The sequence below is a fragment of the Vidua macroura genome, chromosome 2, assembly GCF_024509145.1.
Source record: "Vidua macroura isolate BioBank_ID:100142 chromosome 2, ASM2450914v1, whole genome shotgun sequence".
Lineage (NCBI taxonomy): Eukaryota > Metazoa > Chordata > Aves > Passeriformes > Viduidae > Vidua > Vidua macroura.
Window position 1 is genome coordinate 83,144,734 of NC_071572.1, and position 140,156 is coordinate 83,284,889.

At 40.7% G+C, this 140,156-nt stretch overlaps 7 protein-coding genes and 9 non-coding genes across 21 annotated transcripts; 4 read left to right on the forward strand and 12 right to left on the reverse strand.

The window, feature by feature from the left end:
• Positions 1-3,182: 3,182 nt before the first annotated feature.
• On the forward strand, positions 3,183-46,630 carry CEP295 (centrosomal protein 295). The gene is given in 30 exon segments (XM_053969793.1): positions 3,183-3,190; positions 4,668-4,801; positions 5,527-5,727; positions 7,512-7,636; positions 8,415-8,508; positions 13,244-13,357; positions 14,250-14,390; positions 15,483-15,666; positions 17,454-17,645; positions 18,525-18,749; positions 20,008-20,138; positions 21,666-21,878; positions 22,952-23,043; positions 23,173-24,232; positions 25,183-25,354; positions 25,492-25,644; positions 27,016-27,033; positions 27,036-27,251; positions 33,011-33,117; positions 34,611-34,725; positions 36,312-36,545; positions 37,794-37,954; positions 38,178-38,337; positions 40,525-41,159; positions 41,820-41,993; positions 43,155-43,272; positions 44,032-44,238; positions 44,718-44,823; positions 45,326-45,425; positions 46,259-46,630. Coding segments are annotated over 29 exon segments (5,604 nt in total). The 5' UTR covers positions 3,183-3,190; positions 4,668-4,693; the 3' UTR covers positions 46,307-46,630.
• LOC128804431 (small nucleolar RNA U2-19) lies at positions 34,283-34,366 on the forward strand. The gene has a single exon (XR_008436069.1). It is a non-coding gene; the product is annotated as a small nucleolar RNA U2-19 (small nucleolar RNA).
• A 1,049-nt stretch (positions 46,631-47,679) lies between the features above and the next one.
• TAF1D (TATA-box binding protein associated factor, RNA polymerase I subunit D) lies at positions 47,680-60,319 on the reverse strand. Of its 2 annotated transcripts, none has more exons than XM_053969795.1 (14): positions 59,907-60,319; positions 57,845-58,111; positions 57,291-57,741; positions 56,853-57,028; positions 56,237-56,294; positions 55,639-55,927; positions 54,064-54,115; positions 52,733-52,859; positions 52,344-52,390; positions 51,479-51,515; positions 51,101-51,168; positions 49,369-49,435; positions 48,462-48,526; positions 47,680-47,795 (listed from the first exon to the last, which is right to left on the reverse strand). In XM_053969795.1, exons 2-6 carry the CDS (start codon positions 58,096-58,098, stop codon positions 55,772-55,774), a joined length of 1,095 nt encoding a protein of 364 aa, XP_053825770.1. In that variant the 5' UTR covers positions 58,099-58,111; positions 59,907-60,319; the 3' UTR covers positions 47,680-47,795; positions 48,462-48,526; positions 49,369-49,435; positions 51,101-51,168; positions 51,479-51,515; positions 52,344-52,390; positions 52,733-52,859; positions 54,064-54,115; positions 55,639-55,771. The 2 variants fall into 2 exon arrangements, with proteins under 2 accessions (XP_053825770.1, XP_053825769.1); XM_053969794.1 differs by having other exon boundaries at positions 55,752-55,927; positions 59,907-60,318.
• Positions 48,277-48,406, reverse strand: LOC128804425 (small nucleolar RNA SNORA25). Its single transcript, XR_008436063.1, has one exon. It is a non-coding gene; the product is annotated as a small nucleolar RNA SNORA25 (small nucleolar RNA).
• On the reverse strand, positions 49,583-49,721 carry LOC128804424 (small nucleolar RNA SNORA8). Its single transcript, XR_008436062.1, has one exon. It is a non-coding gene; the product is annotated as a small nucleolar RNA SNORA8 (small nucleolar RNA).
• On the reverse strand, positions 50,428-50,559 carry LOC128804429 (small nucleolar RNA SNORA18). Its single transcript, XR_008436067.1, has one exon. It is a non-coding gene; the product is annotated as a small nucleolar RNA SNORA18 (small nucleolar RNA).
• Positions 51,238-51,310, reverse strand: LOC128804422 (small nucleolar RNA Z40). The gene has a single exon (XR_008436060.1). It is a non-coding gene; the product is annotated as a small nucleolar RNA Z40 (small nucleolar RNA).
• On the reverse strand, positions 51,989-52,119 carry LOC128804427 (small nucleolar RNA SNORA1). Its single transcript, XR_008436065.1, has one exon. It is a non-coding gene; the product is annotated as a small nucleolar RNA SNORA1 (small nucleolar RNA).
• Positions 52,511-52,649, reverse strand: LOC128804423 (small nucleolar RNA SNORA8). Its single transcript, XR_008436061.1, has one exon. It is a non-coding gene; the product is annotated as a small nucleolar RNA SNORA8 (small nucleolar RNA).
• LOC128804432 (small nucleolar RNA SNORA40) lies at positions 52,965-53,091 on the reverse strand. Its single transcript, XR_008436070.1, has one exon. It is a non-coding gene; the product is annotated as a small nucleolar RNA SNORA40 (small nucleolar RNA).
• On the reverse strand, positions 54,273-54,344 carry LOC128804435 (small nucleolar RNA SNORD5). The gene has a single exon (XR_008436073.1). It is a non-coding gene; the product is annotated as a small nucleolar RNA SNORD5 (small nucleolar RNA).
• A 163-nt stretch (positions 60,320-60,482) lies between the features above and the next one.
• C2H11orf54 (chromosome 2 C11orf54 homolog) lies at positions 60,483-71,961 on the forward strand. Of its 2 annotated transcripts, none has more exons than XM_053969719.1 (9): positions 60,483-60,549; positions 63,104-63,227; positions 65,306-65,404; positions 66,333-66,406; positions 66,970-67,071; positions 68,001-68,177; positions 68,977-69,126; positions 69,584-69,700; positions 71,686-71,961. In XM_053969719.1, exons 2-9 carry the CDS (start codon positions 63,170-63,172, stop codon positions 71,857-71,859), a joined length of 951 nt encoding a protein of 316 aa, XP_053825694.1. In that variant the 5' UTR covers positions 60,483-60,549; positions 63,104-63,169; the 3' UTR covers positions 71,860-71,961. The 2 variants fall into 2 exon arrangements, with proteins under 2 accessions (XP_053825694.1, XP_053825693.1); XM_053969718.1 differs by lacking the exon at positions 60,483-60,549 and adding an exon at positions 60,577-60,629.
• A 413-nt stretch (positions 71,962-72,374) lies between these two features.
• On the forward strand, positions 72,375-84,944 carry MED17 (mediator complex subunit 17). The gene is made up of 12 exons (XM_053969717.1): positions 72,375-72,680; positions 72,972-73,138; positions 73,539-73,758; positions 75,064-75,200; positions 75,299-75,383; positions 76,498-76,650; positions 77,439-77,569; positions 78,625-78,809; positions 79,324-79,461; positions 80,410-80,527; positions 81,709-81,868; positions 83,804-84,944. Exons 1-12 carry the CDS (start codon positions 72,449-72,451, stop codon positions 84,007-84,009), a joined length of 1,932 nt encoding a protein of 643 aa, XP_053825692.1. The 5' UTR covers positions 72,375-72,448; the 3' UTR covers positions 84,010-84,944.
• Positions 84,945-85,010: 66 nt separating this feature from the next.
• Positions 85,011-93,738, reverse strand: VSTM5 (V-set and transmembrane domain containing 5). Of its 3 annotated transcripts, XM_053969722.1 has the most exons (5): positions 93,654-93,738; positions 90,365-90,694; positions 90,124-90,264; positions 87,162-87,279; positions 85,011-85,586 (listed from the first exon to the last, which is right to left on the reverse strand). In XM_053969722.1, exons 1-4 carry the CDS (start codon positions 93,736-93,738, stop codon positions 87,170-87,172), a joined length of 666 nt encoding a protein of 221 aa, XP_053825697.1. In that variant the 3' UTR covers positions 85,011-85,586; positions 87,162-87,169. The 3 variants fall into 3 exon arrangements, with proteins under 3 accessions (XP_053825697.1, XP_053825698.1, XP_053825696.1); XM_053969723.1 differs by lacking the exons at positions 85,011-85,586; positions 87,162-87,279 and adding an exon at positions 87,387-88,593; XM_053969721.1 differs by lacking the exons at positions 85,011-85,586; positions 87,162-87,279; positions 93,654-93,738 and adding exons at positions 87,387-88,593; positions 93,158-93,442.
• A 10,935-nt stretch (positions 93,739-104,673) lies between these two features.
• On the reverse strand, positions 104,674-112,139 carry LOC128803794 (high affinity choline transporter 1-like). The gene is made up of 8 exons (XM_053971059.1): positions 111,962-112,139; positions 110,841-110,954; positions 109,096-109,251; positions 108,490-108,638; positions 107,849-107,992; positions 106,694-106,847; positions 105,627-105,844; positions 104,674-105,195 (listed from the first exon to the last, which is right to left on the reverse strand). The coding sequence occupies exons 1-8, from the start codon at positions 112,137-112,139 to the stop codon at positions 104,674-104,676; spliced, it is 1,635 nt and encodes a 544-aa protein (XP_053827034.1).
• A 4,257-nt stretch (positions 112,140-116,396) lies between these two features.
• LOC128803448 (transmembrane 4 L6 family member 1-like) lies at positions 116,397-134,666 on the reverse strand. 2 transcript variants are annotated; one of them, XM_053970438.1, is made up of 6 exons: positions 134,573-134,666; positions 129,637-129,816; positions 126,046-126,111; positions 120,548-120,693; positions 119,573-119,759; positions 116,397-119,081 (listed from the first exon to the last, which is right to left on the reverse strand). In XM_053970438.1, exons 2-6 carry the CDS (start codon positions 129,805-129,807, stop codon positions 119,061-119,063), a joined length of 591 nt encoding a protein of 196 aa, XP_053826413.1. In that variant the 5' UTR covers positions 129,808-129,816; positions 134,573-134,666; the 3' UTR covers positions 116,397-119,060. The 2 variants fall into 2 exon arrangements, with proteins under 2 accessions (XP_053826413.1, XP_053826415.1); XM_053970440.1 differs by lacking the exon at positions 134,573-134,666 and adding an exon at positions 130,164-130,243.
• Between the last annotated feature and the right edge of the window lie 5,490 nt (positions 134,667-140,156).

A 140,156-nucleotide genomic window follows, 5' to 3' on the forward strand; every position in this document is an offset into this window, starting at 1 on the left:
AGAATACTTATTTTGTGCAGGGTGCCAAGTCCTTTGCAAGGGTGAGCTGTCAAGTGTTTGTACTGTTCCATTACTAGCTTGTAGAAACCTATAAAACCTTTAAAATTCCTGCTAAAGATGCAGAAAAGCCTGCAAAGTCATCTTTCCCTTGTGCAACTGAGAGACATGAGTGGACGGGAAAGAATTTCTGATGAAGAAAGGAGCAAGTGTTCCTGTGGTAGTAAAAGATATAAGTTGCTGATGCTGGTCTGCTCAACCTGCCCATGAGACAGGGAATATTTTCTCTCAGGCCACACAAGGTCACCTCCAGCCTCATGGACCTCACATTCAGACCAAACGGCCCCACAGAGCACACCAAGGCAAGGTGCCTGTGCCAAAATCTCTTGCAATGGTTCATCTACTGATGGAATAAGCCTCCTCTGTGATAGGGAAGTACAAACAGTCTGCTCTCAAAAGACATTTTCTGAAACAGCACAAGGTCTGTACTGTGATTTGAGCTCCTGACTGTGCACTACAGGCCAACTCATCAGTGGCTTTCACAGTCATACAAGCCCTCTTCAACCTCAAATGCATTAAATTAATCTGATTTCTTTCAAATCTGTGTTTTCACATAAATTCACTCTGAGACACTTTATACATATGAAAAGCATTCTGTTTCTGAAAAGAAATTCAAATTTTCCAGCAGCTATCTTGGGACTTTGTAGATAATTCCTGCAAGTGTAATTTCTTTTCCTTAAGAGGAATGTGACCAATAATTGAAGCTCAGTACCTCCAGTTTTATATATCCCTGACTAAATGCACCAGTACTGCTGCATCACTATTCGCCTTTTATAAAAGGAACACCATCTACTTCACAGGGGGAAGGAATTAATGCAGGTCTGTAATACTGTCATTCAAGTGTGTGTAGTAAAAAGTAGAAAACATTACAGTATTAAAATTCCTGGTTTTCAGTATATGTATGTAAATTAAGCAGTAGCAGAAATAATTCTGACAATGACAGAAAGCACCCTTGAAACAAAATTCTTACCTAGCACATGTCAGTTTCATAATATCCCTTTTATTTAACAGTATAATTGAGGAGCGTATATTTGACCTCTTTCACATTTTATAAATAGAGGATTAAAATCCATAATCTCAATTACTCTCTTAATAGACTATCTTGACTTTTTTTTCACCTGCTGACCTGCAGGATAAAGCTATTTGGAAGTGATGTTTTTGAGGAGAGCACTGCCATAATGAAAATGCTGAAGGACAAAAAAAAATCCAATAAGAAGACTAGAAAACACATTTGGAAGTGCACTTCTCAAGTTTAATTTATTCAATATGCATACTGTGAAGCAACTGCATGTCTAATGTACAATCAGGTATTAACGTGGTACCAGCTATTCCAGTCAGTAGTTTGCAGCACTTGTCAGAAGCACTTGCAGCACAAGTTGCAGGCACTTGTCAGAAAGCAAAAGTCTGTGAACAAGAAGGTAGTTTAGCAGTGAAATGCAGAAGGCAGGGAAGAAAGCACATTAAACTGTTATGTTACCTCTTCTCCTTATGCTGACGTCTTTTCTCTTGCAATTCTGTATTTTTTTTAGTCTATTTTCTGTACAGCCATGCATCTGCATGCACCAAACCATAAGCTTTACAGAGTAATCTCAGCCCTCCTGGTTTCAGTCCTGCAGGGCACAATGTGGTGGGTTACTATGACAGCTAGTTCCTAGCATAATTTTTTTTTTTCTTTTTCTATTAGAAACTGCCAAAAAAGTAGCTATATTTTGCACTCAAGTTTCATCTCAAGACAATTGATTATCTGCTTTGTTCCTGGTCTGTTTTAAGTCACAAACATTTCTTTAGTTTCTGTAGCAGCAGCTCAGACCCTTGGAATGTGCTCCATGCAAAGAAACAGACTAACACAGCCTCTCTTGCCTCATTTGTATGTGTGTCAGAAATCCTTCAATACAAATAACATTTACATTCCTCATAAATCAAGGATATCTGATGTCTCCACTTTCAAATCCCAGCTACTGCAAATCTTACACATATTATAAATGGTTCCTTTTAGAAAGAAACGTGAAGCATGAGGAAGAATCATAGAATAGTTTGGATTGGATGGGACCTTAAAAATCATCTGGTTCCAACCCCTCTGCAATGGGCAGGGACACCTTCCATTAGACCAGGCTCCTCAAAACCCCACCCAACCTGGTCTTGGGGGATACAACTTCCAGGGATGGGGCAGCCACAGCTTCTCTGGGCAACCTGTGCCAGTGCCTCACCATCCTCACAGTAAAGAACTTCCTCCTAATGTTTAATCTGAACCTATTCTCTTTAAATAGGATTTTCTTTTAATGAGTTTAAACCCATTACCCCCCTTGTCCTGTCACTACATGCTGCCAGCAAAGAAGCAAGTATACCATCAAATTTACAAGGGGTTGACGTTAGTTAAAAACTAGGTTTATAAAGGAAAGGTTTAGCTGCAAGGTTGAAGCAGCAACACAGATGTGTCTACTGCGGAAGCCATGTGCAAGCCTAGAAGATGAGGCAGAGCAGCACTACATGTACAGGGGCACTGCCATAGCCTGAATGGGCTTGGAACTAAATGATCCTCGAAGTCCCCCTCCAAGCTAAACCATTTTATAATTCTATGATACTCCCTCTACCGACACAGTGCAACCAAAAAGAGCTCTGAACAGGGAAGCTGCGTAAGAGCAACACTAGTGACGCAGAACGAGCAGGATTCACTTTTATTCCGCTCTCTCAGCATTTCAAGCCTGGCTAGTGAGTGCCCCTCCCACGCGAGCACTTGGAAACTCCAAATGCGGGCTCCTGGGGCGGTGCTGTGAGGAAGCCGTGGTGACGAACCCCTCCCCTGCATATATTTCCCCACGTGCGCGCTGAGTTCGCCACGTTAAAGTGAGTAAGGCACTGCCCACACTTAGATCGGCCACGGGGAAGAGGCTGACCGGCACAGAAGAACCGCCAGGCACGCCCTGGGGGACAAACGCCTTCTTCCCCCACAGCGCCGCTTTTATATTGGGCGCGCGCGCCCTCCGCCGCCGTCCCAAGTTCCAATTGGCTACAAGGGAACGGGGGCAGGGCTTGGGCAGCCGGGCGGACGGCGGCGCATGCGCCATTGGCGGCTCGTTGGGGGCGCGGGGTCACGTGGCGGGGCCGGCGGCCGTTGGCGTCTCGGCGGCGGCGGGTGCGGGAGGAGTCGCTCGGCTCGGCTCGGCTCGGCTCTGCTCGGCTCTGCTCTGCTCTGCTCTCCCCTCCCCTCCCCTCCCCTCCCCTCCCCTCCCCTTCCCTCCCCGCTGTTTTACTTTCTTTTCCCTCCGCACCACCCCTCCTCAGCTCGGGCGGGTCCAGGTGCGGCCCCGGCGGGGGCTCCCGGTGACTGGCGGGAGCGGCCCGAGCGGACCCTGGGCCCTCTCCGCCCCGCACCGCTGGCCTTGTGCTGCGGCTGAGTCCGGGCAAGCGCGGCGTTCGCATTCTCTGCCTCTACTGTTATCCTTTGGATCCAGGCTTTGCATTGGTCATCCTGTACATTTTTCCTCTCTTTAGGAGGAGTGTGTGCGTGTGAGAGAGAATGTAGTAATTTGCTACTTACTTTTGTGCCGTGATAAACTTCTGTAGCTCATCGGGTGACTAAGGGAGGGCTGGCAGGATCCAGGATGTTACTGACCCTTATTATGCTGTAAAGAGCTTGGGATTCATTGCTTTAATAACCGAAAGTGATCTTCGGCTTTACATCTCGCCTGATTTCTTTACAGTGTTGCTGTTTTATCTGTGATACTGTGTCTCTAAATGTACCAAGATCAGTATATATGATGCTGGAAGTAATCATTTCCAGGTGTGATATGTTGGTTAAACTCTCACTAGATTTTTTTAGAATCAAACAGTGGTTTTTGAAAGTCTTTGTTTGCTTGTTTTGTGCGAATATTTTCAGGGTTATAAATATTTAAATATTCAGTAAAAATCCTACTTGGTTTGGGAGGAGGGGAATTTTAGACTTTCACAGTAAAATTTTGAAGGAAACATAATTTGAAATTTGTCTTCTTAGGAAAACTTGAATAAAAAATCGTTAGTGAGCACTTTCAGCTTTCCAATGAAATGCTTGGTACGCAGGCTGTTGCTAGAGTTTCAGAGCCTGTACAGCAGAAAACCTTGGAGTGTAGCCAAAAACATCAACAAAATTGCTGTTGTATCTTACCTCTTCTCTACAACAGTTACGAGAGTATTTCAGTACAAATTATCTGACCAACCTGCTTTACTGTGGGGTGTGCTTTTCAGTAGTTTGTGTTTTTAAATCTTCCCAGGAGCGGAATAATGTTCACTCTTCACTTTGCAAATGTTGGTGGCTGGTCGGCAGAGTAGACTGTGAATGTCATACTGTTGCAGTGTTTGGTACATAGCTCAAAGAAGTTCAAAAGCATTATCTTTTGTGACTGTGACGAAGACAGAGCCAACGCTGTTGATTACAGTTAAGAGTCATTAAGGTTGGAAAAGGCTTCTGAGATGTCAGCTCCAGCCTCCAGTTGGGACAGATGTGAACAGTTGTAGCTCTCACATGCAGATACCATGATAGAGTTGACAACGTTATGGCAGTGTCCTGTTTTTATAGCTGTTCTGCCAGTGTCATTTATGCACGATTTCTCTTTTTCTTTACGTTGTTGTCATAGAAGTTGATTATTCAGCATATCCAAAGATGAAGAGGAAACTTGCAACAGCTGGGACATTGAGGCTTAGTCCTAATGAAGAAGCCATGTTTCTGAAAGAAGAATACGAAAGAAGAAGAAAACTAAGGTTACAGCAGGTATGCCTGTTGTATTTTTCCATGTGTTGTATTTCATTTGATGATGTAACAAATAATTGAAGAAAAGTAACTGAAAAGATTATTTCCTGTAAGCTAAATTTCAAGGTAATAGTATTGTAGAATGGTGGAATTTTTTATGTTGGAAAAGACTCTTGAGATCATCACGTCCAGCTATTAATCTGGCACTGCCAAGTCCACGACTGAATCATGTTCCTAAGTGCCACATCTACACGTCTTTTGAACTTTTAAAGAGGTGGTGTCTCAACTGCTTCCCTGGGCAGCTTGTTCCAGTGCTTGACAACCCTTTCTGTCAAAAAAAAAATAAAAGCCTAAAATACAGAGTGGAAAATAATAAACTATGTTTACTAAGTTTTCGGTATAGCTGTTGATTTTTTTTAAATCTTGAATTGTAATAAAAGCCTTTTATAGATTATTGTGTTATATTTTTGGAGGGAAGGATATTCCAAGCAGTGTTTGTAGTTTGTCACTTGTATGTAATTTTTTGGACTTTAACCAAAGTGTTTAATTGAGATTAAATTTATTATTTTATATATTAATTTTGGAAAAAGGTAGGAGCAACTTGAAAGTATTTTCTGGCTAGACTGTGAAAGGAATAGTAGATGAGATGGAAAGATGGAAGTAGGGTAAACAGTGTTGTGGAAAGTCTTGCTACAAAAAGTATGCTTATCTTGAATTGCTTATAAACATAAATGCTATTTCTACAGGTCAGGGAGCAGCAGAAGTATATCTCCTACCAGATAAGGCAGAAGGTAAAGCAGAGGAGAGAAGAACAACTGCATCAGTTAGAGGAGGCACTGAGAGCTGAATGGCAGAAGGCACAGGATGAGAAGATGAAAGTCCTGGAAGAACTGTATCTATCAAGCTTAAGAGCGATTGGGGAGGGTCACCGACAGGCCAAGAAAAATGTAAGTGAGCTTAATATTATTGTGTCATGGTTTCACCCCAGCCAGCAGCCAAGCACCCGGCAGCTGCTTGCTCACTCCCTTACCAGTGGGATTAGGGAGAGAATCAGAAGGCTAAAAGCCAGAAAACTCAGGTTGAGATATAGACAGTTCAGTAGGGAAAGCGCAAGCTACACACAGAGCAGGGCAAAATGAAGAATTCGTTCTCATCTTCCCATGGGCAGGCAGGTGTTCAGCCATCTCCAGGACAGCAGGGACCCATCATGTGTAATGGTTACTTGGGGAAGACAAACACCATCACTCCAAACATCTTCCTCTTCCTCCTTTGTCCTCACACTTTATGTACTGAGCATGGTGTCAGATGGTCTGGAGTATCTCTTTGGTCAGCTGGGATCACCTGTTCTGGCTGTGCCCCTTCCCAGTCTCCCATGTACCCCCCACTCTCTCACCAGTGTGGCAGCACAAAGAGCAGAAAAGGACTTGGCCCTGTGTGAGCCCTGCTCAGCAATAACAAAAACGTTTCTGTATATGAACACAACCCTGTGTTCAGCACAAATCCAAAACGCAGCCTCATGCCAGCCACTGTGAAGAAAATAATTTCTATCCCAGCCAATACCAGCATATATTGTCAGAGACAATGCTGGTGTTTTAGAAATACCAAAATTGCTGTTTGTTTGGTTTTTCCTTTGACATTGCAGATTTTGAAGTCCTGATACCTAAATGGACAACTTTTTAAGAATGGAAACTTCTTAGAAGTGGTTGTGTATTTTTTTGCAGGTATCTTCCCGCATGATAGTCTTTGGGCCTATCTGTGAAGGCTTTTGCTGGGCAGACTTTAAAGTTACTTTGTATTAGCTTGTATGATCATGTACGTTTGTACTTGACTAAATTGTACATAAAGACTCAGTATCTCAACTATGCCAGTAATACAGTAAATTTCTCCACCATGGATCTTTTCTATGGTCAAGAAAATACACTTAACATTTTTTTTCCCTTCAGTGCTCCAGTGACATGGAAAACCTTGATAAGGGCTTCAGAGACCTTTGTCTTGACTGCAAATGGGTGTCACATTTTAATTATGCACCTATAAACTGATTTAACTTTAAAATCCTGTAACTTGTGTAGGCTCTGCTTGAGAGATCATTAAGATTTCTGGGTAGAATTTTTCTATAGGTTTGACTCTGAATCAGGTTTACAGAAATCAGCCATAGATTTCTTACATGGATTTTGCAAAGTAGCTTACTTCTTGAATTAGTCAGAATATTTAAACCCAAGTAAATTAGCATTATGCTTTTCCATGTATCAATGTCTTTAAATCAACTTCTTTATAAAGTCCCTTCCAATGCTAGGATGGCTGAGTTAGCACAAAACTGTGGAATCCGTGTTACAGGAACAGAAAACTAATAATAAATGTTTCTGTTGATGACTGAAGGGTAGTAACATGCTTCTTCTACACAGTTTAGTTTGCATTTGCTACAGGGTGCTTAAATAACTATGTTTAATTATCCTTTTCATCAAACTGATATAGAAGAAGCTAGGATTTCTACATCAATATTTGGTTACATTGGCCGAGGGATGTCGCAAGTTTGCTGCTGTTGTTGACGGAGAAGAAGAAAATAAAGATCACAGAGAAGGAAAAGTTATTAAAGTATTTTTACCTTAATAGAGTAGAAGGTAGTTTTGAGCTTGTGCTTCTTATCAGCAGTATGTAATTTGAAATATCATACTGATAGTATGAGATGTGAGTAGAATTCTGTATTAAGTGATTACAATATTTTAATTTTAAGGAACCTGACTTAGAAGCTCTGGCAAAGCAAGCAGAGGAAAGGAAACAACGAGCAGAGACAAGACATAGAAAAGCTCTGATAGAGCAGAAGCACCAAAAGGAAAAATTACTTCGTGAGCAAGCCAGGTATGCAATAGTTATTTCATTTTATTAAGAATGAACTTTACAGTGTCACAAGGTGAAAGGCAAAAATATTGATGCTTCTTGCTTGGAATTTTTCAATCTTGAAATTTTATGGATTATAGAATTAATGCTCATGGACAAAGCTTGTGCCTTTTGATAAAAACTGTAGCTTTAAAACCAAGACAAGAATGTCAGGTATTCAAGCTGGCCTTACAGACTCTCCAGGAGTTCAGTGATGTATGAAATGAAATGTTGTCAGGGCAGTTCCTCATGGAGAGTTAACCACCTGGAAAAAGGACCTAATGTATTTGTCATGGTCTTTCTTCTTAGGTTGTTTTTTATTAAGCAGATTGGAACAAACTTGAGCTGGCATGGAAAATGCCATGTGTCCTCTTGGGCGTAGTTGTGCTTGGGTTGAGCTAAGACCTGTAAATTAAATAGTTAACTATATCTACACTCAAGCAGTTAAAGTAGGTTGAAGTGTGCAATGCTTTCTGGAAACTTAGGTCAAAAGCAGAACTTTTGCCTTGGCTTTGGGATGCTTGTATATATTAATGTTTTTGCATAACTTGAAGAAGGTAATTTTTAATGCTGCCTTCCAGCCCAAGTTCTGTTATCTTTTTAATATGCTTCCCCATCCCTATGGCCTGACCATTCAGTCCAGGTACTTAGGAATCTGATTTTAGTTTTACCTTTTATTTCGCACTGTTCTGTCACTGTTGCTTGAATAATTTTCCATCTCTCTTCTCTTTTGTGGCTTGTTTTGTCTTTCTCCCCCAAGACGAGCAGATGCACGTAAACGTGCTCTGGAAGTGGAAAGACAAAGAGCAGCCAAAGTTGCAAGCCTGCCACCTCCTCCACCACGTCCTTTTGAGGTATGTATCCATTATACAACAGTGATCACAATTTCAGGGGTACCATATATATTTATTGGTCTGACTCCTTGCAACAGGACATCCAGAGTTGGTATTTGCATATATAAAGAGAGTGGTTCAGCAAAAGCCAAGAGAATGGATTCATTAGATGTTAGTGGATTTCTTGCTACTAAGCTTGGGTACATTACTGATCTCTTGTTGTATGTGAATTTTATTTCTTGTAATCAAACTCTTTATTTTTGTAGTTAATGTGTCTTTTTAAACTTTCATCATATCTCATTTTCATTTAGTAGCCTCAGTGATATGAGCCTTTACAATGATCTCTCAGCAAGTACATCACATGCCTCCTCAGCCTGCTGTCATACTGATGTAGTTTGCAGCATTTTGTTTAGTTCTGAAATAAAGGCAATTCTGTGGTTTTAGCTGTGGGGCGGTTTTGTTGGGTTTTTTTCCTCCCTTCAATTTTGTTTATTTGTAGGGAGTCCTAAATAAAGGGGAAGCTCTTTAATTTTGATTGGAAAACATCACCCAAGTCTACTGGGGAGGCTGCAGCCTTTTGAGGTGTGGCTTTGTACCCCATTCATGCTGCTTTGATTTCATAGAGCTGGTGCATACATGTAGGATTTGCTGTAGGATTGCAGATCTGTACTGCAGAAAGAATATTACATGCATTTTTACTTTGGAGTTAACTAATAGAACTTCATGAATGCAGAGTTTAAGTTGCCTCATGTGGTGGTGTGCCATTTTACACCTTTGGGTTCAGGGATATCCAAACTACTGACAATAAAAGAAAGGGTTGAGGTATACTAGCCCCTCTCAGAGCCAGTGAAGCTTTCAAAACTTTTTCCAGCTACATCCCAGCACATTATGTACAGGTTAGAGTGCAGGATGATAGGAGTTTGGTGTTGTATCTGGAAAAACTGAGTAAGGTTTGACCCTCCCAGTTTTAAGAATGATTAGAAGGAGTACCTTTCATTAGAACAAGTTTCTCTCTAGATCTTTTCGTTGGCTGCCCAAGGGTTTTCATGTTGTGTAAGCTGGATATGAGTGAAGATGAAAACAAGTGTTGTAAGGGAGTGGTAGAGTTTGGGGTTATTTCTGGTGAAATATAAGCTGTATTGAAATTTAGTACATCTGGAATAAGGTCCTGTCTGGTACAGTTCAGGTAAATTCACACACCCTTTCACGCTGCTGCTGCCCTCTATGTTGTGCCACAGGGTGTGTTCCCAGTGTGTCTGGGGTAGAGCAGGTGAAGTCAGTATCAGTCCAAACTTCGACTATTTCCTGGGTTTCAGGTGCTTCTGTTGCTCAGTTTGGCATTGTTGAGAAAAGCATGAGATGCTGTGGCTTTGCTTTTAGTAACTTTCGCAGTTTAGAATGGGTCTTACGTCACATTTGATTTAACCCTTCCCCATAGATAGTCACTGCAGTTGATCTCCATAACAACTAAAATGACACAATATGTCATACTTTTATTTAATACTTTTATCTAGCAACATCAGTAATGCATACTCCTTTCCATTTTATAAAATCAGAATTTTCTCCTCATTCTTTAGTATTTTGTCACCAGGGGAAGCAAGACGGCTTTATTTCCAGGTTTCTTCAGGTTCTGGTGAAACCAGAATTGCATATACAGTTTTGTTGGATGATATGTCTGGGTCAGTGCTCTGTTTAAGTATTGTTCCTTTCCAGTCATTTTAGCGGAGTTTGCAAATATCTGGATTTTCTACAGTATGTGGGGTTTGTTTCTGTTACAATGTTCATGTTGTGATAATGGCAGATTGAATCAATAATTTTGCAGACATGTTGAGTTTTTGTTGAGGAAAAGAGATTGCTCTGTTTCCGTATAGCACAGCATGTCAATTTGTTCCATTTAAAGACTAGCTGACTTTAAGCCTTTTTTCTAGTTTTCATGTCTGTATAGATTTTAATCCTTTTGTTGTAGACCTATGGCTGGGAGGGCACAGGGCTAAGAATAAAGTTATTTTCTTCAAAGAGTTACTGGGTGCCGTGTACTTCATGACCATGTACTTAATGGGGGAAAATGTTAAGTAATTGAAAGATTGAGAGATTTTTATTCCTGTTTCTGCTTCAAAAGAGAGAAAACAAAAGATATTGACTGTCAGTTGGGTGAAGGTAAATCTAAGGCTTTGTCTTGCAAATGTGTTACTCAAAAGGCACTGAATCTAAATTGTTTAACTTTAAATCTTGTGAATTACAGCAAATTACATGGTCATCTGAGTAAGTCTTCTTGGTTTTTTTTGAATGTTTGCATAAGGAGCTTATTAAATGCAACTATAATCATAATCTGATGCTCTGTTGCAATAACAATTGACTGTAATTTCATAAAAAGGAGCTAGGGCATTGTTGTTCATGGCATGATTACTTAGAATATAAGAAACAGTCTCTAAAGATACTCCTATTATTGTGATTTTATCCAGTTAGAAAAGAAGTATTTTTACTCTAATGTCATAACCCATTTTGGTTCTCAGAATTATGGATTTTAGAAGTTGAGGCTGTATTTAGTTAGACGAAATGAAAAGTTGCTTAATTGAAGTTAAACTGTAAACACCATCTTATTGGAAAATGTTGCAGAGTTCTTGGAAACCTACTTTTTCTTACATGATCTATTAGATTTCTATGGAATGGAAACAAAACCTGAAAAGTATTACTATACTCTGCTTGAGTATTCATAGCATTTGTAGAGTTGGGGTCATGAGGGTTTTGTTGGGTTTTTTGTCCCATTTCATGATACTTTGCTGCTCCAGTTTTGCCAGATTTTAGTATAGAATTATTTGCTTTTTGAAGGAAGGAAAAAAAAAGAGGGAGGAGTTATAAAACCATGATGGAAGAATGGTATTTTTTTCAGCCTAAATTGCTTTTGACACTGATTGAAAAATTGCAGCCTCCAACATAATTCTCACATCTTCGCAGCTTTTGAATAAAATTCTGGAGGTTTGATTGATTACATGTAATTAATAATTCTTTGTTATTGGTTTCTTAATTTTAAATATTTTAAATAATTCAGAAGAGGTGTCTAATTGTACATTCTGAAAGTAACCCAGTATAGGTAATCTGGCTAATGAGGTTTAGGCCTGGGACTTGTCTGTTCTCATAGCTATAATTAATATATGCAAGTGTTGATCTGTTACTATGATTTTTATTGATTAAGAAATTTAGCAGTTTATTTTTTTTACCTACTACGATAACATGCAAAAATATTGTTTAAGGACCATAAAATCAGTTACTGATGTTCTGTTGGTAAGACTAAAAGTAATTTTACTGGTTTTGGGTCCCTTAGGACAAGAAAGACATTGAGGGGCTGAAGCGTGTCCAGAGAAGGGCAACAGAACTGGGAAGGGTCTGGAGCACAAAGCTGAAGAGGAGTGGCTGAGGCAGCTGGGGGTGTTTAGCCTGGAGAAAAGGAGGCTCAGGGGGAACCTTGTCACTCTCTACAACTGCCTGAAAGGAGATTGTAACTAGGCAAGGGTGGGTCTCTTCACCCAGGTAACAAGTGATAGGACAAGAGGAAATAGCCTCAAATTGCACCAGGGGAAGTTTAGACTGGATATTAGGAAAAAATTCTTCGCTGTCTTGTCAAGTGATGGAACAGGTGGCTTGGGGAAGTGGTGGAGTCGCCATTCCTGGAGATACCTAAAAGATGTGAGTTGTGGCACTCAGGAACATGATTTGGTGGTGGACTTGGCAGTGCTGAGTTCATGGCTGGACTTGATGAAGATTTTTTCCAATATAAATTATTGTATGATTCTTTGATTTTCATTTAAAGACTTTACTTTCTACAGTCTTCATGAAATAGTGATAGTCATTACTGAAATTTTGTATGCCTCTTCTTATGCAGAGATAATTTTAAGATATTCCTGAGATTTGATGCTGCTCTTTGTGTGTGTGCATTTCTTTATGGTCATGTTAGTTTTAGAGCACTCAAGCTATGAATCTTTCCAGTTTAATTAATGTGGATAAGAACACATTTTTAGGAGGAGGTTGAGGGAAGAGGAAACTGAGAGAAAATTAATGGAGGAGATGTTAAGTACAAAGACATGTCCTACAGGATATTGAGTAACCTAACCTGGCTACTTTGCTTCTGAGAACATGCGGCTATGCCAAAGAAGAGGGAGGGTCTGATGCCTTATTGTTCAAATTTCCAGAAAAGAGTTGAAATGTGTTAGTGTACCCAAAACTTCTGAAAAACCACAGCAACTTAGCATTCTATGAATAGACACTTTTCAGTGAAGTTACAGAAAACGCTCTTTTCTCTGGTCAACTAATGAATTGGACATAATGGCTCTGAGTTTCCTAAAGCAACTCTGTACTTAACAAGTGTTGCTTTGCTGTTGGGTGTAATTATTTTGTCGGTCTGTGGTTGCCCTGCTCTGAGATGAATGTGACAGCTGTTGTAAGTGGGATTTGTATTAATGCATTAAACTCAAGTGCTTTTAAATTAGTGCTTTTGAAACATGACACTGATGAGCATCAATTTCTGTGCAGGGGTTTGCCTAAGACTGTTAGATGCTCTCTGTTATAAAAACCCTCTAGATCTGCCGTGTGCTGATGTGGTTTATTAACTATTACATGTATATAAGGTTTTAAACACTATTTTTCAGGACAGAATTTGGTGTCTTTTAATAATAATTTAGCTATACAGATCATTTCTGTTTAGTTGCTTTGGTGGAGCTACTGTTCTGTGATACAGCTGTGGTTGTACTTTTCTTCCTAGAGTTTTGAAGTGAAAAAGATCCTTGCCATGAAGCCCTGTGGTGCTGACAACTTTTCTGTTACTCGTTACCATATTGCTGAAGCTTTGGTGGACAGAGAAGTGGATGGAGGGCAGGTGATTAAGTCCAAGTGTTTGTGCTACAGTGTTACATACATGTTTCTTTACATTGCATACATTGTCTGGATATCAGCTGGTGGATTTTCTACAGCCTGTTTAAAGATGACTTGTATAAAGAAGCTTACACTACTTACTGAAGAGAATCTCAGATGGGCAGGCTTCTAAAGCCTGTTACGTGCTCAATCACTTAGGGGATCACACCTAGCAGTCCCTTGTGAACAGGCTGTTATTGGAAGGTGAGATCACAAGACTGGTATAATGTTCAAACACCAAAACTGGAAGACTTGTGGCTTATGCTGAATTGATAGGTGCAGTTGCCCTGGTTTTCTGTCTTCCCCTCTTTTTAGCAATGTACTCCCAGACATGTCTTGTATTTGCCTTGCTTATTTGGAATGACTTTTTTTTATTCCTAAGTATATTTTTATGTTAGTAAGATTTTTCTTCTTTGAAAGTTGCAGATTGTTTCTGGTTTCCCAAATGAGATTGAAGATATTTCAGGGACATTTTCCCCCTTGATTAAAACAAAAGCATGAGGACAGAAGTATTCAATCTGTAATGTTGACCATATCATTCATTTTACTATGTATTGTAGGAAAAGTAACCACTCTGTGATAACAAATAAATTATATAAACGAGTGTCCCTCGTACACTCGTACAGCTTGAAACTGGAACACTTTGTCACCTAAATTCACAAAATATGTAGTAATGAATTTTTTCCAAAGGTAAAAAGTGATTTTGGTCCTGCTTGCAACATAAACATTCAAGGATGTTCATATGGCATTGTACGTCATTTAAGTGCTATTGCTGCAGAATTATTAATTTATCTATTGTTACATATGCTTTAAACTATCAAAGAACTTTGTGGACTAAACTATTGATTGTCTGCCAGCCAGATGCTCATTTAGCTGCTGAAGAAGAAGGGAGACGTTTGGAGGAACTACACAGGGAGACAGAGAGGGAAAGAAGAAAGCAGCTTGAAAAGGCACATATTAGAGGAAGTCACGCCTTGAAGAAGATCCAATTGGCCAAGGTAGGCAAAGCAGTTATGCCTGTTTTTAATGTCAGAATGGCCACTGTTCAGTAAGTTGTAGGTAGGTGATTAATAAAGGAATTACATTTACAGGAGGGAAATTGTTGGACTAAATAAAGTTTGCAGAATGTCTTTGAAAAAAAAATGTCAAAATCTGTTTGCTTGTTTTAGCATCTAGAAGAAGTGAGAATGAAAGAACATCCTCTTAATTTTTGTTATCTGAATGTTTGACCAACTATTAACCAATAGATAATAGTCAAGCAAAACTTCAATGGGTAATGAGTTCTGCTTTTCCACATTAGCTGTAGTTGCAGTTGGTACTTCAGTGGAAAAAACATTGCTAAGAAGGTAAGAAGTTTTTTTATTTTTTGAAAACTTTTCTAAGTTTTTACTCAAAGACTGATATTCTGTTAGTGTGCAAGTGTGGAAATGTTGAAATAGTTTCCTTTAAGAAATAAAAATTGAACTACTAAGAAAAGTCTTTGTACTGAGATCTACACTCAAAAAAATTTTGTGGTCTGATAGCTTCACATGTATTTTTGTTGTCTAGAAAAAGAAAAGCTTGTGTTTTATCAGCTGGAATATGATTGGCCCTGAATGAGTAACCAAACTAAAATGGGGATTTCTGGAAATATTACTGATGCTCCTGAAATTAACAGAAAATATCCCAACAAACTTCTTTTTTTTTTTTAAATAGCTCTCACATATACTCGATGTGCCAAAAAGTATTTAGTTTGCATCTTGAAAAGTAGCAACTGCTGAATTAAATACTAGCAAAAGTCACTTGGCAAAAGAAATACTCGTTTACCTTATAAAACAGGAAGTCTAATTATCTTGAGGAAAGTTGGCCTGCAGGTGTAGAGTCTGATCCTTTATTTAACATCAGATCTTCTAGGTAGTATTGATGACTCCTGTGTCTAAAGGGCTGATATGGCTTTCTCCCGAGGAAGCACTTTCTCCCTAGAATAAGATTAACTTTGAACATTAGCCAAACATCATGGTAACCAAATGGAAGCATTTTGTATGAGTCTTGATACGTGGCTGTCTGAATGTGGGCACTGAAGGTTTGTTATCCCTTCTTTATTCTTGAAGGACAGGGAAAGACTTCTGGAAGAACTGGAGCAAATGCATGCTGAGGATCGGATGCGCAGGAGACGGGTTGTCGCACAGATGCCACCTCAGCTTTCAGTGCCACCATACAAACGCATGGAAATAAAAGAAGAATGGCAGAGAGAACTGGAGTCTGCGTTTGAAGAAATGTGCAGTGAAGACAGGAGTAAGTTTTTTGTTGGAGGTTGCTGAATCTGGCACCCAGTAAAGGAGAGGCTGCTGCAGCTTCCTCCTCCCTGTGCAGCCGGTAGGGAGGCTGTGTGTGTATTCATAGTTGGCATGCACACAGCCTTCCAGGGCACATCCATACAGCTGGCCATGCAGGCCAGCAGGAAAAACAGCACTCGCATAAGTACAAGCAGCACAAATGGCCGCCTTCTGTTTACTGCTCTGGCTGATTATCATGAAGGCCTTTTGTGGGATATATGTCTGTAATATGGTATGGATCCCTTCAGTAGCTGATCTTAGACACTCAGTCTATCCAGGAGTTGTCCCCTGTATCCTAGGTCTCTCTGCCACACTGCAGATCCTCCTCAGGTTTTAGACACCCAGTCTAGTGTTCAGTGATTCATGCTGGGTCCTGGAGCCTTAGAATTACCTCTCATACTCATGTATTTACTCAAATGCACACATGCTCAAATATATGCTATGGATCACTTGGTGGATAGCTTTAGACACTTGCTCTTACCTGGCAGCTGGCCCTTGATCTTTAGTCTTCCCAATTGCTGGCTGCTGGGCCTGTGAACCCCCAAGATCTGCTGCTCTACTCCAGTTGTTACTGCACAGACACAGCTGGGCATGTGAGCATATGCACAGACATGCACATGCTATGGATTCCTGTGGGAACTGAACTTATATACTCAGTCTACCCAGTAGCTGACCCTGAATCCTCTTGTAGTCTTGGAGATGCACACACATGTGTAAGCAGGTTTCTTAGGATCCCTTCCTCTCCTCTGTAGCTGGCTTGAATGCTTGGATCTCTTGATCCCTTTCCTAGACAGCTTGTGGGTTCCCCTGGCCTCTACAATACCCAGCCCAGTCTTAGAGCTGCCTGATGTGTAACTCCTAAGCCTCTTACCATTCTTGTTAGCTAGTCTAGCTTGTGATTTGCTAGCCACTGCATGCTGTTACTCATACCCACCTAAATGCACTCATTATGGCCTCTGCAGTTAGCAATGCTCTAGACACAGGTGAACCTGTGACTTCTGGTCCCTGTTCCAGTTACTGGCCCTTTATATCTGTGTACACACATGCATAGAAAACACAGTGTGCCTCATGCAGAAAAGCAGCTACAAGTGGAATTTAGTGAGCAAACAGAACAGACTGTCAGGTACAGTGCATGGCCAGACCAGTGGACTGACTGTCTCATTTTATCTCATTATTTTTACACTTTTATCTCATAGTTGTTCTGCCCCTGACTAATTTGATCCTTTCTTTTCCCTGCCTTGGGTTCTTCCCCTAAGTATATGTAACAAGGATATAATTTCAAGGTGATCTACCCCTGTGTCCCACATCCCTTGTAGGCAGTAACCCCCTCAGTCAGCAAGGTGACCATAGGGGCATTCCTGCTGTGCAGTCTGCTGGGATTTCACACCTGGGCTGTGCGATCACTCTCCTGTGGCAGCCTTGTGAACAGCCAGGTTGGGGTGTGTCTTTTCCCTGATTAAGTTATTGGGATCATGTGTAATTTTTCTTGTGAGCTGCTTTTGGTGTAAAGCTAAGCCTTTCATCACATCAACTTCTATTTTGAAAAACATAGCATATTCTAGTGGAAACTGCTGTGGATGTTCTGTATGAATAGATGGCTATTGATCTAAACAGCTTTGAATCTTGTATTTTGGTGGGAAAAAAAACTGGATTAACTCTGGGGATTTGTGTGTGAGTGTCATCTTGCAATGTTGTTGGATTTGTATTCCAAATGGTCATTTTATTTCATTGTGTTCTTTTAATTAGACATGAAAGGAGACCTGATTCTGCAGTTTGAGCCACAACCTTTGCCAGCCCCTTCTGACAGAGCTCAAGATAATGATCTTGATATCTCTTTGGAGCATGAATCTGCTTGTGACACTAAACCAGAGCTTCCTTGTAATACTCAACAAGAATCAGGACATATGATAGAAGAGGAGGTCCCTAATGAACCAGAAAGTAAAGTTTCTAAACTGCATATTTAAATTAAACCTTTTCATTTTATATTAGAAAAGATTAGTATATCAAATAAATTTTAGTAATAAGTAAAATGCCTTAAGTAGTAAAACTTCTTAATGTGCATAAAGTAATTCAGTATAATTTGGTTTATGTTTAGCATAGAGGCTAATACCCTAATGATTATGAATTTAAAAATGAAAATATGACTTCTTTTTCTGATGTGCTTCAGTTTATTAATATGCTGAGAATAATTTTTAATTGTAAGAACTACACTGTTAGTAGCCATAATTATTACAGTATACTTAGTACAAATTATGGACTGATGCTGATGTGTGAACTTAAGATTTTGAGGTATTTCAAAGCTGAAGCTTTATAGTCTGCTTATTGTATGTCTTTTATGTTCAGGTTTGTGGTTGAGCTGCTGCATATTGTGAGTAGGCTGGAATGGATGCATGAGTGTGTCCTGTTTGCTTGTGTCATGTCCAGGGTCATATGATGTGAGCCAGAAATGTCTCTGTGAGCTTTGCTGCTTGGCCAAGCACTTCTGCATCCCTTGGGTGGCACAGTCTGGTGTTTGGTCTGTGGTGCATTGTGCTACCAGTGCTGATAGAAAGCAGAGGGCAGGTGTGGGGATAGTACTGCATATTTCTGCTACAGTTTGACTATAAAACACTGCATCCAGCTTAGTCCTTCTTTTATAGCTTGCAGAGACAAGTTACTGCTTTTCTTTTGCAGGTAAGAGAAAATTTTGCTAAGATTTTAAAAATACAGCTAAGCTATTTGTCCAACTCTGTAAGCAGTAAAAATAAAAGAGAGGGTTTTTTTATGATATGAAGATATTCATTACCCAAAACTGTTAACAGTATCTATTCTTTCTAGGGCATGAAGAAGGAAAAACTTGCCAACCTCGGTCAAAACTTGCCTTAAAGAAATTGTTGAACAAAATTAGAAGCCAAAAAGAGGAGTGGACATCAAAAAGTGAGAAAGAGAGTCAAAGTGAATTTGAAACTATTGAATCAGGCACAATTATTAGTGAAAAGAGACCATTATGTGATTTAGAACTTAACAAGGAGCAGCAGAAAAATACAGTGTCTGAAGCCAAAGGTACACAGTACGTGCTTGCATCAAAGTTTGTTGTATAGGAGCAAAAGACTTGTACTGCAGGAACTGTGACAGTGACTGTGACAAAACTGTTTAATGAACTTCCAGTCTTAAATGTTTTGTCACGTTGAATGAAAGTACAGTTTCCTATCTGTGCCCACAACACATTGTGGATTTGTTGAAACCACAGATAAGAGAGGTTTTTGCTATTATTTCCCACTTGTCCATTAAGATCTTGAAGAGAACAGATGTCCAAAATACCTTTCTGTCTTTCAAATCTCACTCAAATTGTTGTCATGCTTGGTATTGCTGTACTTAATAGATGTTTGCCTCCAGGGATAGAATTCTCAGTGCAGGAGTCAGCATTGAATTTCTGTACCTGTGAAAAGCCACTTTCTTTGGAGATTCACAGCTATAAATGCCCAATACAAGCATAAGCTAATAAGTGGAGTTTTTTTTCTGCTTTTAGGCACCATTCCAAAAAACCTTTTCATAAAATTGGAATTTATAGCAATCAGACACTGCAATTTGTTTGATAGCCAAATCATCTTGGGCTCCTTCCCATGTCTGTCCTTGGTGCCCTTCTGGTTAGGCTAATGCTGAATTGGTGATCTGGTATGTTGAGTGGGTTTTCTGAATTTTTCAAGTGATCAAGTTGTGGCATGTGATTTTGGGTTTTTTGCTTTTGGGTAATTTGTTTTCATAGGGTGCTTGCTTTTTTAAACAAGATAAAGTGATTTAGTTCCATCATGTACATGGCTATGCCAACATAATGCCTGGGGATTGGAGAGTGCAGCATGAGTGAAACCATGCCTTGGGGAAAATGTGCTGCTATTTGAAGCTAACAGTACAGGATTGAGACTTGCTTTTTGTGCAGTAGCCAAATGTGAGATAATTTTCTCAATACTGCCAGTTTTAGACCCTCTTTGTTCCAAGAGGTTAATGTGTGGCTTTTGATTCTTCAGGATGATCTTGCTCTCGGCCTCCCAAGTAATATTAGAAGTAATTTTCAGTCCCGCTGAAGCTGGGACATTACTGTGTATTCAAGAAAGACACTCAATAAAGGGCTATTAAAGACATAAATTATATAAAAACCTGATTTTCCAGCTTATGGAGACAGGTGGAGTAGTAGGATATAGATCTTTCCAAGAGCAGCTTATGCATTTTGTTGAGAGATACTGGGAAACTGTAAAGCAAGGTGTAAAGAAGATCCAAGACTCGCTCTGACTGCAATTACAGCTAAATAACATGTATGTTTTAGACTCTGTGAAAATGTTGGAAAATACAGTTGCAGATGAAAAGTCAGTTCCAATCCATCCTCAAGAACAAGCAGCTAAAATGAGAATGGAAGAGGCAGCTAAAATGAGAATGGAAGAGGAGAGACAGAAGTGGGTAAGTGTGTTTGTATTTATCCTTACCTCAGTTGTGCTGGAAAAAAAAACCAGATTTACAAAAGATTTTAAAGTATTTCAGGTTATACAGCAGCTATAAGCACGCTCAACATTTGAACTTTTACTGTAACATTTTCTATACTTCTCAAAAATCAAAGCTGTAGCTGGAATATAGAATAGAGTGGAAACCCTCAGTTTCTTCAAATGTAACAAGTGCTGTAGGCAAGGATAAGTCAGGGTTAAATGAGAATCCCAGTTGTACATTAATACCTTTGTTTTATAAAGGGAGGGTATAATCAGCAATACACAAGTCTAAAAACTTTATTTACCCTGTGTAATAATGTAGGAAAGTCTGTGAGATTGTGTTTAGAGTGACAGTAAAAGCATACAAACCTTGAGTAATTTTTTTTTCCATTATCTAGGAAGGTTATCTAGGAAGCAAATGCAGAAAGTTTTTTGTGTCTCTGGGAATGCTATATTTACTACATTTATAAAATAATACCTTTATGCATTATTTCATTATATCTATTGTGTATTGTGTTTTGTTGTATTTTAATTTTTGTTGTATCCCTAGAGACCTACCAGCTGTTATGTGGTGGCTTACCGATTAAAAAAAAAAAAAAACTTGAATTTTGGGTCTACATGCAGCCTTCAGTTGTACAGTTTAAGTTCAGAAATCAAGGAAACAAAAATTTGATGAAATAGTAATATTTAAAAAAAAAGAAAAAAAAAAAAAAAAAACAACAAGCAGAAGATCCTTTATGAAAGTATGGCTACTTTCTTTAACCTTCATTTCCTCTCACTTTGCATCTGGCCAGGTGTATGTAGTTCTGTGTCCACATTAGCTGTTCTCAGGTCCAGCATTTTCTCAGGTTGCTTTTCCTGACATGCCCATTCAGACTGTTATTAAAGGCTGTTGTGCACTTCATCTTTGCCAGTACTTTGAAATTTTTCTTGGTTTCCATTCTAAAAGTACATATGCTGTCACTAAGTGTGGATCTAAGTGAACCGTAGCTGATAGGTATATGGAAAGAGAATAAAAACAAACAGACTACTTCAGAGGCTTATGGACTGCTCTCAAAGTGGTTATACATTAGCTATTTCAGAAGCTTTTGTAAAGCTTAAATTAATGTTTAGATGTGCTGAACTCTGATGAAAAACTGAGTAAAATGCAAAATAGATTTTTCAAGTAAGTTTAGGAAAATTATTTCTTTTGCAGTCTTTGGGAAATGATAACATGTCTTGAATGGATTCTGATTTTATCAATTTTATTAATTTTAGAACACATAATAATGCAATAGTAAATGGACTCAGAGATTGTTAGAAACATTTAGCCAGTAAAACAAAGTTATTCCTGTAGACTTTGGAACTACTTTTAAAGGCCTGTTGCAATTTGGAAATACCTGTCACAAGCAATAGAATTTCTTCTGTAATTTGGAACAAAAGTTTGTATGTGGTGGTGTGTGTGAGCAGTCTGGTTTCTTTGTCATTCAGTTCTAGAGATTCTCCCTCATTTTTCTTCTGATAGAATGAGGAAATAGAGAAACAGAAACAGGAGCAGCTGGCCTTGATTAAAAAAATTGAGGAAGAGAAAGCTCTTTTGGAGGCTGATTATCTGAAGATCCAAATGCAAACCTGTTTGGAGCAGGCTAAGAAAAAAAAGGAAGAGGAAGAGCAAAGTCAGCTGGTGCAAAGCCACAGTCTCCATTCCACAGATCAGCAGAACCAAAAGGAACATGAGGTGAATAATTACAGAAAATTGTGTGTAGGTTTTTATTTACTATTATAATAAAAATAAAGAATACAATTTACCAATTTTGAACTATATCAATTAAGACAATTTTTATTTCTTAGGCTGTGAATTAGAAATTTGTACGTTTGAAAGCTTCTTTTTCTAGTGTGCAAGCTTCTACTTCACATGGTATCACTAGACCTGAAGGAGCGGCGTGAGTGTGTCAGAGGAGGTTTAGGTTAGATACTGTGGAAAAAGGTTTTTAACCAAGAGGATGGTTGGGCACTGGAACAGCTCCCACAGAAGTGGTCACAGCACCAAGCCTCTCTTGAGTTCAAGAGAGTTTGGACAATGGTCTCAGGTACATGCTGTGACTCTTGGGGATGGTGCTGTGCAGGGCCAGGAACTGGGCTTTGATAGCCTTGTGGGTCCCTTTCAACTCAGATATTCTGTGACTTTGTGATTGTGACTTCTGCTGTTGTACTATCTCTCTATAGTTCAAGGGGTAGCCTTGATCATAATATCTGTTAGTAAAATCTGGTTATAGTCAGATAATGATTGTGCAGGTAGACATAACCTTTTTCAAGAAGGTAAACAGAAATCATAGTGGGAGAAAAAAGACAAAAATCTGCCTCTGTCTTTGTTTAAATCTCAAACAAATGCTTAAAGAAGAGGAATTTATGGAGAATGTTGATGGAAAGTAATCTTTTTTTATATATAAAATCTTGCTTCATTTGCACAACTGCTACTCTTTTGAGAATGTGATTGCCTTGGAAATGCAGCTACATTGGCTCATTGCTCCCTGAGTTTGCAGGGTATATTTACCTCTTTAGGCTGAGCTGCTGTAAGCACCATTGACTTTGATGGTGTGTGTAGAGAGAGGCTGTAGCTGTGGGCCATCTGTTCCAAAATCTCCTTTAGCTTCATTGCCTCAGGCTGAAATCTCACAGACTTCAAATATGGTGGTATCCAGCATCTCCTGTAAACTTAGGTGCAAGAACATACAGCTTAAGGTTGCTGCCATAATAGTTTTCTGGGAATTAGTTGTATATGTGCAATTAAAATTGTTTTATTTTGATTAGTCTGGAAATGTATCAGAAACCAGGAGTCCAGGAGAAGACAGTCACAGACAGACGATACGTAATTTTCAACAGCGCCTTCTGCAGCAAAAAAGGTAGGTATCTATGGAATACAAACTGTCTTTATGGAATGCCTGTTCAAAGTCATTGAATTGCCTTGATTATTGAAATTGATGTTTCTTTTTGCACTGCTTTGAAAAGATCCATGTTTTCACTCTGTTCAGGTTGCACAAACAAACTATTGAAGAAGCTAGAAAGAATCTACAGCAGTATCAGAATACACTGAGGCAAAGGTACTTGTCTAGTTCTGAAATACCTCTGAGCACAAGGGAAACAAAACCCATTAATTTAGAGCCTGTCTCAGAGCTGCCCCTACAGATACAAGGAGCACAGCCAACACAGTACCAGGCATCAGAACAAGTTCATGCCCAAGAATTTTCACAGTCGTTACCTGTGTTTTCAGGAAAATTGGGTATGTTGGAAAAACTATCTTCACAGAAGCAGCAAGAGCAAGTGCATAATCTTTGTCCTGGAAGATCAGTGCAGTTTTCAGAAGCATCAGAATTGAAGCATGGAGGGTTTCACTTGCCCTGTGACTGTCCTTCACAGGAACAAGTGGGAGTATTCAAAACTGCCAATAATCACATCAGTGAACCATTCCAGTTCCATCCAGGGTCAGTCAGGAAGGAAGTGACTGCAGTAAGAATACAACCAGAAGCACACCAACAACACTTTAGATTTGTGTTGCCTGCAGAAAGTTCCTCTGAGTCTTCAGAAACAGTACACTCTAAAGAGTTACCTCAGAAGATATCTAACTATCAAAACAAGACAGAAGCTGGAGAAGAGCATGCATTTAAGACATCCATCATGCCAGCAGCAAAGAGATCAGCCTTGGCTGGTCCTTTAGCCTATCAGCAGGGATCTGTAGAGAGCAGCAAAACAAGCCCTGATCAACCTCTCAATCTTTCTGAACCCACGATTCTAGCTCATGAAGAATCTAAAGCCCAGAGCATTGAGGAATTCTCGGTATCAAAAGCAGGAGATGTGTCTTTGTTAAATTATTCTGGTATACTGAGCTTAAGGGACAGAGTGTTGGCCTCATCAGAAAGCATCCAAGCTCAGCAAAAGTATTTGAAAGAATTGCAAGAACAGCTAGATGCACAAAGAGAAGTTCTTCTTTCTAAACAGAGAATACAAGAAAAACTACTTTTACAGAAGCAAGATAAATTGAAGGAACAGATGCAGAGACAGCAAGAGGCTTTGAAAGAACTTCTAAACAAGCAGGTAAGCTTTAGAAACACCTTGCATGGGTAAATCATCAGTAGGTGATCAAACCTACAAATCAATGCTACAGCGTACCCCATGAAGTGTTGGTAGTTTTAGGTGATTTACCATAATGAAAATTTTAATTAGGACTTGTGATTTGTAATCAGTATTTTCCTCTGTAAAGCTCCAAGAGCACAGTTTTATTAAATCTAACAAAAATACTGTGAAGGTCTGTGCTTGGTCTCTGAACATAATGCCTATTGAAATTGTTGTCTGAAACACCTGTAGGTAGAGTTGTTTTCATATCTGTAAATGCACCTCCAGGTGTAAAACAGCCCATGTATTAACAATACGTAAGTAATACCTGAAAGGATATCATAAGCATCTTGAATAGATCATTTTTAAAGCTTGTCTTTTTGTGTGTACCCACTATGAAATTGGTTTGGCAGCTGCAGTCTTGAGTTGTAATTTCCTTGTTTCTCAGTAACAGAAGAAAAATCCAAGTTTATTTTTGAGCTTATAAAGAGCCTCCTTTTGCCTCTCTTTGTGTTTTGGTTTTTTTTTTTTTAAACAGAAGCCATCTTAGAAGAATAACTGTTCCCTATAGTTCCTGTATTTTGATTTTGTAGTTTCCAAGCAGCTAAAATTCTTGAATTCAGGAGCTGAAAAACTGAAAGCAGACTTTTCAGCAATTGCTCTTGTTAAAAATTATGAGTACTCTGATCTAATCTCACAAAGGCCTTGAAAATGCAACTGTGTTTTAGCACATTAGGTTTGTAGAGCACAGTAAAATACCTCCATGTCCAAATGTTTTTGTGAACTACGAGATCTTTCTGGTATCCTGCATAATTGAACTACTTTCTCAACATGCTCAATATTGTTTTGCATGGAATACACACAAGAGAAAATGCTCTTTTGATAAATGAGTATAAATATAATCTTATATAAAACTGCTTCCCCCTTCTAAGGTGAGACATACGTGCCCAAATGAAGAAATGACAGAGGCACAAAAGCCTTTCAGGATTAAGAGAACTGACTTCTTCCAAGTGTCAGAAAACTACCAAATAGAGAATTGTGGCAGGAGTAAATTTCACAGAAGTGAAACAATTTCACCGTGCATTGGTCCAGTTGAGCAAACGGGTAAGGCTATTATGTTATTTTTCATTATAATTTTTATTGCTTTACAGCTGAGGTAGAGTTCTCTTCCATCTCTCCAATTTGAAGTGTTTGTGTGTTTGTACATATATTACTGCAACATACTAAACTTTGTTTTACAGAACAATCTGAGAAAGTTCTCTGTAGAGAACAGAAACAGAGGTCGTCCAAACCACCAGTGACAAAAGTCAAGTTAGGGCTTGGTTTGGAGCAACATGAACTTAGTGTTATACCAGAAGTAGACACACCGAAGAGTTGTAGCCTCTCTTTGGCAGGTAATGTATAAAATATATAATAAGTGCTGTTATGAATAGTAGATTGGAGGAATATAATATTTTCTGAAGAATCCTTGAGATTATTAGGAAATAATACCTGATACTGTTGCGTTTCTTAAAGTATAATTTTATACTAGCAAAGTTGTAGTTCAGAAAAGTTTATTCTGTGAGTGCCTAGAAAAACGTAAACAAAATTTCACTAGGAAAAGAAAATTCAGTTACTCCATGACCTGAATTCCCTGTTGATTTTTCTTTTGGGCAGGGTCTGTGTTAACAGGCAGTTGTACAATAACTCTAAAAAGAAGTTTGTAGATTTTGTTTAAAGGTTTACCTTTTGATCATAGCAAGAAAGTGACTGTAAAATCTTTCAAGTAAAGTGTTAGTATCAAGCTTCTACAGAAACTTTTAGACCATCTCTTTAGGTTGTTTTTTCTAGTTAAAAAATACTCGTTGCAAAAAAAAATTGGAGAGCAATAAAAATTTTATAAATATATTACAGTTACAGTCTGCAGGCAATCCTTTGCAATTCTCTGTAAGGAACATTATTTAACAGGTACAACAAACTCATGTTTTCTAAAGGTAAACATTTAATTTTTTTTCAATGTCTCTTCACATCTAAAATGTAATGCATATTTTACAAAGCTTTTTATGTTGTGTTCTTAAAAAGGCTCAGCAGAACAATGTGAGTAATTATAGGCCTGTCAGGCTGGCATTCCTTGCAAAATAATGAAACAGCTGATATGGCGCATCCTTCAAGTAAAGAAAAGTAGTTAATGCTAGTAGTTTATGCAGAGCAATTCTTGTTGGACCAATTTGATATCTTGATTAGCTAGCAAGTTCTGTTGGAGAAGGTTTTGATGGAAATATATATTTATGTTCTCAAAAGCACTCGGCTTAGTAACTTACACTTAGCTGTATAATACTGTTGTGATCCACAGGTGATTTATTCTTATATTATCAAACCATGGTAGGTAGTAAAAACTTGAGATTTTTATTGGACTGGGTGGCCAGAAAGGGCTGTTTTGTGGGCTGGGTTGCAGAGAAAGAAGTCTTTAAACCAGAGCAGAGAAGTTGTATTACCCTGGGATCCGGAGAAGTTACTGCAAGTTTTCTTGGATTTGCTGTGTGAAAATATTTGTTTGAGGTTTTTTTGAAGAAATACTCTGGTGGAATTAGGAATTAGTTTTTGAGAAGTCTATGATCTGCATAATCTTTCAGCCTGTATAATGCATAGACTGATGTGATCTGGCTAAATTCATTAAAATGGAGACCATACAAATTCAGCAGTTTATTTCTGTAGAATAGAATGTGCATCTTAATGTTCTTCATGAAGTGCAAAACACTTCCTTTTTATACCTAAACTGATTACAGATGTTTTAAATTCGGATAAACAGATGATGGTACTGGAGAAACTTCTCAGATTTCAGCCTCTGGGGAGTTTGCATGTGTGAAACATTACAGTCATGCTCTTCATGAAGGCACCTTTCCCTTGGGCATAACAAACTATGACAGAAAAGCCTCCAATGGAAGTCCAAGGCAAACTAATCCATCAGGAAGGTTATTACAAGAATTGCTGATGCTGGCTGCTGAAACGTCATGTGATTCAGGTGAGAAAATCCTCTCCCTTCAAGAATACCTTTCAGCATTGCTGACTTTGCTGCTGTTTATTTGTAGAATATGACCTGACTGTCAAAGAATATGCAGTGCTATTTAATGCCATTGAATTTTGAGTGTAAAAAAGGTTGTTTCAATAAGCACTTGTTTCAGAAGGAATGAGTTTTTATCTTTTGGGTTTTGGGGACCCATTACCATTCTGGTAACAAGTCCACATTGCCAGACACTTCATTGCTGGCCAACAGTTTCTTGTCCAGGGCATGTGCTTTTCATCTGTAACCTTTAGAATTGTAAAGGTTTGCAGGTATTTCAGGTGGGAACCTATTTTGGGTAGACCAGTGGCGTTCCTGATTCAATACCAGTGATTCTTGTATTGATACAAAGGAAATCAATGCTTAAAAAGACCTCTGGAGTGTTAATGTGTTGATGTAGACATCCACTGAAAGATTAATGTGTATAAGAAATTACTTAAAAATACGGTTGAGACAAAAAATAGAAGGCTGAGGTCATTGTCAGCTCAAAAAAACTTGGAAAGAATCATGTCTTAGTTGTGACAGACACGAAAATTGAGAGTTGTAGAATATTTCAAATTTAAAGACCTATAAGGTTCATTGAGTCCGACTCCCTGCTTCTCCCAGGATTACCTGAAACTAAACCACTGCCCAGTTGCTCCTTGAACTCTGATGGGTTTAGTGCTATGATCACTTCCCTGGGGAATGTGTCCCAATGACTGACCACCCTCTCAGTGAAAAACCTTTTCCTAATGTCAAATCTGAGCTTACCCTAATGGAACTTCATTCCATTTCCTTGTGACCTATTGTCTTGCTTATTGTCAGGTAGTTATTTTGTATCTGCAATTTCTATTTAATTAGGAAGTTGTGGCTGTCAGCTCACAGTGCAGACTAACTATCAGCTTGTGAGACTAACACAGTGCTAAAACTGAGACAGACACCTGGAATTTTCAAGTAGCTGTGACAGCTCTCCCGTCCGGGAAAAGTCTGTGCATAGCCAGTTTTCAAAAGAGGTCCATTCTGCTTTCACCTTTCTAGTAGCCATCATAGGCTTTTAACATGCTCCATGACATGAGTATGTCAAAAGGAGCAACACTGTAATAGTGTAAGGACTGCTTTAGCTCTATTCGTGTCTGCCTGTGAAGAGCTTTTATTGAACAAGAACACCTTTGAGGATAGGCCATGTTCATAGGTGGCAGAGTTATTCTGATTCCATAAAATAAAACAAGATGTTTTGGTTATCAAGAAAAATGTTTTTGTTAGAAAGTTTTGTGAATGTGCAAAATAATTTTGTTATAGGGACATTGAAACCTACTAAGCATGTTATGGGCAACTTGACTGGCTTTATAAAAGAACAAAGATGACTAGTTTGTAAAACATTCACTTAAGCAACTTGAAGCTTATTACAGCGTTGCATGGTCCAGTACAGTTTTCAGTATTCATCTAAAATATTATCGGAGTTGCAGAGGAGTTCTCAGAAACTTGACAGCTTTCATATGCCCGTTGGTACAAGCAAAACAACTAATGTAGTGTTGCAGCCTGAACTGCTACAAGTCCAGGGTAAAGAAGCAGAAAAGGCCTTTGCATGGTATCCACAGATGTTTAATTCAGCCGCGCCGTGAGATGTTGAGAGTTCCCCCAGCACACACATCTCCCAGCTCTCGCTACCCTGTCCGGAGGAGCGTGATGGGGTGTGAATGAACCTGGTCTGTGGGCAGTGCAAAGATGAGGGCCAATCAGGGAACAGGGAGGGAGTGGCCCAGGGACACAGGAACAGATTCAAGGACAGGGAAAGGAGCAAACGGGGTCCAACAGCCCCTTGAGGGAAGCCTCTTGTGTGTCCCTAAACCACGGAAATGCCCCCCAGGGTCTCCACAATGTAGTGCACATCTCCTGGTTTTGCTCGAAATTTCATCACTGGCCCTAAGCTTTAATTTTTCATTTAGTTTGCATTGAGACATCATTTCCAATTCAATTGGATTTACCTGGAATTGGAGTTGTTTTGAATAAGTACATATAAGCTCATTTTCATTCAGCTGTTTCTTTATTTCTCAGAATGCCCCTTTTGAAGTATATCTATCTTTGAACTTCAATTATCATGAAAACATTTTGTCTTTTAACAATATTTGAAGAAAAGACTTGTATTTTTCTGAATAAGTTGTAGAACTGTTGCTAGAGCAGCTGTTACCAAATGAATATAAAATATCTTGGTGTAGTGCCTTTTTACATTATAGACTATTGTATATGAACAATGCAATAGTTTATGTAAGAGGATTAGGAAACTTTATGTGAACATCTATATTAAAATAAAAAAACCCCAAAGCTTTCTGTGATTATGTGTTTAAGAGGATTGCCCTCTTGAGCAGATCAGCAACCAAGAGTGCCAGCAATAGTCTTGAAAATATGTGGGCTGTGAAGCTCTCTGGTACTTTCAGTAACTCGTGTGGTATTTCAGCAAGAAAATCTACAGTCCCTTGCACTTTGAATATAGGGTTTCTGAAGTGAAAATGTAAGGTTCATTTTAGGTTGTTGCTTATGATTTTTTATTTAATTTGGTTTTAATTTTTTTTTTTTGCTACTTGATTCTTACCAGAACATGCTTGCATTTTTTTTCATGTTTTCAAGATGTAATTGTATCTCTACAGGTAAGAGTAAGTGAGTGTTTTGTGTGATCCTTGACCTTGTTCTTTGAAGTAATGTGGTGGTTTGAACCTTTGACCAAATAATGTAAGTTTTTACAACGTAGGAGTTGTACTGCTTTCATGACTACAGAACCACGAGATGTGTACAAATCCCTAGTCATTGCTCACATGCTTTTTCAAATCAGACATAAAAGATGAAAAAAGAAAGTTGGTAAGTCTGCTTTTTACATGCAGATGCTTTATCAACGAACGTGAGTTTCCTTTGATAAGAAGGTTGCTGTGGGTAACAGGCAGTTTTTTTGAAAGTCTGTAATTAGCTGCCTATATAATTTGCCTCTCAAATTTAAAGGCAGTCATGTCTGTAAAATGGGTCTTAAGGACTGCTTGTGGTTAGGGGAGATGAATTCCTGTGCTCAGTACTGAGTGGCTGCAAGTGCTACACAAACTGATCAGCTGGTTGCAGCCAGAGGACAGGTGATTGCTGAAGTGATGTTGCATTGAGTGCCACCAGTGAGTCTAAAATCTGAGTTATTCTTTTACATGCCACTGATGCATTGATGAGTTGGGAACTTTGGATACTTGATGTTCTTTCCAATCCTATTTGGTTAGAATGGGCTGATAGAATTTAAGGTGTTAGTAGGGAATTACAGAGTAACCATGTAGGTGAGATGGGCAGTTTGGTACGTAAGCCTAATTTCCCTAGGAAGTAAGGCTGCAGCTAGTGTCTAGGTTGGATACATACACCTCTTCCACAGTTCTCCTTGAAGACACATCAACAGGCTTGTCTCTGTATATCTGCAGTGATTCCCTTGAGCAGTGTTCCAGATGTGATTATCTTCATGTGTTGCTGCTCTGTACAAAGGTGTTATTCCAAGCATGACTTTATTTTGTGATCCAGGCGAACCTAAGATTTCAATTTATCTTTAGTAGTCACAAATAGTTGTCCATAATTTGGCATTTCAACAGACTGTCTTTTCCATTACCAGTTTAGCTTTTGTTTGTTTCTTTGTTTGTCTACATGGCTGCTTTTGAACTAATCCCAGTTTTTATATTGCCTTCACTGAGTGGTTGGATTTTCGGTCATTTGTCTTTCAAATTGCACCCTAAAATAATTGTTGCTATTTTACTGCCATTCCCCTTGTGGGGAGAAAGAAGCATTTGGGGTATTACAGATTCAGTTTTTAAACATAAATTCTTTGTGACATTGTGATGGCTAGAAAGTTAAAACATGAAAGTCTCATGTTGATTTCAGGATGCTGTGAGGAGCAAGAATCTTGCACTATTATTTTAGAGGAGGGAGAGAGAACTGAAAAACCCTCCTTTATGAATCACGAAATACCGGATTTTTACAGATATTAGTATAATAAAGTCATGTGATATGAGCATGGATTTTTAATTAAATAATTTGGTTTATAGCATGAAATTGATACAGTTCATCCCTGGTATTAATATCACAAGAACAGTGCAGGTTATTACAGTTCAGGAATGAAATATTTGTAACATAGCTGTCCACAGAATTTATATACAAGAGATTATTAAATGCTTGAATCTCATCTCTAGTGTATCCTGAATTACTGCCTGTCATGATGATATTCTAGTGAAATTAAAATAACTTCTTTCAGAAAAGTATCTCTAATGTTAATGGAAAGGTATCAAGAAATGGAGAATTATGTGGTAGCTTGTTCCAGCATTTACATTTTATCAAATTCTAAAATAAATAGTCTGTTTTTAGTTTTTGAACGTCTGACAGCCATTTCTAGACACTACTTCTTGTTATTACTTTAAGTTTAGCATTTTGTACTATGCATTTTTTTCTCCTATGGAGATATTTAAATAGCAATTGATTAGATGATCACAGTTTTCATGCTTCAAGGAATTTTCTTGAAGGCCTTGCTCATTTCCAGGATCCTCTGTCTCTTGTATCCTGCTCCAAGGAAGAGGAGCGGACATGAGCTGAGTACTTGATTTCTAAATAAATGTGGTTTAGATGTATTTCCTTTCATGTTTTGTACTTTCTCCTAGATGTATACTGGGTAATAGTGGCTAAAAGAAATCTTGGATTTTTTTTTCCTCTCCCTAGAATGAGTTTCAAAACCTTTAATATTTGTTGAGAACACAATCTTTATTATTATTACACGATTTATTATTGTCATATCATATCAATCCATCACTATTGTTGCTTTGCAGAGGAAAGCAACATCTCCCTTTTTTTTAATAGCATGAATTAGAACAACCAGAGTTTGCCATCTGGTAAGAAGCTGAGTTTCAGCATATACAAAGTACAAACTAGTGTTAGGATTCAGAAAAAATCAGATCTGCCTAAGTAGAGGGTCTTACAAAAGCTGGGTATTCGAAATGTCTGTCATTAGCAGCCTTTTTAGAATTGGGAGAAAACATGCCTACTTCACTTGTGTTTCATTTCAGTTTCATACTTAGCACTTCTTTCTTGAAAACTATACTGGAAATAAGAATATGTATTTGTTTGTGACAGTTAAGTTATAATCATAGGATTGTTAAACTTTGAAGGTGCTTATCAGCACTGAATGCAGAAATTGCATTTTTTGGGTGCTGCTGTGGTGGTTTTTTTGCACAGATACTGATCTTACTTACTTTGATGTGTAAGAGCATTATGGCAAAAGTGACTCAGTTCCATGGTATTAGTCATGCTGTAGTTAAGCAATTCAGTGCTTCTGGTTTCTCTGATTCACTTATAATGTCTGCTTTTCTTTGTAATCACTGTAATGGTAGATTGTAAAGGATACCCCCCACTCCAGTGAAATTATTGTGGTAACACTGGCAAAGCCATGTTTAATTCTGCTAAGCCAAAACATTAATTTCGAGTTCTTCCTGCCTGCTCTGTGGTAGTTAGAAATTGTAGGAAGATGTGTCAAGGACCACAGGTCGCTGGTGAAATTGGTGGTATGGTGCAGCAAAAACTGTTGTGTAGGTGAGAGGAAAGTGGTTAAGGACCGGCAGAATCAGTGCCCGAAGAGTGAGGCCAGCAGCAGTGGAGTGTTACTGCCCTCTGCTGTGCATTGCTCACTATGAATTCGAAAACGGCTTTTTGTTCCTTATTGCTTCTGTTACTTTTGTGTTCAGCCCAGTCCCAGGATTCTCAAGTGTCTCAAGATTCACCAGCTGTTGCTGCTGAAGGTGGAGAGAGACTTAGAACAAGTTCTGGACCATCATTCAGGCTTGATAATAAGGTTAGTCATATCAAAATAATCATATAACTCACTCTTTATTTTGTGATGTAATCTGTCTTTCTCATACTGGGTGGCTAAGAGTGGGTGCACTATTCTAGATGCAGCAGTAAAACAAGCACCAGGTAAAGAGGTAACCACTGTGGTGCATCTGCTGGCTCTGTTCCTGTTCATACAGCATGGGATGTTGCTCCTTGGTCAGGGCACACTATGGGCTTACACTCAGCTTGCTGAGACTCCTTTTTCACAGTGCTGCTCCCCAGGCAGGCCCAGCTGGGACTGGTGCTTTGGTTTCTTCCTTCCCAGGTGCTGGACTTTGTCCTTGCTGAGTTTCATACCATTCCTGTAGAGGCAACGTCAGAGGTCCTTCAGTGCATGGGATGCTCTTCCTGTCTTAATGTATCTGCAAATTTGATAGAAGTGTGGTGTCACCTCCTCTGAGTCATTGCCAAAGACAGGGCCCTGTGTACTTTTTCCCCACCTCCACAGAGTGTGTAACTCTTCAGTCACTGACTTCTGAGCCTGATGATCCAGCCATGTTTTTACCCTTCTTACTGTCCATCCATCCAGGTTGCAACATCCAAATTGGGATCATAGAATATTGTGAGAGTGTTAAAAGCCTTGCCAAAACCAGCACCAGTCTCCCTCCTTTCTCTTCCTCAAAGATTCCATCATTTTGGTAGCAGATAAAACCAGTATTTAAAGCATGCTGTGTATGAGATGGATATATAAAAGTACCTTGGGATGTAAATGTTCTACATGTGTATGTTAAATACACATATACACATACATACATACATACATACATACATATATATATAGTGAGAGAGAGTACATAATGAGAAATGTAGCAGAAGGGTTTCCTAGATTTTTAATTTTATTAGGGCACATTTTAAGTCAGAGTTTGAGAAGAACTGTTCACATCTAATTCTTCAAAATTTTTAAGTACAAGAACCCTCATTATCTGCTTTGTGACTTTGTAGAGCTTACCTTAAAATTAAACACGATAATGCTTTAGAAGATTTTGTATATTTTAGTTTAATTTCATAGAATTAGATTTTAAGTCTACTGTGTGCAAAAAGATCAATATTGGAAGTACTTGTAAAGTTCATGAGTTTGTAATGTTTTGCATATATGTCCCTCTGAGATCCACAATTCAACTGAAGTGGGTCTGTGATGAGAAATAGCCAAATCTGACCACCAGAAGATAAAACAATCTTCCAGGTGTCATGATTTGTATGCAGTTCTGAGAGGCTTTATATGAGAGTGTGTGTGTGTATGAGAGAGAGAGAGGGGAGGGGGCTGTTGGGGGGTGATGTGCCTGGGACATGGGGTGTGAATGTGTTGTACTGAGCAAGGATGAATCTATATTTGCCTGACTGTGCAAAACATGAAGGCTCCTACACTTGAACTGAGCTCAGAATAAAATGTGTGGGTTTAAAGTTTTACTTCTGAACATGTGAATACATGGTAATATGTGTGTTACTTTATCCTAGGAAGTGCCAGGTTCAGAGGCTTTCATGCAACAAATACCCTGTGATGTAACTTCAACAGTTTCCACTGGCACCTTTTCAACCAGTGAAATGTTGAATGCAAGCCCCGTTGACACTGGTGAGTGTTCAGGTTTTGTTGTTCTTGTAAAAGGAAAATTGTGGTTTCATTTCATGGCAGTCTAACTCACTGAATGTAAGTTCTTCTGAAATAATCTTATCAAACTTCACTGAAGGTTGGTTAATACATCTTACAGAGTTGAGGTATAACCAGAATGTTTTCTTAGGTGCTCATGATTTTTTACTTCTGTAATAATTTAATATTATTATACATCTGCTTTGGCAAAGGTTATATTTAGTTTTATTATGCAACTCTAACACTAGCAGCTTTCAAGTGGCAATTTTTGTTTTAAAAATTATCTTCAAACAATACATTGATAAAAGTTTCCTAATCAATATACATCATGGATTATTGCAGAGCTATGATTGTCTTGCTGTTAAGAGACTTGTTCCAGTATCTGCTTGTCACCACAGTAATTCTTAATGACTTACTTGTGAAAATGTCATTTGAATGCCATATTGACTTTTAATAGTTTTCTGGGAAATATGTGTTCTTACTATTTTTCGTCTGTAGTCTGCCTCTTGATGTTAGTTTTTCATAAAATCAAAACCAGTTCCTTTATAATAAAATTTTAAGTGCTCCTGACATTATTACTTGTGAACATGGAAGCGAGCTTGAAATTGATTAGATAGTGACCCTTGGATTTGCTTACATTGAGGCTTAATATTGGGTCATTCTGACACACATCTGATTTCTTAAGAAACGTATGTATGGGTGTTATTCCATGTTTGTAAATCAATTTTTGAAGATTTTAGTTTTTACAGCCTGAGATTTCAACGGCTCATTTTAACACTAATGTTTCAAACGGATGTTATTTTGAGTAGTAAACTTCATAACTTGTGACACATCTGTGTTTTATTGATGTAAGAAAGCTAAAGCCATTTCTAAGATAATTTTCTTGTAATTTTTCTTCTCTATTCTTTTTTAGTTAGTTTTTTAGTGAAAGAAAAATACCAGAATTTTTCTTGAAGAAAAATACCAGAAGTTATATGACTAAACTAATTTTTCAAGTCTAGCTGTGTCTTCACCATACACTCAGTGCTTAGTAATGACCTTTTCTGGTAGCTTTGTGCAGTTCTTCTGTAAGCTTATGGATAAAGACAGGTTGGTGTATTGTTTAGGAACATGATTTTGGTTGTCTTGGTCCCTCCGGTTTCTATTGTTGGTATAAAGCGATTTCTGTTTGAGCACGAATAAAACCACTGTGGGGTGTCATGAAGATCTTCAAGATCACATGAAAGGATTGACACATTTATATGCAGTAGGAGGTAAAGATGTGCTAGTTAGCATAAAATAGCGGTATTAATTCTTTTCTGATTTTATTTCAGTATTTCTTAAGTCTACATTCTGTAAAAGTGCTAAGCTGTAAAAGTGCTATGTACTGTCTGCTCCCTAATTAGATATTAGCAACTTGTGTTTGTGAAAATATGTGGTAGGGTTTGTAGGAGTGTTGACAGGAGACAATTAAAGGAACAAAATCCCAGAACTCTTTATGAATATTTCAGGATACTAAGCACTGTCTTTTCAAATTATATAATGTAAGTGGTTTGTATGCAAAACTGTGAACATCTAACTTACTATTTCAGGATTGTCTTCTGATAGTAGAGAAGCTGGAATTCTGAGAGAAACAGGAAGCCACCCTTGGAACTCCTCGCTTCCTTTAACCTTGCAGCAGAGGCAAGAGAATTTGTCTGGAGCATCTGAAAGTCAGTTCTCCAAAGGAGAGATGTATTTTTATAAAGAAAACCAGATACAGCAGATCCTGGGGAGACCTACTGGGAACTTGAACACTTACACAGAGGACAATACACATTTCCAAGGTATTAATTGTTTTATAGCATTTTTGTGCTATTCTCTGATCATACAGAATGAGGAGCTTGCTCAGTGTTAGGCATTGGGTCTGTATTATTTATATTCAATTTACGTTTTAAAGTCAATAAGGATTCTACATGCAAGAATTCAATACTTTGATGTTCTTGGAGCTTGGTGTTAGATATATGTTCACAAAGCATTATCTAGTGCAGAAAAAAAAAAGACTGACCAGGTCTCTATCATTTCTGTGCAGCTTCCTGCCACTGTGGCTGGGCTGCTTGCTACCTGTGCCATTTTTGTCAATTTCTCCTTCCTGCTCAGAGCAAATCCAACTTAGACCAGGTTGCTTAAGGGCTTGTCCAGGCAAGTTCTGAATATCTCCAAGGACAAGGATTCTATGCCACCAAGCAACATTTTAATAACTTTCTTCTTTTATTTTTTTTTCTCTTGCATGTTCAAGGAGACTGCATTTTCTTTAAACTGACAGAGGACAGATTCAGATTAAATATTAGGAAGAAATCAATCATAGTGTGGGGGTGTTGAGGTACTGGTACAGGTTGCCCAGAAAAGTTGTGGATGCCCCATCCCTGGAAGTGTTCAAGGCCAGGTTGGATGGGGCTGTGAGTAACTGGTCAAGTAGAAGGTGTTCCATTGCAAGGGGCTTGGAACTAGATGATCTTTAAAGTCCCTTCCAACCCAGACCATTCTAGGATTCTCTGTACTGTCTCTTAAGAGGTAGTAGACAGCAGACATTTTTGTACCACTTCCCTCACACCCCCAGTTCTTCTTTTAAGATTGAACAAACTCACTTATTTAGCTGCTCTTTGAACATCACATGCTACATCCATCCTCTAATCATCCTTGTGGCTCTTCATTGGCCTTGTTCTGTTGTTAGTTTTGTACTTAGAAACCAACACTACTTCTGAGGCAGTCTCACATGAGCTGAACAGAGAACTTATGGACTTCACCTTTTCACTTAAAGAATAATAAAATTGAATCAGAGTAGCACTTTCTTACTGCTTTTTATACCTGCATTGTGTCAGAGTTAAAGAATTGGATGCTGTAAAGATTTCGTTTTTACAGCTGGTATTTGTATACCTGCAGAATACTATAGACTTTATTTACTGTATATAGAAACAACTTGTGCTATGTCCATTGTTTGGGGGGAGTTGGGTTTTTTTTTTATTTGTTTTTATTTTGGTTTTGGGGGTGTGGATGATGTTTGTTTGTTTTTAAAATAACCTCTTCTCTTATAGCTCTAGCAACTGAACTCTGTTTTCCTGAAATGGAGAGACCTTTTCCAAACTTCCATCACCAGCTCTTTCAGCCTTTGGAACCAAGTGTTGACTTTGATACATCATCATCATCATCCTGTTCTCAATACAGAATTTCCCAACACAGTCGAGAATTTAGCAAGGTACCGCAGGAAAAACTCTGGTGGAGGAAATGCTTTGGCTGAAGATTTTCGTAAGATTTAAATCTATAATCCTTATACTATTTAGAAAAAAACACGGTATTTTTTATATAAGTAGATTGCTGGTTGTAGCAGAAACATGACCCAAAAATCAAAAACTACCTTTTTATGTTTCATATTTCTGAGAAAATTAATCTTAAATCAAAATTTTTTTTTATGCCACTAGACTTCGGAATTTTCAACAGAAAGTCCAGATGTGTGTGCATTTCTAGAAGAGGAAAACTCCAGTCTGAATAGACAAAGAAGCAGTCTGCCTTCTAGTCTTGAAACAAATGGGCCAAACATTTCATCAGAAGAAAGACTGGTTAGAGAAAATGTTACTCCAGGTATGTTCGGTGTAGTTTTCAAAATCGGCTTTGTGCCAGTGTATAAATACCAGCCCTTAGTATGGGTTTGAAATGGGGACAGATCTCACTTCTCTCAGCCGTGCTTTGAAATGTCTTAACTCCACTGCACTCTCACACACAGTCTCCTCCACCACCTTAATGGTAGAACTAAATTTTTTAAAGTTAATTTCTTCAGCAGTTATGACTGTAATACAAAAGCAGACCAGCATATTCAAGTCACTGTAATGAATATTATGTTACTTACTCCATCTGCGATGATTTGGTTGGCAAAGAAATATCAACTCTGGCTGAAACTGCCCTTTTTTCAAATATTTGTTAATGTATATCCATTACTTTGTAAGTTTGAGTAAGGTAAGGAGATTCCAAAAATTGCTTAAAATTTTGTTCATGTGTTAGTCTCTCTGAACTGAGTAATTTGTCTTTTACATACATTGTGCTCTTCAAGAAACAATTCAATTTTCCTTTCCCACTGGTAAGTCACAGCAGTATACTGCACACTGCGTTACTTGGTTTGATTGCAGAACTACCTTACCTCTCTACATAATGAAGTGGAGGATAAGACAGCAACCTTTTGAGCTATGGTGTTATAATTAATAACTGGAAGTTTATGATTAAGTCAACTGCAGCTTATAGCAGGCAAAATATTTTGTAATGTTTTGCCGTTAAATTTAAATTAACTTGATATTTCATGTAATTCTAAATTCTAAAAATTTCGAATGCGACTAGTAGCAATTTAAATATTTCTGGAGCAAGAATTGGGTGTTTCAGTGTTTCAAGATGCTCCAGCAAAAAGCTGAACAGGAACAGGAAATGTGGCACAATAATTCAATAATAGATGTAGTTATGATGCAAATGTTATTGGTCAGTTATATTTGTGACTTGCAAAGAATGCAAGAAACTTGCAAAGAATGCAAAAAAAATGCTAGAAGAGGTTGACTTCAAGATGTGATTGTGGTCACAGCAAATAGGATTTAGGAAGCTCCATTCTAACTTCAAACCATTCTATTTCTAAATTGGTTATAGACACAGTCTTTGTGGTTTAACTGCAAAATCTTCCAACCTCTTAAGTGTTTTTATAATCCCAAACCAATTATTATTGTGCTTTAAAAGGAGGGGGAAAATAACATAAGCAGCAGGCTAAGCAAGTAAAAACTATTTTGGATTGTTCAAGGAAGGCTGACATGCAAATGCATCATCCAGAGAATTTTCTGTTGATGGCTGATGTTGCAGTGTAATTCTTCCCTCCCCATTAACAGCTATTTATCAGCAGACAATATTATTTATACATGTAAAATCTGAATTTAGAAACATTTAATTTTTCTAAATTTTAAGAATTTAGAAATTTTTAAAATTTTTTTAGAATTTTTAAAAAATTTAGAAAAAATTTTCTGCATATCAAAAAATGCAAAAAAAAAATCTAAAGGAAACCATTAAAGGTTTCTGTGGCACTTTGCATGTGTACAAAAAGTCTGGTGATAGCACAATGCTGGAGTCTGTGTAATCGACTTTATCAATCTTAGGACAAAAGTGATTTAAACAACACTGTTGTCTGTTTGGCAGATGCTGTTCTGCTGAAATGCCTCCCCAGTAATTAATGTTGATTGCCAGTCTTAACTCTTTACCCAGCCTCTTCTGGGGAAGAATGGTATCTTGATTTCTATGCTCAGACAGAGGAAGATAATTTAGGGTGCAATACTGTACCTTGTAGGAACAGTAGTCTCTGTTCCAGTTGGAATGTTGCTTTCTACTTTCAAGATTTTCTGCCCAAGTAATGGTGTTTTGGATAATTTTCTTTCTGGTTTAGAGACTTTGTTGCAGGCCCAAAAGAAACTCGGAGGACTTCCATTTACAGAGTATAAGCTGTAAAATGTTCTGGCTTCCAGTGTAGTTATGTCAGCACCATCATGATGTCCATTGCTAAACATATTCTAAGAAGCAGCAGAAAATGTTGTTTCTTGAAGTTTTGTGCAAAGTGATGGAATAATTTTCTGTAATGTTAATGGTATTATGTTTGAGGAAAGTTAAGCAGTTTTTTAAACGAAATGTTTCTTCCTATTTACTAGACTTCTTGTTATACATTACTGAAAAGTCTTCTTATAGAGAGACTTAAAGTGGAAATTCTGTTTTGTTAGCAAGAAGTTTGACTTCTGACAATTTTTGAAACAGGATCTGAAGAATCTTTTCACCCACTGCAATTAGAATCTACTCTGAGTGATGACTGTCAGAATGCTGATCAGCCAGGGGATATGAACATTGTGTCACAGAGACCTTTTGAACAAACCCCTGGAATTAAAAACAGAGGCAATGAGAGCTGTATTTCACCTGCAAGTGGATATGAAGATCTGTCAAGAAGTATGGAATGTATTAATCTCCAGTGTTCAGTGGAAGATCTGCGGAATGAAAGTCTGATTCTTCTGGAAGAGCAAAAATCATTTTATCAGCTAGATCCCATACCAGTTACAATGGATGAAACTTTCCCTCAGCAGTTAGTAAAAGAGACTGTGTCTGCTGAAAAATTACCTTTGGAGGCATTTGATAAGAACAAGCTTCCTGAAAAATCAGTTCATGTAGATGAAGTAACTAAAGCAATGGAGCTGCATTCTCAGTGCAATATGGATATAAAGGAGCCAGATCAAAGCTTTCCAGAAGGACAGGAATCTCTGAGGGTTCTCAGGGAAATGAACTTGGAAGACTCAGACATCCATTTGCACACTGTTGTACAGCAGAACAGTTCTTTATTCCAAAGACATGGAAAACATTCTCATCCTCTGCCCAGAAGCTCATGTCATATTCCAGTCTGGGTGAGTAGAACAGATTTCCAAAAGTAGGGGTTTTGTTGTTGCACAAAGTTATTTTAGACCTTTAATATCTGAAAGCTTGGCAAATGTTGATTTTACAATTCTAGTTCCTGTTTCCTGGAGTTTTGCCATACTCCTTCTTCCAGATCCTAGCACTGAGATAATTACCAGTAGCTTAAATGAGCCGAGTTCCCACAATGATTGGAGGAGCTGTAGCATCCCTACTGCATCTCCTTCTCTAAGCACCAAGTGATAGAGTTCATGCAGCTGGGTTACATGGCATAGGTGCCTCACTGAACAGCCCCTGGCTCCATTTAGAAACCTGAAGGAAGTAAATAAGTTAACCAAAGCATAAGCAAACTTAAAGAAATAGTTGATGTAGGTTTAAAAAAAAAAAAAAAGTTTGCCTTAGAGCTAAGTAATTTAAACTTGTGGAGAGGGGGAGTTTTTTAGTTGTTTGGTTGCTTTGGGTTATTTGTTTCAGTTTTTTGAATTCTGACATACAAATATTCTTTCTGTATTTCATTTACTGCCTGGGGCAAGTTTTCTTTTTTCTGTATGTTAAATGAGCTTCCTTTTTCTGACAACAGTTGTTGCTATTGCTGAAAATACTGGGTTTTTACTTTTTTTCCTTACTGATGTCTTTTTTAATTTATTTTCTAGGAGACTGAGTCAGGGCATGGTATTATGGAAGAACCTGAGCTCACCCTGATAAGCTCCAATGACATCAGTATTGTAGAATTAGACATTGAACATCCTAACCAAGAGAAAACTAAGGAGGATGCAATGGATAACTCAGCATGTGTGGATCAGTCTGAATGTAATGTTTATACTGAGGTGAGCATTATGTAGTGTGCTTCTGGCTTGAACTTAGTATTAATTACAATAAGGAGAGGCCCCACTGTAGCAGTTCATCCACTGTTGAAAAACAAGAGGTTGTTGGGTTCTCCAAGCTTTGTAATTGCTTTGGATCATCGTGGTTTGATGTTGTGTTTTCCAGACAGATTGAATAGATCCTAAATTCCTTAGAATCACTTGTCATATTGATCTAGATAGAGTTTGGGAAGACTTGCTGCAAAAAACAAAACCATCTTGCTGGTGTTTGCAAGATTGGATTGCATCTTATTAGTTGAAAACTGAATGAAAGGAGAGTGTGGGATAAAATGAAAACTACAAACTAGACAGGAAAAAAAAGGAGAAACCCCTCACCTTGTAAGGATGGAGCCATACCAGAGTGCCACAGCAGAGGTTTATGGGGAAAATGAATCAGCTCTTCATAACTGCCACACTTAATTAACCTGTGGTGTTCTTTTTGATGCTTGCTTATATAAAGCAAAGGCTTTTGTAAACTGCAGAGGGGCTGGGCTGTAATGAGACAGTAGTTTGGGTGCTGAAGCACTGATGTAGAACCAAGTAATCTGTGTCTGTTAGATGAACAGATTAGATTAAATCATGCACTAATTTCAAGAGCCATCTAGAGAATTCCTGAAAGTGTCTAAGGATGGATTTTTTTCATGTAGTTGATACATGGGTGTGGTGGAGGTTGGCAGCTGGAGGCTGTACTGCTGCAGTGGATATCACCTGCCTCTGGGAAAAGGGGGGGAAGACAGAGCAGGAAGAGAGTGACGGGGAGAACTGGAGAGAGCGGGAGGAAAGGAAAAGAAATTGGATTTGCAGACCTGTATTAAGAACACACAATTGAAATCTGGTGGGCAAAAGTCTTTAATGGATGATTTTGGGGTTTTTTGTGGGTGTTTTTTTTTTTTTTTTTTTTTGTTGTTGTTGTTTGTTTTTTTAAGTTTTAAAATGTTTTTAGGAAACAGCTTTTTCACACCTATTACCAAAATCCATTTCTGATTTTTCTTTGCGTTAGGTATAAAGGCAAAAGCATGTCTTTTATTTGTATTGGGTCTGTGCTAGTGGTACAGTAGTACTGCTTCACTCAAATTTGTCATGTGTTAAGCATTTCCAATCCAATCACTGATCCTTTTGAAACAGGAAAGAGAATTTTTACCACTAGCTCCAGATGCAGATTATTCAGCATTCAAAAGGCCTGACAGTTCTCCCAAAGCCCAGAGTCCCAATGAGAGTCACTGTCCGTCACACCAGACTGCAGGTAATTGTGGTACTTCAGTACACTGAAGTTGAAAGTATTTTTTTAGTATTAAAATTATCAACAAAATACACCTCTCATTTGGAAAACCTGGAGCTGCTTTTACTTAGGTAAGTGCATTCTCCTGTTCAGGCTTGGTCTGTAGTGCCTTTGACCGAGGTTTAGTGTGTGTCACATTGACTTGTCTCTTCCTGTGCCAGGTTCTCTCACATGAAACTTCAGAATCTCTACCACTATACTTGTTTGGTTTTGTAATGACTTAATTTTGAAAAAAATATGTGCCATTTTCTGATTTGTTGTCATAATTTATGTACCTTTGTTTATTTCTCATTTTCTGTTAGTCCCCCAAGTCCTGTAGCCAAAGAATTGTCCTTTTTCCTATTCTGATGGTAGTCTGGAACAGTAGTAAAATACTGACTTTTTTTTTGTTTAAGATGAACTGCAGTAATATGAAGGTCGGGAATTCACAGAACTTAATTGTGTTGGGGACTTGTCATGTCTTCCATATGTTTTGATGCATCCAGATGCTTTTGATGCAGTATTTCTCACAGCATTAGTCTGGGCAGACCTGCTGACCTTTACTGGATTCCTTAGGTCTGAACTGATGCTGGTTCTGCAAGATTTCTCATCATTCAATGCCATTCTCCTCATGCTATTTATGAACATGCTCAAGCTCTGCATTTTAGAAGTAACTTGAAATGCATGACTTATTGCTCATTGTTAAAAGTGAAAGATGTGGAGACTTTTCCTTTTCTTTCACAGTGATGCTGCTGGAATTTGCAGCTACGCCTGGAAGTTTACAAAAATCTTTTTTAAAAAGAAAGCAGAATTTCATGCAGGAATCTCTGAAAAGAGTAGAAGCAATAAAAAATAAGGAGAGAGAAAATGAAAAGCTGGAAGCAAGAAAGCTTCAAGGAGGAAAGTCTGAGAATCTAAGAAGCAGACAGAAGAAGTCTGGTCTTCTCTCTGGTAGGTTTATCTGGGGCAAGACACAGCATTAGATATCCCTTCAATTGCTGTTTCTATCAAAGAATAGATTTTATATTTGCTACATTTTTGCTGTTGCAAACTGGGATATTCTTTAATATGTTTTCTCAGGGAATCAGGGAGCTTTGTTTTCCCCCACTGTGTGGCTGCCTGTTCAGTGTTGTAAAGGCCCTTATGGGGGCTCTTCATCTTTCACAATCAGCCCACCTATATCATCATAAGGTGCCTCTGCAAACAACAGCTGCTTATCACTGGTGCAAACTGGTGCATTTCTAGTGCCTGGTCCTGGCGACTTTGAGGTTGGCTGTGGAGAGCCATGGATGGCCTAAAGCAAAGGCAGCAGCCTCAAAAGTGAGACTGGAGGGATTTATTTAAAAATCTTTGGAAATCTCTCATGCTTTTGAGTTAGCTGAACTAGAGATTTAAATTTAGGATATGTTTGGCTTCTTTTTTTCCCTTAGGAAGAAATGGTGCACTTGCTAATCAGTTGAAAGAAGTAGAAGTGAAAGTATCTTCTCCAGAGGATAGGAAGTCTGGAGAAATTGAAATGCACCAGCGTACATCCAGGTATTGCATGAACACAAATGGGAGAAGTTTAATTTAAAAAAACAAAGTAGTTAATACGTGTTTTGTGAAAGCTGCTGCTCAGTCTCTGCTTTTCCAGCTAGACCCAGTGCTGCTTAATATTGAAGAGGTGGGAGAGGAGCCAGGTGTGTTTGATGTAGGTACCTGCTGGGAAATGCCATTGCAGAGGTGGCAGTGAGGAAAGGTCACTCTGCTGAGGCAGCTGTGCCACTTAATGCCTCACATGGGATGAAATTTGATGTCAAGTTCACAGCTGCATTTGGGCACTTAGGAGCAGAAACAGGCAACAAGTGCAGTTCTGAACAGGTTGGTTTGATGCAGCTGAAAAAGAATTTGAAATTATTCTGGATTACTGGACAGTGCAGTCAAATTGTCCCAGTTGCTGGCAACTGACCCAGGGCAAAATCTTAAGCTTGTTAACCTACTCCATCTTTGCCACTTCCTTCCTGCCCAGACACTGACTTTCTTTTTTCTGTTTTCACAGACTTTATAATCAGCTTGCAGAAGTAAAAATCAGAAATGAAGAAAAAACAAGGCAAGAAACTTATGCTAAAAACAGAGAAAAAGCTAAAGAGTTTCAAAAGGTGATGATAGTTTGCTACAGTGTCCTCTTGCTCTTTGGTCTCTTGATTTCACTGAGCTTCCAGTCAGAATAAGTGAGATGTGGTATGAATGGAGCTGAAATGGAGACCCTCAAACCAGTCTGGATGTTAAGTGATGCCATTGGTACAGTCTATATAAGAATTTTCTTGTCAACAACTGAGCTCAACGTTTCTCTAAAAAGCATGTCTGCCTCAGGCTAAATTTTTTTATGACCTGAGCTTGAGCAAAAAGGCTCCAACTGCTGGAAAGTCTGTAGCAAAAGAATAGCAGCCTTTTTCTTGGTCCAGACTTGACCAAATTTCCATTTTAAGGCAGCATTCTGGGTTTGGTATTTTTTGGACTGCTTTGGCTACTCTAGGTAGGGTAGGATTCTGGGCATACCCAAACTTGAAAGGTGCAAGATCTTGTCAGCATTTTGATGGCAGTTGTGGAACAGGGTTGAACAAGAGGCCTTGGGCTTGTCAATTCCCTTTCCCCTGGTGCACCCCAGACAACTGAGAGGAAGATAATCCTAACAGGCTGTGACTACTGTGGGGGAATCCAGGGCCAATACCTGTCTTTAGCCCTGAGCAGCTCACCTGCTTTGTAGTGGAATGAGTGGCTGCTCTTGTTACATTGCTTTACAGATCCCATCATTAACAGAAAAGAGGAATAAGCACACCTTCCCCCCTGCCCTTGATCTGTGGCCTCTTTGGAACAGGAGGCACTGCCCATTCCTGATGTTTTGGTTACAGGCACAGTACCCAGGCATGCTGGCTTTAGGGCAGTCACTTCAGCTTCAGTACTGTGGTCTCATGGTTTGTTTTATTTGCAGAAAATGCTGGAGAAACTGCGAGCCAAGAAGACTTGGAAAGCACCATGACAGGCAAAGACTTGGAGCAACAAAGACACAGGGTGGTGTTGGTACAATCCAGGCCAGAGTGGTGCAGCCTCAATGGTGAATTGTGAAGCCATTTAGGAATACTCAGCTTTAAACTGTAGCAAAACAGCGAGTACCCCAAACCCCTATGGTCCCTGTTCAGAGCTCACCACAGCAGATGGACTGTGCTGCTTTCTTTAATGTTTGTCTCCGACTGAGCTACTGGCCTGAAAGGCCTGTATTTTATGTTAATATTTTAAAGATATATAAAGTTTTGTAATATACATGTATAAAACATTTTCAAATAAAGTTTTAAGGTTATTTGAATCCTCAGGTGACAGGACTTTTCTTCTGTAAAGCTGGAATTTTTTTGCACTATGTGATTTAAGATTAGAAGTATGCTTTCCTGCAGTCACAAGGTACCTCTTAAAGCACTTGAATGAGAGAATTAAATATCTTACACTCTTACTTCTTCCAAAGATGTTTTCTATTCCAGTTTTCTGAGCTAAGCACGTCATCAGGACAAATCCAAAGCTCAACTTTTGCTGTAAAACTTAAGTTATTAACAGGTGCAGCACCAAGGGCTTTTCATGAATGCTCATTCTGGTTAAAATGCACCACAGCAAATAGTGGAGTAGTTGGGGAAGAGACCTTTAAAGGTCCTCTGCAATGCTTAAAGCTCTATAAAGATCTCCCTGGAGCCTTCTCTGCTCCAAGATGAACCCCAGCTCTAAGACTTTTCACAGGTGCTCCAGCCCTGTACTCATTTTTGCAGCCTCCTCTAAATCTGCTCCAAGGGAACTCTTAAGCAGATTTTTGATGAATTAACTCTACACTTCTTTTCATCCATTTCTTTCAGTCTGGTGCAGCTGCATGTACTGTAGCAGTGAACCATAAGCCAGAACAAGTTGATAAACTCCATGGAGTCAGGTGGAGGCTGTTTGTAATTCTGGGATTATCAGTAGAGCCTGGTCAGTCTCAACTTCACCATGCCAATTCTGCAAGGACTGCTGAGGCTCATGCACATCAATTCTTGTTTCTCTCTGAGTATCAAGGGAAGAGACCAAGCCTGCATTCTGATACCAGCAACTCACAGGGGATTGATCAGCTGCCATAATTTCTTTAACCTGTTATTGGCTTTTCAGTGCAGCCCAGAGCTGTGATATTCTGTACAGAATAAACACCAGTCCAGGACTTTGGTACAGTTCAGTTCAGAGACAGGGAAGTGAGGGAAAAGACCTGATAAAGCCACTTCCAGTCACCTCTATACTCTCAGTTTAGCTGAGCCTTCTCTAACTGAACAAGCACCTTCACCACAGCTCCGAGGGAGGCCAAGAGGCAAGTCACAACATGCACTACTACAGTGTACAAAGCAGTAACAAGTTGAAATGAGTGTTTAATTCCAAAAACTGCAATAAAAACTAGAGAAGATTCTTTGTTTGAAACAGCTGTGCAGTTCTTTGCAGCAGGCTTGAAGCAACATCACTGGGATCTAAGGGAAGAAAAATATTCATTAGCATTTTCAATCCAAATAAAAGCAACTTTTCTAATATCCAATCTAAACCTATCCTGGCACAACTTGAGGCAATCTCTTCTCATTCTACTGCTTGTTAATTGGCAAACCAACCTCCACCTCACTAGAAGCTCCTTTGAGGTGGTTGTACAAAGCAGAAGGCTCTCCCTGTGCGCCTTCTTTTCTCCAGGCTAAACACTCCCAGCTCCTTTAGCTGCTCCTCATGAAATTTGTTCCAGACCTTTCCCCAGGTCCATTGCCCTTTTTTTGACACACAAACAGCAACTGGACTGCAAGAGTGCTCAAACCGTAACTGAAGCAACCCTGTTCCCTAATGCCCAATGCTGCGAGTTATTGCTTCAGAATGGAACTGAGTAGCCTCTCCTCTACAACAGTATCCAAAAGCCCCAAGGGCAGCAGGGTAAGGCCCTTTTTCTGCCCAGGAGGCCTAACAACACAAGTTATCTCCTCACAAATAGACCATAGCACACACAGAGTGTCCACAGCATCCTGCAGAGGATTTCAATATGCGGTCACCGCGTTAAGAGCTGCTGGTTTTTCAGCCACGCAAACCCTCTTTGAAGTGACCTTCAATTTCTTTATAGTATCAGCCTTTTTGGTAAATGCCTTTACTTCCACACTCACTTGGTAGCTCCCGTGGTGTTTCTCATCCCTCTGACATGCAGCAGCAACTTGGTAGCTAGCAGACCCTAGGAGTGTAAGAGTGGGGTTCGGTTAGTACAGAGGAAAAGTGCACCTTGGGTGTAAATTGCATGAAACAGCCTATGTTTTTTGTTTCTGTTCCAAAGAACCAACCTCTCAGCAGGAGCTCTGGAATCCAATCTACAAGTCTCCCAACGGGAACTTTTGTTCCCCTGTAGCTTAAGTGTTGAAGGTGCCCAAGGATACATCCCTACAAGCCACATCCCTACACCTCAGGAGGAACTTGCTCTTAACAAGCAGTAGGAGCTTGACCTATGTTAAAGCTTTATGCCCAGCAGACTTGGTGCCACACGTCATGTGGCAACACAGGAGTCCGGTGGATTTGCTTTATGGTCATGTCCACAGCTCACCAGAAACAGTAACATCCCAGCAGCCTTGGTAATGACCAGATACTCCTCTCACTGCTCTTATGGGACTTCACTCAATAACCCAGCTGCCCATCTTTTCCATTGAAGTATCAATCAATCCTGCCATTACATAGCCCAAGTTGTGAACAAGCCTGAAGTGCGGCACAAGTTCCAAGTACTGAGGAATTCCTCACAACCAACAGCAGAGTAATTCAGACACCAGTACTACAAATGGCTGCACAAGTGTGACAGCAATTTGAAGTATGTATGCACACACAAGAATGACTCATAGGTGAGCGATCTGCTCAGATACTGCCAAGATCTGCAGTAATCGTTACCCAGTAATCTCTGGTACTACACAACCATTTCTACACTTAGTTCTACACTTAGTACTACTTAGTTTAGTAGTTCTCATATTTACAGTCATACAAAGCTAATACACAAACTGTGAAATAATATGGAACTAGTAACTGAGTGCTTACCTGCCAAACAAGTTGCTTCCATCTTTTTAACTCAGGGCAGTTCACTTTGTTCTGTATCCTCAAGCACCTGTTAGAAAGAATTGAATGCACTTGCTGAGTTCCAGAGGCCAGTAGCCAGTTTTCACATAGATAATAATGACAAATGGAAACATCTATTTTCATTTGTTGTATGAAAATAGAAATTAAGTACACTGAAATCCCTTAAGAGGTTAAAGACTGTTTCAGCAAAAATACCAAGTTTAACAGACACAGCATATTGAAAACCAAGGATACCAAATGCTGCACAAGTGTAGCACTGTTTTTTGAACATCCCACCAGGAGAAGTCTCCTGGGTGCACAGACCTTCCATCACAACAGCTCATTTTACATTTGAGCTTCTTGCATGCACCAGTGGATGTCAGGGAGTAAGAGGTACTCGTCACAAAACTGCCATGCAGCTGAGATCGAGAACAGACTAACATGAACAGCAGCTTCAGTATTCTCCTATGTGAAGATTTATACTTTTTACAGAGTACTTTGCTTCTTTTACTTTGAACTCTTTGTTCTACAAAACAGAATTTCAATAGTATAGCAGTGAACTGGCTGAGCTGCTCAGAAATTAACTCTTTAAACCTCATACTTGAAGGAATTAACCAAATATTGCTGCTCAGTATGAAACTGTGGGGCATCCCTCAATACAAAACAAAAATGCAGTAAGTTTAAGAAGTTACTTCATAACAGACATTACAGTGCTGTCTCTTCTTACCTATATCCACTGAAACAAGAAACAATAATCACTCCTGCATGATTGAAAGGGGGAATAGACTGTTTCATACCATCCAGAAAAAAAGCAGCAAAACAACTGTGCTACAAGTCAACACAAAAACCTGGGGAAGAGACTAAGTTAAGCCCACGTCATTCAGAATGTCAGCTGCAACTCAAGTCCCAGAACACACGGACTTTTTACTCCAACCAAGCTTTTCCACTTGAATCTCTTTTTGTTTTGTATTCCAAAAGCATGTTTCAGTACACCTAAAGGAGAACACTGGGCATCCTGCATTCCTCCAATTCTACTCTAAGATTTGTCTTGCAGTTTTATCCCACAGAGCTAACAGGTAGTTAAGTGGGTAAAGCCAAACCACAAGTTTATTCTGTGAGGCGTTTCCAACGACATGAACCTACAGAAAAGATCCCATCGGGATAGACCTCAACACTTCTGGTACTATAAATTAACACAAAAGATAAATAAAAGTAAAGCAGACTGTAAAGGTATCTGGTACAGATCTCAGTGTCATTTTACGTTGTTTAAGACATTTTGGGGAAGGAAGAGGGTAAATGATACACTAGCACCTCCTTCATATTACCAAGTTTTTAATTACAAGTTAAGTTACCTGAGAAGCAAACATCAGCAGGAATTATCTACAGAACTCTGCCGAATCCTCCTTGTAGATTTCCTATTACATGTAACTTATGGTCAATGCAGAACTATCAGTTTAAGCAGCTAACCTGTTCACCTCGTTTTTGACTGTGGAATTTATATGAACATTCCTTGGACAAACTTAAATTACAATAAATTCTTCCCTTAAACAGTATGAACAATCCATTTAGATATAGTAGTGTAATGTTGAAAACAGTCCCTGAAACCTTCACAAATTTGTAAGCTTTGTCTGAGAGACTTCTGGTCTACTGACAACCCCTCTACAGAGCTCCTCTGTCTTTAAGGTACAGGCAGAACTTCAGATGTCACACTAACCCTTGAAGCAGCTTCAGACTTCTGTGAAAATGGCAGCCTGCACTTCTTCCTTCACTTTCTCTAAGTACCTGCCACCAGAAAAGAACAAGTTACAAACCAGCATACAAATCAGCAGAACCTACAACAGGACTAAGCAGATTTGTTCAGAAAGGCTCTTCTCACTCACTCTCTTCAGAGCAGTTGAACATTTTGCCAATCATCACAACAATTTTCTCACAGCATTTTTAAGTTTGGGGAAAATAACACCTCATGTTTTCTGAAACAACACTGCATATTTTTCAGTAAGAGAGGAGCAGCAGTATAACCAGCTCACTAAGTTAAAGACAGGTGGCTGACCTGAAACAGGCAAGGGTAAAAAAACCAGTCACACAAACTTACCAAGATGCTAGTTGAGACTGGACTTCAGGTGCACTTCCTAAAATAAAATAAATTGTTGTACTGTAGTAATACTTTCAAGCTTCATCAGTATTTTAGCAGTTCATCAAGACTTGGGTGCTTTTATCTTAGTATGAAGCCAGGAAGACAGTAGTCCAGTTACACTGGCTGAATGCTGATGACATAATGAAGTATTTTATCTGCAATCAAACCACAGCCCAGTTTATCACACAACTACCAACAAGGTCTATCTGCAGTTGAAGAAACTGGAGCACTATGGCACAGAAGGTAAAACTAAGGGCATTACCTCACAAAGACACCTTAAAAATATGCTTTTAATAAACCATGTACAGGAATTCATACTCAGCACTGCAAGTATTTTTCCTCTATCTGCCTATTCTACTTCTTTTAGTACACAGGATGCCGAGTTGAGGCACACCAACTCACATTTATTCTTAGATTTCATAGTAGCTGCATTTTTAAATATATTTGTAGAATTGTGCCACTAAGTGAACTTGTTACAGGTCTCATTGTCACCACTGCAATAAGTGTACAGTGAGGAAAGCAGAACCTGTTGCTCTTCTAGCCACGTTTTCCAATTCAGACACACTGCAGGTTGTGTCTAGTTGCTGAAGAACGAGGCATAAAAACTCCACAATGTCTTTAGAATAGCCTGGTTTATAAACCTAGCCAGGTAACTTGGAAAGAAACCTTCTCTAGTGGTCATCTGGAACTTGGATTTTTGTTTCAAAATAGAATACTCTTTTTTTTATTGTCAAAAGGCAGCCAAGAAGTTAAGACTTGAGCTTTCATTTTCATACAACTACCTCCACCTAGGAAAAAACCCAACTGTTTCCTCAATACTTACACCTGAGTAGAGGCTTTCCAATCTGTTCCACACATCACAGGAATGCCCTTTTAAGAAAAAAATATTTTGGAACAATGTCAATAGTTTAACTGTACTTTTATCCTGTATCAGCTTAACAGTTTTTTGATGTTCTATTTGAAAAGCTTCCCACTAATAACACTCAATATACTTGTTTCAACAGAAATACCAAGTTTAACCAGCACATCTGCATGAAAACCAACGATGCCAGCTGTTGAAATACTGTAGCACTGCTTTTTGAACACCCCATCAGGAAGACACTGCTGGGTGTAGATACCATACAGTGCACAAATTAGTCTGATTATTTGCTGTGGGAATAGCACTAAACTGAAGAAACTTATGCTGAAGCTGAGAAGAAACACAAAGCTCACCTCTTTTGCTACCATGTTGCACAGATGTCCACTAAGTAAAGGATTTGTGAATCAGGTCAGCAAACAGCCATAAGAATTCAAGAGATTCCCCAAGTAGTTACAGCTGCTGCAGTGTGAGTGTGCTCATCTGCAAAGAAAGATACAACCAAACTACGTTTCTGAAAAATCAGAACACCGAACTCTAGATTGATCAGTATCTGAATGGATGAATGCTATTTGAATCCATGCAAATATTGTCCCTTCATATAAGTAACACAACTAATACATTAATCAGCTGTGGGTTGCAAAAGAAGGGTTTTTTCTAAGCACTAGGTTCCAGGTTTTTGTCTACAGCAGAAGACAAAACCTGATCAAGTGCTGGAACAGACTGAACACATTCATTTTTTTACTATTTTTGAAACAGCATTTGAACCTACTTCCCAACTGACTATATACTTACTGTTAGCAGTAGAAGCTGACAGTTATCAGCCTTTCCAGTCCTAGAGACACGTAGCTTGAACCAAGGTAATTGTGGTAAGGAGCTCAGAATCGCACACACTCCTCAGAACAAGCTACACTGTGCCAACCTGATGTGCTTCCTAGTGCAGTTCTCTAGCTACAGCAACGCCAAGTAAGACGTCTGTTCCTGTCCTCTCACTCAAGAACCTTCTTGTAAGGTTTCACTACTTGCCCACCCTCAGCTCAGTGTTTCCCACATCAAAGGGGTTTTCCTATGCTGTATGATTACATGGTGCTTTCTTCCATGCTATTTCCTACAGTGTCCCAAGCCATGCAAACTTGGCAACATCCTACAGCAGTAAGAAGCTTTCACAGCCATGTACATGCAATACTACCAGCTGCTCTCTGCTATCCCTCCTGTTCTTGCTGTATGAATTAAGATGTAATTTCACCACAGGGAAGCCAGCAGAAGCTGCAGTTGGTGATACACCCTGGTACAGAAAGTGTGGGTGAGCCACCATGAAAACACTGAAGAGAAAGTAGTTCCTCAACATCTTCAGCAGAGAAAATTCCAGACACTGTTGTTCAAATCAGATAAAGTTGAAGTATTTGACAGCAGGTAAAACTTTTGGTTTTTTGCACTTTGAAGTATTCAAGAACTCATGTTTTTGTTCAAAGAGAGGCTACAGGCTCTAATTTTGGTCAGATTGATGAAAGGTTATGTAGCACTGAACTCATACCTGGGAAGCTTCACACTCACAAGCTGCTCAGCTGTGGAGCACTGTAATCTATTTGTTTTAACTATGGAGCACTGCTTTTTCAAAACCTTTTGTGAAATAATGCAAAAAAGGTTACCTGAAGGAAGCAAAACTGAAACCCAAATAACACCTTACCTTATGCAGCAAGAAAGCCAAGAGGTATTCCATCTTCCAAAAGCAACATAAACTAGAAGGAAAAGAAAAGCAAAGTGATTAAAACTGTCATATACAGCCAAATAACTGAAGATTACTGAAGTCAAAGCTAGATTTTAACAATTAATTTAACAGCTGTAAGCTGTTAAATCAAGCTGTAAGCTTGATTTTTATGTATATATTTATCCACTTCTAATCAGAATTGAAATTTAGTTAATTTCTGAGTCACCCAGCAGCTGAACAGCCAAATTCATCACATGAACTGCAGAATGAACAGAACTCCACATATCCCTCACTATGACCTACCAAGAACCCCACTCCTTGATCCAGGAGTGGGATCAAGGAGTCTTTCAAGCCATTAAGCATTTCTCAGGAAGACACCTAAAAGAGTTACATTTAGCTATTAATTCTGGACCAGTTTTAGTTGTGATCTTTAAATGCTGAAGAGTAATTTTTGCAGTCCTAGAGCTATCAAGCTGCATTTGGGGAACTTCCTTTGCAAAGGTTTGGGACCTTAATTCAAGCATCTAAATAACACAGCTTGACTTGCTCTCAATATTGAGCACCTACTGCAAATCTTAGACTGTCAGTTTCATTTGAAGGAAATTTAAACAGCAGACAAAGCCTTTTTCTGGCCACATACTTGCTCAGCACAGAGTACTTTTACCTGCTGAACAGCTGTCAGTCAGCTGCTGACAGCAATTTGGTTAAGACTACCTGAGTGAGGCTGTGAGCTGACTGGTTTTTAAATCTTCCTGATTCACAAGTGAGTATTTTAAACATTTATTACTTCAGCTACCAGAACTGCTGCAGGAGGACTCGGTGATATTCAGACCACTTTCTAAACACTAGCCATGTTTCCCATTGACTGAAACACCTTTGAGAAAGGTATTTGCAGCTGGGGCAGTGCCTGGTAAGAACTGTTAATAAGGAGCTTTTAGCTTCTGCTAAAAGCAGAAGCTAATAAGTTCGCATCAGAAGCCATTCTGGACAGAGGAGGGAAAGAGGGGAAAAAGTAATTTTTATCCCAAGATTCACTGTATTGCTACACTTATTTTTGCAACAACTTACAACTTCAGATTTTTGTATTAGATTGAGGAGCAGAGAATTAGTTTTCTGAGAGGTTATTCCACATGGAATAGAATCATCATACAAAATTAGATTTTATTATCATTCAAATGCATTAACCACATTTTTCAGCAGACTTTTGTCAAAATTGACCAACCACTTCTGCATTTTTATGGCTGGCACTTGATTTGCATTAAGCTTTAATTCTTTCTTCAACCCTTTAACTTTTTAAGTATTTCACACCTGCACCTCTAAGACAGAAAAACAATCTCTCAAGGACAACTCACAAAGAAATCAGCTATGAAAGAAAGGCATCTAAACTGCCCTTTTAACTTGAGCATACAGATGTATGCATGCTTTTCTATATACACATACTTTTCTATCCTGTGCTCTTGATAGAGAGCAGCATAGAAGACACTTAAAAGCTTAGCATGAGGACAAGTTATTCTATTTTTGTAACTGTCTCAGACACAAGCTCAATATACTCACAGTAAGGCAAATGTGCCTAGGCAGCTGGGTGGAAAGCTCAACACTGACTCCAGAGCAATGTTTTAAACCAAACAGGCCTGTGAAAGAGGTATCTGAAGAACAACCACTGCTACCTCATTGGTCCATCTGCCATTCACCAAGGGGAGCCTTGCAGAGGCACTGAGTTCTCTTCAGCATCATCTTCTTCATCCACTATTTCAATCACTTCAGATGGTTTTGCATGTTTTCTTCCTGGCTTTGACTTTTTTTTTCTGGGAATTGTACTGCTTAGAATGAAAGAGCTGTTGTCCTACGAAAATGAAAGACAGAACAAGTAGTAGGAACAAGTCCAGTTTTGAGATACTTATGTAAGATTTTAGAAGTGAATGTGCAGATTTTAAGCACTCTACAGAGAACTGCAGAATTTCTATACATTTCAGCATTATACTGAAGAGAAGAGTGTAGACTATCAACCTTCTGCACTAACAGATCAGAATTCAGAGGTCACAATTAACTCTGGATTTAAGCTCAAGAACTAAATACTGAAGACATCTACCAATTCTTTAGCTTCAGAACAGAAAGGCTACAGTGTTTCTGAAGATAAGGAGTGCTTACTTACCACTACTCTGGCATCAAATTGTTCCTCAGTATCAGAATTCAAGCTGTCCTCATCATCACTGAAATAAAAATATTAGATCAAACTGACTACTTTTATAGTACCTTAAAATGTGTTAACTACAAGCCCTTAAGTGAACGGTAGCTGGAAGACAGCATTGTACCTTTCACTGACTTTTAGGCTTTCTAAAAGTTATGAGTATATTTACACCAGCAAGTATTCTTGCTGATTTACTGATCTTTTTATTGCACTAAGCTAATTGCTTGACCCTGAAGACCAAAGGTAACTTCACTTTTAATAATGTAAGAAGTTATTAAAAATTATCCTTTAGTCTTAGAACACTGTACTTTATTTGGGATAACATTAGGAGTGCACTTCAGGAAATACTTTGTTTCAATTTCTACCAACAATTATCAATCTTCAGATCAAATTAAAAATACTTCCTTCTGTGAGAACTTCTAAGTCACCATCTACAAATATATAATATCCCAAGTGGTAGAGTGCTTTGTTCCCACAATAAACAATGCTTTCACAGGTTAAAAGGACAGAACAACTGAATTTGATACACACACATTTATATTTTAGTAAAGAACAAAAGGGCAAGTAAAGATGAACTTACTCTGTCTCCTGAATAGGGGAAATGGGGCCTTCATCATCTAAGTATTTGTGTTTCCGTAACACCATACACTCTTTTTCTAAGTCATCACTGGCCTGAAGGGCTTTTAAAGATTTTTTAAGATGTTCTTCATATTTAAGCACTTCAATATACTTGAAATATCCCTTTGCAGCTGCTTGCTGTAGGAAAAAAAACTCAGGTAAGACCTTAAAAATACCACTATAAAGCATTTACATTATGAACTGTAACGTTCTATCAACACCCACATATATTCTTGCAGTGTTTGCTTTAAAAGGTATTAATTTTACATCATCAAATGTCCTGTTTAACAGAAGTAAAACCTGTTTCATTGTTTGATTCTAGTAGAAACACAACACAGCCCATTTCATTTCACAATTTTTAGACTAAGAAAATATTTATTCCACAAAACAGAGGACTTACCTCATAGCCAAGAACCATCTTTAAGGGAATATGTTTCTCCCCATAATGTTTTTCAACAAAAGGAAATTTAAAACCTCTGTCTAGAAGCCTCCTCTTTTGTTCCTGAGGTGAGGCTGTCAGTGGGGGCCTCCCTGTGGGCATCTGTGTGCTCTCATACTTTTTTTTCTTCTTGCTCTTCCCTGTCTGAATTTTGTATTTTCGGTGTGCAGCTGCTTTGAACTTCCTTCCCCTGAAGTGATAGGCAAAAATGGCCTTCAAATTGAGTTTTGACTTCTGCTGCTTTGAAGCTTCTAATGATTTCCCTGGACTTTGGGGAGACAGTGAAGAATCTGAGGAGCTTTCATTGTCAGGTACTTCTGTAACAGATTCAGCTTGTTGCCTTGAAGATTGAGATCTCTTTTTCTGCTTTGAAGGTGCAATGGAGGACTCAGGACAAGCAGCAGAGACATCACTGAAGAAGAAAAAAGTATTTACTTTCAAAAGAAGGTACAGTTTTATGACACATTACACAGGTTCGCCACAGGAAGAATTCTGAACTAGAGATAAAAACTCACATTTCTGAATCACTGCTGATCAGTAAAACCTCAGCTGAAGCTGCTGATGATTTACACATGCTGTTAGGATCATCTGAAGACTCCCCAGGTGCAGCCACCTTCTGCCTTGACCGCTGTGTTCCTGTATTCCTTTGCCATGAATACACCTCAGATGGCTCCTGCTGCTGATGGCTGATCAGCTCTTGCACATCAGAATAATCAGAGTAATCTTGCACATCAGAGCCAGATGCCTGGGGTTCATCTGTATCAGTCATGTTTCACTTTGCCCTAAAAGGCAATGAGAATTCAAGAAGCTAAAAAAAAAAAATTACATTAATCAGGTAACAAACTTTCCTCTACTCCACTCATGGTCACAGAGTAAACTTAAGAACAATCTTGAGCAAACTTGAGCAGGTATTTTCCTATGAACCATGACCAGTTATATTCTGCATACTAACATTTAAGTCACAGCCACTTACCTAAAGAATAATTGCACAGCATAACTGAGGTCAGAAAAAATTTTAGCGGCCTTTTAGTTCAGCTCTTGACCAAAGGAAGGTAAAACATCAGTGGTCCAGCAGATTGTCCAGAGACTTACTGAGATCAATTCTGAATGTTCTAACCCTCTCCCTACTAGGGGTAAGTTTTCCTCCAAACAAGCACACGTACAAATAGCCAATGGATTCTTATACTTGTAAGGATATTGCAGTTTTAAGTCATACATAAATATTTACTTCACTGTGGTTTAAAAACTTTAATCCAAGACAGTGTCATCATGAGAAGCAATGCCATCTTCCTTCTGTTCTTTTGTGAGCTGTAAGATACCTAAAATGTCCTGCTCTCAAAAATCCATCACCTATTTGTTCACTGGTTATCAATCATCAGAGACCAGCTCCAGAACTAAAATTTTAATTTTCAGCTGAATATGCGAGACAACACAGTCCAGCTCTTCAGTGGCCCAAGACTATACAAAAGGAACTGTAACATACAGCAAAGGAACCTGGTTTTCCTCTATATGAGCCTAGTTATTTACTAGCCCTGTAGTTCTGTATCTTTTTAATTTTACTGTGCTTTTTAGAGTTTTACGAACTCATCATCATACCCATTAATATTTCAAATAATTAGACAGTTCAGCATCTGAAGACACCAGAGCAGAACTCATCCAATGTCCTCACATAACCAGCAGCAAATGATCCTGAGGGCACATCAACCAAAGGATTAGGTCCAGTCAGCATGAATTTAGGAAAGACAGGTCCCAACTGACACACCTGATCTCCTTCTATGACCAGTGTATGAGGCAAACACTGTGGTTGTTGTCTGCCTGCACTTTAGTAAAGCTTTGGACACCATTTCTCACAGCATTCTCCTGCAGGAATTAGCTGCTCATGGCTTGGATGGGTGCACTGTTCATTGCATGAAAAACTGGATGGATGGCTGGCTCACCCCTGAGAGTGGTGCTGAAGGGAGTTACATCCAGCTGGTAGCTGGTCTTAAGTGATATTCCCCAGGGATCAGTGCTGGGGCCAGACCAGTTTAATGTCCACTGATGACCTCAAGAAGGTGATTAAGTGCACCCTCCTTCAGTTTGTATATGACACCAAGCTGGGTGGGATCTGCTGGAGGGCAGGAAGGCTCTGCAGAGGCGTCTGCACAGGCTGGACTGAGACTGAAGCCAACTGAGTGAGGTTCAACAAGGCAAAGTGCCAGCTCCTCCACCTGGATTAGCAGAAAAGACCCTGGGGGTGCTAGTCAACAGGAGCTCAATATGATCCAGGGTGTGCCCAGGTGGCCAAGAAGGCCAGTGGCATCCCGGCCTAGATCAGCAATGGTGTGGCCAGCAGGACCAGAGAAGGGATTGTCCCTCTATATTCAGCACTGGTGAGGCCACACCTCCAATCCTGTGTTCCATTTTGGGCCCTTCACAACAAGACACTCATATGCTAGGTTCACGATGCCTTTGCAGGCACGCTGCTTACACTGGTTCACCCACGGCCTGACAAACACAATGCCCAGAAACAAAACCAACCAACGCCAGAACCAGGACAATGCCACTCTGACCGCACAGGCCCTGCCTAGTACTCACAAGTCGCAGCTCAGCATCCTTCGAGGTCTCTACCGCAGCTCTGGCCTGGAGCGCTGGCACAGCACGCAGATCCCTTAGGGAAGAAAAACAACCATCTAAACTTGCTGAAGAACCTGACAAAGGCGCCAAGCACGCCGCTCGCCCCCTCGCCAGGCTCAGCTGCCAGCAGGGCGCTGGGGCCGGCGCCACGGGAAGGCTTTTCAAACGCGGGCACGCACCAAGTCACCACGGGCCGGGGACACCCCGCCGGCACAGCTCCCGCGGGGCCCCTCACCGACCGCCGCCACACGCCCCGGCCCTCGGGGCACGACTCCACAGCGCCCGGACTGTGCCTCCATCCCCGGCTTCCCCGGTGCCGGGGCCCCGCAGCGCGGATGGCGGCGGATCCGCGCGCCCGCGCCACCCTACCTGCGCCGGCCGCTGCCCCGCCGCAAAGGACCAAAAATGGCCGCCCCGCGCCTTAAATAGCGCTGGGAAGCTCGCGAGAGGCGCGCGGGTTCACGGGAAGGAGGGGGAGGAGGATGGCGCCATGCTGGGATTGGCAGCACGGCGGCCGCGCCCGGGGGCGGAGCCGAGCCGAGCCGAGCCGAGCCGAGCCGAGCCGAGCCGAGCCTTGCTGTGCCAGTCCCGGGCGGCAGGGCAGGTACGTGCGGTCGGGCGATAGCGGCGGTCGGTGCGTGGCAGAGCTCGGGCAGGTCCCGGCTTCCCTCGGCTTCCCGCCCGGTGAGAGGCTCCCGTTCCTGCTGTGCTGCTTGTTTTTCCCCGCGCTGCCCAGGCTCCTCCGAGCTGGCTGCTCCAGCCCGTACAGCCCCTTCCCCTCGCAGCTATGCCAGGCGTGCCGCCGGCTTTAGCGCTCCCTCGCTCCAGTGCTCTTCGCTGCCTTTGCCTGCCGGGATGCTCCCAGCGCCTACGGACCCCAGCCTCGCCTAGCATGCCTGTTAATACCTGCCGTGACCCGTCCCTTCCCCAAATCCCAGGCGCTCAAACAGCTGCTTCTTCTGCCCCGCAGCCTTCCTCTGCCCCGTACGGGATCTCCTCGCACCGCCCCAGGACAGAAATACCGCTTTTGCATCTGTGGACGTCTTGGTGTCATCGCTAAATTTCTCTCTCACATCTGCCATCTTCAAATTTTTCCACTGATATTTCTTCCCCCCCCCCCCCCGCCCCGACTCATGTGTAGCCTGCCTAAAATCTCTCCTTTTTGGCTTTAAGTCTTCAAGCTAATTTCAGTTCAGGTTTTGACAATAGACACCCCACACGCATAATCTAATGGTTCATATTTCATCTGTATTCTCCTGGCACTTGGCTACTCTCTCTGATGTTTTCTTCCCACTTCAAAAGTAGACTTTTAAGTCTTTACATACTTGTTGCCTCCATTCTAGTTGTATCATCCCACATCTATAGCAATTTTATCATCCCTTTAGCATTTGTGTTCTTTCTTTGAAAGCCGAAAGTCTTCTGTAGCGATTCAGTGTCACTGCACCCCTCTGTGATGGATCTTAATTGTGTGCTGTTGTCTCAGGTTCTCTCTGTCCCCACACCACACAATTCACTCCCCTGTGAATATCTGCAGTGGTGAGCCACAGATCTACCCTTTTGTGTCTTTCCTGGTAAGAACTATTGTCTACCAATCAGACTGGGTTTGTTATGGTACATCAAATTTCTCTACAGTCTTTCCCTCCTTTCTTGATTGTGAGGAGCTAACTTATACTGACTTGTACTGTACAAGTGTTGTCTCTGCCTTTTGCACAACACCAATTCTAGCTTATCTTCTCAGACTGTTTTAGGACAACCAATGTGTTAAGTGCTGGCTCAGCCTCCTCCTGGATGTGGCAAAAGGTTCTTGAGGGGGTGAGGATCATCTAAAACAATGCTCCCAAAGCCGTGTTCTCACATTACTACCTTTCTTGGTGCACACTAAAAGTCTTGTGGTATGATTCACTCCACCTGACATGAGGCTTCTAACAGAGGCACCAAATCCAGCCTGCTACTTTCTCCTCCAGAGCCAGAGGAGGGATGAAGTCAACTGTGGAGATAGCTAGGGCCAACTAAGATGAGAACTACTATGCACAGGTTGCAGTCTTTCTTCTCTACTGCTCATTACAGCAGTAATTTGGGGTGGCTGAGCATTGAGCTCAAAGATTTCAGTTAAGTGACTGCTACGATCTCCCCACTCTTTTTCTTTCTTTCTTTTTTTCACTGGTTTGGTTTTATTTTTTTTCCTTTATGCTAATGGTGTAAGGACAGTTACATTTTTTAACAGTCATAAAAGTTAGGATTTTTTAAAAACAGAAGCTAGAACTATACGTAAGCAGCTGTCTCACACCATAGTCCTTCCTAAGAAAGACTCAGTCAGGTCTAGGAATGTAGTTAGGATTTTGGCTTTTTCCTTCTTCCATCTGAGTAAATGGGACCCATTTTATTTTTTATTGCTGTGTGTAGCAAGTTAGGAGTTAATGATTGCTGCAGCTGACTTTTAGGTAGTGTACAATCAGTTGTTTCTGCCCTGACCTAGTGGCTTGCCCTTGTAGCTGGCTTTGCTGTTGCATGGCTGACTGCAGTACAGTTCATTTCTGAAGGGACTCTTAAAGTCACGTTCAAAAATTTTGTTATAGTACATACTGTTTTTTTAACATACTTTTTGTATGGGTACAGAGCCTGATACTGCAGAACTTGCTGCTGTTGATTTCTATTTTGCTGGTAGCCTGTTCCTCTCTGGAAGGGGAAACACATGCCCAGAATCGATTGGAGACCATGTCACAGCTGGGGTTGAAAGTCCACCATTGCCAATGCTGGAAGAGTAAACATTAAATTTGGGAAGACCTTAGGAGGCAGCTGATGTGCTCAGAAAAGCTCAGGTTTCTTTCAAAACTTTCTTGTGACTCCAGGCTTACAAAAAGACACCCAAATCTCCTGATCACTTGAACTGCATTCAGTGTAGGATATGTTTTCTCTACACCCAGTTGTCAGCTTGAGGACTAGTATGTGTAATGCTCTGAGCCAGCTATAGGGCTGTCAGACAAATATTCTTCCAAAATGCATAATAAATTTAACATTGCTATTGAAGCTGTCAGTCTCTCATGTGATGGTAGAACTACAGTTCTATTTTTTCTATGTATTCTAGAGTGAAGTTGAAAAATAATTAACATGTTGAAAGGAGCATGTTTAAATTGTTAAACTATTATCTTTGCTGGCAGACCAGTTTACTCTGCAGTGTGCTGTACTGTAACTTCTTACCTGAAGAAATCAGCACCGATCAGGAAATGGCCAAAGTCGAAAGGTTTGCTTTTCATGTCCCAAGTCTGGAGGAGCTTGCTGGGGGTAAGTAATGCAACATGTGGCTTTATACAAACTTGTAATGTACTCTTCAAACTTATCTTAAAGCTCATACCAAAGTCTTTCTACAGCTAATACATGCACACAGTACATGCAGTCCTGCTTTTAGCACACTGAGAGGTAAAGAATAGCACTGTTTCTCTGTATGATGAGATGATTTTCTTAGAGCAAACAATGACTCCTCCCCAAGGTATTTAAACACACAGACTCAATTCCTTTAAAACTGCTGCATATGCAGATTTGTGTGCAGGTTGTGGAAGTTTGACCACTACACACCAAACTTCTTTACACATGCAGAATCATCTGTCCTCCTCTACCCTCTAGTATTTCTTTCTTTTTCAGGACTGCTTAAAACATAGCTGATAAGATGCAGTGTAGCATGGCAGATCCTCTTGCTTGTATCTAGTTGGCTCCTCCTTTGGTGATTGCCTTAAAACAGGGCTGCAGGAAACATCTTCTGTAGTTTACTTCTTTCTAAAGCCTTTGCAAGATGTGCTTGGAATAACAGAATGGTTGAGGTTGGAAGGGACTTCTGGGTTCAGCCCAGTTGCTCATGAGCTTCTTTTCTTGCCCTAGTAGGAAGACATTATTCCTTCTGGCAGTCTCTCCCCTGCAGCAGATATACTGAAGTTTTTTTGTCTTTCGGATTGATCCTCAAGTTCAGTTTGCCACTTTCCCAAATCTGTGTCAGTTTGACATTCCCACGTATTGAGAACGTAACGTGTGGTCCCAGCAGTGCCCTGGGTGGTTTTCAGTGCTTTTCTCACCCAGTTAGATGGGGGGAGTAGGCCAGGGCTGCTGTAGACCTGTAATCTCTGCAGAGCTATGTACTATGTACTTGCAGTGGAACAGCTTGAAAGAGTATCAGAAAAATTTCATCACAAAGCAGAATTTTTCCTTTTTTCCCCATCTGTCCTGAGGATCTCCTGTAAGCTGGGAATGGTGTTGCTGGGAATTGTTTAGATTTGGGGTATAATTTGAGGAGTGCCCTTTTACTGTCCTTGCCAGGACACCGCAGTTCACTTGCCAGAAGATACTGAGATGTATTTAGAAATGTACCAAGTACTAGCTACTACTTTTGGTCAACAGCTTGGTAAATCTGATCTCGAGAGGTAAGGTATGGCTGAAACCCTAACTGGAGTAAACAAAGGCACAGGAAAGTCTTCTGCATAAATGAGGAACCACCTGATTTGAGATCACAGACTGAATGTTCTGTTCTTTAGTTTGAGACATCTGTCAAAGCAGACCCCCAGGCATGAAAGAACCTGGACCTTTCAACATAGTATTTGAAGCAGTGTATGTGAAGACAATCCCACACTAAAGGTTTGAAAGTTGTTTCCAAGCAATGCACTAATCTAATCCTCCCTGTTGTTTGAGTGACTTTGCAAGTTCTGAGCCTAAAAAAAACATTGATATGAAGCAAACCAAAATTTTAGATTTGGTTCATTATCACTAACACCATTCATTATCTGTCTTGCTGTGACAGTGGCAGTTGCCAGCAAATCTCCACAAGAACATAAACATGATAGGCAGTATCCCATGGTGGTAGAAGTTTCCAGGTTTCCAGCAGAGACGGTTTGAGATTATAATCAAGTGATTGCAAACCGTCTGGTTAATGTATGTAAAGAACTGATTGCTGCTTCAGCTGAATCTTGCTTCCCCCTTTGCTCTTGAATCATACTTGACCATGATCATAATTGTCTGCCCTTTGAAGCAAACCTACTGCTGAATGTGATTGAAGTTTACCCATGTTACTTCACGCTGTGATGCTCCTAGTGCTAATTGGAGCAGTCAGTGTATTTCAATAAAAATGTTTTTTCAATTCTTAAAATTAATTAATGAGGCAAACAATTATCTGAACAAACTTTTGCTCCTCTCTGAAGCTCAGACTAATGTAAAAAGTGCCTGCAGACATTTAAATCAATGGAATTACTTAGGGTAAGCATAAGTAATGTATCTTGCAGAAATAAAGCCCAAACAGATATGTTTATTGTTGTTAGAAACTTGTCAGACTCTTGGTAATTTTTCATTGTTGATAATTTTGCCATTATTCTTTATTACAGTTTTGCAGAAAGGGCTTAAAGAGAACTTTGCTGATGCTCAAGTCTCTGTTGTAGACTGTCCTGATCTGACTCAGGAACCCTTCAACTTTCCTGCTAAAGGTAACCTAGCATTCCTGTCTTCCCCTATGACTTCTCCAGTTCTTTCTGCACAATCCTGGTTAGTTTTGACCCTTTAAAGATGTTGAGAGAGCTTAAAATGTTTTTCAGGTAAAGCATATACATGAGAGGAGAGCTACATTTTATTTCTGGGTTTGCTTCCTAGTTGATGTATGAACAAGGACAAGTCATTACTAAGTACTTGTCATATTTTTTTTTCTTAACCTATCATTGCATACTACTTATTTCATAAGCTTTATTTAGTGTACTGAAAAGCTTTTAAGTTGTTATCTTTCAGATGGAGAAATTTTTTAGAGCCATGCCAATCACTATTTGAACCTAAGGAATTGTACTTCATTAATTTTTAAATTCCTGGCATTCATTTATGGCAGTGAAGTGAAACTGTCTTACTCTGAATAGGATTCATCTTGTTTGACACTAGCTGTCTGAAAGACAGAAATGTCATCTGTGCTTCTCATCTGAGTTCCCTCTGGTATCAATGTGAAAGAAACACTTCCAGGAGGTTATTCATCCCTTCTTAAAATACATATCCAAATAAATGTCCTGAGACAGCTTTCAGCTTTGCTAAAATTTTGCAAGTGGAGTCCCAGCAGAGTTCTCTACTGTGTGGTGGGGGTGTTACTGGAGAACTGGCAAATGGAAGGTGTTGTCCACTCTGGCAATTTTTTTTTTTTTTGTGCTTAGAGAATGTTATTTTATAACACCTTGTGTAGCATTAAATCCTACTGTGAATAATTTTAGGACTTAGACTTCTTGATAGTTCAACACTTTATCTAAGCATGGTAGGGAAATAGTGTTCTCAAGGGTTTGAGAAGTTTGAGGAACCGATTCTTTGGTGGTTAGAATGTGTGCTTATTGAAGATTATTGGGAAAAAAGATTTTACCAAGCTAACTGGCTGTATTTTTCCAGGAATCTGTGGAAAGCCTAGGATAGCTGATGTGGGAGGTGTTCCTTACCTCATACCTATTGCACAGAAAGAAAAAGTGAGTTTTTCCCTGTAGCTGTGGGGATTAATACATTTGTCAAAAGAAAAGCAATAAACAAAACTAAGGTCTAAGAGATACTAGACACTAGGATCTAGATACTAGGATTCTACACTTGTGAAAGACACTTTCCAGTGTTTAATGAGACTGATTCTAATATGTATTGTATGTCACATAATCTAATAAGAACAATAATTCAGTCTTTGAATCAAATGAGCAGGGAACATACAGGTAGAATCTATCTTTTAGCAAACAAATGGACATCTACCAAATTTTTATTACTAAATGTTATTTTGAGTTCAGAAGCCATGTTCAACCTAATTCAAAAATTTAATGAGGGTGGGTGTTGTGAATTAAATGCCTCCAGGACTACAGTGAGACAGATCAGAGCACCACACCAAAATCATAGAATGGTTTGGGTTGGAAGAGACCTTAGAGATAGTCTAGTTTCAACCCCTCCTGCAGTGAGCAGGGATGCCACCCACTAGGTCAGGTTGCTCAGGGCCCCATCCAGCCTAGCTTTGGGCACTTCCAGGGATGGAAGTATTGTTTTTCTTTTGCAGGTTTATGATCTAAATACAGTTGCAAAGGACATAGAGCTGCCTGGAGCTTTCATTCTTGGAGCTGGAGCTGCTTCATCCAGAGTTCTTGGAATAAATGCTGAGGTCAGTATGTAAGTGTGATGGTTCTCAATGAATTCATGTTAGTATCATAACAGTAGAGCAGTATCATGCTGGGTATTCCCCATTTACAACAATGTATTTAATAAACACTTTCACACCACAAACACATAAAACACATTAGAAGGAATTGAGATGAGGGGCATCCACTAAGGTGCATACTCCTGAGATAATAAAGATTAATTTTTAACTTGTAATTCTTCAGGAAGCATGTGATTACCTTGAAGCATGCAAGAAACATGGTTTTTGAAACTGATTGACAAAGACCTGACCAGAGGTTTTAATTCCAAGATTTAGAAATGCTTCTCAAACATACTGGTAAATGCCTTTGAAATATTCCTTGTCTTTTGTCCTCTTGGATGACTTTGTTTCACTGTTGTGAATTTTAAAGATACCACATAGAAAATTATAAACTGCTGGAGGGGTAGGAAACAAAAAATATTGCCTATGGAGACCTTGGTTAATCACAGGTTTTTTTCAGGCATAAACGTTTGGTCTTGCTGTCTCCTTTTGGGTTTATTGGCAGATGAGATAGTCCATATCAGCATTAAATTCGGGCCACTATAATAGTGGTTGTTACTGTACACTGAGAGAGTATTACATAGAATTCCAATACTTGCATGCAGACTATAGATCTTTTTTTCTTTTGTTTTTTTTTTAACACTTGCATTCATCTTTATATAACATTAATTGTTCAGAAAAAGTAGACCTGTTTTCTGGACCTTTCAATTGTATTACAATATTAGTTCATTTTTCTTACCAGTACCTCATCCTGAGAGACAGAGCTGTGTGATGAAATGGATTTTTTCTTGGGATCATGGCCCAAAGCTTAAGTCACATTTATGTGAGCTCAGTTCATTTGGCTGATTTTTACATGTTCTTATTGACTTATTCTTACATGTTCTTTTTCCCAGTTTATCCCTATTGTTCAAACTAAGAGTGAAAAAAAGCCTGCTGTAAATGGGAGCTACGTTGCTCAAATCAATCCTGCAGATAAAGGGTGCCTGCTTGAGAAGTACAGCAGTAAATACACTGATTGTGAGTTTGGATTGTTGGCCAACCTTTATGCCAGCGAGGGCCAACCTGGTAAGGTACATACTTCCACCTAAGGTGACTTTGCAGTGCTTTGTGACTGAATGGAAACTCATGGTTCTCCAATCAGTGATAATAGTAAAGTAGTAATAATAGTAATAATAATAATAGTAATAGTAAAGTAGTGATAATAGTAGTTCTGTGATAATAGTAAAGTAGTAATTCCACAAGGGAAATATGTAAACATAAGGAATTTATGCCAGTGATTGAGGGAAAGAATTAGTGGAGACAGAGGTATTTGAATTTTTGAGGGATAGGTATTAGTTTACAAAAATTTTTCCATCATAAATCATTAATCCAAATCCAATCCAAACTAGCAGTTGACTTAAGGTAATAGTGCAATGTACTTGTGTAAATGAGATGTGGGCACTTAGGTAGTTTTTTGCACAAGTGCTTCTCCTGACACAGCCAGCATTAAGAGGTGCTGGCAGAACAGTCGAAAACCTGAGTGCTGCATGGAAACTGAACAGTCTTCTCTGTTACCCAGTGTTTCTTTCTGACACAGTGGAAGCCAGCTGGTGGACAGAAGGGAGTTGCTCAAGTCACTGTCTCGTGTATAGGTAAATCTCTTGCTGCCCAGCTCCCTTTACAGGCAAAGCTAGTATTGAACAGAACTGAGGAAAAGAAAGTTGGTCACATACGGGAAAGATGCAAGTGCAGCGGTGCTTGCATGGAAGCTTATCTTTTCAAAAAGTGATCTTGGGTTATCATCTTAGGAGAATTTCAGAACAGCTTTCACAGACCTTTTCAGCCTATTGCAGCAGGAAACGGCGGTGACAAACTGACTTTATCTTCCAGGTCATTGAAGTGAAAGCCAATGGAAGAACTGGGGAGCTTAACTTTGTGTCCTGTCTGAGACAAACTTTAGAGAAACACTATGGAGAAAAGCCAGTTGGGATGGGTGGTACGTTTATCATTCAGAAGGGGAAAGCAAAGATTCACATTATGGTACGTTGTTCTCAATGCTTGTAACTCTTTGTCCTCCTGAAAACAGAAGTATAAAGCAGGGTGTAACATCTTAGTTCCTTCACTTTGTTTTGTTTTTCTAAACGTATGCATAAACTATTAGGATGAACACTGTATTAAAGTAAGGAGTTGACATTACAAAATCAGTGTTACAAAACTAGTAATTAAACTTTTTAAAAAATAACTGAGCTTCTAAAATATACCAGGAGGAGAAGCATCCTCACTTCAGTAGTTCTCCCACTACCTGTGTAATGAAAGATGCAATATTCCAGTTGCTTCTGTTTCTGGCAGAAACAGAGTGATGGACACTGTGAGCTTCTTTCAGTCAATAAGGAAAATGAACAGAATAGTGGGGAGTGAAAAAGCAAAGTTGCTAGAGAAAAAGTATCCTGATGCAAGTGTCTTCCTTTTACTTAAAAAGTTTTTATTTTTGCTCTAGCCTCCAGAATTTTCTGCCTGTCCCCTGAATACTGATGAGGATGTGAATAACTGGCTCAAATTCTTTGAAATGAAGGCTCCACTGATTTGTCAGCCAGTAATAGTTTCCAGAGATCCGGTGAGTCTCTTTTTCTCCTTTCTAAGTATAGACTGAGACCTGTAATGAATTTTGTCTTGGATGTGATTTTCCTTTCCAGAATGGGAGTGTGTATATATAGATTGTGTTCAGGTCTTCTAGAGCTGGGGCAATGATTGAGAAGCTTCTCATTTCTGTGAATTGTTTGAATTATTTGAATTGAGGCTAGGTGAATCTGTTGTGAAACCTACTGGTTGTTCATAGTGGATTAACTTCATGGTTCTGTTGCATCTGTGCAAGTGTTTGCACCCCAAACCCAACAATACAGTTTACATTCACTGCTGGTCACACTGGGAGAAATGTCAAGAGCATGGAAGGTGGTTCAGCCACCTGTTTATGTAGTTCACTTTCATAACAACTCCCTCTGCTAATGCTGTGTCAAAAGACATGAAGCATATGTCCTTTTGCTGATGTAAATTAAAGTCTGCAAAGCGTCATGCTGGAAACTTACCTAGCATCTTTCACAAGCACCAAGTTCAACAGCAAATAATTCAGGATAAAAGCCAATCTGGTTTCAAAAACCATTAAGGTGTTCATAATTAGGAAGACTATTTGTTAAAAGTAACCAGAAAACCATAGATGAAAATTATTATTTTATAAATAACAATGCAGTCAATAAGTAATATTAAAATATTTTTCCAGAGGTAAGTGGGACATAATTGTATGCTTAAATTTGTTGAAGGGTGTGATTTTATTGTGTCATTATGTGGCAGCCTTTGGCCTAAGGCTAAACCATATCTTCCCATATTCCACCGATGCATCCTTTGAATGCAGCCATCGGCAGCTGCTCCGTTTGGAACCAATGCAACTTGTGTGGTGGATGCCTCTGGTTTCTCCTGTCTGCATCCACTGCAAGCTCAACAGCACTTGGCTAGGCCTGTGGTTTTGAAAATGTTTGAGTGTCACTACAAGAAGAGCAGCAGACGATGGCATTCCAATGCCATAGCACTATTCACCGGTATTCCCTTGCAGCCCAGGAAACAAATAATGTCCTGGGCTTTGTCAAACTAGGTGTGGCCAGGTCAAGCAAGGTGATTCTTTCCCTCATGAGACACCACCTGGAGTGCTGCTTGTGGCTTTGGGGTCCCAAGAAAGATGTGGACCTGTTAGAGTAGGGCCCAAGGAGGGCCATGAAAATGAGCCAAAGGCTGGAGTACCTCTTCCTATGAAGAAAGACTGGGAGCTGACATTGTTCAGGCTGGAGAAGAAAAGGCTCTGGAAAGACATTATTGCAGCCTTCCAGGACTTAAAGGAGACTTTTAGAAAAGATGGAGAGAAACTTTTTACCGGGACACATAGTGACAAAAGAAGAGGCAAGCATTTTAAATTGAAAGTGAACAGATTTAGATTGGATATGTGGAAAAAAAAAATTAGGCTAAGTTTGGAGAGACAGTGGAACAGGTTGCCCAGCGATACGGATCCTCCATCCCTGGAAATGTTCAAGGCCAGGTTAGATGGGGCTTTGAGCAAGCTGGTTGAATAGAAGATGTCCTGGCCCATGACAGGGTGGTTAGAATAGATGATCTGTGAAGGTCCTTTTGAACCCAACTCATTCTAAGATACATAAAACTGGTGGTGTTGGTTTACTATTTTATTCACTGTTCTTCCTGTATTCATCTAAGCTGGCTCTCAGAATTGGAGACAGTCCATTTATCACACGGGCCTGTGGCAATTCAGTGCAAAGGGGTTTGATTTCCAGTAGGGGTTCCTTGGTGTAACTGTATTATTTAATCCCAGTGGAAAGAAAGGTGGGGGCAAAAAAGGGTTAAAAAGGAGACTTCAGTCAGATTAACACCAAAAGCTGAAGGCTGTCAGGGTTTCTAAATTCTTGGTTTCACAAGTGTCTTGCAAGTTTTCACTGCATAACATTTGGAGATGTGTGGAAATATGCATTAGGATAGATATCCTGTGACTTTTAAATGCTTTTCCCATGAACGTGTTGATGACGGGCCTCTGTCTGGTGCCAGGGCTTCGATCTGCGTGTGGAGCACACGCACTGTTTCAGCCACCACGGGGAAGGAGGGCACTACCACCAGGACACCAGCCCGGACAGCGTGCAGTACCTGGGCTACTTCCAGCCCGCCGAGCTGCTCTTCCGCATCGACAGGCCCCAGGAGACGCACCTCGTCGGGAGAGACTGAGCCCCGCGGGCCGATTTGATCTTCCTCAAGTACAAATGCTGAGTTTTGTAATGCTTTCAACTATCACTTATCAGATTTAAGAATAAATTTGAGAATAGTTAACTGGCGCCTTCTTAATTGTGTCAAAGGGCAGAACTTGGAACATACGTGTCATTGGAGTTACCATATTCAAACGGTAATTTAATGGCAATGTTACTGTATGTTTTCCTTTTGTTTGGTTGAGCTTCCTGCGTGGCCACAGCTGACGATGCGGAACTAGAGATGAAATTATGTTTAAAATGGGACAGGAAACCAACTTCTGGTCAAAAATAAGACCGTAGAAGAAACCGGCAGCACCTCCAGCTTCGGCGCTCGGCACCGTCCCCTCACTGCGCTGGCCCCGCCCCCTCGCGAGTGCCTCCGGAGGCAGCCGAGCCCACTCGGCGCTGGCCCCGCCTCGTTCCGACCTCTCTCCGAAAATGGCCGAGCCCGCCCGGCACTGGTCCCGTTCCCTCGCGAGCGCCTCCGGAAACGGCCGACCCAGCCTGGCGCTGGCCCCGCCCCCTCCCCGGCCCGCCCCCTGCCGAGTGCGGGCGGGGGTCGCTCCAAGATGGCGGGCGTGCCGGCCGTGCGCATCAGCATCGAGTCGGCGTGCGAGAAGCAGGTGCAGGAGGTGGGGCTGGATGGCAGCGAGACCTATCTCCAGCCGCTCTCCATGTCCCAGAACCTGGCGCGCCTGGCGCAGCGCATCGACTTCAGCCAGGGCTCCGGCTCCGAAGAGGACGAGCCGGGCTCGGCGGGCCGCCCCTGGGCCGAGCCGGGCGAGACGGAGGATGAGGAAGGTGAGAAGGGCCCGAGCCCGAGCCCTCCCGCCGGGATGCAGCTGGTGGAGGCCCGCCGCGCTGTGGCGGTGCCGGCCTGCGGCTCCGCGGGTGGTTGGGCCTGCCCTGACTTCCCCCAGGGGTTGGTCACAGTGTTCGTGACCCAGCCCTTGTAAATTGTAGTGGGAAAGGACAACAGATTTAATGTCGTGTTGTATTTCGTGCCGTTACGATCTCTCTGTGGTTCAAAAATGAGCCTTACACGTACCTTTTTAAAGTCCTTTGTTTTTCCTTCCTTTGTTTTATTTTTAGGGTTGGTAAAGTTCCAGCCATCCCTTTGGCCTTGGGATTCAGTGAGGAACAACTTAAGAAGTGCCTTGACTGAGATGTGTGTATTGTATGACGTTCTTAGCATTGTGAAGGATAAAAAGTTCATGACTTTAGATCCAGTCGGGCAGGATCCCCTTCCTCCAAAACAAGTATGTTGTACCTAGTTGAGCACTTTGTGTGGTTTGATGCTAGTGATTTTATTCCAGTGGATTTTTTTTTTCACATGTAATCAGTACAAAGTTTTATCAAAATGTTCATTTTGATGTGCTAGTGCAGTGCTTTGAGGATCAGAGTAAAGCTGGGATTGGGAGTTCAGGCCACTTTCAGAAGCCTCTTTGCTGAAGCTCTAAGTCAAAATGCTACTTCCAACTGTATAATGGTGGTATGAAAGTAATTCTGAATAAATTACTGGACATCCAGCAAAAACAACTTATCAATTACTGTCAGTTAGTTTCCACTAATAATAAATAAATATTAATTAAAATTATTCATAAAAATGATAATATTTTGCGAATTAAAGTGCAAGTATCTTGTTGTTTTTGGTACTAGAATCCTCAGTTTCTACAGCTGATTTCAAAAAAGAAGTCATTAGCTGGAGCAGCTCAGATCCTGTTGAAAGGTGCGGAAAGATTATCCAAATCAGTTGCTGAAAATCAAGAAAATAAGCGACAAAGAGACTTCAACTCTGAACTGCTAAGACTGAGACAACACTGGAAGCTGAGAAAAGTGGGAGATAAAATTCTTGGTGATTTGAGCTACAGAAGTGCAGGTAAACAGTAGGATCTTTTTCACAAGAAGAGAAATTTTATGAAATTGTCTTTTTGTAACTGGAAAGAGAGATGGAACATATATTAATAAATAATTTCAATGTGAATTTATTTATGAGACAGGTTTATAAAGGGAGAACTCTTGTTTTAATATCAGGGAAAATATCTTGGCATCTTCAATCCAGAAAGTAATTTTAAAGGCTAACTGTAGTATTTTACTAAGAATTTGTTCACAAAAACAATACTGTTTTTGCAATGTAGTTGATCATTAAAAAAAAAGTGAAGAGTTGGTTACATTCTTTTTTAATCAAAGATCAGAAAATCCTACAATATCTCAAGTTAGAAGGGCTCAAGTTAAAAGACTTATGATGTCTAACTCCCTGCTCTCCAGAATTCACACCAGGTAAAACTAAACCATCTTACTGAAGAGTGATCTTGAAGGTAGATTATTATACCTGTTATTCCTACAGTTGAGAAATGATGATGAGAATATGCCTTAATTCAAGGATTACATTTAAGGGGGGTGAGCAGCCCAGGGTTCTAGAGGCCGTTATGGAGTGACAAAGTGAGTACAGAATCACACAGAACAGAGGATGTAGGTGCAAAGCAGGCATGAGGCCTGGATGTGTTGGGTTCCTGTTGTCATTGGTGAGGGAGGGGAAGGACAAATGGAGATTTGTTAATGAAAAAGCTGTAGATGTACCCCCAGGCTATGTATCATTTTTAGTTGATTTACCCTGGACTAGGTGAACTGTGCCCTGGATGAAAAAGGTGTGCAATTAGGACAGATGAGGTTATCTGCTTTTATAAGCCCCTGAATGATTGGCTATAGAGTTCTCTTTTCCAGTCAGAACATGGTCATAATTTTAAGATTTCTAGGCAAACATCATTACAATTCCTTTAAATCAATAAGGGTGTTGTACCTTTAACTACCTGCTTGCAAAACTTCACACATTTACTTTTTGCCTTTTTTTTAACCAAACACCTTTTTTTTTTCCTTCCTTGCATCTAATGACTCGATTTCAAAAAACTCTTGGCTTCCTCCTATAATTATTAAATACTCTGTGTTAATGTACTGTAAAATATTACACATTGCACAGTGGAGGATTGACATGGTGGTACAGTGGCATGAGCTTTCTAGTTTACCTGGGTTTTTTTAAGAAGTCATTAAGAAATGTGAGTCAAGTGCAGCTCTGAAGATTTGGAGATTCAGAAATACATATTCTTCCAAAACAGAAATATAAGCTTTTTTATTTGCAGAGGGTGCTTAATATTTAATGTGTATGTCTTTGTCTTTCTTTACTCAGGCTCCCTTTTTCTTCATCATGGCACATTTGAGGTGATAAAGAACACTGACATTGACCTGGATAAAAAGATACCTGAGGATTACTGTCCTTTGGATGTTCAAATTCCAAGTGATTTAGAGGGATCAGCATACATCAAGGTTTGTCAGAGAAATCTTAATAACCTAGTGGAGTTTTGTTTCAGATTTGTATGCTTGTAACAGAGAACAAACACTAAATACTGATCTTTCTTGCCTAGGTTTCTATTCAAAAACAAGCACCAGATATTGGTGACCTCGGGACAGTCAATCTCTTTAAAAGACCCTTGCCAAAATCAAAACCAGGTACAGCTTTTATGTTGTTTTATGAGTATGTTTTCAAGGAATGAGTTTGGATATGATGCTTGTTTTAAAATTTCAGCATATAGCTGGGAAGAAGAGTGAATAAGACTTCCCTTATTTAAACTGAAATATTCTGTTTGGGTGCTGCTTGGGCTTTGGAAGTTATGCTTTCAAAGCATGCTCCTTACCTTTTTCATATGTGTTCATTCAGTTCTGAAACAAATTTTTTAGGGTTGTATTTTGAGTATTCTGGAGCCTCTTTTGTTAGACATTAAAAGTTTGAGCTCATAGCTGAAATCAATTCAAGGTGTTCTGTTTCAGTCAATTACATCCCATTAATTCAGTTGAACTAATGATTGTTCACTCTTAACTCTGCCAAAAATGCATCATTTGTGTCTGTTGCTCATATGTTTTATCTGGATCTGAAATTCTGCTGGTGGTCTGTGTGTTAATTACCAACAGCTCACCTGGAAGATAGTACATTGATTCATTTAATATGTGCCGGTATGTGAAGTTGTAAACTTTTGGATTAAAAAGCCATCCTTTACTCTGTAAAGTTAGAAATAAAGTGGCAGGATTTTATTTCACAGTTGTCTGTGATATAGATGCTGGTGCTGTCCTGAACATAGACAGAGTGCTCTACTATTAGGTATTTCATATGGTATTATACAGCTTGTGTGTTCACTCACTCCAGAATCTCTGAAGAATTTTGGGCCTGTAAACCCTGTGAAAGCACATACCTGCACTGAACATTACTGGGTAGTTCATCATAGAGTGAATTTAATAAAACCAGAAGTATCACTGAAAGTAAACCACAACTTATGGAAAGAGGTTCGTAAAGAGAGGCTTCACAAAAGGCCTGGGAGTATAATACACTGTTCCATAAAGGTGTTGCACTTCACAATACACATAGAATCAAAATAGAATCAAAATTAGTTTTAGTTTTACCTTAAAGTGCTTGCTTAGCTGAGATAAAATTCTGATAATACTCAATTTGGGTATAAGGCACTGACTGCTTTAGTGATCACAGCTAGCTACTGCATAGTATCTGGCATCTGAACAAAAAGATAGCTTCTCTTTGCTCTTCCCTCTGCAAACATTGATTTATACTTTTCAGGTTCTGCACACTGGCAGACAAAGTTGGAGACTGCACAAAATGTTCTTCTATGTAAAGAAATTTTTGCCCAGCTGTCACGAGAAGCTGTTCAAATTAAATCACAGATTCCTCACATTGTAGTGAAAAATCAGATAATCTCCCAGCCTTTCCCAGGTAGGAAGCTTTTTATGACTCTTAACCTACAATTATTTCCTTAAGTACTGATTGATGTCACCTTTTTTAATGCTCTGTCCTTACAAAAGAAAAAACAAACTCCTTGATTTTCAAAGGTTTTGAAAAACAGGATTTCAACTAATGCACAGTAGTTTCTAATGTACTCTGTTTCCCTTTGTGGTTATGTTTTTTGTCAGCAGCACTTAAAACTGTCAGCTGTAATGCCATGTGCATGTAGCAGTTTGGAGTTGTGCATAAGTTACTGCTCCTGGATTGCATGTAAGAAGAAATTTAAGACTTGGGTTTATGGGTCCTCAGAAGAACAAAAGCAAATGCTCTTCAGTGAGGGTAATTAAACAGCATAAAGGTGGCTTAGAGTCAGTAGTGAATTATCTGTTCTTACATGGGGTACACAACTGATTGTATCATGCAAAGAATATGTTTCTGGATTGCTTAAAATGTGTGTGATGGTTAATCACTCCTTCTTTGAGAAAGGAATGGGGTCCTCGGGACTTCTTTTTGCGTGGGATTGAGTTTTTGTGGGATAGAAATTGATGCAAAATGCACCTGGTGAGTTCACAGTTGTCAACACTTCAGTGAATATCAAGTTTTACTTGCCTTTGTTGCTGTGCTCTCCACCATCATTCTTTGATTTTTCTCTGATACGGTGAATAGCTGTTGTTAAACTACTGAGTATAAAACATGAAGAAAAGCAGTTCTCAGTAGCAACCTTGAAAATTGTCTGTGCTCACTTTTTAAAATCTTTTTTTTCCATCTGCTTCGTACAGGTTTGCAGTTATCTATTTCTCTGTGTCACTCTTCCAATGATAAAAAGTCACAAAAGGCTGCTTCTGAAAAACAGAATCCAGAGGATCATCTCTATGTTCTGGAACATAATTTGCATCAACTTATCAGAGAGGTACTGCATCTGTGGCTGAAGTACTGAAGAATTTTTGGGCTTTTGTTCAGCCTTCTGCCCAGTGTGTGGCACTGGTATAACAGCTGAGTGCCACTAGAGGCCAGTCCTTCTCCATCCATTTGTGGAAGGCAGCCTACTGCTTGGGTTTCCATGGGTGTGGGTGGTTGGGGAGTTCCAGTTAATGCTTTCATGGAATGCTAGTTCTTTACTTAACCTCAGACCTGGCTGCTCACTTCAGAAAAGCCATGCAAAGCTTTTCCAGTAGAGTTCATCAGTTCTGCTTTTTTTTGTTGTGTCTAATAGTGCTTACCAAGCACTGTCAGCGAGCATCTGGTCAGCCATATCCTCATGAAGGAACAATTAATTCTCATGATAGCTTTGTTTATTTGAATGTCCACTTCTCTACTTCAGCATTTTAGATTCTTGAATAATCTAGCAAAACCTGGGGTACGAGGTTGAGGTTGTGTCCCTTCAGGAAAGAAGCACAGATTTGCATCTCTAAGTAGAATTGAAACCATATTCCAGAGAGTGTTCACCTCCTTAGAGCATGGCTCTGCAAGTCATGCAGTCATGTGGAACAGTCCAGTATTTGAAACACTGATTTAGGGTTCATGAAGCTTTGGCTCAGTGCCCACCTTTCCTGTGGATTTCCTTTCTTTACTGTGGACATATTGCTAAAACCTTTTGTACTTCAACTTTTTTTGTCTAAAATGCTTCCTTTATTTTTAAGTGACCATTCTTTCTGTCTCCACAGATGTATATAAAGACTTATTAGTAGGAGCTACTGCCGTGGTACCAAATTTTTGTTAGCTAGCACTTTTTTATTTTTAAATTACTTTCTATAAGCTTTGAAAGATACATATAAATGGAGGAAGCAAAGTATGAGGAACTGTCTTTAAAGTGCTGTCAGGTTGATAAAGTTAAAAAGGTGTAGTTTTTGAAAGTATGTACACTCAAAAAATATGAGATGAAGCAACATATAGTAGGATACATATTATTTCTTGCAGACACGTTATTTGGTCCCTTCCTTTTATAACATCTGTTGGTTGTTGCAGTGTCACAAGCAAACCCTGAGCTCAACAGTGATGCCACATCCAGCTAGTGCACCTTTTGGCCATAAGAGAATGAGACTTGCAGGGCCCCAAGCTTTTGATAAAAATGAAATCAGTTCTTTACAGTCGAATGAAGGACTTCTGGAAAAGATCATAAAACAGGCAAAGCATATATTTTTGAGACGAAGGTGGGTCACAAGATACTCTTGTTACAGTAACATGTACCATTACATAGAATATAATTGATCTATTTTAAGTGTTCTTAAAACTAGCTGCTATTTCCTTCATGGTTAATACAGTCTTTTTTTGTTAGTACTAAGAACCAAAAATTATGAAGAAATATGAGACAACAACATTCAGCTAGTAAAAAGAAAAAATACCAGATATCTTTGAGATCTCTGTGACAGTTGCAACATAAGCTGCTGATAATTGTTCCTACTTATCTCAAAGTGCATAAATCCTTTTTAGTATTCTTTGCAGTGCAGTAGCTGATAATGAATAATACCACTTCAATACTGCTGCAGAATGTATGAGAAATGTACAGAATAAACAAGTGTACTTCATTAGCACCAGAACAGTGCTGAAATAGAATTTTGATCCACATGTTTCTGTTAAATCTAGTAACTTCCTTGCTTCCTGTGAGCAAGATGACAGCACAAACTGCCTGGATTATTGTGTATGGAATATGGTTTTATCTTCTAGAACTGCTCGAACCATTGACAGTCTGGCGAGTCGTATTGAGGATCCTCAGATTCAGGCTCACTGGTCCAATATCAATGATGTTTATGAATCCAGTGTTAAAGTTCTAATAACTTCTCAAGGATATGAGCAGATATGCAAGTAAGTATGAGAATGCATGTCCTGTTAGTTGTAGAAGCATGAACCAAAGGCAGCATGTATTCACATTGTGCTTTAAAGGTTTAGATTCTCTTTAGACAGACAAGTAGGAGGCCATTATTTGTCTGTGTTTGTTCTTTTGACTTGACTATGGGGTGAACAGTCACCTTAAGAAAACTTCACCCATTTTACCCTTTAATGAAGATATTTAGTACTTCTTCAATTAATATGGTTGCCTTTCAAAGAAATTTGAGAGTGGAGACTTAGTGGGGGATTTATTCTGGTTAGAGATGACTTAATACAAAGTATCATTTGATGGTGCTGGATTCTAAACTTCCAGTCTGCTCATGGAAAACTAATCATTGTTCAGTCCTAGCTTGGTTGCATAGGTACTGAAATGTGGAACTCGTGTAGTTTATGCAATAGTTATGCAGGTTGTTATCGAAATACAAGATGTGATGTTCCAGAAATAAATGCCTGCAGATTGACCAGCAGTCATTAATGCATCAACAGTGCTTTTTAGAGCAGTGCTGTCTGGCTGTAACCACAGTGTGGGGCAACCTACAGTCATTGGTGCATTTCCAGCCTTGGTTCCAGAGTACATAAGCTGCCCAAGTCTTGTCTGTAGCATAGAACACACCATTTTCCCCTGCACAACTGGAAGGAAACTTGGGCACAGGGGCAGGCAGGGAGCTGCGAGGCTTCCTTGTCCTGAACAAATGGTAGGCCAGGTCTGGGAGCATGCCACAGAATATGTCACCTGCCATATAGAGGGAGCTGTTGTGGTGACTGATGAAACTGGAATGTTTGGAGTTGCTGTCCCATTCTGTAGGCTTTGCACTATCTGTCTTAGGGATTCTTGTCAATGATTGGGTGGGATTGTGTTCTTAGTTTCCTGTTTTCTTAAGTGTTTTAATGCTTTTTAAATAAATATGGATCTTGTCTTCAAAGATCCATTCAACTACAGCTGAACATTGGAGTTGAACAAATAAGAGTTGTGCATAGAGATGGAAGAGTTATTACATTGTCCCATCAAGAGCAAGAACTGCAGGATTTCCTTTTATCTCAGGTAGACTCACATATGTTGTTCTTCCCTTTCTCGTGATGTTTGGGAAACAGAAAGAAGCTAGAATCTCACTTTCATCTATGTAGAAAATACTAAAAAGTTCAAATTAAGATAGTGAAGATGGGAAGCTGGATGACTGAATTTTCACAATGTTTGTGTAGAGCCTTACCAACTGTTACTAAAATATATTGCCATTTTTTACTAGGGTCAGTAGTCATAATAATTTTCCCCTCCAATTTAAAATGCATTTCTTTATGCTGCTCATTATGGGAGAAACAAGTTGGTGGTAATCATAGCAGACAATAAAGTATTCTATATATGAAACTTAGTGTAGCTAAGTTGTTAATGAACCCATAATTACTGTCATTTCAGCATTGTCTGCTAATGCTCACTTTGCATCTGTCGTTACTAAATCAGCTGATACTTGAATGAACTCTGTTTTCTTAATTGCTTAGAACAGCCTGCTGGTTTTATTCAGAAGTAACAATCTCCTCACCATGCATTAAAAATAATCAAAATACAGGTCTTTAATAACAGTGCTTGGCCTGTTGCAGTTACATAAAACTCCATGACACAGAAAACAAGTTGAAACAGATTCTGCTGAGGTCATGTCTTTTTGCTCAAGTGTTGTCAGACTTGTTCACAGAGAACTGCTGAATGGTGCTGGATACTTCCTTGTTGCAAGGGTTAAGTCATGATACAGGAAGACAGTAGCATTTAAACTCCTAAGCTGTTAGAGCTCAGTGCTTGCACCTGAGCATTAATGGAGATAATCATGCATGTGAACACCTCAAATTTTTTTTACTAATTTTCTCTGCTAATACTTTTTCATATTTTTATATATTTTACAGCAGAAGTCTTGTTTCTATTGAAAGACAGAATTGTTTGCAAACTAATTTTTTGAGACCTAAAGATTTTTGTAAATTGATAGCAGCATTTAAATAAAATGGCCAAGCGCATATACCTATGAAAAATTCATTTAACTGCATAACAGAGTGATCTTTTCTTCTGTGGAGGAACCGGTCTAAATTCAAATAGCACAAAGCTCTACCATCATATAAAAAAAGTTCCTCTGAAAGTAGAGAACTTAAAGTCACTTCTATAAGTAACTGTTGTACATAAAACAAATTCTTTCTATGGTCTGCAAATACTGAACAGAAAACAAACCTCTTGTTACGTTTCAGATGTCACAGCACCAAGTACATGCAGTTCAGCAGCTTGCAAAAGTTATGGGATGGCACGTGCTGAGTTTCAGTAATCATGTTGGTCTGGGACCGGTGGAGAGCATTGGCAATGCATCAGCAATAACTGTAGCATCACCAAATGGAGACTATGCCATTTCAGGTAGTATGCCCTCTTGCAAACAGAAGTCTTTCTGAGAGTGTTAGTAGAATATTTTGCTATCAATTGATACTATGCTTTAAAGGTCTAGAGACTATCTCTTTTGTGTATGGAATTGACATCTAAATAGAATCAGCACCTTGCCCAGGAAGCCACTTAATATAAACCTGATTTAATTTCCACAGGCTTGAAAATATTTCTTATAGTTACCATGGAAAATTTTATGTATTCTATAATATGTATATTAATACATTATTTAAATATATTATTTTGATAAATATTTGTTTATATAATTATATATAATTAATTATATGTATTATTATTAGCATAGAAGAAAGAGATTACAGAAGCCATCAGGATCCTGAGAGAAGGGAACAAGATAAACAACAAGATCACAACTCCAAACTGAGGGAGAACAGTTTTGGTCTCTTTAGGGATCTTTTTGAAAGAGTCCTATGAGATATGATCCTATGGGATGGAAAGAAGAGGGGTCCAGGAGTGCTGTTTGATTATTGTTTTCAAGGGTCACCTCTTTCAAGCTCAAGAATGGTCTTCCTAATGTTCAGGAAGGTTGTGCAAAGGTGACAGAAAACCTGTGTGTATGAGCAAGGAGCCAATGGCTGAACTAATTATACAGGAAGGAAGCTCCAAGAGATTGTAAGTCGTTGTCCTGGAAGGGATAGAGAGAGACTATCCAAGCATGCATTGGTAAGGATAGGAAAGCTAAGGATAGGATAGGAATCTGGTGGGGATGTACAGGGCAGCAAGAAGCGCTTCAACAGGTATGTCAGCAGCAAAGGAAAGATTAGGGAAAATGCGGGACTGCTGTTAAACAGAGAGAATACCTGGTGGCACAGGACATGGAGGAGGCCAAGGTACTCAGTACCTTCTTTGGTCTTAAGACTGGCCTTCAGAAATGGATCTGTGAGACCCATGGGAAATTTTGGAGCAAAGATTCAGCCTCAGTAGTGGAAGACCAGGTTGGAGAACCTTTGAACAGACTTAGACATATACAAGTTCATGGGACCAGGTGGGATATATATCCATGACTGCTGAGGGAGTTGATTGATGTCACTGCAAGGCCACTCTTGATCATCTCTAAAAGGCCAGGCTCAGGAAGGGCTCCTGAGGACTGGAAGAAGGCAAATGTTACATCCTGTATTCAAGAAGGGAAACGTGGGGAACTACAGTCTGATCAGCCTCATTGCAATTATTGGGAAGATGAGTTGGAAAAAAATAATCTCAGAAGGATTCTCCAAACATACTATGGAGAACGTGGTGATGAGAAGTAGTTGGCATTAATTTATGAAATTATGTTCAATCAGTCTGATAGTCGTCTCTTTATAGAAGGTTAGCTTGGTAGATGGGAGAAAAGCTAGGTGGTATTTCTCTTAACTGTTTATTGAAAAAGTCAACACACACTACTCCCCAACATGAAAAGACAGAAACCCATCCAAGCCAATGAAGCACCACCACCCCTCCACCAATCTCACAGAATTTTGTGATTAAAAGTAACTGCCTAATGACTTAGATCCTGTCTATTTGAGATAAACCCACTAGAAACAATACATTTTTCAACAGAATAGTGGGGAATACATCCAAAGAAAGAATGAGCAATGAAGCCTTTGCCCTTCCTGGCATCACTGGGGAAAAAGAAACACATTTGTAAGGTGTACATTTTGGGGTTTATTAAAAGTTTCTCTGTCTTGATCTAACCAAGAACCTGCAGTGCAAAAGCAACAAAATCATAGGGAAGTGGGAGATGAGAGAGAAAATCCAGAGAAAAAGCTTTGAAAAAGAAAGGAAGAGAATTTCTCGTTTGCTTTCAGCATGTTGGGAATTGAGTAGGAGTAAAGTACAGAATACACAAGGAAGAATATTTAGTATGAAGAATTCATACAGTGTAAAAATGCTCATTGAAATCTCCTTTCCCCACAGTCCGTAACGGTCCGGAAAGCGGCAGCAAAGTCATGGTTCAGTTTCCACGGAGCCAGTGCAAGGATCTCCCCAAGGGAGATGTCCTGCAGGACAGCAAATGGAATCATCTCCGGGGGCCATTCAAGGAAGTGCAGTGGAATAAAATGGAAGGGCGTAACTTTGTGTATAAAATGGAACTTCTCATGGCTGCCCTAACTCCTTGCTAGTGAAGTGTCAGCCGCTCTCTAAGGGCTTTGAAGTGTCTCTGTGCAGTGATAAATGCCAGTGCAGCAAAGGGAAATGGGAGCTATGGGCCAATACAAGAAAGCAAAATCAAATTTATTTCCTGTACAGAAATAGCCATTTTGGTATTTGTAATAAAACCTTTTTCAGTGACATATAAAATACATACAATTTTTTGTAAAAGTTCCTTTCAGCTGTATCTTTGAAATTTCTTCTATCCACAGTGACATAGATGAGTAATTAATGTATTTTTTGTTTATAAAATTAAATTTGGTAGTCCTTGAGTTGAAGCATTCTTGAGTTGGAATTTTTGTACATTGATGGGGATTCTGGGTGACCCCTTTATTTTTGAGAAATATGTTTACTTCGCAGTTTAACTTGAGAGTGTTAACAACGTCACTGCCTGTGGCAAAAGTCTTTCCTCTCTGATGGCCTGTGTCATGTCGGCTACTTTGCTTGTTTTTTGACCTTGTTTTTTACAAGAATATAGAGGAAAGGGTCTTACTTGGCTTGCAGAGTTCTGACAATTTGAGTTTGTGGGTGAATTGTGACATAGTGACTGGATAGAAGGAGGTATCTCTCATGCTGTAAACCTCCACACTTGAGTATATGGGTCTCTCTCCTGCATTCTCCATGATTATTCATCCAGAGAAATAATAGTATGTTCCCGAATATCAGCTCTTTCGAGTTCTTTCAAAATAAAAAAGTCACATTTTTTATAGTTTTGGTTGTAATTCTTGAAACTTACAGTATGGTGTTCAACAAAGCTTTCATTTTGTTTGGTACTTAAGTGCTAATGGTCATTTTGCAACCTGTGTAAACTGGTTCATATTCATGTCCATGTTGTCTTAGGAGGTATCTATCTATATGTATATATATGAACTTCTTCCACATAAACATGATCGAATTTAGCATCACACTTCCATGGTGACAGTTGTTATTTTGTTGAATTCTCAAGTATAAAGAATAATTGTAGGCAAATAAGTAGCCAGCTGCTGCTCAGCAGGTATCCAAAGCAGTTCTTGTACTTATGTTGGTGTTGGCCAGCACGCAGCATCTTGTTTCAGTTCCTGGAAGTACTTGCTTCTATGTGACTGAACTAAGAGAGAGAAAGGGTTTTCCTTTCAATTGCTCATGTGTTACCCAAGACAACTGACAAAAATTAAAAGCCCTAGTTGAAAATAAGTCTCTTGATCTTGAAACAGGGCTGAGCCTAATGTAACCCCTGTGATGCCAGGTCCTGTTTTGCTGTGCCAGCAGACACTGTATGATTACAGGCAGAGGGGGGGTTGTTCCTTCGTGAACAGTTCAGCCAACAGCCTGAGGCATGTGTTCATGCATCTGACTAGATGAGGCTGTTCTGACTCCTGCTAACACAACAAATTCTTATTAATAATTAGAAGACAAGTCTATGAAACTTGAACGTGTCTTTACACTTTATTGTTCTTAACCTAAATTGACAGGTCTGCATGTAGCAATAGCCTTTTCATCAAGTTCCTTCTTACCAAGTAATCAGATCACTGGGGAGCTATTACAATCTCATGGTTGCAGGACTTCTCTCCTGAAAAGAAGGACATATCCTATGTTGTAGAACACAAGCTCTGCATGTTAGCATGAAAACACTTGTCAAGACTTCTAGGTCTAGGTGAAAAAAGAGAACAATAATAATAACATCAAAAAAAGAGTTTAATATTAGAGACCTAGAGAGTCTGTGTTTTGGTGTTGAATACACAGGGATTCCTAATTTTAATGGAAAACAGACTGATTTAGACATCTAACAGAAAGTCTTGAAACTTGGTAGCGCATCTTTGAATATGAAATGATGACATTACTGAATGATTAAGACCTTTTCAATTGATTGCCAAAGCAATCTGGTGAACTTGGACATCTCTTTAATTCAAGTTTAAAAGTAAAATGTCTTAATCCCTTAGAACATCTAGAATGCTCTAAATATTAAATTTGCTGCTGTTCCACAGGGAGTTTACAGTAAGAACAGCTGTTAGTTTCTGAATTTCTACTGTAACAACCTTCCACAACCTTGCTCCAAGGTAGCAAGAAACTGCTACAGTTTAGTCTCACGTTCTGTACCTCAAATATTGACCTTAATAATGCATAGTGACAAACATAATTTTCAGGAAAATGTATCTTTTAAGTAATGTTACCTGTGTAGAGTAAGCACGTTAAATTGTGGGTAAAATTTTTGGGTGAGGAATTGTCTATAAAGAAAGCTATATACAGGCTAACTGTACTGGATGTTCTTGCTGAATACTTGGAGTCCCTGTTATTCATATGGGATATTACAGCCTAAAAGTGAGGTTGGCACCAGGTTTAATAGCCAAGGATGAGTGCCTGAAGTTGCAATGACCAGCCAAGCTGAAAGAGGTAGAAAAACTGCTAGTTGTAAACTTTTGTTGTATTACATTTTAAACTGAAGAATTTTAAGTGTTCATTTCCTACTTTCCTGCCAGCTTTCAAACATTGTGGTTTAAATGTGTGTGTGACCTCTGCAATCACAGCAGTGCACTGGAGTGGTCATTCATGTCTGGATACGTTTCCTGACTTCCTCTGGCAATTGCAGTGTTCAGGTCAGTGTTAGCAGATAATAGTGACTTTATGTGTAAGCTGCACTTTTTGTACTTTCTAAGTCTGGCAGAGCATCTGCTGTATATTCAGCTCAGCCTAATACCTAGCTTCATGTTCAAAATGCTTTAATACTTTTTGCCTTAAAAGTCTAAGATTCATTCAAATCATTGAGACTTAGGGCTCAAAAAGAACCCCTACCATTGTTTTCCATATTCTATAAGTATACTTTACCAAGTAATTCAAGTATGGTGATTGAAATAGATGTGCTTACAGTTTCCCTGTTGTCAAAGCTTAGTTCACTCAAAGACACAAAAATGGGCAATATACGTTTAAAGCAGAGAATTGGAATAAACTATTACTTACCTGTGCTGTATCTGATACTTCATTTCTCACCTTTTTTGACCTGTGCTAGATGTAGGAAGGAGCAAACAGCTGAATCTGGTACCTCAATTTATGAGTGGGAGAGAGGCCCTCTGTACACCAAATGGCCAACTCAGTATGGGATAACTTAGAGGTATTGTGCACAGGGTGCTTTGGCTTGTTTGTCACCTACCTGCATCGTTATGCACTTGGTGAGAAATTCCCTGAACGTTTTTCCAAATGGAGCCCATAGTACCTCTGCACTTGAGCATCCCAGTCCCTGACCAGAGGCAAAGCTCTGTCAGCCTGTCCTGTAAAAGGTTTTTGCAAACAAGTGAGACGAAGTGTGAGAAAGGCAGTAGCAGCAGTTTGACTCAAACAGCAACGTGGCAATCTACAGGCGCAGACTAGTCCGTGATGTCTTCCAAGTTCAAAGTTTATTTCACACTGCAAAATTATCATTACAAAAGCAAAACAGAATAATTTGGAACTCAGTCAGTTTACTGCTTTCCTACCGACAAACACAGATGTCATTCCACCCAACAGATATACATGTAGAGAATTGCAATATGTGCAATATGCAGATTTAAGAAAACATTAGTTGGATCACATCATGTTTTCTTACAACATAGGGAAAGCAAAGGTGGCTTCTCAACAAGAGCAATTTTAGAACTGTATTTGTAAATACTATATTTCAAAGTAATGCTGTTGTAATGTTTCTTCTTAGATAGATTGTTCAGCACTGGGCTAAGTTTGCAAAGAACTTGACATCTTTCACAACAAAACTGTTTAGTATTTTGCCACCCCACTGGTGTTGTGTGTCAGTATTTTATCTGACCCCTCTAATCTTCATAGACAGTGTCCTCTTTAGTGTCTGCCTGTACTGTTCCTTGTACAACCACCTGCTCTAGTAATGTCATAAAATGTGTGTTAACATCCATCCTGGGGCAGTGTACACGACTGGAAACACAAGCGGGAGAACTTTGACCATCTCAGCGTTCTTTCAAAGTCAGTTTTGTCTCATGAAAAATTGCAATTTGTCTTCAGAGCTTCAGGAAGTTTCTTACACCCAAAAGTAGCAGCATAGGTGCAATAAACAGGATTCAATGCTTGCAATTAATTTTTTAATGTAATACTGCAATTAGATATTTAATTTATTATGTTGATAGGTGCTAATGACCACTCTGTCTCTAATAGGAGACTTGCTGTATCCAAAATGCAGGTGTCCTTCAAGACCATGATAATTTCCTTTATGGGTTGATCTTAGAGGCTTGCTTGGTTGGTTGGTAGGTTGGTTGTTTTTAAGAGTGGTAGAGGCTGTAGATTTTATTAGCTAGCCACAAAAATGTGTTCATGCTCAGCATGAAAGCATACTCTTTTTTACTCTGACCTTGACTAGCAGAACCAAAAACTTAACAGGTTGAAACAGCTCCATAAGACACTGCTGATTTAATTACTTTGCAAGTCAGGATGTTTCTGCAGTAGTCACAAACATTTTACCTTCTAGGTTTGTTCTTGCTTTCTTGGCTAATACTTTCTCCTGAGGTAGAATTGTTATTTTTATTATGATGCAGTCCTTGGCTAACACTCAATGGTTTCCAGTTCAATCTCTTCTGTTGTACTTGCTGTAAATGAAAGGATATTGTTATTGATTGGCAAATGGATTGGAAGGCCAACATTCCAAAATTAACTGTGCTGAGACATTTTTAACTTTTTAATATTAGCTCAAGCTTGCTCATCTAAAATCAGGTTTTAAATACATCTTTTCAAAATATTTAACTGTATAAAGAGGTTCTCACAATCTTTAAATTGGCAACGATTTCTTCCAGTACAAGGCTAAAGGCACTAAGAAAACTAAGTCCATAGGGACCGTTCTTATATCTCTCTTCATGACTTCTGAAAGGAGGGCTCTTCTGAGATAGAATTGGGGCAGAAATTAGGTCTCTGTTTTGGACCATTTCCTGGGAGATCACACAGGTTTCTAGAACTGTGCTTTCCTGAACTCTGCCATAATGTTACATGAATATGTCTATTCAGTTCAGCTCTGTGGGAAGATTGGCTTCAGCTAGAGGAAGAGGCTTTATCTAAACAAAATCCTCTATATTCTGGCATGATAGGACAGTTTTCAATAGTTACAGAAGCTTGTGAGTGGTGTATGCACCATGAAAACAGCAGCAGCCCTTAAGAGCTGTAGGTGAGCAACAGAAAAGAAGAGGCAGCTCAAACCAAGTTAATTTCTTCTTCTATTGGGTTTTGCAGAGTTGACACGAAGTCTAGGCCATGAATCTTAGGATGCTTCAGCGTCTCTGTTGGTCCAGTAAAATACTGGTAGCTAGGCTGCTTGTTGTAATGTAATACTTATTACAGAAGAAATACAGACCTTTTACCTAGAGGGCAAGAAACCACAAGTGGATCTGCACTTACAAAGAAGGGAGGTAAACATCTGAAATATTTTGAAGTGGTAAAAGAAACTTCCCATTTCAAAGACGTGCCTAAGAGCTTGATCCCAGGCCCGTAATGTGCACCTTGTCTTTTTGCCTAGGCCAAATATCCCTGGTGGTGGCTTGCAAATTTCTTCTTTAATATGTCCCTTCAGTGTAGCCCTTGTGTTCCCTTGACCTGCTTTTCACGACTGTTGTCTTCAGGGTCAGGTTCTGGTATTACTCAGTGTTTGTTGGAGTCTGCAACTGGATCAAAAGTGAACAGATGGAGAGGGGGTTTGAGAAGAGGAGATGCAATCCTCCACTGAGGACTGAACTGAGGTGGGGGCCATTCCCAAAGGTCATTTGAATATTTTCCCCTAGGATACACCCTGCTGATGTGAACTCTTGAGAGAGGTGCTGAAGCTCTTGACTTTGTCTCCTGCCCTTTGATGGGGGTTTATTGCAGCTCTGGCCTTTTCTCCCCAAGTTTTGCAATCAGCAATGTTGAAAAGTATTTTATTATTTCTAATGTGAAACATACAAAGTATATGTTCTGTGGACTGTTCTTCAACTAAACACCTGTTATTTAGTTGCCTCAGCTAGTTAGAACAGGACAACTGATCCCTTCAGTCTTGTTTCTTAGTGTCCCTGTTTAGCACCTTTATGGTAAAAAATTTAGGCTCAAATTTCAGGCTTGAAGACTATACCCTGACTACATTTTTAGAGAAATACCTGTTAGTTTGTGTGTTGTCTTCTTCTGAAATAGATGCAGAGATTTATTACAGAGCCACATGAAGCAGATTAGAATGGCAGATACTGCAGCAAGAAACGCAAAGAGAACTGCTACAAAATGCAAATCTTCATAGATAATCTCTGTAGAGAAAATGGAAAAAAAATAGTATTATAAAATTGATTACAAACAGATTGATGCTTAAACACAGGGTAAAGCCGAGAAGTCCTGTCTAGTTTGTACCGTAAACATTGACTATGATGGTGCCATAGGCATTGGTTCCATGCTCCTCCATTACAGTGACAAAATAGTAGCCAGCATCTCTCATGCCCACATTCCGAAGCTGTATAGAGCCATTTTCAAAAGTAGTCACTCTGTCCTTGTAGACTGTAGATATGTTGACATAATTCCCACTTCTCCACTCAGCAATGCTGGTTGTGCCCCAGCTTGACAAATGCTTCCACTCAATGGTGGCCACGCCTCGGCAAGAGTATTCAACTGAGAGGAGGATGTTTTGTGCCACTGTTGCATTGATGTTGGGTTGTGGGACAACTAAGGATACTCCTCCGGGAGCTGAAAGACAAAGGAGAGTGATGAGTCTGGAGGTGGTCCAGGGCACGTTGGGACCTCTGGATCCTAGTGATTCATCCCACCTATCTCAGTGATCTGTTTTAAGAGAGGATATATTATGATTTTTAATACCTTCTTCTTTCTGCTTTCCATAAAAGTAACATACTTGAAGACTAATTACACATTTATAATTTGTGATAGCAAAAACGCTTCCACCATAGAGGACACATAATTGTGTTTCAATGCTTTAACACCCACACAGAAAGGGACTTGGGATAAGCACAACATTTTCTGAAAACTGAGCAAAGTTCATCAGTAACTGGCTTCCTTTAAAAATCTTGCATTTACATGGAAAGTTTAGTCGCCATGTCCAAGGTAATCTATCATATTCATTAACTACCATCCCCCAAAAGCAAGAACTGTAGTAGGCATAAGTATGTGGAGTCTTGGCAAGGCCTTTGTCGTGTTTTCAGGATGTGTAATCAACATTGGAAATATCAGCTTCTTAAAGGCGACCAGTTAATAAGCCAGTGCAGATAAATCACATGTAACCAAAGGTACGCAGTTTCATGAGAAGCCAGGGACTTCATGTTTCTGATGATATCCAGGCAAAAATTCTCACCTACTTCCTCCTGATGTGATTACGGAGCTGTTCATGACACTGTGAAACTGAACCGACGGCTTAGTTTAATGTGTAACTGCAATGATTTCTTCTTGCATCTGGTGTTTCTGCATGAAGATTTGGATGAATACCAACACTGGAGTTTTAACTGGCATACATTTTTTCTTTTGATTAATGCCTTGAGACCCTTGGCTAAAGACTGAAATTCTGTTATCTACCTACAAAAATCAAAGCAGATGAAAGGCAGATAAAGCACACAGTAAGGCTGAATGCCTTTTCCTGGTTTAGCTTGGAGCAGCTCACCTGCTCTACTCCCTTACTGTGGGAACAGCCTGACTGCAAGAGCAAAATGAAAAAGAAAGGCTGACCTGTAAATGTCTGTATCCCAGTGGGGGAGTGAGAATGAGACCCTCAACTACACTGCATGAGTGCAAAGCAGGACACCTGGGCATGATCCTGGAGGTTCTGCAGAGTCTTCAGGGATAAGAATGATTAAGAAAGGCAAAGAAAAAAATCTCTAGGAGAAAAACAATTAAAAAAAAAAATCTTAAAGTAAGAGCCCTCTATGGTCAAAACTCCACAGCCACCACAAATGGAAGAGATGGGTGAATTACAACCTGACTTCACTGTATTTTGGGATCCGAATTCACTAACTCTGCTCGTCGTGGTAAGGTAGGGGAGCTCAAGAAGCCAGTTCAGTTCCCGGGCTCTCATCTATGGTACCAAAAAGGATCTAGGCTTTTTCCAAGATAACTCCTGGGCTACCCCTCTCATGAGCATTGTCCACACTCATGCTGCCCAGTCCCCCTGCAGGAACATCGTGCTTTTTGGGCAGCTCAATGTGTCCTCAGCTGAGCTGTGGTCTGCTGTTCAGCTTGTGTGCAGGAGAGACTAACCAGAGCTGTGAAAATGAGGTTTGTGCCAGCTACAGAAACAGAACAGCCGGGAACCTCTGGTAATCGCTGCAAATTGTTCCAATTGTTTTCTGGTCCATGTGTTTATTTAAAGGCCTTTCCCACTGTTTCTGACAGGAGCTGAGTATCTTCCCTCAGTGACCCTTTCATGTTTTTATAGAGGCTTTGTTTTGAATGTGCAATTGCAAAATAAATGTATAAAAAGAGATAATTTAAATCCTTCCCTTAAATGATTTGCAAACATGTTCTGTCCCTATCTGGTATGCAAAGCTAAAAAAGGCAGTGCAGTATCCATCTAACGATTCAAAAATATTTTTAGTATGCAGTGTGCCTAGATCACCTGAACCAGTCTAATCCAACAGAGCTGCACCAGGCCGGAGAGCAAACATCACACCCACATGCAGCGCCCTACGCAAGGTGACTGCGCCCTGCTGCTCACAAAACCAGCCCCTTCACACCCAGTAAAACACGCACCCAGGAGAAGAGCGTACGGGGCCTGCTCAGAGCTCATGGAGTTTGCCATCCTGGCACGCTGCACTACTCCAAAGTATTTGCCTGGCCAAAAGTCAAAGTGGGAAGTGTGGTTCTGTGTACCAGACCTGGCCGCGGCAACGCAGCTGGGCCTGCAGTATGCTGGGCAGCGAGGGGCCTCCCCGCAGGAGCTCTAAACTGGGGGGACAGCTCTAAAGCGGGCCTCTGAAACCCTGCGGGCTGTTTCTCCACCCTTTGGTGTCCTGCTTGCGCGTCACTTCTCTTGGTGGAGTGCCGTGACCAAACCAAACTCGCTGGCGGCGCTGACACCCCGGTCCCCAGGCGAGGGTGGGGCTGGCAGAAGCCTCCTTCAGGCCCCTCTGGGAGAGGACCGGACGGCTCCCTGCGTGTTGCCCCATCCCCACTCCACTCCCTGTGGGGTGCTAGGTTGGAACCCACCTTCCCTCCTCACCGCCGCGTTTCCCAGCGTCACCCGACACCCCTCGGGCTGACTGACCGGGTTGTTTCCCCCTCCACGCCTCGTCCCCTCGGTCGCTGGAAAAGCACCGGGGGCACGGCGGCTGCTGGGGCCGTCTGTGCCGGGAGCGGGCGTGAGGTCGGGGCGTGGGGCGCTCCCTCCGCGGCCGCGCTGGTCCCGCTCGGCTCCCCCGCTCCCTCCGAGCAGCAGGGGCGGGGACGAGCCTCCCCTGTCCATGTCAGGGAGAGCAGGGATGTCTGTCTGAGTCTCGGTACGTCCCGTCCCCGTCCCCTCCCCAGCCGCTCCGTGTCGCGGGCGGGCTGGGCAGAGCGCTGGCCGCGGGCGGGGGTCGGCGGGCGTTCTGCACCGCCCCGTGGATGCCGGGCGCCGGGGCTGAGCCGGGACATCGCGGCCAGAAGCTGGAGGAAGGGGCCGGGGGAGGGAGCGGGGGAGGCAGGGACGGAGCCGGACACTTACTCTGCAGAGCCCACCCGGCGGCCAGGCAGAGGGTGACGGTCCCCACGACGACGCTCCGGCCTCGATAGCCCCGCAGCGGTCTCATCAGCGGGAAGCCGATGCCCCAGGGGTTGCATTTAAGTGGCTGGGCCGGCCGGCGCGGCCCGACCCCGGGGGCTGCCTGCCCCAGGCCTCTCCCTCGCTTCTCTCCCTCCTCTTCCTCCCGCTCCCGCCGCGGCGCCGGGGCTGCTCCCAGCTCCCCCCCGCAGCGGCCCCCGGGCGCTCCCCCGCCTCACACCCCGCGATCTCCCATCCGGGCTGGAGATGCAATTGGCTGAGGAAGGGAAGGCGCTGCCCGGCCGCCGGCCATCGCCCAGCCGGGAAATGAGTGCGATGGGCGCAGCCCTGCCCGGCCCTGCCGTGCCCGGCCGGAGCCTGGAGCCGGGAGCCGAGCCCGGGATCGAGGAGGCTAGTTTTAAGTGTGATTTGGCATCCGCAAGGGAAATTTCACTTCGGGGTGCTAAAACCGACTTTTTTGCTCCAAGAAGTCTGGTGATGACGCAGGTGAGACAGGGATGGGGGGAGGGCTGGAGAGCAGCATCTCTGTGTCCCCAGAGATCCTATCAAATGACCACGCTGGAAAATGAACCTGTTTTCCATCCCACTGTGCCCGGCACATGCACTAGGTGCTCCTCTCTCCCTTCTATTGTCGTCCAGAGGAGGTCCCCAGCAATCCTTGTGCTTCTTTCAGAAGCACCGGACAGTATGAGATAGTGGGAAACATGATTAAAAAACATGAGAGCATCCCAATCCTGAAAATTCATCCTTTCTCAGAGGCATCTTTGTATATATGGCTACCAGAAGCCATATACACCCCCAGGAGATCTGCCCCTCTGACCAGGGAAAGAGTTACACACCAGATCAGCCTTTTTGCAGATTTTCCATTCTCTTCCTTGCATTTCCCTCTTCTCAAGTTTTCTTTAATAGAGTTGTGGATTAAAGAGAGACGTTTCAGCGTGCTGGTCAGCGCAGGCTCCTCAGGGTTAGTGGGAGGAAAGGACAATCATCCGGGCAGCGAGGGACAGCTGCGATCTGCCTGAGCCGCCTGCGCTGAGTAGCCACTTTTCCCCCTGCACTGTATGGTTTGCATGCAGGTTTCACATGCAGGTTTCCTTATGTACCGGCTGGCTGTGAGAACAGACGAGTCCCACGGAGGTCTGGATGACTGAAGCACAGCTCTGGGTGGGGGGCTGAGTAGGAGTGAGGTTTGTGCAGGGCTCAGCTGCAGGGGACTCACTCCTGCTGGGGCTTTTCAACCAAGTGTGATGCTATCCTGTGCTGCCATGTTGTATATGGCATTACAGCTTCTTTCATGCACATCTCAGGGGGGGACTTCCAGGACTTAAGTCAGACCTTGACAAGACACAGTGCAATCTTCATGGACTCCAGGGCCCAGATTTTGTTCAGGTGCAAAAAAATCTCCAGCTTCACCAATTTCTGGTGCATCTCCTGAAGCTTTAGCGATGATATGCAAATGAAGGGGCAGGGAAAGAGAGGTCAGTGAGGATGTACTGCTCAAGTGTTTGATCTCACATATGTTTTGCAGTCTGCCGTGGTGCTGGGGTTGCCTGGAAGTGTGTTTGCAGAGGCAGGCCATGGAGTGCTTCCCTTCCGCCTCATCTGTCTGAGCTGCTCCTGTGCTGTGCCAAATCCCCTCTGCTGCATCAGGCCAACATTGTGCCTGGGCGTCCCTGATGAAAATGTAATTGCGTGAAAAAGTGTGTAGTTCTTCCCCTGGGAGCAATTCTGTCAGACAAAGTTTCCTCCTGATCCCATCACTTTATGGCAGTTTTATTCCTCAGAGCATTAAAGAAGGTCTCATGGTGATGTGACTTTGTGTAATTCTTTTTTTTTTTATTTCTTTCAGCTTTTATTTAAATTATTTTTGAGTTTGTGGCCCAGTGAACTATTTTGGCAACACAACTTATGAGCTATATTCTCATATAAAATTAATTGAACCCTGCATATTTAAATGTATCAAACTGGTTGCATTGAATAAATGCAGTCTATTGGAAAGAGAGATGATAGTAACAAAATTGAAATACAGGCCTGAAGGTCCTCTCAAATTTTGGCAGTTTTGGCTACCATAGGTCAAATGTTCAGTTGCGTGATAAAAAGAAGTCCTGTGTTTGTGTTCAGCATCAATAATTAACAGCAAAGAACTTCTAAATTTCTTCTTTTTAAAGGGAAAATTATAAAATATCTAGAGGTTGGAGGTTTTTTTTTAATATAAACTGTACCTCAAGAAATACATATCACAAAGTGCTCAGCATTAAGAAAGCATTTAATCAAGCTATTATAAACCATATTTATTTGAAAGCTGGCTGGTTCCTCTCTCCCTGAGAGCCCCTTGGAAGCAATGCTTCCTCCATCTGTGCTGCAAACATCCCCCCTGCGAGGGAGGAGGTTTCTCTTAAGGAGAGATGCATTGGAGTGTGAAATGGCAGTGCTGGGTGACAGCTGGGCAGGGTGGGGGCCCACTGGCAAGGCAAGGGAGCAGCAGGGGCAGGGGAAATTTTCAGGGCAGTCTTCTTGCCTGCAGCCTGTGGAGAAGTGTGGCCATATCAGCTGCACTGTGGCAGCTGGTGCTGGAGGCCGTGGGGTGCAGCCCCATCAACAAGTGACTATGGAGAGAATCACTTGGCTTCAAGGAATCATAGAATCAGTTTGGCTGGAAGAGATCAAGCCAACCATTAACCCAGCACTGCCAAGTCCACCACTAAACCATGCCCATAAGAACCACATGTACAGGTCTTTTAAATACCTCCAGGATGGTGACTCCACCACTTCCCTGGGCAGCCTGTTCAAGTGGCTGACAACCCTTCCAGAGAAGCAACTTTTATTAATGTCTTCTGGCATAACCCGAAGTCATTTCCTCATGTACTGGTGATGGCTGGATTATTGATTAGCAGCTAATCTAACTGAATTTAACCTTGATGCTTGACCCATCTGAGTTCCCCCCAGCACCCGCCTGCCACTCAGCACCCCAAAGAAAATGGGGGATGAACTTCAGCAGATATCTGCAGGTAACAGCCCTGCTGTTGGGCTGAAGTTTGAAGAGGATGCTGTGGACATCCTGGGCTTTGGTGCTTGGGCATCGGTGCAAGGCTTCAGTGGGGGAACTGTTTCTGCCAGGTGTGAGAGAAGGGATGCACCCTGCCTGGCTCTGCTGCAGGATTTGGTAGTTAACTCAGAGTAACTTTACAGAAAAGCCAGATCGGAGTGTTATTCTTAATTTTACTTACCTTGGCATATTCATGATGTATTTTCCTAACAAAGCTTTTTATTGAAATCCTGTTCAACCACATTCAGATGAGGCTAATGATATGCCCCTCCAGGTTGCAGGTTTTTCATCCATTAGTGCTGCTCTTCTGGTTTTATTTTTCTCTGCTTGTCAATCAGCAGTTCTAGGAAACATAAATGTATCAAGCAATATAATACACACTGTAAAAAATTAGGTTGTCTTTGTTTAATTACAAAATGGCCTTAAACTACCAGGCTCTGGGAATGACTTACAAGGTCTGTAAAAGATTTAGTTTGCCGTTCCTACCCTGCTGTAGGCATCTGCAGATTTTACTGCTACATGCTCAGTGTTTTAAGTCTTCCCTTTGCTTATTTCAATTATTTTAAGTGTTTTTTTTCCTTTCTTCTCATTGCCAGATGTGAAACAACAGTCTCTCAAGTTTGTCTGGAGGGCCTGATTTCTCATTCTGCTGCCATTAGTAATGGAACAAAACCACATTAACGACTGCAACAACAGCCAGATAGGAGCCAGAAAGCTTCTTTTGCTCTCTAATATGCTGCATGGGTACACTGAAGTGCTTTATACAGAGGGTTTGCTCTTTTTTTCTCACCCTTTTGCATTGATGTCTTTTTTGGACTTGATAAAATGCTTGACCTTGTCTTTTGCTGAAGAAAAGCTAAAAACCACCAGAGTTAAATATTCTAAGAGATTACAGACCTGAGATAGCTCTTTAGAGGAAATTTCATCCTGCAAGAAACCAAAGACGAAACCATAGGCAAAAACAAAGAAGTGTTAACAACCACTGCAGGGCATTGCATCTGCCTGGTCAGATGGGCTGCAGAGGCTGCTCACTTCTTTTTGGTTGATGATGCAGTGAGCTGGCAAACAGCTGGCAGAGAGCAGGAGAGAGCTGCAGGCTTCCAAACCAGCAAAGAAACATGCATCTGGCACAGGAGTAGTCAAAAAATAGGTAACATTCTGCTGGCCCCTCCTCTTTCATATGAGGTTAGTCATCCATGCTTAGCTTATTCTGGTCTTCTGGAAGTGAGAAGAACATTTGTTGTGAGGTCTTGGTGGGTAAAAACATTCCTTCCATTTGTATAAGATGAATAAGGATTTTTCAGCATCTGAAGTAGAACCTGGTCAAATCAGCGTTTGCATGTCACTGGTTTCTTTTTGGCTTTTATTTTTTCTGCAGAGGCACAGTACAAAAAGCCCCTTTCTTACCTCAAATCAATCAACAGCTATAAGAGAAAGACAACGCGCACTTCTGGTCTGTCAGCATTCATCCACTTTTTAAGCTATCTAGACTGACTAAATTTTCTTGTGGGTTTGGCCTGTGGGTTTGCAGGTTAGGGAAGTAGAGGAAAAAAATCCAATTATGATGCAGAAATGTTTATCTGAGAATGTTCAGATTCCTAGCAGAAGGGAGACATTTAGAAACAGCTTTTATCAAATGGGAAGTTCTCAAAGCACACCTTTGAGGGGGGATGGCTGACATTTGCCCATGGGATGCTGTTGTGGCAGTAAATATCTTCCGAGACAATACATCCTCCCTTTATATTCACAGAGAGTGGAATATCCCCATCTTCTTTTATTGGGAAACCAAAGCACAGAGTTGCTTTTTTTTCTAGGAAGTTTATGTCAAAACAGAGAAAATAAATCCTCACTATCTTGAGTCTCTGAGGTGGTCTTTATCCTGCCTCTCTGAGCAACCTCTTCTAGTATTTCACCATCCTCACTGTAAAAATTTTCTTCCTTATATCTAATCCAAATTGAATCTCCTCCAATTTAAAACCAATACCCCTTTTCCTTTCACTACAGCTGCTCCTTGGCCTTCCTCACCATATCTTTACACACCTGAGCAGTGTCCCTGTACTCTTCCCAAGATACCTGCTCCTGCTCCACTGTCTGTGCATTTCCTTCTTGCCCTTTAGTTTCTCTAGCAGGTCTCGACTCAGCCATGCTGGTCTGTTGCCTTCCTTTCCTGATTTCTTATACCTGGGGATTGAGAACTTTTATGCTCTATGAAAAATGCCCTTTAAGATCTCTCAGCTCTCTTCTGCTCCCTTGCCCCTGAGGGCAGTTTTCCACAAGTGTCCTATTGACTAACTCTTTGAAGGATTGGAAGTTTTTTTTCTGAAGTTCAGGGTCGTGATTTTATTCTTTGCCTGACCTTTATCCCTCAGGATGTGAACTTCACTAATGCATTATCACTGCAGCCCAGGCTGCCTCCAATCTTGATGTCACTGATTAACTCAACTTGTGTTGTGATGGTAAAAATAAAGTAAAATATTAATGCAATTCAAATTAAATAAAATAATTACATTCCACTTTGGACACCAGAAGGTCAGTAATTTCTACAACCCTTCACCTCACATCAATGTTTTTCCCCCTTTTTTGTCTGCATTGCTGTCCATTACCATAATAGCACAAAGCTTTTTTCATCTCAAATCTTGGGATGCTCCAGGTGCTCAAGCCTGTCTCTCATCTCTGATTTGTTCACTGTCCTAGGATGCAGGATATGTACATTATATCTTAATCTGATATGTACAGGTTGGGCGACGAGCAAAATTAAACATGAGTAATAATTACGAAAAGCAATAATTAAGCATTATTAAGTTGGTCTAGTTGAAATGGATTGTTTAAATATTCACACTTCAGTCTTAACCGCACTTTTTATGTGGATCACCTAAACAGCTCTCCAATTCATTTGGCCTAAATTTGGTGCCAAGTATTTACTTTGACCTGTCCTGTCAACACAGCTGTGTCCTCATGGTGTCTGAGCTGCCAAAACCAGGACTCTTTTTTCTATCACTGATTAGACTTACTATGGGCTTGCTGAAGCACCGAGCAGGGGCTGCCATAGGGTCTCTCTACGGAGTCAGACTTGATGATCCTTGCTGCAGGCAGCCTCCTTATCTGTGCTGGATCCCATGCCTGGACACAGCACCTGCAAGGGAGCTGGGAATACCAAACACTGAAGTGAATTGAATCGAGCTGGTCTGGCCTTGCATAACAGCTGCTGAAGCATGTCAGGCATGCGGTCTTTCAAATAACGACTGTGATTGAGCAATGGTGGTGTAATTATGGTGTCTCCCGTGGAAACAAGTATAGGTAACTCAGGGCAGGCACAGCGGGTGGTTTCCCCCTGGAGCACCACACACAGATGTCACAACAACACTTGTAGCCTTGGCCTTACGCCCCACCTCAGCCTATGTGTGTGGAGGACTTAAGAACTGCTCCCAAAACAGCAGAGATGGAAACTTGATTTTTCAGTGCAGGATGGGTAGGTGGCTGCTGGAGGAGTCATGCAGCACCATCACTGAGAGAAGGATTCTTTCTGTCATCTTTGAATGGACCCTTGGGGTCCACGATATGGAGAGTCTGCTGATGGAGGACCCAGTTTAGATTTAGAAATCCAAATCACACTGTGTTCTTGACTTCTTATTGTTGGAGTTCAAGGGTGGCAAGCAGGGCTCTGAGCAATGTCAGCATTAAGATAGAAGTGGCAGTGGTTACCTCAGTGGTACCTGATTGCTCATCTCCAGCAGGGCTGGGAAAAGTAAGGAACAAATGACATTACTGGGATTTGTCAGTCTGAACTCTGGGCTGGCATAGACATCAGATACCGTAGGGCTACACTGAATGGATTCCTTTTAAAACAGAGGGATAACTTTGAGAAAAGCTTCCACTTTCACTGTAGCCTTTTCAGTGATGGCAAATCTACCTCAGCCCTTGCCAACTTGCTCTACTTAATGGACTTTACATTTAAAATTATGAGCTTCATTTTAATCTTAATTTGTCTAGTTTTAACTTCCAGACACGATGTTGTCATAAACCCTGTCCGTGAAGAAAAAAAAAAAAAGAGACAAAGTAGCAGGAGCATGCTCTGGGTAAGACTAATCTCACCTAAATCTTAACATTGCAGTGCATAGCATGACTCAGATCTTTCTTTGAGGACAACACAGCCAACAGTTGGTTTTAGGCTGTGATACACTTACCTGTCTATAGACACCTGCATTAGATTGCCTGTGAGCCCACACTGACCTGCAGCTTGTTTGACCAGCTGAGCACAAGATGTGGACTGCTTCTTATTGCCACCCAGTCACTGCTAAGTGCAGTTCCATAGCAGATGCCACGAATCACCCTCACTAGAGGTTCCGATACTGGATGGTAATTTCCTACTAGTAATTGCATTTCAAACCTGACAGTTGTTAATCTACCTAATGCACATGACATTGATTTTATATGGTTCTTCTTTCTTAGTCAAATTTCAGTCTGATACCATCTCAGATGCTCCGAAGATGAACTGTAAAAATGTCAAAGAAAGGCAAGACAATGGAAGCCTCAGGGTATCAGTGGATCCTGCCAGCCCAGGCAACAATAGAGTACTGCATACAGCAGTATTTGCTGCTTTATGTAGCAGCTGTCTAGGCTGAGAAAAGTTAATCAAAACTGGAACTGTATAGAGTCACTGTCATGGACATTTCTAAGGGTCAAAGGAGGTAAATCCACATGTGCAGAGGTATACTGGAAGAAAAATAAAGGAATATGAACTGGAGGCTGTAACCCATGAACAGAGCAGCTTCATGGGAGTTGGGTCATTATCCCCCATGCTGGCAACACCTCAAGGACCTTGAGTCTGCTGGACTGGAACAACTAGGCATTTGGGCATTAAGTATAGGACAGAAGTACTTTTGTATTTATTTTACTTGCAACTAATTGCTTCCAAAACTTTGTCAGACCTTGATGAATGTTTTCTTTTTAAGCTTGCTGGGGGATGTTCCGTGGAGAGAGTCATATAAGGATGGAAAATGGTAAGCATTCATGAGAGTTACAGTAATTGTGTTTTTGCCATTTTCCTCTGTTCACACAAAGCAGAGCGCTATTTAGTGGTATGAAATTTGGGGAAGCTTTGCAAGGGCCAAGTATGGCTGAGTATGCCAGATACCCCTGACAGCAAAGACTCTCATGTTTGAAGTCTCTGTGAGTTTCTGTGGTGACAGTGGGTGGTAACATGGTGGCGGTGGTGACACTCTTCAGCAGTGTCCTTCACTGTTCTCTCAGGAAGCTGTGGATCTATTGCCTGCCATGCCAAACCTGTTAGCACAGAAAGGCTTCAATATCAAACTTTGGGTCTCTGCAGAGTAAAAGCAGGAGAAGTTGAGCACAACATTGGAGAGCTTTCTCCAGATGTAGGCAATTGCCTGTCAGAGCTGCTGTGTGGAATGGATCATGGGCTGCATCAAAAGCAAGGCAAAGGAGTGCATTCTGTCCCTCTGCTCTGTCCTGCTCTGCTGTGGTGAGACCCTACCTGCAGTGCTGCATCCATCCCCACGGTCCCAGCACAGGAAAGATATGCTGACTGGGTCCAGAGGAAGCCACAAAGATGATCAAAGGGATGGAGCACCTCTCTTACGGAGACAGTCTGAGAGATTAGGGGTTGCTCAGCCTGCAGAAGAGAAAGCTCCATGGAGTCTTCATTGCAGCCTTCAAATATCTTAAGGGGGCTTTTAAAAAGGAGTTAAGGGGACTTTTTGTATAAACAGATTGTGACAGGACAAGGGGCAGTATTTTTAAAATGAAAGAGGATATCTTGGCATGAAGACATTGGGGTTTCACTCCTATCTGGGTTGTGCAGCAGGTCTGTGCCCTGATTCAAATGCAGCATGTCAGCTTTGATCTGCCCCACAAAGGGGGATGGACAGGTCCCCAAATTAGGTCATCCCTAAATCTCTCAGGGGAGTATGTTTGAATCAGCATCCAGCAACTGTGCTTTAACGAGAGCCCTGTTCTCCTGGTGCTGGGGTAATGATAGCTTTGGTAAGTACAACCTCACACACTCCCACTCAAATCACTGCTGCGTGAAAGACTGAAAGACTCCTGTGGGTGACAGCCTAGGGCCACAGTCAATAGCAATGCTTTTGATTTTTAAACCTTTTTTTTTTTTCCCTTTTCTAGACAGGTTATAATTAATATTTCATGGCAGTCTCTAGAGACATAGGAGAGAATTTCTGGCCTTGGTTTAACAAAGTATATCAACAGGACAGCTGTGCATTGGAAGGTTAGTGTGCCCAGGTGTTCACTAACACTAGCACAAAATAGGGAGTAGAATATCAAAGCCATATTTAGAGTTCAGAGCTGGCAGTCTTCCTCCCGAGCCAAGGCAGTTGCCTTGGTGCAATTCAGAGTCTTGTGGCTTCTTGCTGAGCTTGCTGCAGTAATGCACAGTGGCATCAGTGGAGCTTCTCACCTTGTGCATGCACATGCTGGATGTAAATCACAGAGCAGCACCTTGTTTTCATTTCAGCAGCTCACTTGGCTGTGAGGGTTACTCTGCTGCAAGATATTTTGGTTATGCCAGTAAATATCTCTCTTTCAGTAATGCCAGGTGTTTCCACTCACAGCAGCTCCCACAACCACTTTGGAAAGGTACTGTGATTGTGGTTCCTGCTGGCTCTTGTGGCTGGATTGCAACTGACCCCGGTAAGATGCTGCATAGCTGCTGAGGGAAGTATAAAATGACAGCCATCCATGAGCCATCACTATGGAATTCTCCTGAATCTTTAATTCAGCTCACATCCTAATGATCCATTTCACTGGGACATGTTCTCAGTCCATCAGACTTCAGGCTAGAGTCCAAACTCACTATTTATCTAGGTTTCTTGTCTTCCAAGCCATTAAGAATTTATGCAAACAAGGTATTGGGGGCTTTTCTGTACTTATCTGTGGCTTGAATAATTTGGGATCTTGCCTTCAGCATTTTAGGATTTTGTGTCCCTGCAGGCAAGTTTAGGATTAGTTTCCAGCACCTTTCTGTTATCACAGTCCTCTGACTTCTCACACACCAGTTTGTGTATGTCACACGCCATCCTGTTGCTGAGCTAGGGTAAAACCTTGACATAGTAATTTAACAGGTTTTAGACAAAATTCCAATAGTCTGTCTGGCACCTCTATTTTCCTATCTGGCTTTTTTCTTTATATATATAGTGGCTATGTAAATCCTTCTTAGTGAATAGTTAAGGGCTGTTGCTTTACCTTGCTTACCTGTTACTGCCCTACCAGGTTTTATAGAGGGGATGTCTCACACATTCCCAGGCTGAGGGATCCACTGGCAGATACTGCAGTGGGGAGAGACATGCAAAAACTTTTGCAGTATGAAGGAAAGCTTTGTAAAGCATACAAGGAATGGTGCAGAACTGATATTACTGCTGCACTGCTGTGGCAGTTGCACTGCTTTCAGTAATTTGTATTTTAGGGGTTGGATGTGCTCCCCAGGGATGATTATGCTAAACCCCTTGCTATGTAATGGAAACAGGTCTGCTTACCTTTTTTTTTTTTTTTTTTTTAATCAGGAAAATCAGGAATACCCAATCTATCAGACATTAATTTGTCTTCCTTGTGGTCAGAAAAGTAAGTGACTTGGGAACACCCTAAGTGTTGGAGCAGGATTATAGCTTTGCTTTCAGGTGAAATACCAGGGGAGCCTGAAAGCAACCACTGCTGGGGCCCAAGGTGTCCCGTGGTCACCACCACAAGATTGTACTCCATCACCATGTGACTTCAATCACTGCTGACTTCAAACTCACATATTCTCCTTGCATGAAGAGAATGCCTCTTTATTTCTTTGTGAGGAATTTAATAAATCATTAGTGGAGAAAGCAAAGAGCAATGCTGTCTGTGGTATGCTCTAACTGCTGAACACACCGTGGCCTTTCAAATGAAACTCCACATTTAATCGTGGTTCTCTTCTAGTGCAGTGGTTGGCAAATGCTCCTGTTTCTCCACGTGCTGCAAGGGGATGAGGATGGCCGTTCCCTCTGTGATATTGCAAACATCCCAGCTGCGAGGGAGGAGGTTGTTCTGAAACAAAGCCTTGGCCAGGTGTGAAACAGCAAGGATTGTGCCAAAAGTAAGAAGCACAGTGAACGTTTTAAAGGGGAAGAGCTGGCTGTAGGTCCCATTCACCAGAGAGCAGGCTGGGTAGTGGATGACAGGGGGGATGCTCAGGGTAGGCTCCCCTGCCAGTAGCCTCAGCAGAAGCCCAACCAAGAAGCCAGCAGCTGATCCATAGGTGTTCGTGCTGGGTGCAAAGAGGGCACAGCAGAGCTGGGGGAAGAGGAGGGCGTACACCAACTCCCCACTGAGGAACCAGAGGTTGTAGACAGAGCTGGAGTAAAAAGCCAGACCAGCAGCCCCAGCCCCAAACGCTAACATGGAGGTCCTCATGGCCCACAACACCTCTGTCTCTGAAGCCTGTAAAGCAGAGATTGCAGCATTAGAGACACTGTGTTTTCTGGAGGGATGGCCAGCACTGCTCTGGCCTGGGCTGGTTCTCCCCAGGCCCTTGATGCTTTCAGGCACCACTTGCCACCAGCAGCCAGGCAGGGCAGATACCCCTGGAAGGGCCCTCTGATTTTAAGGGTCATGGTTTTATGCTGTTTCCATTAATACCTTAGTCAAAATTTTATACTAGTCTTGTTAGAATGAGCAAAGGTCACCAGTATGAGTATTGGTACCCCTACCAAGGATATGAATACCCCTGGCTTATGTCTGGAGCTCTATCTCCAGAAACCAGTTCAGCAGCTGAAGGACACACACCTCCAGTCACAGACTGATTTAGAAATAGCCTTGAAACAAGACTGTCTTTAATGACACCAAAACTACTGAATGCTGCAACCACGTACCTTTTTCCTCAGGATTTTCCTGTAGATATTGTGAGCGAACATGGAACCAGTGGAGAGAAGAGCTGAATCTGCAGAAGACATTGCAGCAGCAGCGATGGCTCCCAAACCAGTAATGGAGATATATTCTGGGCAGAGATGTTGTAAAACAAGTGGTAGGATCATCGCTGACTCCCCTCTCTCAAATGGACTTGGAAGACCGTAGCTTGTTTGATTCCAGTCTTTAAAACAAAACAAGGGAAAGTCACAACAAATCATTAGTGAACATTTCTGCTGGCTTTGAAATTGTTTTTTCACAGGGGCCAGTCACAGAAGGACTAAGAACCAAGATCCACACAGTAATTTAGGACGAAGATTGATTTTTTTTTTTTTAATTATTTTGTGAACTTTAGTGATTCCCCTTAGCATGCTGCAGTTCCCACTAGATCAAAAATTTCCCTTTTCCTCAGCAGCATCTATAGAAATAGGTGTGCTCTGTGTGATTCCAGAATTGGCTCAATTGAAGGTCAACCTCTAGACACTGCTTATGAGGAGAAGAGAATTGGATGAAGTCATGAGTTCAGCTGATTTCCTTAAATGTTCAGTGATCTGGCTGCCCTTTTACCCTTGCTCACAGCCAACACAGGACTGATTCCCTGCATGGAGACTGTGAGTTTACAGGACGAACTTCTTGATTCCTTCAAGCAAGAACCTTATTAACAATCTGTAGTAATATTGTTGTGTCTTACATGTCTAAGGCATGAACATAAGGAAGCATAAAATTTCTTCTAAAATAGGATTATACAAGGGTTTAGAGAGTCTGCCTTCATCTTTCCTCAACACAAAGTCTGGGAAAAGTCATTTTTTTAAGGAAATAACTTTAAACAGGTCTTGGGGCTGTTTAAATGTCTGTAAGTAGTTGTGCAATGTAGCTCAGAGGGCTCCACATTTTCTGGACAGATTACATATCTTGGTGTCGAGGACCATGGGATGGGGTAATTTGAAGTCTCTATCAGGACTTCTTTGGATCCCGTTTTAATCACCTTTGCCAAAACTACATTGATTACTCAGAAACAAACGATTCAATTTACCTGTTGATGCTGCGACTGCCCCAATGAGCACCGAGGGGATGGCCATTGCAAAGCACCCGAGTCCAGAGAGGCAGGAGATGAGCCTTGCCTGTCCTGTCGAGGCAGCAGAGAGCACCCTTTGGAAGTAAGTCTGCCACGGGATGCTCCCAAGCACCTGAAACATTCATCAGTTATCAGTGGTACCCACCAGGCTGCTGTAGGGCATCATCCATAATAAATTCTAATTTCAAATAATCAAATTCTCATTTCAAGTGCATAAATGTTGCCCAGCATTAACTCTTGAGGATAATATTTCTGATAATTGAGAATTCCCTATTTCTTTTGTTTTCATCCATTTCACATTGGATGTGAAATTTTAATGAAAACAGGTTAATGGTTTGGCAGATGGAGAAAGCTGAAAAATGGTTGTTTGGAATTGTGAATGAAGCACAGAGGAAGTGAAAAGGAAGTTTTTCAGGAATGCAGATTTTGTAAATAAATATACCCAAACTTAGCTATTCAGCTTTTAAAATAAAACCTTAATTTTCACTTTCTTATTACACAAAATTAATCAGATAAAATCTGAAGATTCTGTCCTCACCAAACAAACTTCTATGTGTCCCTATTATCAGTTCAGTAAGAGCAGAACAACCTCCTGGAGTCTTGGCTATACTGGTAACTCAAAAGTTGTGTTGTGCAGTGGAGCCAATCACACTGTGCTTGCTGATGACCTGCAGTCATGTCATTTTAATTTGTTTGGGTTTTTTTTTTTGTTGTTTTTTTGGTTGTTTTTTTTTTCAAATAGAGGAAATTTTAGATATTTATTTATGTGTAAAAGCACACTATTGAGGCTGCAAGACCAGTGTCTCAAAAGGTAGGAAATTACTCATTTAGGTGCCAGGAGAGGAACTGGCTGCCTGGACGGTCTTACTCAAGAGGTATGTTCCTCCATGTGGGTAAAGGATAGAGTGTCCCTATGGCTTCTTTTCATCCCACAGCTGAGCCCTGAGTCTCTCCAGTCCATTTAGGTTGCTTCAGGGGGTGCTCTAGAGACAGTTTTACACCTCCAGCCTGTGTCAACTGGCCATGCAATGGCTCCTGGCTGGTAGAACTCACAGACAGAAAGTCCCTGCACAATTCCTCCTCCCAACCACTTGTCCAATAAATACTCCGTACCAAGTAGAAGAAGTCATCCAGCCACCTTCCAAGATACTGTTTCTCTATCTTCCCAATCCAAGGGTCTTGGTAAGATTGATGGGTTGCAGTGTAATAAATACTTTCCGTTGCAGAATTCACCAGGGCAAAGGGGATACAGATCCACTAGGATAGAAATGGAAGTTGTTAACCATTTTCCCAGTGCCCTTGTTCTTGGAGAACAGATACTTAAGGTAGATGTGGAATGTTGAGTTACATAAGATTAAGCCTAGACTTAGAGTCTTCCTTTCTCCCCCTTCCTTAATCTAAATCTACATGTTTCTGGTTCATGGCATTATCAAGAACATGAGTCTGTATTTCAGGTTAATTGGTACTTTCTGTAGACAGATCTGTCTCCATTCAAAATGGTTCTAGACAGGTTCTGCAAACTTCAGTTTTGTGAAGGCCTTTTTGTGTTCACCCAGCAAAGCCAGTGGCTTGCGTGAGCACTGTCTGAAATGCATAACGTACAAAGACTTACAAAGACTGCAATATTTTTCAGGAAACATGTTTTTCTAAAGGGGAACCGCAGGTCAAGGAAGTTATTTTTCGCCTGAGACATGCTGAAAAGAAGAGCAGGAGTTTTCCCTTTATTTAGAAAACTACCAAAGAAATGCACTTGCCAGGCTGAGGGTAATGAAAACCATCTGGATGACATCAGTGTAGGCAACAGAGTAGAGGCCTCCCAGCAGAGTATAAAGTATGACAGTACAAGCCGAGATGGTGATAGCCAAAGAGCCTCCAATATCCAAGATGACCCTCATTGTTGTTCCTGCAGACAAGGACAGCAGTCAAGTATTTTAAGACAGATTTCATATGTGCCGAATACAGGATAAATGAGGTTATGTTATTCCCCTGGTGCCAGTACAACATACTGTATGAAAAATGCAGTCTACAAAGAGCGTGCACTATGGGAATTCAAGAGAGCCCACGATTCCTTCCTGCTCTTACTGCTTCACCTTGCTTCAGGGCCATTGCCTTTTTACATCTGCTCTCCTGCAGGCAAGAGGAAGGTACAAACTCACATTGGAAGAGTTATCTATTATAATATAATGAATATATAGCACTATTTGTTTTAAGCCTGAAAACATATTTTCTAGAAATGAGAAATGCTTGTTCCTCTCACAAAAGGAGACATGAAGGACAGCTTTCCACAATTCCCAAAGGTGTACTATACTCTGTCAGTCCATGTGACCTTTAACAAATATAACAGGAAAGCAAGTATTTACCCAGGGATGCCAGGATAGCTGCAAACCAGAACACCTCTCCTAGCAGTGGTGGAATGAAGAGTAAGGTTCCCATCATGTTCCCATAAATTTCTTGAAGGGGGTCCATCACAGTCACGTAATTCTTTGATCTCATTGGACTTACAAAGAAGAAACCACCTATCAGAAAGAAATTACATTTTGGTAGAATTTTGCATGTTTTATATTCCAGGAAAAAAAGAGGTAAGAGCAATATGGTATATGTGTATCAGACCCACCTAGTAAATTTGTACATAATGGACCCTAGAGAATGATGCAGCCAACCAGACACCAGGATTTAAATTCACTTGCTAAATGTAGGATTCCATCCATTTGAGAGTTCCCATCTTATAAAGGATATTGGCTTGAAGCTTATATATATGGCCATCCACTTTTTGGCACATCTAGATCTTTCTGGAGGGGCTACTGGAGGCCAGGGAGTGGGGTGCCCTGTGGCAGTCCAAATGGCACAAAATACCTGTGTGACTGTAACAGGAATTTAGCTCAGAGGATACCCATATATAATCTCCTCTGCATCCTCAAAGACCTACCAATCTGAGACATAAAGTTTCCTGAAAAGCATCCAATGGAAGATGTCAGTAGACAGAGTGAGTCATTGAAGACTCATATTTGGCTAAAAAGGAGGCAAAGTTTTGTCCTTGGTCATGTGATGCAACCTGTTGATATATGGTCCTTTTCTGATTACATTTTTCATTTTGGTGGCTTCACTGTCTCTTCCTAGAATTATATTGTTTTAATCTGCACACTGAGCGGAATCCCACCCACTTTCATCTAAATATTGGACCTCAGATGTGCAGCCATCTCATTAAAACCAAAGAATACATATTGTGTCTAACCCTGAAGCCAGCAGGACTGCTTGTCTGGGCACTACTGACCTGAGCAAAGATTGCAGGATCAGACCTGCACTCCTCAGTTTCATTAGTAGGAATTACTCACATAAGCAGTCCTTGCAATATATTTCCAAGCTTGATTCATATTCATGTCAGTTGGACTCTTTTCTTTGACTTGAGAATAAAGGTTATTGTTCTTTTAGAAATTCCTGTGTAAGGTCTGCACAGGTCTCCTTGCTTTCATCATCCTGTGTCCCTAGGAGAGTTATAGTATAACACAATGTGGCCTGAAAGCAACTTTGGTCTTGGCAAGAGAGCTGAACCTCAGCATGAGTCCAGTAATTCTCAAAGTTAGAAATGGCAACTCAGGTGTAGAACACTGCACACTTAGCTTAGTTTAAAAAAAAAAAAAAAAAAGATCAGCTACAAAGTAGCATAAGCTGGATGCATGACACATTCATCCTGAGATGAGACTACTCAGAAGAATGCATTTTAGTGGAAAAATCAAGATACTATTATTTCATCACTCAGAAATTTCAAGGAAAAAAATAGATACCAATACTCTCAATAGTCTGTGAATTAGAGACCATGTGAAAAAAGCAATATGCACAAAAAAGCAAAAGACACATTCTTCTAAATCCTCAGATAAGACTTTTGTCCTATAAATTGCTATAAGAAGGCAAAACTCTACACTAGCTCCAAGCTACCCTAACTTGTTTCAGTTAAGAGGACAGCATTATAAGTGCTTATTCTCAATATATGGGAAACTGAAAAAACAAAATCACATTTAAAATGTACCCTACATTCTCTTACATATCTTAAGATACTCCTATGATATATTTTTAAAGCTTATGTGCCCTAATAACATGAATTATTTACCAATAACAAGGGACAAGGCAAATCCCACAGGTGCCTGGACCCACAGTAATCCTTTTGAAGGCAGATAGACGATTTCAGCTGTGCTGTTGATATATGCTCCTCCAACCCAGGTGGCTGTAATCATGGAAGATGAAAAGGTCAGAATTGAGAGACATATTCTCAACTAGCCCTGCAGAACACTCTGAGAACTTGTAAACATTTTTCTTCTACAAATATTTTATCACACCTCTATTTTCTTTGCAAAGTTTTCTGGCATACAGAGATGTGCTGACTATAGGTAATTGTATTAGAATCTCACTCTAAATAATTTTTCAGCTTCAAGAATGAATATTTCTGTGTGCGTGGAAAAGCTCAATGTTTAAACATTTAGAGGCAATTTGAATATAGTAATATTTAATTACATTTTTTTTTTCTCAGAAGAAGACTTTTGCTAGAGGAAATGGAATTGCTTTTGTAGAATTACCCTCCTTCAAGAGCATTACTTATAGGGTCTAAGAAAATAGACATTAGGGAAAACAAATGCAAACAGGCAATGCAGTCAGATAACAAACCTACAACAATGATTTAAGTGTCTTAGCCATGCAAATGCCACTGGGGGATGCCTTTACAAAAAACAGGTCAGGGAAGCAAATTTCAGATTATGCCAGGCATCAAGGAGAGAAAAGTGAAGTCGAGGAAAACTCTCTCTTTAAGAGAGAGGCCAATGCTCACCATGATTGACAATTTATTTCACACAGAACTGGAGTTTTCTGTGAGTAAAATTCGTCTGTTATGTTGGATAACAGAAACTGGTTCACATTAAGACCACAGTCCTCCTTAATGAAAAGTGTTGTATTCTTTTGTCACTCTTAAATTAAACTCTTAACTCTTAACTAAACTCTTAAATGAATCTTTTTAATTTAAGAGAATATACATAAACATAAGGTTCTGCTCAGTGTGAAGAGGTTTGTAAGAATCCAGCCCAAAATGATTCATGAAACCATACTTCTTTAAAGTCACGCTTAGGCAAAAATCTACCCTGACATTAAAGGAGTTCACCTCCTTTGAAAGAAAAGTCACCCAGACCTATGCAATACATGTGTTTTAAGAATAATTTTTTAAAGTCTTTTAAGAAAGCTTACCTGTTGCAGTAAACAATCCAATGAAAACATGTATATTCCTGCCTCCAACCATGGCCATCTCTGTTGGGTTCCTATTCTGCTGATCCTTTCTGCTTTTCCAAGAAGCCCAAATTCCAGTAGCTAAAGTTAATGTAAAAAATACACTCAGAGATACTAAGCCTGGTATATTTAGAGCCATTTTCTGTTGCTTAATTTAAGTTATAGAGAGGAATAATGGCACGATGATAATGTTCTTTGATTGAGTACACAATCAGAAAAAATCAGTGGAAATAGTGGTGCCTTGTAAAGAAACTGCTGAGTGCTGGACTTGGCAACAAACAAAGCAGTATGAAACAGAGTGATAAACCCAAAAGTCTGGAGAAGCAGATGCAGAGTCTCAGTCTTTGGAAAAACACTGGCAATTCTGCAGCCTTCTCCCTTCTCCAGTAGATATCCAATCTTACTTTTGTGAGGAGCAAAGATTAAGAGCATAGGAATTAGTGTTGATATGCCTAATGGAACACTCATGTGAGGGGTATTACCAGATTGGCTTAAAGTAGGGGAGATGTTATATTTTGTCTGATATGAAATGGTATGAAGATAATCCATATTTCTCTGGGTTCTAGGCACAAGGCTAAAGCAGAAGATAGAGCTAAGAATTTGTCTGTTTAAAGCTGACTAGACTAAACTCTCAGCAATGATCAAAATAAACCTAGGAAGCAGTAAAAAAGATTTACCATTGATCAGTGAAAGGAGATATATTATGATACCCAAAGCAATCACTGGAAAGTGGTAACAAAGCGAGGTGGTGTTGGACTCTTCAATGAAACTATAGGAATTTTACAGACTTTTAAATTTTGTGAACCTCTCTGTAAACAGAAATCATTCTGGGGATAAACCTCATATATGCATTATGGAATTAAGTTGGTTACATTTGTTGCACATTTATTGTAGAATTGCCACACCAATATATTTTTTATCTTTTTATCTCTGTCAATCTTTACCATCTCTCCATTCATGGCTCTTTATAACCAATTCTATGTAAAATCTGCCTGTTTTAGGGTACATATATGGCTTTCCTGGATACCTTTGTTCATCTCTGGAGTGGGTAGCTCATTTCCATGGTGAAATCTCAGATGTTTTCATCTCAGATGTTTTCTTCTCAGATGCACTCTGAGTGAAAGGCCAAATCTTTAGGAAGATTTTCTGCAGTGTGACAGTTCCTGCAGACAGACAGAAGTGGCTGTGCATGGAAGTGACAGTGGCACAGGCTAAGCATATCCTGTCGGCAGGACATGGTAGGAACGCACAGGCACATAGGTGATAGCTGTGAGAAGAAAAGGGGAAAAGTGCAGGAACTTCATGTTGTCTGTGACATCTCTCTACACGGGGAAATGAAGGTTTTGGTAAGATATACAGTGATCTGGTGAGAAGACTCTATAATTAGTGTTTAAAAAGAAGTGAAAATTTTAAAAGATGAAAAAGCCTGACAGCCAGATGCTTACTTAACCTACCTTAGGAGAAATATTCCTTTATATTTGTAATCAAATGCTATTTTCACTGAGTAATGGCTTTTAAATTTGACCCAATTATTTTAAGTACAAAAAGGGACACTGTGCATTTTAAAGGCACATTTTTTGGGGTGGTAATTCGAAACACTCCCACCTTAAATGAATCTGCTACAAGGTCCTAGAAACTGCAGTTCCTTTGCCAGTGGCAGTGGAGCCATTGGTTTCTCTGGTTTGCCTTCCTTGCTCAAAATGGGTGTTCCACAAACTTTTAAAACAGCATACACATACTAAGTTTTTTTTTCTATGAACAAATGTTTTGCAGCATATCTTGTAGGCAGGAACAGGAAGAGGTTGAAGGTGCATGTGGCTGAGGGTGAATGCAGCCAGGTCTCAGCCTGCTCTGCAATCAGACACTCCTGGAAGGACATACCTGACCTTGCACCCTTCATGTGAGGGTCATCTGCAGAGAATGTCTGGACTGTGGTTTTTTTCATCTCTTGGGAAAAAAAACCCACTAAATTTTCAGGCATAAAATTCTCCAGAGAAACTTCATTTAAAGACCCAGAGGGGTGGAAGGCAGATGTGGTAGGACACAATATAAGTGAAAACATGACATGATGGGATGAAGGTAACTTCAGAGAGAAAGAGGATGTGTAAGGTAGTTCATCTGAATCTGGAGTGGTTTTGCTGATATACAGTGCAAGGAAGAAGGACTGTAAAAATGTAAGTTTTTACCAAGAAGACCAGTTCCTCACTGAATCTGTTACTGTACTCTTTTGCCATTAAATGACTCTCAGCTAATGCATCTATTTTGAGGAAAAAAAAAAAAAGAAATCTCACCACTGAAGAGATTTTTGCAGTGAGTTTCACTCTCTGCTCATGATGGAGGGATGCAGCTTTGGGTGCCAGCTGCTGTGCTACTCACTTCAAGCACCCAGAGTAACCCACAGGGACAAATCTTAGTGGGAATTGACTGACCTGTTTCTAGTCTTGTGAGGTAGGACAGAGTGAGGCCAGGTCTCAGACTGATGAACTCAGGGTTGCTTCTAAGAGCAGTGTCACTGTACCCAGTAGATGTTTCAGAACTTGATTTGAATGCTCACATAGAGGTGGCTGGTGTCACCTGAGATGCTATAAAAGCTCTGAGATGTCCACTCAAGCCAAGCAGAGGTTACAGTCCCTGTTGGAGACACCTTGCCCTCCTGGAATAGCAGCCAAGATATTCTGGTGTATCTTCAATGGTTCTGAGCTTGGGGGATGCAAGCCCTTTCCAGTAGCTGAAGGGAATACAAGAAAGCTGAGGAGCAGCTTTTTACAAGGGCATGTAATGACAGGACAAGGAGTAATGACTTTAAACTGAAAGAAGGTAGGTTTAGATTAGATATCACAAAGAAATTCTTTACTGTGAGGGTGGTGAGACACTGGCACAGCTTGCCCAGAGGAGTTGTGGGCATCCATCCCTGGAAGTGCTTAAGGCTGTGTTGGACAGGGCTCTGAGCAACCTGATCTGGTGGAAGGTGTCCCTGCCTGTGCCAGGGGATTGGAACTAGATGACTGTAAAGTCTCTTCTAACTCAAACCATTTTGTGACTGTACAATACTCAGCTGACCTCTTAACTCTTACACCTTATTAGTTGACTTTGATGGAACAGACTCTGAGATGGGTTGTTGATAAGAACAGAGAAAGTAGAGAAGTGCTGTTTACCTGTGAAGTTTTCTATGTATTCTGCACTGTAGTGAGCACTTACAGCTTTGTAAGTGTAAGCACTGTAGTGAGCTACTCAGCATTGAAGCTGAAGAAATAAAGATGGACAAAGCAGTGGCCTCTGTCCCTAAGACCATGCCTTTGCTCTTCCTTTCTGGATAAAATGTGCTACATTATTGCTAATGGGCTTTAGATGGCTCTCTGTGGCCCATGAGTTCAGGACAAAAGGGGTGATTCCAGGTGAGAAAGGTCCTGCAGGGAAGGGAACTTCGGAAGGGTGGCTGTCACTCCTCTGGAAAGGGACAAGCCCAAAGAGCTGTTGCTCTGTAGGAGGTTAAATAAAGCACTCTGAGAGTCTGGAAAGGTTTGGAGGTTTTTTTTTAATTCCCTTTGGGATTTTTAAAGTTTGTTTGCACAGAAGAGTTCACCTGGGAGCAGAGGCACAGAACTGGGACTGGGGCAGTAGAGCAGAGGCCATGGCACTCTGAGTTCTGCAAGGATCAACCTCTCACTGGTTTACTTGCTCTGCAAGCCAAAAAAATCGAGAACAGTGAGTGCCGGGGCCTGAGGCATCTAAGCCATTTGCATCAAAATGAACTGACAGTTCCTCTTGAAATGAGAGGGTATGAACTAGTCTGTGGTGTCCAGCCCAGGTATTTGGATTGTGTCCTTGATCCTGACAGCTGAAACACGGGGCTGTTGGTCTCCAAACATTTACATTTTTCAGATTATGTCCTTGGTCTAAAGTTTTATTCCTGTCCCAAATTAGTCCTAATTGCAAGTGGCTGATCTCCTGCATGAGTTTCAAAGGTAGGACAGACAGGGATAATTTGATTCAAACCCAACGTATTTAAGTTCTTCAATCAGAGCCTGTGTAGTGTGATTGCACAGTGAATTAATATCAAAATTACACAAATACTTTTGTCTTTATGTCTGGGTAATTTTTGACTATTAATTATTTAAAGTTGATAGATACAGAAAAATTATAGATAGATAGATAGATAGATAGATAGATAGATAGATGAATATAAAGTTAGATACAGAAGAATAAGTTCCTTAGTTTTACTAAGTTCTTAATTAATACAATTAAAAAAATTCAAGGACAAAATTACTCTTTTCCTTTGCTAGGAGATTTCCCTGAAAGAATTCTTTCCATTTTAGAAAAAACCCAAACCCAATAATTTAAAATCTGTAGTAATCCTAATTCTGAACAATGATATCTTATCTTCAGTCAGGCCAACTCTCTGTTCAAATCAAAGTTTTTATTATATTTAGTATTATGCAGACATTTTCTTTTGAAGCCTTGCCCACCAGAAGAGCTTGGGTTCTCAGGTCTCCCTGCAGTGCTCGGCATGAGGAGCTGCCCCTGTTGCAATGTGCTGGCTGGCTCCTGGAGAAGGCTCTGGTGTCACTTCTGAGAGCACAGGCTTTGACTCATGTAAAAGGTGATTTGGGGGATCCAAAAAAGCATGAGCTGAAATAATTTAATCTAATTTTAGTCACCTTTATGTATTTTCACTAAATGAATTTTTAGCATCCTTGTGTTTGCAAGGGACAGCTGTTTGCTTTGGTCAGCACATCTCCATGTTGTTAGCTCCAGATAAGACTCTTGTATCTCTGGACATCTGTGACTGGGTTCTTTGCTGCACTTCAAATGGCACCAGATGTTCCTGTCCATGGTGGACAACTGAACCTTGCTCAGAAAGGCAATGCCTTCCACTTGCCTTCTGCATCTCTTTCAGTGTGGGCTGGGGGAAGATTGCCTCTCCCAGGCAATGCCTGTGTATCTTGATGCCTACCGTAGAAGAGACTTCTTCATGGTGACTCAAATCAAATGATTTAACTCTGCTTTCTCTGTTATTCCATTTATCTTCCCATTGGAGGTAGTTTGAGCTCATAAGTCCTTCAGACCACACAAATCAAGTCAGGAAATAAGTTCAGAATAGCAATATTTAATATTTACATATATCAGTGAGGCCATTGGTCACACGATTGGCAGGACAGAGGGTGTTCCCAGGAGCACACAGACATCCTCAGGGCAGGACAGCCTGGAACAAGCAGATGGCAGCAGCACAGTGCACTTATTTTTCTGTGTGGGAGGTGTGCCAGTGGGTATCTCTTCCTCTCCTGGTGCTAGCACAGCCAAAGCTGGCTTTATCCCAGAGGTGAGAGTCAGGGAGTCGAAACTAAGGGATGAGGAAGGGTGGGTATTTAGGGACTGTGAAGAGTTCATAAAGCCCCTGTGCTGATGAAGGAGTCTCTCTCCACCTGACTACATGCAAATATCCTTCTTTCCCACTGCCTCTTTAACTCTTTTCCTGGTTTGCTGTCTGCTGTATGTGGTTGCACTGTCCATGCTTCACAGCTGGCAAAGAACATGAGCTTTTTAAGCCACTTGGCTGGTTTGGATGCACCTAGTGATGAATTGCACACTTCAACAAGTCTTACACTTTCTTCTTTACAGAAGTTGCATTTAAATTTTATAGGTTAAATTTCCTCCTTCTAGGGGTGAAACTATGCTCCAAGGTGCATATGCTCCTCATCTAGGCAACTGGCCTTTTTGTCTCCATTTTATATAAAGGAGAATGTGAAGCATTTTGCATGTTGCATTAAAGGACAGCACAAGCAGCCACATATGTCTGCAATAAGTGTATTTAAAGAGCTTGCTCCCACACTACAGTGCGGAAATATGAACAACTCTGAGAAAACATAAATCAGGGAAAATAGGCTCCAAGTGCTTTAAATATATTCAGGTTTTCATAGCTGGCTGCATGCATTCAGGCTGGGTTAGTATTCTTTCACAGTTTGGCTGACAAAGACAGTTCATGTCCAAGAATTAACCTTTGAGGAAGTCATTGAAATGATGAGTTTTCTGAAATTTCCCAGTCATGGACATTAGCTCAAGATTAAGAGCTTCCTCTTGAGTGATGATGGGGAATTATGCAGTTCCTGGTTGGTATTACTGTTGCTAAAAACTAATGCTGATGCAATTTGCTGCCTTCCGATTGTATCTTCTATTTATTACTAAGCTGTACATAATTACTACATTTGTCTTTGGTGAGGTAATTCCTTGATCCATGTGCTCTATTCTAGAACAGCCCTATAGATCTGTGTGGAAGTTAGGAAAATTCTTAGGCAGTTTCATGAAGGCATAATTGGTGGTGAGGTTCTTCACCCTTTTGTTAAACCAGACATTTCTAAACTCTTGCTACAAACCCTACCGTCTGTGTTGACCCAAATGCTCCTCTAAGGCTGCCACAACTCTCAGATGCTCCTGAAAAACTAATTTAGAAGTGTCCTGGGCTTTGGCAAGGGGATCTGGCTCCAGGATGGCAGAAAGAGCTGAAAACCATGTTCTTCAGTTCCCTCTCCAGTGTCTCAAACACTGCTCGATGTATTTTCTGCTCATCCTCATTCAAATCTGTGAGTGCCCCATTCGAAAATTAATAGGAACAGACAGATGAGCTCATGGTGAGATTTGGGGAGGATGGGATATTATTTACATCTGCCAGAGAGCATCTGCTTCATGCAGCTAATAAATTAACAATCTCCACTTCCCACATACATGAGAGGGCAAGTGGTGATCTTTTATCTGAGGACTGTTGTGCTTTATACACAAATACAGCAGTAAGGGCCAGACAGATTAATGTTTTTGCCAGTACCTGAGGTTTAGCAGGTATCTTTAGAGAGATGAAAATGTGGAGTCTCAGATTGAAATGATCTAGCCCTTTTCTGCCCTGACTTCTTTATAAAAAAATTATTGAAACTCCTTAACATTGGTTTTTTTTTGTTTTGTTTTGTTTTGTTTTTTGTTGTCCCCCCATAAATAAAACAGCACAGTGCACTATCCTTATTGTATGTGAATCGGCATTTTGGGGCTTGTCTTGGCATTCCTTGTAGGTCATTCACATTCCAGAAATATTTGTCTGAAAGGCAATGAATGAGAGATGATTAATTAATATTACAGGGGATATCTGACTTACTGCAAATATCTTGTATAATGAAAAGAAACAATGAAAAGGAATCAATAGTGATAAATGAAATTTGGAAGATGTTCTCTTCCATTCTGTAAAATAACAACATTACTACATTTGACCAATTTAAAACATCTCAGCTTTTTGTCTCTCACTTACATATGCTAGGGAGGGTCATTACACTTTATCAAGAAGGCTTCTTAAATAGCAACAGAACCATGCAATGAGTATGTCAATATGTCATACTGCTGTTTAGAAAAATCTGAGGACCAGGTTATCCCTGACAATAATGTGACAGACAGAAAGAGAGTGTGCAAATGCATCTGTACTGCCCAGAGGAGCTTGTCCAGGGACTGTGCAGATCTCTCAGCTCATGTACCATTACCAGAGCCTGAAAAATAAAACTGGAAAGAACATAAAGCACCCTTTTACTGCATACCAACCTTTCTTCTCCTCATACATGTGCCACATATGAAGCCAGTGAGTCCATTGATGACTTGAATGAAGCAAAGAATAGCTTCAATCACACCGATGATCAGGAGAATAGAGAAAAGGACAATATTCCAAAGGATGATGTTTTCAGGTTGCTTGCAAATACTCCATGTTGTCTGGTTAAACAAATAATTGTCTCTGTGATATAGGAAAATAATTGGCAAGATATTAGAAAGTAAAAAAAATGAGAATGCTTTCTCTGTTTTCTGGCATTTCATTTTCTGAACTTGACTGCACAAAGTAAATCTCAGGTGGTGCTATAATTGGTCAAAGCCGGTGATTCTCCCCAGAATTCCCTTTGCAGAGATGCAATTGATAATTAGGGAAGAGAGCCACATTTGTACTTTGTTGCCATGCACAAGAATCTCCTCTTTGTTGTAGGGAACATTATGTTAATAACTGAATAGAAAGGTCCATAATGGTTTTAAAATGTGTCTCCACATTCTCCATTCCTGCTGTGGTGTCTCAGCCCAGTCCTTTCATTAGCTCTAGCTCTGATTTGAAGAGCACAGTTGTCAAGGTTGACTTTAAAGATTCAGAGATTTTTGCTTTGCTTTTCAGAAGTAGGTAGAGCTGGCTGAACTCTTGATAATTGAACAGATTAATGTGGCACAGTAAAGAAAGTCACAGCTCACTGGATTTTGAAAGCATGGTGCAAATTGCACAAGGGGCTTGAGGCAAGCACAGCAGATGAAACTCAGGCAATTTGCCCAAGGGTGATACCTTGGTCAAAGAGATGACCAGCTGGAACATGCTTCTCAGAGAAGTGTGAGTTTAGGTGTACACAGGGTGCATACCTGTATGAACCATCAGTTCGTTTTGAAAATGAATTATCAGTTCATTTTGGAAAAATTCAAGTTCACTTTAAAAAGATAGGGGAGGGATCAGGGAAAGCAAAATTGGAGGAGCCTGTAAGCCATACTCACTCCAGAGTGTCATTCCTGAAAGGGTAGAGGTATTCTCCATCACCTGTGTCACACAGAGGACCCCCAATCAGACCCAACAAAGAGATGACCACACAATATGCTCCTCCTGCGAATCCCAACACAGACAGGATCACTGACAGCAGCATCTGAAAGGGAAATGGCCTTCAACATTGTGTGCACAGAGGTTTGAGTAGCATGGAGGACTCACAATGAATGAGAAAGAATGCTCTTTCTTGTCTCTTACTTTATGCTGAAACTAGTACTGCTACTAAATTTGTGGGAGTAAAAATAGTTGACTATTTCTGACTGTTGTAGCTGTCCTAGATGTTAAAGAATTTATTGAGTTTTATGCTTAAGCTATCAATTATGAAAAATCTGTGAGTTTTCTTTCAAAAGCCAGTATAAGGCCAGTCCTGGATTGATCCGTTCTGTATCATGTGCCTTAGCGTTTCCAACTCTTCACCTTCCTTAGCCCTTGGACCAACAGAAAAGGCAAGCAACTACTGAACCAGGTATGAAAGCAACAGAAAATACATTAATTGTTTTTGCTAATTGATGGCGTTTCTTATTGCTGCTTTCCTTCATTTTGCAACACCATGACATGTGATTACCACTTTTCATGTTGAGAAATCTAATTGTGCTGCATGTGGCAACAAACCAGCAGTGACTTCAAATTCTATATAATGCACTCATGTTTTACATCAGCCACTCCCACAGAAATGTTACCTTTACTCCATTCTGGGGTAGTTTTCTAGTAATGAATGGGATGCATCCAGTTGCTATTTGTCTATAGAAATAAAAATCCCAGGAGGGTGCTACTGGTGGTGCATCTAGGACAGGCTTCTCAATAGTCTTGTTAAGAATCACTGTTGGTGGTTGTTCACAACTCTGCCATAGAGCCGGGGGAAGACCTGGAGCAGGGAGAAGGCAGCAGGCCTGCCTTAAAGTCAGGGCAATGGCATGACCAAGGACGCACATACAAAATACTCTCATTCATGACTCAGGTTTGAAGCCAAATATCTCAAGTCTCATAATTCCCCATTGCCAGCAAATACCAGGCCAAATCCACCACTTCACAAGGCAGGTAGAAACTTTCTTCTAGTCCCAGTTGTTCCACAGACCACTGCACTACAGAGTTAAATGGAAATATCCATTATCCGTGTTGGAGTTTTTTGACAAAGCCTTAAAAAGGCTTCACTGTCTGAATGCATTCAGGCTGGTAAATACATTTTCAAGCTTGGCAGCCAACTGCTTTCTGTAGAACCTTGCACGATGCTGGTGTGTGAATTGTCTAGTTTTGTGTATTGTTTTGCCTCTAAAGCAATCCTTGAATTAAAAGTTGCTGGGATTTCTCATGGGATTTATTTAATCATAACTGATTAACAACTCAGTCTTTTCTTGCAAAGCTGGATACTTGTTTCTTAGTCTTTATCTGCATGTTGGCTGAATTGCAAGAGCAGAGCTCCACTGTCAGCAAAATGTAGGTAATTTAGTCTATTGTCCTGGACCAAAACAGTGTCTGTGTTGTAGCTGATGCACTGTCTCTCACAATAAGATTACCAACCATGCCTTGTGGTGAAGGTGAGTGACTGATACTCTCTTTGAAACTCCTACCTATTCTGAATCACTTTTCCCCACTTGTTTTCTCATTTACTTCAACTCTGATTCTGCTTCTTGGTTGAAGTATCTTAATTATGTTAGCAATTTGTTTTAGTACAGCATAGCAGTACAGGGTATCCCAAAGGTAATTATGAGGAAAAAGTCAAATGGTCTTTTGGTATTGCTATGTTTTATGATAGCAGTTAGTACTAGTAGTACTTGTCAGTGCTATCTGTGATGACTTTGCTCTGTCACATGATTGTCTCATTTGGAATCTGTTGACTGTATGACTAGCCTATCCCAACTATTTCCCTTACTGTGTACAAGATCATCTAGACAGAGACTTGTCACCGAAAGAGGAGTCTGAAGTTGCTACAGCTGTTGGATTGGCTCTCCTCAGCATTCTCTAGATATCCAGGGGCATTTCCCTATTTTAACTACTGATCTGGAGACTTTTCTGGAGGCTTGCCTCATAATCTGTTAAAATCCAAGAATTTTATTAAGTATTTAATCATCTCAAACTTTCAGCATTTTCCCTAGTTTTACTTCTCATTGAAATATTTCATTTCCTCATTTGTGTCCTTAATTGGAACAGAAGGCCTAAGCTGGGATGCTTGAGTGTGTTGAAATTTGTTTCCCATGATGTTGACCTGTTCTGTACTCCTGAAAAGGTTTTGCTGACCATTTTTGCTGATTTTCCCTGCTTTATCCTTTAATTGAATTGTCCCTGGTGAGCTGACGAAGACTCTTGAATTCATTCTTTGAATGTTTGCATCAGCTACTTTGGTGAATTTACCAAGTTCCTCCTGTCCCAGCTTGTGCTGCTCTTTAATACCCTGGTTCTTGTTCCATACACTTTTTTTTTTTTTTTTTTTGGTGGTTTTTTTTGTTTGGTTTGGTTTTGTTTGTTTGTTTGTTTTTGATGAAATTGTTATTCTGTCTGGTTATCTGGATATCTTTCCTTAAGTTTGTCGGAAAGCTGCTATGGCTATTGTTGTTCTACTAGTAACTCTTAAGGAAGACTTAGAAATACTGGAGTATATGTTTGCTGATGCAATGAGAGAAGCTGTATTTTGGGTGGGTCTTTTTCCTCATCATGTCAGTGCAGTGGATGATTTCAGATGTGTACGTGCTAAGCTGCAAGACACTGAAGCTTTCTAAATCTATTACTTTCCAAGTTCATTACTTTGTAATGCAAGGACAAGAAGCCATTGATGTATGTTTGTAAGTAATAATTTAAAGCTGATTAATGAAAAAACTTAATGAAGCATGTAATCACTGTGAACTGGAAAACTCACTGAAGTGAATAAAAAGTATAAGAAATATAGTAATTTTTATTACTGTTGAAAATACTTTGGCAGTGTGTAAAGGCTTTGATGAAGTCTGAAACTATTAAAGCAGGAATTGGGCAAAATAAAATAGAACAGAGTCCCTGCCCTGAGGAAAACGTTATGTTTTGACTGAACAATAATTCTGATCAGTAATAATTCTTTAACCTTTTTATTTTTTTCTTTTTTACTATGACAAGCAATTCTGCAGTTTGGAGTATTCAGTCTAAGTTATCATTTTATACCTAAGATCTCCAAAGCAGAAAGGTGCTCAAACTTGCCTTTGGATTACAGAGGCTCCTGAGTAGTTCCATGAGGGCTGTTTCTCTGCCAGTAGATGGAGACCCCTTAATAGGTCCATCCAGACCTGTCTCCCAAGGAGCTCTGGCACTCTAGGAGGTTGCTGACATTGTGGATGTTTGAACCAATCCCAGGAGCCCTCTGCTCTCCAGGGCCTCACACCATACCTACCCTACCTTTCATATGCAGCCCTTATAGTCAGGACATCTGAGCACCCCTGCTGTGGATGTCTGTGCATTTTCTTCCACTCTCCACGAAGCAAATTTTGCCTGAAGTTTCTTCCCTTGAAGAAGAAGACCATCAGCCTTCAGATCGCCCTGCAACACTGACCTCTTTTTGAATGTTTGGAAATCACTCTTCCCCAGGAGCTGTGCAGGGTAAACTTGTTTTTGGTGTTGTTCACAGCCACTCACTCTTCGCTCATGTCCCCATCCCATCCCTACTTTGAGCCACAGTCTTTTTAAAGCATAGGGGGTAGAGCTTCACCCTTTCCACCTCACAGATGTGTGACTCCAGAGAGGTGTGTGTTCAAAAGACAGCATTTTCATAGATAGGCATTTTCCAGTTTGGTTTGGGTAGCTTCATCACTTGACCATCAGCCACTTTGTGATATGATTTAGTGGGCATGGTGGTATTCATTTGAAGGTTGGGCTTGATGAACTTGGAGTTTTTTCCCAACCTTAGTGATTCTGTGATTTTTCTGATTCTACAAAATATCACAGTGCATAATCAAATTACTTTCTTAATATATAATTTATTCCTCCATAACAGCAAATAAAGAAGAGGAGGAACAGCTTGTAGGTAACCAGTCAGTGATGGGAAGGTGCAGACAGGGTATCTGGCATTGATGTACTGCTGCTAGGAATGGCTCAGACAGTGAAAGAGGAGGGGGAGAATGGAGGATCATGGTGGGTCTGTGGATGTGGGCTGCTGAATGACATTGTGCTACCTGCTGTGTTGTTGGGCTGGTGAGTGAACCTAGCCAGACTGGGGAAGTTTGACTCTTGGCTCTGTAATATTTAGGACTGGGATGAAGGATGGAAAAGAGGTAAATGAGATGTTGTGTGAACTCAGCCCAGTTCAGCTGGATTTCCCCTCGTGACTTAACAGATCCAGCGAGCGTAGGAACCACAACAGTGGCTTTCTACACACTACACTGCTTTCTACATCACTCAAAATCAAGCAAAGCAGATGGCTCAGGCACTGTTTGCAGGGTGCCTGGGATCTCACCCCAGCTCTGCAGCTGGCCTGCTTGGCCATTGTTAGCATCCTGTCTGTGCATGTGACATTTGGTAAAATCAATGTAATGGCATGTCCCTTGGGATGTGCTTGCTAATGTGTGACATCCTAATAAAGAATGCTATTTTGGTATTATGAATCATGAATTAATTTAAGTAAAATGTTTTAAAGAGGCAAAGGTTTTCTCATGGATCAGACTAAATATTAATTGAAGAGTACAGAAGAGACCTGCTTTATTGCATGGAATCTCTCATTCCAGACTGCTTCTGGGAAGGATGCAGACTCAAAAAAACTTCTAAGTCAGTTTATTCTTGCCAATAATGATAGCCACACAGAAGTCTGTGCCCAGGGCTTAAGGATGAGTGGAGATGCCTTTATAACATGTTGCTTTATAATATTCTTAATTATCAAGTAAAACATCTCTCTGGCCTTTCTTTAGATGTCAGAGAGCCTGAATTGCATTTTCACATTTCACATGTATAATATTTGGGCACATGTGAGCTAATGGTCAGAACTGCAAGAAGCAGTGCTGGCTCCTCAGTGCCTGATGCAGCATCTCACACTTTTGGCATGGACCTGCAAATAAGGGATGTATGTATCCCTACAGAGAAAAGCAGGGATGAACCTGTGGAAAAGCAGATTGCCATGGAAGGGTATAGAGGAAACAGGAGGAACAAGCTACTGTCTCAGTCTTTATGATTGCCTTGAGCAGGGGAAGCTGGAGCCACGTTTTACTTTATGGGATGTAGTCCCCTTTGCTCTCAGCGTTGTGCCTAAGGGCTCCAGCACCGGCCCTGGCTCATTTCCCTCGTATCAGCAGCTGCAACATCATAACGTTCTTGTTGGCTAACTGAGCTCTCAGCCCCAGCCCAGGCACGCTGCAGATCAAGCTCCTCTTCTCCATTTCCCTGACATGGCTGCTGACAGTGGTGTGATGGTTTGTCACTGCACATTTCCACCTGCTGAGCAGCCATTTAAAGAGCTATTACACAAACTCTGTAGGGCCATTTCAACACATAAATATCCACTTACCCCACATCTGTTAGCGCAACATCCTGCTCCACCTGCTTCCAGCATCATGAATGCCGGCAAAATAACCTGTAAGAAAAGCACAGGCTGAATTGGTGTGCAGCACTTCTGCTGGGGTGGCTTTTAAATTCTAAGAGCTTGGGCATCATGTTCCTCAAATGTAAGTCACCTTCTGACTCTTCTCTGGGAGTTACACCTGCTTGGATGTTGGTGCTGCTGAAGAGTTACTCAGAAATAAGTGTGGGATTATAGCTAGAGCTGTCTGGCAAATTGCTGGTACATCAATTCTGATTGCTGAAGCTATACTGCTTTTTTTCAGGGTATAAAAAGGTTTAGCATGGTATTGTTGGGGTTTTTTATTTGGAAAAAAAAAGTGTCAGTTTTGAGAAAACTGAATTTCTGCCCAGAAAAGATACATAGCTGGACTAAGAATTATGGTCAGTGTAAACCTCCTGAGCATTCTGCTTGGGATTATAATTAGGAAATCAGCCTTGAGCTTCCTGAAACAAATCTGACTTTGTTTTGGCTTTTTTTTTTTTTTTTTTTTTTTTTTTTTTTTTTTTTTTTTTTTGTGCTAAACTTCTGGAAAACCTACAAGATGGACTTCAGTCAACAGGGAACTTCTAGTTCACATCAGATTTCTCCATGGTAATTATCAGGCAGAGCTGAACCAATACAATGCAGTCAGCAACCATCTATGACTTGAGATATAATGCTGCCTTACAGACACTCTGGAGTTAGGAAAAATTGCCTTTAGTTTGGTAGCCAGAGGGCAAGAAAGCTTTTGTGGGTCTGGCTGTGCAGCCAGCACACGCCCACTGCCTTGTCTCTACACACCAGTGCTGGTTAAAGCATCTCAAAGAGCAGCACAAGTAATGGAGTATTTAAAAAAGTAGAAAATGGTTACCATCAAGTTAATGAAAGGAGGAGAACCCAAATCAATTAGTCAATCAATCAATCAATCAAACAAACAAACATAAAAGGTAAAAACTGTAAAAATGGCCTGACTAGATGCTGGCAAGATTTTTTCTCATGTAGGTCAGGAAGAGCAGAATGTCCATAATGAACAAAGCCCATAGAATTTATGTGAGTAGTGTGAATGTCTCTGTTGAACAGTGTGGGACATTATTATGAAACTTGCTTAGAATTGTAGGCTCCTAAATATTTTTCAAAGTATTTATTCTCTGTTGCCTTTTATGCACACCCTAGAGACAACCTACAGCACCTACAGTGGTGCTGGACCACATCTGGACCACATCTGGAAGCGTGCAGAAGTAGAGCATTGAGGTTAAAAAGGTGTTTCTCTTCCTGCAAAGAAGTCCACTCTTAAATAATCACAAATGATCCCCAAGGCAGCCTCAGCCCCAGTGTTCTACTGTCTGGCACTCAGAAGAAGAGTTAATACCTCTGCCCATCAAACCAACACTCCTTTTCCTCCAGGACTGTCATTTTTCTTTCAAGGTTTCCCATCTAAATAGCAAACACTTTTGTGTCATCTATTAGCCTGGCTCAGGATGAAGGATTTGCTTGGCAGCTTTCTTTTTATGCAGTGCCTGATTATAAACACCTGCCTTTTGACATGGGCATGAGAATTTGCTGGGTTTGGCTGTTGTCAGTAAAACAAGAGCTGTGTGTGAGCCATGGCTCAGTCAGGTCTTTCCTTCTATTGCACACAGGCTTTCTATGAGGAAAGGCATTGCTGTGACACATAGAGCCAGTCTTACTCTCTTTACATCCTAAATATTTGAAATAAGGAAATTGAGAGGTTTTCATGTAATATAATTTCCATTAGAAATTTAGCAGAGGAGGAAAGGGTGGAGCTGGCTACTCAGCCAAAGGGTGTGCTGACGATCTGTGATTCAGTCTACAGATGAAGTTCCCAGGTGGAGGGAGGTTTACTGCCTCACGGAGCTAAGCCAGGCTGTTCTGAAGTTTCTCCCACAGTCTTCACTCTGAAGGCTGCATGCTAGTTGAGGGGAGATTCTCCAAGATCGGGCAACCCATTGGCATGACTTGCCTCAGTTTCCTCTGGGAGGAATCCAGGTGCATGGGGGAACATATTGCAGCTTCATCTTTCCTCACTGTAGTGTCAGGATATGGACCAGACTCCAGTCGTGGAACATCCTGTTCCTTGTTTTAACTCCTTAGGACACTGAAAAGCCAATCTTCATTTTCCCATGCTTCCAGCACCTGGAAGATGGAGCTGATGATAATGCTTTCTTTCCTCTTACCTGTGGGCATTTCTCATGCTGTTTTCTGGAAAACGTGTACACTCAACAGCATTGTTTGTGGATCAATAATTACTCCTAATGCTGTGTTTTGAAGGTCAATGCAAATTTTTCCTTTCCTCTGACTAACTGTTCTCATTTTTGATGTATGTGGTGCTGGCCACAGGCAAGGCTGTGTGGAACCCTTAAAAGAAGGCACATTTTCAATGAGCCAATGACACTCTCACGTCTAACATCTTTCCTTTCCTTTCATTGAACGCCAATGACTCCTGGGCTTGCAGTGATACGAATTTTCCACAAGGTCTCTCATGTAGTTGCACTTCTTCCTTCTACAAACTCATGCTTATGTTCAAGCTCAGCATGAGTAATAGGCCCAAGTGGTAGCCACAAGAAGAAGCAGACAAGCTGCTGGTGGAGAACAGTTTATTGAATGACTTTATACCGTGTTTCTGCTTTGGGAAAGACGAGTATGAACCAGATCCACTGCAGGCTTTCCATAGACTTAAGCAGCAGCTGCACCATAGGCTGGCTGTAAATAAGATTTACTTTTTTTCTAAGTTAATTATTCTTAAAGATTCTTTTATTTTTTGACCAGCTCTGTGCCAGTTTGCCATCTGCCCAGTACTGGTCATATGCATGTTATTGCTTAGCTTTTTAACTGCACTTGGGTAGATAATTGAAAGAGCACAAGGGGAGCAGGCTTTCTTATGAACTGGAAAGATAAATATTCCCCAACATGTTCCCTTCTAGACATGGTTATTCACATAAAAGTGATCTTTCCTGAGGCCTGGAATGGAGAACTAGTTATAGAAGAGCACATTCAAACCAGATCCAATCCAAAAGAAGGTGGATGGGAGTGTGGGAACAGGAGGCATTCAGCTTATTAAGCCATTTGCAGCTCCACATTTGTCAAGTGTTAGCTGGGTCTCAAACTAACACCTGCTGAAATATGTTTCAGTTTTTTCCTTAATGTTTTTATGAATTGTGTGTACATAAAGTCAGTTGGAGGAGTAACGTGGGGGTGCAGACAATAGCGAAAACTCACCACCTCCAGCTGACCTCAGCTTTGCTTTCACTCTTGGAGGATGGTCACTCATGTAACTCTTCTCCACAGTGAGCAGTCAGGCCAAGTGCTGCATCCTAACTTGGAGTCCTCATATTTATTTCAGGAATGTTTTGTATTTCTTTGAATAGGCACTTTTTTTGCGTTAAATGCATTTTCTCAGTTATATACCCAACTTCTCATTCAAGCTGTTCATGTGTTTATGCAAAACACATTTTTATGACCTTTTTTTAAATGGAGATTTCCTCGCCCCCCAGATTTAAAACAACTGAACAAAACTCACAAGAAATATTCATCTCTTACCAGTATCCCAGCTCCCAGAATGCCGTGGAAAAACCAGACCAAATCAGTTATCTCGCTGAGCTGCAGTACTTGTCCATTGGGGAAGTACAGGAGAATGTTGGAGACAATGGCACATACGGCCAGTGGGAGGAGGGTGATCCCAATGCACTTTGAACACTTCCCTGTGCACATGGCAGCTCTCTGCTCAGGAAAGATAGAGGGAGGTTTGGGTTACTGCAGTGCAAGGAGCACCAGATTTCAGCAGTTTTATACTTCAATGAAAGAAGAACCAATGTTGTAGAAAGAAATCTTCCAGTTAAGACTTACACAGATAATCCTGTTCTACAGACCCTGTTCCCTTCAGAGAATTTATTTTAAATTGCATTATTCACCGCTGGGATGTTTAATTGAATTTATTTAAAATTGTAGGACTAAACCTGTAATTTCCTGGCAGGAAATTACCAGAGAGTTTCATTTTAGTTGTTAATGGACAATTGTCTGTCCATTGAGAATATCAGTAACAAAACCATGACCCCACAAACAGATACCCTGGCTGGCAGTCAGGGCCAAGGCCTTGAGTGGAAGAGGAGGTGGATGCTGTCCTGGTTCAACCAAGTCTGGTTTTCAGTTGGGGGGTGGTTCCCTGTGGAGACCAGCTGGAGCCAATCAACTGGCTAGTTTGGAAGATTGACACCCACTTAAGCCACTTAGAAGAGCTGAATACGCCTCTATGAAAACGCATTTGAAGATAGGCTAGGGCAGGGAAGCTCTCTTGGCTTCTGGCTTCTGAAGAAGCAACCAGCCGGGCCTGGGCTGGCCCTGTGCGGCTGGGCCGGGCCTAGCCAGGCCAGGCTCACATGGCTCATGCAGCTGACTGCTCGGCTGAGATTTCTGCTGCCTCCAGGCCATGCCACTGAGACTGTCCCAGTGCCACGGGCGACCGCGCAGCCAGGACTGCTTGTCCGGAGTTGGTGTGGCTGAGACAGCGCCGTGCGGCCAGGGCTATCTCAGCATGGCTCACACATAAACTTTGCTTTGCTCCAAGGTCAGAGCCGGGAGTTGCCCCATGGCCGACACTGGAGATGGCCCCAAGGTCAGAAATGGCCAGGGCCAAAAATAGCCGCTGCTGGCCCAGTCCAGGAGCAGCCACATGGCTGAGACTGCATCACTGCAGCTATCTCGGCATGACTCGCAATAGACTTGATTTGCTTAGCTGCTTTTAGCAAACCATGCTGCAAGCAGAAAGACAAAAGCAGCAGCAGCAGTTTTATTTCTTTTTCCTGGTGTCATTCATGAAGAAAAAGCTGTACGTTCTGTCAGCCAGCGTGACTCACATGGTACCGGCGAGGACCACGTAACCAGCAGCAAAAAACATAGTGATTCCTCAATTGCAGAGCCTAGATGAGATCAACCTTTCACTGCTGCAAGATTATAAAAACTGTTTCAATTGATAAAACTTAAGAACAAATGAACCTACAAACACAAATTCTCTCCCAAATCAGGAAAAAAAAAGAGTGAAGACACGTAGAGAAAACACGTAGAGAAAACTTACTGAAGTCAGTAAAGAAGTCAAATTTTAGATGGGAGAGGATTAAAGAGATGCCTTAGTCTGAAGTTGAAATTCTTTTGTGAGGCTATAGTCGAGATATACTTTTTGATACATCAAACTTCATTTTTTCACTATAATTCATAAAGTGCATAAAGAAATGCATCATTCACCCGCAGCCCATGAAAAAAACCCACTCATGCTAAAGCATATAAATGCTAAAAAGCTATAATCCAATAAAAAGTTTAAACAGAAAAAGATAAGAGAGATCAGAAACTTTGCCCCAGGGACAAAAGAAGAAAAACTTATATTCCCAGACATTAAAAAAAAAGAACTTTTGTTAAAATAGTACCCCATAAATTGACATAACCCATAAAAGCACTTTGAGAAAGCTGCAAAGCATAAGAAAGACCTTCACACTGCAAACAAATTTTCCTTTCCCGAGCAGCTGATTTGCTATGACATTAAAGACACACAAAAACTGTTTCTTGTAAAAAAGTCTCCATAGCAAGGTAAGAGAGACTCCTCTCCCTAACTAAACTAAAGAAAGATTATTTTAGAAGTGGTAAACTGACTAAAAGTTCCAAGTTTTGTCTCTTCATGTTGTCAGGGGGAAGGAAAAGAGGTTGTGGGAGGAAGAGGTGTTCTGAAGATTTATTCTGATTTTCTTATAATTTTTCTTTTAATTCTGTTAATAAAGTTTTTGTTATATCCTTTAAAGTTTGAGCCTGTTTTGCCCTCCTCCTCCTAATCCATATCTCACAGCAAGTAAATAAGTAAATAATTTCTAGTTGGTGCACTAACATTTAGCCAGTACTAAACCCACTACAGATGCCCTGGGTTTTCTGGAACCACTGTCTTGGGAAGCTGGTTTGAAATCTCTTGCACTGAAGGTCTAGAAGAGCAGGAAATGGCTACCAAGGATACCATGTGAATGTTCAGCCCTTGGCACTGGGACAAGCAGGGAAGCCACCCCAGGGTGCCTACCAGCTGCATTTCCTCTATTTCAGTCAAAATTACACTCTCAGCAAGAATTGGAGAAATATTTATTACTGTTTACTGTGACGTGCTTATTCTGCACATAAGGGTTGATAAGACTGTGGATTATGGGCTTGTTTGGCACCTACCCTAAAATATCTGAAAAGCTGCAATCTTGTCTAATTCTGTGTCTGTTTGCTAAGGGCAGGTCAAAAAACCATCCCATCTCATTTTCAGGGATCTGTCATAACATACAGTAGCTTAGTAGTTCATAGCATTCAGGTTCTTTTTTTTAAATCAAAGAATGAACATAAATGAAGCATTGATTGAAAGAGATCTCTGCAGGTGTCCAATCTGATCTCCTGATGAAAGCAGGGCTACCACCAACACTAGGTCACTGTGTCAGCCACGGCTTTGTGTAGCTGAGCTTTAAAAAGCCCCCAAGGATGGAGCCACCACTGCCTCTCTGGGTGACCTATTGCAGGATTGACCCAATCACTTGAGTCTTTTCTCGTGTCCAGTCTGAATCTCCAAAGCTGTAAACAAGGCTGTTGCTCCTCATTATATCCTCTCACACCACTCCATCACCTCTGTTACCCCCCAGTTTTTCATAGGCTGTTACTAGACCCCTCTTCACCAAAGTCTACAACCTCAGCTCACACTGCACCCATGCTGTGACCTACAGCCAGAGAGAAAAGCCTGATCAGTGCAAAAGTGGATCCACTGATATATCTCCATGTCAGTTTGGAAATTTCAAACTACTGGGTCAGAGGTTATTGAACTTGCATACTACCTTCAACTTTAGGGCACAAACTTCTTCATGATCACAGCTTCTTCATGATGTTTTATCATAGCTTCAAGGTTTTCAAATGCATAAAAATATAAAATGTGCATGAAAATACAAAATATCAAGCTGTGGATTTCTGTCCTCAGAGAGAAGTGTCAGTTTATGACAAAAAGGGCTTTGCTCTCCTGTGAGTCAGTTACCAAATGCAAGAGAAGGAAAAGGATGTGGATACACACCATTTCATGCACATGCAGATGCCTTGACTTGTTATGTGCAAATAGTTTTTGTAATAACTGAGGCCGTCAGCAGTGAAATGTCCCACAATTTGCTCATGTGTCTTGGCTAATCTGGAAAGTTTTATGACAAAGATTGGTGTGGAGAAGGCATTAAGCAGGCTAGAAACACAGAAATCAATCAAGGTTGGGTTCCCAAGCAAGAAAAAAGCCCAGGTGGAAGGTAGCTTGAAGCCATTTGAGAAAGGCAGAGACAGACTAAAACATAATTTGGTGACGGAATGAAGATGGTAAAGTTTAGGTAAGATATCAGGTGAGATGTCCTCTGACCTATTCAACTGAGAGGGAAAACAGAAAGACTTTATGGGCTGCCATATATTGCTGTGAAGCAGATGTGGCTCCTAGAGACTTCTTCTGAGTTTGCATTTCTATAGCAAAAAATTTGCATAGTTCTCTGCTGCTATGAGTTCAACAAGAGCACTGTGCTTACATGCATTTTCTTCTGAGCACTTCACAGTCATGTTGAGCTTTATATTTCGTCTTTAAAATAAGCTAACTGGCATTAAACTGTTCCAGATGGGGTCATTTTTAACAGAGATATTTCTGTGTTTATGGTCATTACCTGTTGTTTACACAGTGCTCAGAATTTGGCAAAGCATTTTGCAAGCCTCTGGAGAAAGCCCTAGCTCAAAGAGATAAAAATCTAAACAGACCAACAATGTGCATGTGAAAGATGAAGTGGGGAATGGGAATGGAGGAAAATGGAAAGAATACTGGATATTTCACCTGTCTCAAATAACCAGTGTCTAGGTTATTTTTTTACAGTAATTCTTGCCTGCCTGCTTTCCCGTCTCATTCCAGCTTTAGCTTTTCCATTTGTTTGCCCAACCTCACCTACTTCCCCTCCTCCAAGAGAAGCAAACAAGCACAGGCACAGCCTAACCTCCTTGTATAAAAGCTAAGCCTTGTAGCTGAGGTATAAATTCTCTTCTGCATCTTTTGTACATCACCAGAGGGCCCAGTTCTTGTACGGCACAAAGCAACGTGACGCTGCTTTGGCTGGAAGAGCTGGGGGTTCCAGCCCTTTCTGCCTGACCTATCTCAATACCACTTCAAACTGCAGGGAGAACTTACCTAAACAACAATCACCAGACCTAGTGAGAGCCTCTACTACCAAAATCAATGCTGCTTTGCTACCTGTGCACATTAGAGCATCTGCATGTGTTATTATAGCTTAGGAGAACACTCCAGTTTGCCAAAAGCACTTAAAACACCTTATTAATTCACTAAACAAAAGCACATTCTACAGCTTCGTTAAGCAAGGTGGCTAGAGCAAGCTTCTATTTTTTAGTGAGGTTTTTAGGAAGTTTTGCTTTTTAACGCTACAGTAAGCATGTAAATACTTTTGCTTACCTTCTAAGCAGGGTTAAGATGGCCTCCAGAGTTCTCCACAGCTGGCTTCAGGCTTTCCAGCTCCTCTCTCCTGGAGTGTGGCTGTCTGAGCGAGGCACAGCAATGTTTTTGGGTGATGGCCTCTATTAAACAAATAGTTCTTTCTCTCTGAGAATGAGGAAATACCCCAAGTTATCCCTGGTTGGCCAGTGAGAGGTTGGCGTGTCACCCATGGTTATTGATTCTTTTAAGGCAGTGTTCCAATGGTCAATGTCTCAGCCTGCGGGACACATGGATCGGAGCAGTGGAGGCCTTTTTACAGCTGTAACCATTTCAGCTGTGTGGAGTTTGGCAGAAGAGGAAAGGCAGGAGATGGCAGAGGAACTACGAGTACCTGGCAGAAAATGTGGTTGGAGCACGAGGTGGTGGCACAGCAAAGTCTGGCCATTGGTGTGGCATCATCTTCTGACCACCAGGCTGTGGCTGTTAAAATCCAGTACTGGCTGTGCTCCAAAGCATGTTAATGGGAGAGTTAGGTGAGGAGAATGGGGATGGGAAGGGTAAAAGACTCACAGGAGAAAAAGGAGAAAGAAGGACAGACAGGCTGGGGAAAAAAGAGAGATGTGACCAAAGGAGGGAGCAAGGAAACAAAAAAACACACTATTCCAAGGAGGAGAGAGTAGGAATATGGAATGGAAACTGAAAATTTGCTTTGGCAGTGGAGAAAATAAAGGTAGAAGAGACACTAGGATTGGGCCAAGAAATGTAAAACACAGTGAAGAGTATTAAGGCATTAAAATTGAACTGGGAGAAGACTTATACTGAGGAGAAAGGGAGTTTCTTTTGTAAGAAACGTGATGATAATAATAACTGTTAAAATATGTTTGAACTTTCAAACATAGAAATAGATATGTTACTTGGTAGGTCAGATTTGGCCTCAGTTGTGCTGGGAATATACCCAGATCCTTCCCTTCAACTGAAAACATCCCCTCTCTGACAACCTAGGCTGTGCTTGTTTCTCGTGAGAGAAACATGCTTCTAAGGAAAATAATCACAAGATCTATTTTAGGAATTACTGTAGGATTACAGTAAATCATTCATGGTAAAAGAATCTCACCACTTGTTCAGATCTAGATGTCAGAATCTGTTGTCAGATGAATCGCATCCATGAGGACTACCAGCATGGCAGAGTGACTGCAAAAGCACCAGGAATTCAGGCCCTGGTTGCATATTTAATATAAATAATCATACCAACTAATCACTGACTCACAGCCGGTGAAAGTCTTTAGTGATCTCAGAGGGATCTCAGGCAAAGAACCTTCATTAAAATGCAAATGGTAACAAGGAGGAAAACTGAATTAACTCACTGAATCCAATGCCCCAAACATCAACTGACATCAGCAGCAACAGCCTTTAACCATGTCTTTTGTGGCAGTGCTTCAACCCAAAGGGAAAGGAACAAAGTGTCGTACAATCTCCAGACAGGACAAAGGCACAAGGTCTAGTGACATTTAAACCAGTTAAAGAATTAACTTTAGAAAAACTTGAAGACCATCAGCAATTTGCACTGACAGCTGGAACAACTGGAGGGACCTGCCAGTTTATGTAGAGAGTTAAGAAGCAAATGAGGGAACTTCATAATGATACTTTAGATGAACCCTGCCCCTAAATCTCATATCCTGGTTGCTTGGAGTTTTTATAGACTTTAATTCCATAATATTTCTCAGGCACCACCTTTCTCATCTTCCCATACCCAACACCCTAAGCTGGGCTCAGCATCTTCCATTTTAATTCTGCATTTCTCTGGTTTTGCCTGGCTCATACTCCTCCAGGATGATGTGCAAACCTCACCTCTGTAGTTTCTCACCTATATGTGTCCCCAGCATTACACATTCTTTTATTGACCTTTTTCATTTTCTTCTCTGCACTTTCCAAAGTTTGTCTATTGACAATGTAGATTTTAAACTGTTTGGGGCAAGTTCAGTGTTTTCATTTACATTTATATAACCCTTATGTGCTCAGGGGCTTAACTAAAGACTAGTGCTTTTAGTCACTATAGGAAAAAATAAAATAATAGTAAGCTATATTGTACTCTATTCTCTTACTGGTTCAATAATATCTTTAGATGTGCTCATTATTAAGTAGGCTCTACATTCAGTCTTTGATGAGTTCTCTGCTAAGTACTGCTCATTGTGAAGCACAGGAAGAATGCCAAAAAGAAGAACATAATAAAAATCTGTATTAACACCAGGCATCCTGACTCCTAACTGTTTTTCTAAAGCAACAGGCTCAACCAAAAGAAATGAAAGCAACTAAGCTCTAAAACACTTAGAAACACTGAGCTTTGTCTGTGAAGTGTTTAGTGGCTGAGTGTATATGATTGTGTACATCTATTTTTCCCCCTGCAATATTGACTTTTAAGGCAATGAAAACATTTTGTGTTCCACTGATCAATGCGTCCTGATTATATTGATTTACTGCATACCAGCTCTGATACTCCTTTTATTTCTACCCTTTTAGCCATAAATTTTCCAGTTACATGTAGCAGCATGGGAATTGAGAGAGGAACTGTAAATATGTGAAAAATGTTATTCATCATGATGGGAATGAAAACAGTTCAGCCCCACAATTTCCTTGAGTGTTGCAATGTGAGAAACTGAAGAATTACAGCCATGTGCAGGTTTTTGAAGGGCATATCTGACTGCCCACTTACTCTATTAATTGATCTGCCCCATTTGGAGCGCAGCTGCTGCGCACTAAGGAAAAATGGCCTGTTTGCTGTTGATATGATGTGGAAGGAGCAAGGAGCTCTGTTCCCATCTATTCTTGTACAAAACTTAAGTGATTGCTCTGAAGCCACAGCTTTTTTCTGAGTACACAGTGGCACTCCACTCAATTTAATTTATTCCATTTCGACACAAATTATTTCTTGCTGCTGTTTCCTGTGACACTTTGCTGTTAATGTTCCCTTCAACTGAGTTGAAGGTTCCCTTCAACTGAGTGAGGTTGATTTTCCTGAGATCAGACTGCTGTTAGGAAACTTAACTGCTGTTAAGAAGCCTTTTCTGAGATGAGCTGGCTTTCAGAAGGTCCTGGCACTGCAGGGAACATGGCCTGGGGCACAGCTGAACCTGCCTGCCTGTATCCAGGAGCATGCAGATGCTCTGTTAAGGTAGAAGCAGGAAGATGGAAATGACACCACCAGCATTATTCAGGTTTTCCTTTATCTGAAGTATCCAAGACCTTCACAGCAAGACTGTTGAGGAAGCTGAGAAACAGTTCAGTAAAAAAAGGCTCATTACTTGAATCAGATCAGAGACAGCCAGAAAACAACCACTTTTAATGGCTGAGTGGTGCAGAGCTAAGGCTTTTATATTAAGGATACCTACAAGTTTGAAGAGGGGGAATGGAAGTTATTCTGGACAAATTTTGAAATAGGCTCTCTGTACTCTTGGGGAGTGTATTCACTGCATTGCACCATCATGCACTGGTGGTCCCAACACACAGCATATGCTGGACATGCACTTTGTAGCAACAGCAGTCACATGGATGGATTGTTCCTTCTCTTCTGTTTTACCTATTTTTCATTTCCCCCCCTGCTGGTTTATTTTCTCTTGTCTCTCCTTTTACGTGTAATGCCCTTTCCTACATACTTAGACTCTCTCTGCTCCCTGACTTGACATCCTGCTAAGCACACTTTTCCCCCTGCAATGGCAGCACACACATCATTGCCTCTGGGGACACTTGCACCACTACCAAGAGACAGTGCTTTGGGAATAAGCCCCGTCATTATCAGTTACTATATGACCCCAGGGTGGCACAGCCAACCCTCTGCAGAAGCACCTTCTGGGGTGAGGAGAATGGTCCTGAGACAACACCCAGTGAGCTCTGCCCATCCAACAAAGCATTATCCATTGCTTGCTTATGTGTACGTATATTCATCTGATTTATAACAAAGCTTGTTTTATTTAATTATCTGAGTGGTTTGCCCAGGGACAGCACTGTACCAACCCCAATGTTTTCTATAATAGCAATGGACTATGGCCTGTGGCCAAGGGTTGTTTGTACTCCCAACACAGAACAACACAGTCACTATCCAATATTAAAATAATTAGAGGTTTGTGCTTTCATTTTGCTGGTTTCATGCAACACTTCTTTCTGGTTTTGGCTGAAAGGCATTTTTCATCCATATATTTTGACACTGGGGTTTGCCCAAGAATGTGCTTAGGGAGAGGGTGAATTAGGAGCTAAAAGTAATACTGACTGGAAAATGCCCCTATTTACCTGAGCAAACAGGAGAAATCTTATTGGTGATCCTTCTCCTTTCCTCTCTTGCCCTGAACTGCTCCAGGTTTCTTAGGAAGTCTTCAGTAATGAAGAACAAATATTGGGGATACGCTTAAGAAGTATGTGGTTTGTCAAAAAATGCTCATTGTATTTTTTATAGATGTTTGACAGTGTCAGGAGGGAAGGTTTCTGTAGTCCAGAGTGCTGGTTTTGGTCAGACTGAGAGATGTAGCTTATCCAGGTAACTTGAAAGAGATTACAAATTTCCATGCAAGGCTGAGGCAGCTGGGGCATCTGACTCCCACCAGAATGAAAGAATAGGGCAACACCCAGGAGGTCAGAAGTGATCATTAAGTGTTTTGTTATTGCAAGGGGCACTGTCCACTCATTCGCCATCTCCATCTGGTTTTGTGCCAAAAGGAAAAAAAGGAAAATCAATACTAGCTCTGTGTGCGTAGTTGTGATGTTTTGAACATGCACATGAGGCCAGGTTTGTAGCCAGAATTACTGCCTGCTAGTAGAAGTACTTACTACTTACTTTGCCTGTTTCAGAGAAATGAAAATATGTGGAAAAATTGAATAAGCCTTTGGAAATACAGCTGTTTTTCAGATCCTGAGGTTTGTTTCTTTCCAGCTGGTGCTGGCTGGTTGAAGAAAGGACAATCCATCCCTTTGCTGACTCCAAAGCTGTTAGTTGTTTGCATCCATTGTGGGACAGGATAGTATTTAAAATCTCCACATATGTAGCAGAAGGGCCTGAGGCAATTAAGTCAATATTTCCCTAAGTGTAAAGTGCTTTCAGGTATTTCTTAGCACTGGATTGGTTTCTGAAAGGGATTCTCTGCTTTCACAGACAAACACATTCCAGATTTTCCCAGAAATTAAGCAATCTTCAACCTCAAATTATTTATTCTTTACTGTTTCAATGTCCACTGAAAGGCAGATTCAATCAAGGCTTTTTTGAGGGTAAAGGGACGTTGAGGAAAGTGGGCTGCAGGCATTTTTTTTTTTTTGTGGTAAAATTAGGCAGACATAATTAAAGGTCCTTTCTGAAAAAGGGTGAACTGTCTGTCCCCATCCTTGGACATATATAATCTCCAGTCCTGGAAATATTCAAAAGCTGTCTGGGCATGGTAGGTCCAGGTAGCCCTTCCTGAGCCAGCCTGAGGAAGAGATCCATAAGCAAGACTTAAAAATGACCAAACCGTGTGGAGTATGCTCGTGTCATTCCTTGGTGGTGTAATCCATTTTTTATATTAGGTGTGGGCCTGAGCTGAGCTAAGGGCAAGACCTGCATTAACTCTGTGATGATGGCAAG

Coding starts and splice junctions, on each gene's coding strand:
- TAF1D (XM_053969795.1), bottom strand. CDS start 58,098: ATGACTGATACAGATGAACCCCAGGCATCTGGCTCTGATGTGCAAGAT. Junction 57,742..57,844: donor ATCAGCAGTGATTCAGAAAT/GTGAGTTTTTAT, acceptor TTTCTTCTTCAG/TGATGTCTCTGCTGCTTGTC. Junction 57,029..57,290: donor AGATGGTTCTTGGCTATGAG/GTAAGTCCTCTG, acceptor TTTTTCCTACAG/CAAGCAGCTGCAAAGGGATA.
- C2H11orf54 (XM_053969719.1), top strand. CDS start 63,170: ATGGCCAAAGTCGAAAGGTTTGCTTTTCATGTCCCAAGTCTGGAGGAG. Junction 66,407..66,969: donor CTATTGCACAGAAAGAAAAA/GTGAGTTTTTCC, acceptor TTTCTTTTGCAG/GTTTATGATCTAAATACAGT. Junction 67,072..68,000: donor TTCTTGGAATAAATGCTGAG/GTCAGTATGTAA, acceptor TCTTTTTCCCAG/TTTATCCCTATTGTTCAAAC.
- MED17 (XM_053969717.1), top strand. CDS start 72,449: ATGGCGGGCGTGCCGGCCGTGCGCATCAGCATCGAGTCGGCGTGCGAG. Junction 73,139..73,538: donor ATCCCCTTCCTCCAAAACAA/GTATGTTGTACC, acceptor TTTTGGTACTAG/AATCCTCAGTTTCTACAGCT. Junction 79,462..80,409: donor GGATATGAGCAGATATGCAA/GTAAGTATGAGA, acceptor TTGTCTTCAAAG/ATCCATTCAACTACAGCTGA.
- VSTM5 (XM_053969721.1), bottom strand. CDS start 93,413: ATGGACAGGGGAGGCTCGTCCCCGCCCCTGCTGCTCGGAGGGAGCGGG. Junction 90,695..93,157: donor CGCGGCGGTGAGGAGGGAAG/GTGGGTTCCAAC, acceptor TTTGTCTTTCAG/CTCCCGGAGGAGTATCCTTA. Junction 90,265..90,364: donor CATCATAGTCAATGTTTACG/GTACAAACTAGA, acceptor TTTTCTCTACAG/AGATTATCTATGAAGATTTG.
- LOC128803794 (XM_053971059.1), bottom strand. CDS start 112,139: ATGGCTCTAAATATACCAGGCTTAGTATCTCTGAGTGTATTTTTTACA. Junction 108,639..109,095: donor AGCTATCCTGGCATCCCTGG/GTAAATACTTGC, acceptor CCTTGTCTGCAG/GAACAACAATGAGGGTCATC. Junction 105,845..106,693: donor GGCAGTCGCAGCATCAACAG/GTAAATTGAATC, acceptor TTTGTTTTAAAG/ACTGGAATCAAACAAGCTAC.
- LOC128803448 (XM_053970438.1), bottom strand. CDS start 129,807: ATGTGCACAGGGAAGTGTTCAAAGTGCATTGGGATCACCCTCCTCCCA. Junction 120,694..126,045: donor GTTGCGCTAACAGATGTGGG/GTAAGTGGATAT, acceptor TTTCCCTTTCAG/ATGCTGCTGTCAGTGATCCT. Junction 119,760..120,547: donor TTCAGGAATGACACTCTGGA/GTGAGTATGGCT, acceptor CCTATATCACAG/AGACAATTATTTGTTTAACC.